The sequence below is a fragment of the Marmota monax genome, unplaced genomic scaffold (assembly GCF_021218885.2).
Source record: "Marmota monax isolate L192 unplaced genomic scaffold, Marmota_monax_Labrador192_F-V1.1 WCK01_AAM20220418_F8-fsc00204, whole genome shotgun sequence".
NCBI classification, from domain to species: domain Eukaryota; kingdom Metazoa; phylum Chordata; class Mammalia; order Rodentia; family Sciuridae; genus Marmota; species Marmota monax.
The window spans coordinates 2199907-2344085 of record NW_026695247.1 but is presented as its reverse complement, the minus strand read 5'-3'; the positions used below and the strand labels follow the sequence as shown (position 1 = coordinate 2344085).

Here is a 144179-nt window from a genome sequence, read left to right as displayed (position 1 = left end):
TGATACTATTGTTTGTAAGACATTGTTTATAAACTTCCCCAAATTTATCTTTTCATTGAATAAGAATATAAACAAAGTTCTTGTACATTCATGATAATATCTGCCTTATCTCCTTAAAGCCAACACCACCGTCTAACCCAGAAATAAAAGCAGGGGTCACAAAATATGGGCACATTACCTTGAAGGGCAGATGAGAACCATCAGGTAGAAACTAAGAGCTGTAAAAGTTGCTCCCACTGACCTCAGCCAGAAAGTGACAGTGGTGGCTGACAGCCGAAAACTATTTCACATCTCCATTCAGTGATTTTTTTTTCTTTCATTATTTTGCATATAACAGTTTTCTACAATAAGCCTGTATTACAGTTATAAATAGAGAAAGAGAAAATTTTAAAACCTACTTGCTTTCTCTGTTTTTATTCGTTTGTTCTTTTGCCAGTATTGTTTGGGGTCCGACATTGCAGGGGACAGCAGTGCTTTAAGCCCTCGAGTCACCATTGTTACTTCACAAGAGTCCAGAAGCTAGGTCCATCAGGAAAGTCCTGAGCCATCACCGGATAAATCGTTATGTCTCTTCTGCTTAGTAAAGTGCAGGAGTGATTTGTACATGTCATAAAGATTTTCATCAAAGTCAGTAATTTGGAGGCTGGGCCGTGACTCAGTGATTGCCTTGCATGCACAGGGCCCAGGCTTCAAGGTCAGCACTGGGCAACGAGAAAAAGAAAAAACAAAGAAATTTTAAAAAAAAAATTACACTGCAAAAAGGAACCTCCCACAATTTGCAAAATTTGCCCTTGTGAACACCCCGTTCCCCAGGGACCCTTGATGATGCTGGGAACGAGTGTGAGTATAACACAATTGTTCTGCCTGGAGAAGGGCAAAGGACAGAGAGATGGCACCGCCTGCCCCCTGGGGTGGAGGCATGGCAGCAGCTGACTGAGGCCTCTCTGCAACCTGGCATTGGTGCTCCAGGCACAAGCCCTAACCGCTGACCTCTGCCTCCTCTGTGGGGCTGGCTCCTTCCCCTCAGCCTCATCCTCGCTCCACTGACCCTGGATCAGGCCACCGGGCTGAGGGGTGACCAAGGCCCCCATGGACACGGTGCCCCAGCACAGCCCTATGGTGCTGACTCTAACACAGCAAACAGGCTGAGGCTCACAGCTCTGGAGCATGTTTTCCAGAAAGCTTTCAGGTTGTGTAAACCTCTGTGCAAGCCAGGGAGCTTGTGTAAGAGCCACATGCCAGGGTCGACGATACCACCTCCTCTCCTGCTTGGCTCCAGGAGAGCACTTCTCAATCTCTGGCGGAAGGTAAAAATCATGCCCTTACAAAGTCTCTTCTCATTAGGAAGGAAAGAGAAGTCCCTAAAGCAACTTTGTTCCGATTTCCAAACACCCCTTGTCTGTTTCTGCCTCTCCTGTCCCATGGACCTCAGGTGGTGCCTGGCAGTGAGTTCAAGGCTCTGGTTACATGCCCTGTCGCTCTGGGTAACCAGTGACGGACAGGAGGCTGCTTGAGAGGCCAGTTATCCTCACCTCTGCTCTTTCTACTTGTCTTTAACACCTGCCTGCATCTTCTGCCAGCCTTTTCTCCCAAAGGCCTAGGATTTTGCAAAGATCTGAAATTCCATGCCAGAACTCACCCTGTAGGTAAAGTCCTCTTTGGCCACTACTTTTCACACAAAGACACTCTGATGATTGATGTTGCTTATCTCTAGATTATCACTAACCAGTTGGCCCTAATCCATAACAACCCACTACAGTAACCCCAACTATCTTCCTGGAACTCCCAGCCTTGGCATGACTCTGGCTCCAGAGGAGTTACCACCAGCTCCCATTTTGGTGGAAAGTAAATTTGAAGTAGTTTCTTCCTCTAGAGGCAACACAAGTTCTCCACATGGCTTCAAAGTGCCCTTCTGAGATTGAGAGACTCAAACGGGAGCTGTTATTCTCCCCACTGGATTCTTGTCCCTTGACAGACAATCCTGCTCTTTCAACCTCAGTTTAGGCTCTCCTGCAAACATGTTCTTCCCTATCTTAACCTGTTTTCTGGTGCTATAACAAAATATCTGGGACTGGGTAGCTTATGAAAAACAGAAGTTTGTCTCATGGCTCTGGAGGCTGGGAATTCTAAGAGTATGGCACCAACATCTGCTTGGCACCTGGTGAGGGCCTCCTTGCCACATCATAACATGGTGGAGGGCATCACATGATGAGGCAGAGCAAGTGTGCTAGCTCACCTATCTTATAAAGCCACTAATGCATGATAGGAGCCCTACCCGTACCCTCATGACTTCATCTAATCCTAATTACTTCCCAAAGGACCCACCTCCACATACCATTAATTTATGACCTTGACTTTCCAACACAGGAGTTCTGGGAAACACACCCAAACCATAGCACCCCTGCAAGAAATTTACCCTTGAAATGCTCATTTCCCCTTTGTAAAATTCTTCTTATTGGCCATAATTTTTTGACAAATCCCTTAACTGTTAAGACTAAACACACTCACTATTGTGATTATGATTATTAACCAGTCACCTCATATAAAGCCCTGCTATTGACATGTGCTCAACCAGGCTCTCTGACCTCCTGGTGTGGTGACGTCTCAGTGAATCAATTCCTCATTGTCAGATAACTGTTAATGACATTGTTGGATTTCTTCTTCCCACCTGGGCTCAGTGAAGTTGTTAAGTTGGGATATTCTGTCTCTGCCATCTGTAGCAGAGGTCATCTGTCTAACTACCATCCACATCGGTATCTACAACTCCAAAGAGTTTTCTTCTTTGATTTCATTAATAATAGCTCTGATCCCCTCAGCAGTCCCAGGGGAGAGGCTGGGATGGGAACTCCAACCCCAGCCTCCTTTGTTTGATCTCGCCTGTTTCACCCACTGGGGGAAGGGTGATCCTCCCCGGGTTCCTGCGGTGGCTTGCCTCCGATATTCCTTTTAATGGCCCGTCTTTTAACGGCGCTGGCAACTGTCTCTGCTATTTACTCTGCCAGGTTCATGGCTCACGGGCTTCTTTGTTGTTTTTGCAAATGGTGTTTTACAGGCTTCTACATCCTTCTAACACGCCACGTCTCCCAGCAGAGCCCCCCTTCCTGCATTAACAGTGAAGAAATTATGAAAGCAAAGTTGTATAAAAACGTCCCAAACAGTCCCCCTGTTCAAACACAGTTGTCACCTTCAACACACTGCCCCGAAACTCAACCCCACTTTTGTTTCTCCACCTGTTTGGGTTTTGTGTGTGTGTGTGTGTGTGTGTGTGTGTGTTCTGTATCTCTACTCACTTGGAGCAGGTCATCCTCAAAGCTCCACTTCTGGGGTATAGACCCTGTCAGGGCTGATTTAGGTGATTTCAGAACTCTAGTCACTACAAAGAACCACTGGAAATGCTTGAATCAGAGTTTGCACAGGAACCAAATTCAGTAACAAAACGCAGGCCCCAGAGTGGGGCTCATTCCTAAGGTTATTTTTTTTTCTTTTATTATAATGTGAATTGAATGAGGCAGATGGATTCAGTTTATTTGCCTCATAGTTAGAAGGGAGATGGCTATACAGATAGATGGATAGGAAGGGAGTTTTTTTTGTTTTTGTTTTTTTGTTTTTACAAATTAGTCTGTGCCTGAATGGCAACTGCACATTGACAAAAGTCAGTGAACCAAAAAATCAAAGCAGCTCACCAAACTGCGCTCCACATGGAACAAAACCAAAGAGGATTTGGCTCAAGTCTGACCTGAGGAAAGTCTCTTTCTAGATAACCTCAACGAGGTGTTTGTTCACCAAGGAATGAGCCAAGGCAGGCCCAGTTTCTCTAGAAAAGCTGTCCTGTGACTCCTGGACAGACAGGGCAGCCTTGCTAAGAGCTAGCATGTGCAATGTTCAGCAGCACTCCACGGTGGCTTTAGAACATGTCATTACCCTCCTCCAGCCAAAAGTGGTCCCTGCTTCAGGAGTAAGAATGGACCCTGGGTGAAGGTTCCTATGCTTTGTAACAACGATGCTAATCTATTCCATTCCAAACTCAGTTGGTCCCTTGACACTCAGCACAGCACACCTTAGACTCCTAACAACAGCAGCACATGTGAGTAAGCCCAGGACTAAGGACTTGCATCTAATTCAAACCTCAAACCTGACTCAGGCACTACTACCCCCTTTTCAGATGAGGACATCAAGGCACTGATTGGTAGAGTGCTTACCTAGCATGTATGAGGCACTGGGTTCCATGCTCAGCACCACATAAAAATAAACAAGCAAAGGCATTCTGTCCATCTACAACTATAAAAAAAAATAAACAAAAAAAAGAAATCATGGCACTGAGCAGGTATGCAGCTTGCTGAAGAGTATGCAGTCAGAAAATTGGAGAGGAGGAATCTGAGTCCAAACTTAGATCATAACTTGAAACCATCACACTGGACATCCTCCCTTGCAATAAATGGCTATTGATTTGATCTGATCTGATCTAGAACACATGCATCTGTGGCACAATCACATTCTCTGGTTGTGTTTTTGGCTAACCTCCCTTTTCTGTTTTCAACAGATGTTTTCTGCAATGTGTCAACACGTTTCTGGTTTATAGGGAGAAGTTTAACGTGAGAAAGATTTGCTCAAACAAACAAATGTGTGACTCTATGGAGGATCAGTGATGTGGTCCATGCTCATACCAGGATGTCTTGGCTGGAAGGTCTGGGGCAACTTCTCTAAGGAAGGAGTGTCAAACTGGAGCCAGTGTAAGAAGATGATTTACAGCACCAGTTGAAAGAAAGTGAAAAAGTATAGAACAGATAGAGGGGAAAGAACCAAACTGGGCTAGGAAATCAGAGTCGGAAGACATGGCAGATGGGGAGGGTGCCCAGGAAGTGTGAATGGAGAGGGGGAGATAAATCCTGCTGGATTTACAGGCAGAGGGAAGAATTTGGTTCCCAGGTCAACAGGGGGGATTCAAAGGGATTTAATCAGATTAGGTGGGAAATAGCAGGATAACATGATCCTGGAAGCACTGGGGAAAGAGTCCTCTAGCTGCAGAATGGGACAGGGATTGAGGGTCAAGTGCATGTGGGGAGGCCACTCAGCAGGTAGCAGTAGCAGCTCGGACTGCCTGACAAGCAGCTAAGACCTCTTCTAAGTGACTTTGCAGGTGGCTTTGCTCCCAATTCCTCCTATTCTGCTTTGAGGATCTTAAGTCCTGGGTCTATTTTCCCCAAAGAAGTTACCTTATACTTTAGATTGAGGCTAATGAATAAGATAGGAAATCTATTGGTTTACCCATGGCAACATTTCACTTTAAATTACCATTTATGGGTTGGCTGAGTCTGCCTGGTTCTGTCTTCTGTTGATTCTAATTCTGAGACAATGGACTGATTTTAAGAGAATGCACAAGTTCTTTCCTGATCCATCACCACCACCATCACTTAACCAATGAGGCATTTGTGAGACCTAGAAGTCAAGGAACTTCTCTCTACCATGTACACGAGAATGCTCTTGACGCCAACTGCCATTTCTGCCACCTCAGCAGAGTCTCAGGTGTCTTATTTCCAAGGCAGAACAAGTACAAACCACAATGCGGGAATGCCATGCTCACTCCTCACAGCGGGCAGATTTAGACAGGTGTCTCCCCTCCCAGCCCCAGTGGTCTCTGTTCCCTTGGAACCGGTTCATGATGTGGGGGCTGTTGGTCCCACACAGATGGCCGGATGCATTACTAACACACTATTACTAAGACTCCACACAGATGGCATGAGGATAGACTAAAACGTCCACTGACCTCACACACCAGCCTCTGCCCCTTAAAATAAATAAATGGCCACAGAAAAAAAGAACAAGCAAAAAAAAAAAAAAATAGTCCAACCAAACTGGGAAAGGTAACATTTCAGAGGCCTTTCTTTGCTTCAAACAAGACTTGATCTAAATCTGTTCAAGAGCCACTGCAGAAAGAGACAGGAAGTAGAAGAGACCAAGACGGATCCCTCCCCCACCTGGGATGACCCAGGTCTCTTGTCGCCTCTACCCTCATGCACACTCTCTGCCTCTCTCCTCAGAAGCTAAGAGGAGAGACGGGACCTGCCCGAGTGCCAAGTCCATACTTCCATGTAGCCTCAAGTTTGCACCAGAGAGCTTAAAGCGCTCAGCTGTTCCCCAGAAAGAGTGACACGGGCCAGGTACGGATGAAGAGACCTTATACTTTCAAGATGTGAATTTTGATCTATCATTTGTAGTAAGACCCTTGGACAAGCAGAGGAAGGCAGGGTTTCCACTGGGTGTGACTTAACACACCTAGGCTGAATGGAAAGCCACCCCAAACTCACTGGCTTCATATGATCACTCCTTCTGACTCATAGGTTTGTCACCTGGCTGAAAGGCAGCTGACCAGCTGGGCTTGGCTCTGGGTAGCAGTTTGAGTCTAGCCCTCCCCACGTATCTCCCCTGATCTTTGGACCCACAGGATAGCCAGGCACACTCTCATGGGTGACAGTTAGAGGGCACAAGTGGAAACACACAACACTCTGTCACTCTAACCCCATACTGTTGGCCAAAGCAAGTCACTTGGCCAAGTCTAAAGTGCGGGAACTTCAGAGTCACATGTTAACAGGCAGGGGAAAAAGTGGGAACAATAAGGCCACCTGCTGCATTTGTGAAAAAAAATAAATAAATAAGAATCATCCTGCTACTACTTTGCAGCCCTGACCATGTGCTGCTAAACACTCTTCATATACATTAACATATCTGCTCCCACTGAACCTTCCAAGTTCTATGACTACTTGTAGGCAAGATGAGTGAGGGCCCAAGTCCACACCCCATCCCTTTTGGGGGCCAAGATTCAGAACCCTGTGTCCGGCTCTGCATCCCATCATCCTGACATGCTGCAGCCAAACATCTCTGCCTAGGTGCCGGGGAGGCCCCACCCAGGCTCTGGGTTGGCAGAAACGTGTGGCTTGAAGCTCTGGGCTCTGAAGACCAGGAACTGGAATACAGAAATAAAGGTTACCTGTGTTTTGTCCAAGGTCACTAGTGAGTCACTGACTGCCCAACACGGAAACTGGCTCAGGTATACCATTCTGTTTTTGAATATGACCTGAATATTTTCTAAACAGTGAGTGTCTTTCATCTTGTTTAATGGCTATGGACCATAGGCTTGGGGAAAGAGACCCACGCTGATAGAAAAGAGTCCAAACCACAGGGATGCCCTTCCTGGGAGCACGGCCTTCACCACAGAGGAGCACGTCACCTTGATTTTCACTCAAGATCTTCCTGTCTCAGGGGAGGGGAAGGGGGGAAGGGAAGGACAGCAGAATAAAATAGACATTATTATTACTGTGTGTATATACGTGACTGTATGACCAATGTGATTCTGCAACCTGTACACTCAGAAAAATGAGAAATTATATCCCATCTGATTCAAATGTATGATATGTCAAGATCATTGTACTGTCATGTGTAACTAATTAAAACAAATTTAAAAAATTAATAAGATCTTCCTATCTCTCAACCTCCTGTTTACTACAGCAACGGCAACTTGGGCAGCTACCTTGAATCTTTTTATGTAGACGAGACTTTTATTGTCTGGCAGGAAAGAAATCTGGTTGAGTCCAATAGCTTATTAAAAATTAATCTATTATAGAGCCGAAAGCCTTGCTGGTGAAGCCAGAACGAGACAGGCAATCAATATAAAGAGGTAAATCAAGTCAGGTCAGATCCAGACAGGCCAATTTTGAGTGAGTCTGGCCAGTTGGAGACTGTCCCCTGAGGGATTAAAATGTTAATTCTTTCAGAGCCCTTCCTCCACCTTTATCAAGAACCTGCCCCTGCTCCAATCTGTTGCCAAGGTAACCTGTCCCAGGAATTGCCCTCCCTATAAGGTTGTTAACGTGTCCTGGGCTGCACCTGGGCTGCACTGTAGTGCTCTTCCCCCTTCAGCCCACCTGTTTTCCACCTTTTGGCCACCCCACCGAGCATTCCTGGGCCTGGTCACTGCTCAGGAAGGATAAGGATAAGGGGGGAAAGGCAGGAGAACAAAGGAAGCCCAGGAATATAAAAAGGGCAGAACATCTCGCTTCTGGGGATACCATGATGCCAGCTATGGTCCCCTTCTCCCTCTCGGGAGAAATCTATGTTACCCTTTTTTAAAGAAACGCTGCTTCATAGGCTTGCCTCGTTGAGCTTCTCCAATGTTCAAACTTCAACATGTGGGGAAGCAGAACTCGGCACCGGTGACCGGTGGTATCACTGAGAGTGATAGAAGAACCCCTCCACAGCTGATCCCGCACAGGAACCAAGGCCACTCTGCAGAACAGGGTCTCGGACCTCAGCATTAGAAAAGGATTCCTGACTCCCAAGAACTCGCCCACATAGGTCTCACGGTGCTATAAGGTCAGGCAGTGGGCGGCAACCAAAGGAGGCAATTTTTTTTTTTATTGGTTGTTCAAAACATTACAAAGCTCTTGACATATCATATTTCATACATGAGATTCAAGTGGGTTATGAACTCCCATTTTTACCCCGTATACAGATTGCAGAATCACATCGGTTACACATCCACGTTTTTACATAATGCCCTATTAGTAACTGTTGTATTCTGCTACCTTTCCTATCCTCTACTATCCCCCCTCCCTCCCCTCCCATCTTCTCTCTCTACCCCATCTACTGTAATTCATTTCTCTAAAGGAGGCAAATTTACAAGACCGATGAACGAGGCTTTATTGAGATGTCACAGAGTGGACAGGCGGAGGGTCTGAGGAGAAACCGTGTGGGGGCTCCACCGGACTGGGATTTTACGGGGCTTATGGCAGGAAGGGAAGGGCTTAGGGCAGGAAAAGGGATTTTTAGAGTCCCTTGTCCTACTAGGGTTGGTCAGGGGAACTGGCTGAAATCCAGGACTGGCCAGGAGATCCCACTGATTGACAGGCATATCCATCAGCACCTGATTGATGTTTCTTTCCCACACCAACTGCTTGGTGCTTTGTCCTAAGTCACCACCACCGACCTGACAGGTGCCTTAGTGGGACCACCAGCATCAGCTCCAGCACAGAATTCCCAGATGCCACTCCCACGAAAAACACTCAGCCACTACTCACGTGCAGGAACTCCAGCCGCCACTCCCATGTGGACCCCCATCTACCAATGCAGGGCTCCCCCAGGTTGCCTCCATCTTGGGACTCGACAGCTACTGCCATAGTCCCCTACTCGTGGTCTCCTGTCTGCACCTGGGGACATCACAGGCTCTGAAGAGAGCCAACAGCCACAACGCTGCATGCCACAGTCATCGCACAAGTCATCACCCAGTTCCCTCCACCCAACCCGACACCCCATCATGAAAGCAGCTACCTCCACCTTGGGTCACTTCCATCACCATCTTTAGTTGGGGCAACTACCAGTTTGGAACACCAGATAGCCAGGTACCCCTAGTTTTCTAATTCCCCCCAATCCCCAGCAGCCGCTAACTCGGCAGACTGCCCAATTCAAAACAGTCCTCTGCGACAGGTGCACAGCCACCAGAGTGCAGCACAGAAGACCCTCAGAGAGAAAGGTTCCTGATTAGGAAGTAGAAAGGGAGGGGGTGAGGGAGATGCACTTTAGAGACTAATTTAGAGGGCAGGAACTGTGGGGTCTACAGGTGAGATGAGGGGGTAAGACCCAGTGCCCACCCAGGAGCAGACCCCAAAGGAGATCCTTAAGGTGCCGTCTCCCGACAGGCCTGGAAGGTGCCACACCCTCTTCCAGGTGCCCTGCACCCAAGACCAACCCTCACACCCTGGTAACCCCCACCATCCTGAGGGCAGAGATACCCACTAAGAACAGACAACCCCACCTGTTGGATGAGAAGGGAACAGGAAAGATACAGATCTCCAACCGAATCAAGCCTTGTTTCTTCCTTCAAGATCTTTTTTTCTTTCTTCTCCTTCTTTATTCTTCTGCCCTCACATCCACAACACAAGTGAAACCAAGTGCTCTGCACGAATTAGGATATAGAGGACGGAGACGACTGAATAGCATGTTACAGTTGTGTTGCATATTCTTTTTTTCCCCTTTTTTCTTTTTCCTCTTTTTATCTCACCAATCTTTACTATTTTTAACATTTTTTAATTTTTATTAATATATATATATGTGTGTGTACATATATATAATATTTATGTGTGTGTGTGTGTTTGTGTTATGTACTCTACTGTCTTCCCTCTTACTTTTCTACCCAACATTATTACCTCTCTATTCTCCTGCTACTAACCTTCTTCTTTAGGTTCCTCTTTCCCACTTCCTAAGATATAATACTCTATATCCTCACCTCCTACCTTCTCAGCATACCTTCCTTCACCTCACCCCTGGTTTTTTTGTCCACCATCAGAAACTATAAGCCCTTTTACAAACCTACTGATCACATTGTAGATAGTAACTGAAGTCACCATTTCTGTACATTGTGACAAAACTGTAAACATCTTAATAACAACTATTTGGTTTTAGGTGGTACTTTGTTTATATTGGGATCTGTTAACATTGTCCTTCCCCTCAAAGGAAAGGTATTGAAACACTACAGGGGCACTACAAGCCTATAGTAAAAACAGTAATGCCTCGGATCCACAGAGCTGGAAGGGAAGACACATGAACAACATGAAAAGACAAGAGAAGAAAGTGCCCCAAACAAATCAAGACCCAACAATATGCTGCCTCCAAGACACTCATCTCATAGGAAAAGACATACACAGACTAGAGGTGAAAGGTTGGGAAAAATCATACCACCCACACGGTATGATTAGAATCCATGGCCAGCACAGCAGATGAAAGAACAGAGAAGGAGTTCAGGATGTACATAATAAAAAATGTTCCGTGAAATAAAGGTTGATATAAGAGAGCAAATACAGGCAGCAAAAAATCATTTCGACAAAGAGCTACATAAGCACATACAGAAAGTAAAAGATTACTTCAATAGGGAAATAGAGGTTTTAAAGAAAAACCCAACAGAAATACTTGAAATGAAAGAAACAATAAACCAAATTAGAAGCTCAACTGAAAGCATCACCAACAGATTAGACCACTTGGAAGACAGGACTTTAGGCAATGAAGACAAAATATATAATCTTGAAAAGAATGTAGGCCACACAGTGAAGATGGTAAGAAACCATGAGCAGAACATTCAAGAATTCTGGAACAGCATAAAAAGGCCAAATTTAAGAGTTATTGGCATAGAGTTCCAAACCAAAAGAATGAACAATCTATTCAATGAAATAATATCAGAAAACTTTCCAAACATGAAGAACAAATTGGAAAACCAAATTCAAGAGGCTTACAGGACACCAAATGTACAAAATCACAACAGATCCACACCAAGGCATATTATAATGAAAATGCCTAGCATACAAACGAAGGAGAGAATATTAAAAGCCACAAGAGAAAGGAATCAGATTACATATAGGGGGAAACAAATTAGGTGATATGTGGATTTTTCAACTCAGACCCTGAAATCTAGAAGATCCTGGAACAACATATATCAAGCTCTGAAATAAAATGGGTACCAACCAAGAATTTCGTATCTGGCAAAATTAAGCTTTAGATTTGATGATGAAATGAAAATCTTCCATGATAAACAAAAGTTAAAAGAATTTGCTGCTAGAAAACCTACACTACAGAACATCCTTGGCAAAATATTCTATGAAGAGGAAATGAAAGACAACAATGAAAATCAGCAGAGGGAGGTAGTACCCTAAAGGAAAAGCTAATCATAGGAAAAACCAAGTCAAGTTAAATTACAAAAATAAACAAAAATGGCCGGGAATACAAATCATGTCTCAATCATAACCCTGAAAGTTAATGGCCTAAACTCACCAATTAGGTCATAGGATAGCTGATTGGATTAAAAAAAAAAGACTCAATAATATGCTGCCTCCAAGACACTCATCTCATAGGAAAAGACATCCACAGACTGAAGGTGAAAGGTTGGGAAAAAATCATACCACTCACATGGACTGCAGAAAACAGGGGTTTCCATCCTCGTATCAAATAAAGTAGACTTCAAGCTAAAGTTAATCAAAAGGGACAAAGAAGGACATTTTATACTGCTCAAGGGAACCACACACCAACAAGACATAAAATTATAAATATATATGCCCCAATCAGTGGAGCATCTATGTTCATCAAACAAACTCTTCTCAAGTTCAAGAGTCAAATTGACCACAACACAATAATACTGGGAGACTTTAACACACCTCTTTCACCACTGGATAGATCTTCCAAACAAAAGCTGAACAAAGAAACTTAGAGCTCAATAATACAATCAATAACTTAGACTTAACTGACATATATAGAATATTTCATCCTTCAATGAGCAAATACACTTTCTTCTCAGCAGCACATGGATCCTTCTTTAAAATAGATTATATATTATGCCACAAAGCAACTCTTAACAAATACAAAAAAAGTAGAGATACTACCCATTCTATCAGATCACAATGGAATGAAATTAGAAATCAATGATAAAATAAAAAATAAAAGCCACTCCAACATCTGGAGGGTAAATAATATGCTACTGAATGACAAATGGGTTGCAAAAGACATCAAGAAGGATATTAAAAAATTCTTAGAGGTGAATGAGAACATAGATACAACATATCGAAATCTCTGGGACACTATGAAGGCAGTACTAAGAGGAAAGTTCAATGCTTGGAGTTCATTCCTTAAAAGAAGAAAAAATCAACAAATAAATGACCTAACACTACATATCAAAGCCCTAGAAAAATAAGAACAAATCAACATCAAAAGCAGCACAAGACAGGAAATAATTAAAATCAGAGCTAAAATCAATGAAATTGAAGCAAAAGAAAACAATTGACAAAACAAAAAGTTGGTTCTTTAAAAAATAAATAAAATTGGCAAAGCCTTAGCTATGCTAACAAAGAGAAGTAGAGAGAGAAAACTCAGATCACTAACATATATGATGAAAAAGGAAATATCATAACAGACACTACAGAAATACAGAAGACAATTAGAAATTATTTTGAAAACTTGTACTCCAATAAGATAGAAAATATTGAAGGCATCAAAAAATTTCTAGAGGCATATGAGTTGCCCAAATTGAATCAGAATGATATACACAATTTAAACAGATCAATTTCGAGCAAGGAAATCAGAAGCCTAATAACAAAGAAAAGCCCAGGGCCAGATGGATACACCGCTGAGTTCTACAAGACCTATAAAGAAGAACTAATACGTATACTCTACAAATCATTTCGTGAAATAGAAAAAGAAAAAGCACTTCCGAACTCATTCTATGAGGCCAATATCACCCTGATTCCAAAACCAGGCAAAGACACATCAAAGAAAGAAAACTTCAGACCAATATCTCTAATGAACATAGGGGCAAAAATTCTCAATAAAATTCTGACATATCGAATACAAAAACATATCAAAAAGAAATTGCATCATGATCAAATAGGGTTCATCCCAGGGATGCAAGTTTGGTTCAACATACAGAAATCAATAAACATAATTCATCACATCAATAGACTTAAAGATAAGAATCATATGTTCATCTCAATTGATGCAAAGAAAGCATTTGACAAAATACAGCACCCATACATGTTCAAAACACTGGAAAAACTAGGGATAACAGGAACATATCTCAACATCATAAAAGCTATCTATGCTAAGCCCGAGGCCAACATCATTCTAAATGGAGAAAAATTGAAGGCATTCCCTCTAAAAACTAGAACAAGACAGGGATGCCCTCTTTCACCACTTCTATTTAATATAGTTCTCGAAACACTGGCCAGAGCAATTAGACAGACAAAAGAAATTAAAGGGATACAGATAGGAAAAGAAGAACTCAAATTAGCACTGTTTGACAACGATATGCTTTTATACCTCAAAGACCCAAAAAATTCTACCAGAAAACTTCTAGAACTAGTAAATGAATTCAGCAAAGTAGCAGGATACAAAATCAACACCCATAAATCAAAGGCATTTCTGTATATCAGTGACAAATCCTCTGAAAGAGAAATGAGGAAAACTACCCCATTTACAATAGCTTCAAAAAAAATAAAATACTTGGGAATAAACCTAACAAAAGAGGTGAAAGACCTCTATAATGAAAACTACAGAACACTAAAGAAAGAAATTAAAGAAGACCTTAGAAGATGGAAAGGTGTCCCTTGTTCTTAGATAGTCAGAGTTAATATTGTGTGTGTGTGCTGTGGGGCTGGGCTGGAGACTGTGGTGGTGAAAGACAGCTAAATGCTCATCTGCATGGAGGAAGGCAATAGTATCTAACACTGAAGATTCAAAGATGTAACACCTAATTATGTAATCAAACAATGCAGAGAAAAAAGGTTGAAATAGTTAATACCAAGATGTTCTCTATAGTGATCTTGGGTGATGAGATGATGAGCTTTGATTTTTTTAAGTTATTTTATATTGTCCCAAATACTGTCACAAGCCCAGATTGTTCCTATTAGTGGAAGAAAAAAAATCAATCATGTTATTTTTTAAGCTTTTATATAACAAAAAATCCCTCCACTGAAATTAATCAGTATATCTTCTCATCTAAGCATATAAATGCAAATAATGCTAGATATAAAAGAGAAGTAATTATGCACGGGATTTTCTTTTATCCATGTATCAGTTGCCCAGCCATTCATGAGTACCCCATATGACTTGGGGGATGGTGTGTGGACCGGGTGCCCAGGACCCCATGTTAGTGCCTGATGCTTAGTATGACTTATAAGAAAGAGCAAAAAGGATCAGTTTTCTGTTAAAATATTTTCTCACTAAAATATTGGATTTATTTTCACAGTTTGGTGTTTGCTAGAAGTAATTTGGAAGTCAACTAAAGTTGAGTCTCCTTCATCTATGGCATCTACTGACCATCTGCTACCCATTCATTGGTTCATTCATTCCACAGACCTGAACTGTGTGGGGAGTCGGAGGTGAATCCTTCAAGGAGCTTGCTCTCCCTTCATAGGAATAGTAGAGATGAGGTGACTTTAACACAGGATCAAATGCAGTAATGGCCATGAAAAAACTATAAAGGGTTTCCAAAGGAATTAGTAGAGGTAAGGGAGTAAGAATACAAACTCTCAACTGATTTAGTGAGGAGCCAATTCTGTTCAACACTTTCTGGTTGAAGGGTTGTTCATTTGCCATCCTGCAAAAAAAAAAAAAACAAAACCTCTTTTTAAAAGCAGAATATTTAAACAAAGAAAAAGGGGTCATCTGGTGTGGGGAGGGGCTCGCCCTGTAGCTCTCTCCACTCCCCTGTCCAGCTATGTCTGGGTTTTTCTTCCATTCCTTGATTATGTGAGCATGTGAGAAGGATGCTTTTTACTGTTTCCAACAGACTCACACATTGAGGCTGTACTGTGTGGGAGGGACTTGCAGGAAAGCTCTGACCCCAACCCCACATCTGGGGACAGCCCCAATCAGGCTGCTCCTGGGCCCTTAGGTCAGCAATGTGCCTTTCATAAGTTAGAGGTAGCAGTCAATAGGGGTGGAATTAGTCTTTATGTGGTTGTACCCCCAAGGTAGTATATGATGTATCTTATCTGACACAGATACAGCTAGTTGGTTGTTTGATCAAAACTATTACAGTGGGGAATCCTTTAAAAATACACACATAACCATTTGAACTTCAAGCATATTATTTGTTAATCTTTTGAATGTGGGCCAAGACCCTTTGCTGAGTCCCCAGTAGTCCTTTCTGGAAAAGCCACATATGTAACTCATCAATTTCAATTTCCATATTGGATTTCTTGAAAACATAGAACTTCCAGACATCTTAGAGATCAGAGTTGAGAGTCCTCTGTATGTTAATTTGCCCTCCCCTCCCTTATCTCTCAGGTGTCTCACAGGCATCTAATGTGACAACCATTTGTAGTCGATTCATCTTCACCAACATCTCAAAAAATATTCAAATTAATGCTTGAAAAATCTATTTCTTACTCATTTCCACTTTACTCATCAGTTTGTGAAATAGCCATTAAATTGTATGTTTTGAATAACTTAAGCAGATGGCATAAAAAAAGGCTTAAGAGTAAATCCAGCCAACGCTTAGAGGATAACCAATGCCTGGGACGTTCTAGAAAGAGGCTGCCAGCAAGGTCCGGTCAGCGCCCTGTGTGCCCTTCCACAGGGCTCATAGAGAAATGGTCCCTCGGTCTACAGTCAAATCCGGTCACTAAATGTCCATCCACTTCATGTCTTCATACATGCTTATGACTGGCGGTCACAGGCGCTGCCCTAGGAACTTTGTCAATGGTCCTAGGGTAGATATGGCTAGGCCCAAGCAGGACCAGCACCCCACGGAGGTTGCTCTTCATGCTGCCACAATCCACACGTGAACTTTATTTAACCTGTAAAAACTTGTGGCTTTGGGAAAATTAACACCCCACCACCTATAGGGGCAGTTATGAGAATTATACAAGTCAAGTCATGCAAGTCCTCAGTGCCTGGCTTGTGGAAAGCACTCAGTAACTCTGGACTTTTTTTTATTATTATTTTTATGTATCATTATCGTCCCTCCTTCAAGGCCATGACTCCTGTGTCCTTCCCCAGTAAACGATCCCCAGTTTCCAACCGGTAGGAACCCAGCTTGCCTTGTGCTTTTAAAGGACTTTTCTTGATCTCTCCTTTGGCTCCTGACCCCTCTATGTCTATATGTAATGTTAGCCTGCTCAGCTCTGTATCTCCAAGCCTTTTTCTGCTCCTAGTCCAGTAATTCTTGATAGGCCAGGCTTTTCCCCAGGACAGACACTCTGATCTATGTTCTTGCCCTGTAGATGCTTTGCAGAACTTCAGCCCTCTACCTCCATGCTCCCAGAAATCATCATGTTGCCAATATTGATCAAGGAAGCATGCAGTTTTATCTAAAACTTTTGGAAAATTCACACCCCACCACCTAAAAATTGCAGCTGGTCTTTGACCCGGCAGGTGTGTACTAGGTATATACCAAGCGGCAGCTTGGGCAAAGGAGCAGCGTATGCAACTAAAACACAGGGGAAGGAAGCAGCACTTCTCAGAAGGCACTGAGAACCAGGAACCAGCCCCTCACCTCTACATCCCTGGCTCAAGCCCTTATACCTGCCCCTGATGGAAAGTCAGAAATCCAACATATAAATGGTCCCTGACCTAAGATGGTTAAACTTAAGAATTTTTTTTACTATATAATGGTGCAAAAGCAATATACATTCAGAATAAGCCATACTGTCATGTACATTAACAGTACATTAATGGTGAGTACCCATATGCTCATTCTATTTTTAACTCTCAGCACAGTGCTCGACCAATCATATGAGATGATCAACAAATTATTATCAAATAGGCTTTATGTTAGATGATTTTGGCCAATTGTAGTCTGCTGCAAGTGTTCTTAGCACATAAGATGTTTGGTACATTAGGTGGATTACATGCATTTTTTACTGAAGATATTTTTAAGTTGTGATTTTATCAGGGTGTGATCCCTCTGTAAGTGGAGGAGCACCAGTTACTTCATTTTCCCCACCACAGTTTTGCAAGAATATAATGGGGAATTTGTGACTTTTAATGAATTAATCTTTGCCCTCTAGAAGGCTTAAAACCTGTAGGGATTTCACAGATCTTCAGAAAACACTGGAACTGACAAGCGTATATAACACGGCCTGTGATTTTTTTTCCTTCAGTCTGTCCAAGATACTCCATGTGTCATCAAAGATGATGAGAAGCTTCTGTACCAAAAGATTTAAAAGTCCCAGTTAGTGGCCTGATCTCACAATGAAGCAAATGCTTAACCTCTGATCAAGACCAGGGTTGCCTTTCTTAAAATGTTTAGGAAATTCGTCTCAGGAGTTCATCTAGAATGGATTTGTTTCTTTTGTCCTGAGCTTGCCATGTTGCTGCTGAATCCATAAATCACCCAGGTGAGAGCCATATGTGACTTTATGGAATGAATTGAGTGTAATGATGGTGATGGTGCAATTGCTAATTACTAGGAATAGTAATTAACATTGCTTCACATTCAAGCCAAGCTCCAGCCAAAACTTGTGTGTATACATTCTGCACTTCATATTCACAGGTTCCAAACCCATGGATCAACCATCTGCAGACTGAAAAGATTCTTTAAAAACTCGTGTCAGCCTGGTGTGGTGGCACACGCCTGCAATCCCAGTGGCTCAGGAGGCTGAGGCAGGAGGATGGCGAGTTCAAAGTCAGTGAGGTGCTGAGCAACTCAGTGAGACCCTGTCTCTAAATAAAATACAAAATAGGGCTGGGGATGTGGCTTGGTGGTCAAGTGCCCCTGAGTTCAATTCCCAGTATCCCCCCTCCAAAAAAATTGTGCCTTTATTGAATGTGCCCAGACTTTTTCCTTGTCATTGTTCCCTATACAATACAATAGGACAGCTATTTATATAACATTCACATTATATTAGGCATCATAAGTCATCTAGAGATAATTTAAAACAAATGGAAGAACGTACATAGGTTATATGCTAATATCAAGCCATTTTATGTAAGGGTCTTGAGCATCCATGGATTTGTGTATCTTAAGGAACAGCTCCCCTATGGATACAGAGGGAAAACTGTCTATCTCACTTAATACTCACAACAATCCCATGAAGTGGGTAGTGTTATTTTTCTCATTTAGTTGAGGAGGAACCCAAGGTTTTGGGAGAGGAGGATTAGCAAGTTATCAAGAAGTCATACTGGAGAAATGCAGTTTATCTGGCACCAAGGTCTCTCCAAACAACTACATTTTTGTGGTGATACAAATTTTTAACTCTATAGTCATTTGGATAATAAGTACATGCAATGAATGAGATTACTTGCAAAAACTCATCTCAGAAAAGCAGAATGGCTTGAGACCATAACCCTTTGATGGTTCTTAAAATTTGTATATTGAAGCAAGTTAGGGCCATGAAGCTAGTGGGGGCCAGAGCCTCAGTATGGGAGACTCAGGCTCAACTTCCAACCTTCAGACAGGGGGGCACCAACGGGCAGGCTGGGGGCCTAATCCAGTCCAGAGACTTTTGGGGCCACACAGTTGGATTCGTTGCCAATATTTAAAAATAGGATGGTTTCACATTTTTTTTAAGTATCTAGACTTTGGAGCTTCTCTTGAAGATTTGTGAGCTATACTCCCAACAACAATTGGTGACGGCTGATTGGGTCTCTTTGCATCCTCTTCCGCCATTTACTTACTAAGGTCAGTAGCTGGAGCTCATAATGGTCAGATAGACCATTATGGAGACTGGGATGAGAAAACACAATCAGAGACAGAAACAATAGTGAAAAAGTAAATACTAAGAATGAGTCCATGATCTCCCCTTTGGAGACTTGGTGAGGGTCCAAGCCCAGCTAGAAACAGGGAGAGCAGGTTTTCAGGAAGGGCTGATAAGCTTGGATTGCATGTGTTGGACAGTTTAGTTTCTAGCATCTCTGAGAATTCCCATTGAGATGTTTCACACTCATAAGATGCAAAGCTCGAGGGGAGGGGAGAGGTGGGGAGGGGGGAGGGTGGATGATGGGAAAGGCAGCGGAGCACAACAGACACTAGTATGGCAATTTGTAAATCAATGGATGTGTAACTGATGTGAATCTGCAATCTGTGTATGGGGTGAAGGTGGGAGTTCATAACCCACTAGACTCAAAGTGTGGAATATGATATGTCAAGAAATTTGTAATGTTTTGAACAACCCACAATAAAAAATTAAAAAAAAAAAAAAAAAAAAAAAAATTAAAAAAAAAAAAAAAAAAAAAAAAAAGATGCAAAGCTCAAGAGATGAGATTTGAGCTAAAGATATAAGCACAGGAATCACCAGGCTGCTACGACCATGAGACTGGGACAATGTGGAGGCAAAGAGTAGGACCCTGGAGGCAGCAGTATGTGAGGGGCAGGTGAAGAAGAATTGCTCTGAGAGACCACAAGTGAGCCATTAGAGAGGCTCATAGAGAGCCCCAGCGGCCTCAGAATGCAAAGGAGCCAGGTTTCACACACAGTTGCACTGCAATAGAAAGCTCCATGAGAATAAACGCTAAAAGGCATCTACCAGCTTCAGCTGCTAAGAGATCCCTGATAGCTTAAGCAAGAATAACTTCAGAATATCCAAGGGAAAGCCACAGTTCTGGCAGAGTGGATATGACCATGCCATCATGAAATTCAATACAACCCTGTGAAAGACAACAATCATCCTTCAGGTATGCACACTGAGACCTCCTGAGGCTCACCAGTTTAGCCAATGTGCACACAGAATGAGGTTCAGGGCAGGGACTTACAACCAGATCCCAGGACCACATCCTGCCAACCATCCTGCCTCTTTATATGTATGTTAGACAACACCATTGTCAAAAATACCCAGGTTCTCTGGACATTCATTAGCCCTTAACAACCATAATTTTTAATGTTTATACTAGGCTACCTTCATTTCAGACTAGTGGCTAGAAGTGGAATGGATGAATGGACTCAAGTTGGATAATTTTTGTTGAAACAGAAAAGTTTAGGAAAACGTCTTAGGACATAGATTAGTTAGGTGCTCTGGGAAGAAAGACTCCAAATGGTAGGAGCACAGAATGGAAGGATCTTGGACTTCTATGTCACTGTGTGCAGGAGAATATCCAGAAAAACCACCTAACCCACATCAGAATGTGGCATGAAGAAGAAATGGGCCATTAGTGTACTATGCCACTGAGATTTCAGGGATTATATGTCACTGCAGCATGAATTGGCCTATACAGCCTAATATGATGGGAAGAGTACTAGAGGTAGGCACAGGGAAGCATGCAGCACACTCAGATCTCTGAGCTCACAGGCAGGGAACAGGAAGAGAACAAAGGGAGAGGGCAACAGTCACAGGAGTATTGCATAGTTCAAAACTCTCCTGGAACATTTTAAAACATTTCAGCAGATTTTCCAGTGTGGTCTGTTTAGGTCTGTTTTCACCTTGTAAAAGAACTCATAGTAAGAGAAGCAAATCTGCAGGTTACATAGGAATAATACATATTTGTAATTGATTCTTAAGTACTAGAAATCAATGTGAGTGGAAGTTTCACTAATTTTTCCTCTTCCAGTGAATCCTCTGGGCCACCCTGTAGACCCCTGCTGCATAGTTAATGGACGCACTTCATGAGACCAGTGTGATGATAGGGGCTCACATCTGGAGGCTTTCTTATACTTTGAGCTTCTATAAGAGGCATGGTTGGAAATTACTGGTCCTCTTGAAGGAACAGGCAAAAGAAAGCTTTGTACCGTCTCTATGGTATCCAGTGCAATTTGGGATTATAAAATACTATGTTAGATCTATATCTCTGCACCTGAGTGTAAGGATATCCAAACTGTGGGCTAAAGTCAGGCCAAGATCCTAGCCTTATATTTCTGGAGTTCAGACGTTGCCAGTATCTGGAGTTAACACCTCTGATTACTCCAAGGGCTGGATTGTCTGGCCCACTGAGGGCCACCCTTAGGCAGCAGGGGATATACACACTTCACTTATATTCCTAAATCAGAATATTTTAACATAACCAACACTTCAATTCCTTGAAGAATCCCTTGAAAAAAAAATTACATATATATATATATATATATATATATATGTGTGTGTGTGTGTGTGTGTGTGTGTGTGTGTGTGTGTGTGTGGTAATTGGACACAACACCTTTATTTCATTTATTTATTTATTTTTATGTGGTGCTGAGGATCGAACTCAGCACCTCACACCTGCTAGGTGAGAGCTCTTCCACTGAGCACCCTTGAAAAATCCTTTTATGCTAGGAATGATACCCCAGTAGAACTGATATGAAAGCTAAAATTGCCAAAAAACAGATATTCTTTGTTATGGGTTGAATACGAGGTCACCCTCCAAATCTCCTGTTAATGCAAGAATATTCAGAAGTAAAATGATTAAATTGTGAGAGCTATACTATAACCTAATCAGTCCATTCTAGTTTGAATGAATTGACTGGATTGAATGAATTGACCTGGGAAGGTGGGGCATGACTAGAGGAGGTGGGTTGCTGACGTTTGGTCTTCCTATGGGCCCAATCCCCACCTCCCCTCTTTTCTTGCTGCCGTGAGGGGAGAAACTTTTCACACTGGGCCCTTCTGCCATCATGATGGCTGCCTTACCTTGGGCCCATAGTAATGGAGTTGGCTATCTATGGACTGGGACCTCTGAAACCATGAGCCCCAAATAAATTTTTCCTTCTCTAAGATGTTCTTGTAGGGTATTTTGCTCACAATGACACAAACGCTGATGGAAACTTTCTTACACATCACTTGTCTTTAAAAATAAATTGTACGCTAAGAAATTTATCTTCACCAAAACTCAGGTTGAAATTTAATTCCCCATATCATATGTTAATATTATATGGAGGTAGGCCTGTAGGAGGTTATTAGTATTAGACGAAGTCACGATAGTGAGGCTGGACCACCATAGAGCACTAGTGGCTTTATAAGAAGAGGAAGACCTGAGCTGGCCTGCTGTCTTGCCGTGTGATGCCTGACCTACCTCAGAACTCTGCAGAGAGTCCCCACGCTCAAGAAAACCCTCACCAGCTGCTGAACACACGTTGACACCGTACTCTTGGATTTCCAGCCTCTGGGGCCTTAAGCCAAATAAACCTTCTTTCTTAATAAATTGCTAGTCTATAGTATTCAGTTCTAGCAACAGAAAATGGATTAAGATGTTTCCCAATTTTTCATAATGAGACTACACAAATTAATTTGGCTTCTCTTAACAGAAGCCTGACTACACAAAGCCTCCTGAAGTCAGGAGGGTTTATTCTCTCTCATAAATGAGGTACATAAAAATTCAGGGCAGGCAGGGCAGCTTTGCCAAGGGACAAAGCTTTTTCTACCCCATCGTTTTTACACCAGCATCACATTCCCACTCCAGGCAGCAACAGAGAGTGGGTAGGAAAGGACAGAACACCCCCCCACCAAGATGGGTGACTCCATGGGGGAGCCTTTTGGAGGCTCCACACACTCAGCCAGTTCTAAAGCTGTGGCCCCACATACCTCTAAGGAAGTAAGAAAAGCAGTGATTCCCCGCTCCCTAGAGCTAGAGAAGTTAAGGATGACTGAGTGGCAGGCAGCAGGAGGCAGCCTAGCCAGCCAAGTTTGGTTCCATTAAAATACTTCTCTGTCTCCACTCTGAGCTTCTTTTGCTGACCACAGCTTTTGAGGTCTTTGGACAATGAGCTCATATCCGTGGTAGATAACAAGTGAGGGAGAATTAAATACCCCCAAGGACACATCAGCCTTTGTAAATTGATGATTTTTTTCTGACTTACAGATAACCTGGAAAAAATGTTCCAATAAATGTGATTTTTTAAAATCCATTAATTAATTAATTTTATTAAATAAAATCCCATAGACAGAGATCATTTTATATGTTTAAACTACGGGTCACATTCCTGTTTTATGTATCCACTGGTAATAGCATATTAATCCCATGAACCACTAACCCCATTACCTCAAAGCCATGATTTATGGTTGAAATATGCACTTGTCTACTGAAACAATGAATGTGTTAGTTTTTGACTAAAGATACCAACAATGCATATCTCTAAACTCGGTCCCCCACCTTAATTCTTCTGATACAGTGCAAATAGGTTTTAAAATATGCCTGTGGTTTCCTTTATTAGAAATGCTAGTGGTCTCCACTGTTGAGCTAAATGACAATATTGCAGGTCATAAAAAAGATTTAGTATTTGAACCTTTGCACTAACCAAGCTCCCAACGTCATTCTCACTGAGGATCAATTTCAATTACACTTTTACTGCTTACATAATGGAGGTGGTTGGGTCCATCAGAGGCCAGGACAGGGAGCAGAAAGGGCTGAGGACCCTGGGGAGCTCACCTTTGCCCTCCACGAAGCCCCCTGACGTGGAGCTCTTCTCCGTCCACAAAGGAGGGTTAATTACGGCATTTTCTTTGTGTGACCAGAATCATTGCTGGCAGCTGAGTTCCAGACCCAGGCAACACTATACAAGTTTTCGTGTCTATGTCCCCCTACAAAATTCGTATATTGAGATACCCCACGAGGTAAGGATGTTGGGAGGTAGGGCCTTTGGGAAATGATTAGGTTGTGAAGGTGGAGCCTCTTGGATGGGAGCAGTGCTCTTATAAAAAGGACCCAGACAGCTGCCTCACCTTCTGCCACGTGAGGCACAGGGATAAAACTGTCATCTCTGTCACCAGGCATGAAATCTGCCAGGCACCTTGACTTCAGGTTTCCCAGCCTCCAGAACTGAGAGAAGTAAATATTTGTTGTTTAAACCACAGTATTTTTTGTTATATCAGCCTGAGTTAAGGCAGGAAACTAAAAGAAAGCCAGGATTTCATTTTTTTAATTAGCAATAGGGTGTTGGTATAGCAAAGTTCAGTTAAAGAGCTAGATACAGAAGCTCATTCCCCGCCTGGGATAAAATGAGTTGGAAGCCCAGCTTGATCACTCTATCCTCTGCCTGGAGTTGTCCCCCACCTGGAATTGTCCCCTGATTTTGTGCTGGGGAGGACAGGTCAGCTGGGCATTTTAAGAGTGCACTTAGCACTTTACCTCCCTGTGTCTGGCCAGCAAAGACAAAAGACCCAGGGTGCACACACTTCCCAGGGGCAGTCTCTCCCTGTCCTCGCTTTACCAGAGGGGCTGTTCCACTTTTAAAAGCTCCCGTCCTCTCTTCAAATCATGACATCCTTAGAATACAGCCCAAGCCCCTTTGCCTGGTCCCCTGTGGGGTCTGCTCTCCGTCTCCCTTTCGGAGCAGGCTCAGCCCCTCTCATCCCAGCTCCCTGTCTGTGGCCACATAGGTTCTCTGGGTTTCCCCAGCGTGCCTGGCCCTTTTCCCTGCGGGCCTTTGCACAAGCTCTTTGTCCTACCTGAAACACCCCCCACCAACACACACACACACACACACACACACACACACACACATCCTGCAAAATGCCCTCTTTCTCTCTCCTTAAATCTCAGCATAAAATTAACTTTCCTCCTCAACAACTGGTAACGATCCTCCTTCTCAAGCAAAGAACCACCCTTCATGAACCCCCACCTGCATCTCACCTACTGGCTGGGCTCCTCCTTACTATCTGACTCCATTTTGATATTTTGGGCATCTGTGTGCAGGCAGGTGGGGCTTCCAAGAGAGACTTGAATCACTGTTTCCGTCTATAGAGATGTGAGAAGTGCGGGCAGTAGGGTCAGAGGTAACACTTTTAAAACTAGCCAGTCTTTGCTTTGGGGAGGACAGGGCCCATGCAGTGTTCACAGAGCTAGGGAAAAATGCATCTCCTTAGGAAAGCTCAGGAGTATCCCTGGGAGCCTGCTCTCCTCACCCCATAAAGGTAGGGGCAGGATTTTCTTGAAAACAGTTTCTGTTCTGATTCAGAGTTGTAGCTGCAAATTCCATGCCACAGACAGCTGTGATTGTCTTATTCTAAATAACTCTGTGGGTGTTCCCAAGCACCCACTGAAGGCATCAAAAGTGTCGATCAAATACTTGTAGAGTATTTTATGATATGAGCAATATCGTTTCTTGGAAGGAATTCTGAGATGAACTCTGCAGGTAACCAAAAGTGGGCTTGTTGTGGTGGGTTGTTAGGAAAAGCCAGACAAATGTTGGGGCTGGCTACCAGAAAAGGAGCATCCTTGTTTAGGTGTATTTGAACTGATGCCACTTTTCCAGACAGTGATTAAATAGCAGGAAGCTCTCACCAGCAGAGTGACATAGTAAACATACACACATATAACCCAGGCAGCCTCCAGCCCTCGCCGCCTTATTGCTGCCAAGAAGTATATATCATACTTATTTGATAACTTGATTACTCTTTGCCTCCCGAAATAGTATGAGCTCCTTGAGGCCAGAGATTTTGGCTGTCTTTCTCATTGTGAAGCATCCCAGGCCCTGGAAGAGTGCCTGCAGGTGGAGATACTTGTTATGCCTTTGCCTAATGAATAAACACATGAACACATTAGCATAGAAGAATGCTGTGTTGGTAGAATGTGTGGGTAGCAAGGATTTTCTTTCCTGCGCACCCAAAATGAAATTAGTAATGACAACACAGATTTTAAATAAGGATGAGCAGAATAGTCTCACTTTCCTCGGAGGTCATCCCCCATCCCCCCTGCGTGTTTTCCACAGGCATGGAAGTCCACTAAATCTACAAAATCACCCCCAAAGTTGCAGCACAGTAGAGTTCAGCACCACCCCCAGCGTGGCCCTCTGCAGGGGTTCCTGGATGGCCATGTGTTTGTGCCTATGTGATGAAAAGGAAGGACAGGCCAGTTATGTATGTGTACCAAGCATGTGTTCTAAATTATGCCCCCATTCTCCACAGCTCAGAGAAACTCCATTTGCCCAATCTTGGTGTGCAATCTTGAATCATGTACTTATTTTAAAATATCGTTAGTAACCTTTTGCTATTTCTGCCACAGACTTTCTGGAAATGTGCAGAACAGAAAATCATGAATCTGCAAGGCTCTGGCACCTTAAACGATGAAGATGAGTAATAAGCTCTCTTATTTCATCCTGTCTCTTAATCAACTGAATTCATTTGTATACTCAATTTCATTTGGATATGATGATTATAAAAACTTTATATATACCCATTTAATGGCATGATGTTTTGGATTTCTCAAAAAGAGGGTAAAAACTGCTTTGATTTCTATTAAATTATCCAGATTTTGTGCACATTCTAATTTTTTATCCTGTCCTTTTCCTTACCTTTAACAATTCTCTTTCTCTCTCTCTCTCTCTCTTTCTCTCTCCTCCCCCTTTGGGTAAATTTAAAATCACCATTTAATTTCCAGTAGAAAAAAAATTACAGCAAAAATAATCTCCATCCTCAAGCAAACTTACCAAAATGAGCATGCCAAAAGGTCAGAATTATATGCAATAGAAATGGTTGGCCCAGGGCACTTCCCATTCATCCTCCCAGGTTCTTATTTTAATAATATCAGTGATTTTAATGTATCACAAACCCTCAGTGAGGGCTCGTCTTACCAAACCTGAAAATTCAAGTTAACATTCTCCTTTGGGAGCCGACAGTAACTGGGTTAACTGTCCACACTGGTCGGGTTAAGTCAGGAAATGCGGTTCTGTTTCACCTCTCTGGAGGTAGAATTAGTCTTCTCACATGTGAATCCAAGGCAGAGTGGGCAAGTTGGAAAAGAAGAACATAGAAATCTAGCCTGGAGGAGTTGTTCTGTTCCTCTCTTTGTCTGCATAAGGAGAACTGGGGAAGAAAAGGAGAGGAGAATTTATTCTTTTAAGGTTGGACTTTTTTTTTCCCCTAATCATTTTATTTTTGAGAAGGAATTGAACAATACTGAAGGGTATGTCCTTTCAAAATGTTCATGTTTCAAACACTCCCCTGGTTAACTGGTTATGTGTGGTATACATGGTTATCTGTAGTTATATGAAGTTATATGGGGTGTACCCATTTATCTGGAGTTACATGGGGCATACAGGGCCGCCTGCAGTAGCATGATGGTGGGCTGAGGTCTCCTGCAAGAGAGGAAGAGGGTGACTCAAAACTTGCCATAGATGTGTGGGGCTGGGGAGAAGGGGCAGGAATGTGCAGAAACATGTTCCAGGTTAAATGCAGACAGAGTCGATACAGCAGCACCCATGCCTGTAGCCATCTCAGTGGGGGGTCCTTCTGTGAACGAGTTTTGATTAATGATGTTTTAATGCGAATTTCACTTTTTAGCACTCCAGTGCCCAAAGGCCCTGGTTGTTTTGAGAGAAGAAAGACTCCCCACCACCACCACTACCACCGCTCAAAAAAAAAAAATCAAAAATTTTTATACATTGTATCTGGTCCCTTCAGGGGCAAGAAGTCCAGGACAGCCAGGTGCATCAGGAAAGTGGGAGCATCAGACCGACGGGGCCCAGGCTCCAGCCTCTCCAGTGCCAGGAGTGACCTCTAGGTGGTGCAGGTGAGTTTGCCGCGAGGGAAAGCCCCCTCGGCGAGAACTGTTTGCAAACTCTCCGACAGGACAAGGAGCAGTCAAGAAAAGTTCCCCGGAGCCCTTTAAAACAGAAAGGAAGTGGGGCTGAGAGCAGAAGTGTGCCCGGCCCTTGGCACCCCTGTTGATCCCTGGGACGTGGAGCACCTGCTTGTGAGAGCAGTCCGGGCGGCCACCTGTGAACCTGGCGCCCCACGCAAGACCTGCCTGGCTTTCCTCATAGACCCGTGTCCTGCTTATACTAGAAGCTGACCTCGCCCGAGGACCAGGTAAGACTTGATCCTTTCCGTTTGGTTTTCCAGACACTTGGGCTGTGGCTGAGACCGAGATGTCGTTGGCTAGGAAAAAGCCTGAGTGCATTTTTGAAATGCATGTCATTTTTGGGTTGCGTTTGAACAAGCTTTACCCATTACTCTGTGTCTGTGCTACCAGTTCTCAGACCTGTTGTTCCTTTGTTTTGGCTAAAACATCAGAACCCCCCGTTTTACTGTTGGTTGCTCATTTGGTTTGCCGGCTGTTAAGATCTGGGCTCTCAAAACGATGCTTGTCTCCAAGGTGCAGGAAAAGTGGGTTTCTCTGGTTTGTCCCTGAGCCTGGCTCCCCAGGGAATGTGAGTAGCAGCTGGGACTTTAATGGAGCTGCCTCCCACCCTCAGACAATCCTCGTGTCCTAAGAGACCTTACCGGTGGGGTTCTGAATCAGGGCTGAGACGCTGATGCCCTAGCTCTGAGTGGAGGAGGAGACGAATTGAGGATGGCCGGTGGCTTTTTGTGATGCTTGAGGTTTTCATTCCCAGCCAAGAGATCCCCTCAGTGCTCTGACAGGCCACGGGTAGATTAGGATCATGTGCAAGAGTCGGCTCTGACTTCCCAGCATCCTGTGGCTCCTGCTGCTGCACTTCCAGGGTTTGTGATGTTAGGGCAGGGCACAGCAGGTGAGGCTGGACGGTGTCTCCTGCTCTGTTGCCCTGGATCAACATCAAGGGGAGTTGTGAAAACAACCAGAGAGGTGACCCCATAGGTTAGTGGAGCAGGAGGCGCCGTGGGCAGTCAGGTGACTGGGCATAGTTGGTGGGACACCTGCCCCCACAAGGACGGAAATGAGCGGGAGAGAGAGAGGAGCAGCCGCCACACCAGCTTCTCCTCCGGCTCTCCAGCTGGCTGCACTCTGTGGTTCTAAAGTGGCGTTTCTGAGACACTTTCAAAGCCAGAGTGAAGCTGCAGCTCAAAGTAGCAAAGAGGTAAAGAGCCATAATGGATTGAAGAAGAAAAGGAAGCAATTCAAAAATCTATGACAGAGACTGGGTTTTTTTGCCCAGCTTGATGCTCTGAGATTTCTAGGTCATGGCCACTTGAAACTCCTACAGATACATTTCAACAGAGCCCACCAAAAAAAAAAAAAAAAAAAAGGAGGATTTGTCAAATTTGGGAAATGATCGTTTGTCCCAATAATGGCCCATGTGTGTTCTTTATCTCTGAGAAGATGGAGGTCCCTGGTATCTGTTGTCCCCTGCCCCACCCCTAAATAAGCCAGGCGGTACAGCGGCAGCACAAGTTTAATTTGTGACAGAAAGGATGGAGTGTGATCCTAGAAGGACAGGTCTCTGGAAGAACAATTCAATAAAATTTCCGGCCACTATCTGGCTTCTGATTTTTGTAAGCAGGATTTTCATGTTGTTAAGACACCTAGAGGATCCCCAACTTAACGATAGTTCACAATTTTTTTTTTTTTTTTAGTTTATGATAGTGTGAATCAATCCACATTCGGTAGAGACTGTTCTTCAAGTTTTGAATTTTTTTAAAATTTATTTTAGTTATCAACGGACCTTTATTTTATTTATTTATGTATAGTGCTGACTATTAAACCCAGTGCCTCACACATGCTCGGCAAATGCTCTACCACTGAGGCACAATCCCATTTCCAAATTTTGAATTTTGATTCTTTGCTGGGTTGGCAACTTGCAGTCTGGGCCTCTGTCAAGATGCTGCGCAGCAGCGATGAGCCTGAGCTCCCAGCAGGCCCTGAGTTGGCAGGGAAACCACTGATACTCGACAGTGTGCTGTGTTGCTGAGCTAGTATGTTTGTTGGGGTAAGTGTTTTTACATGCATTTTCAACCTACGATATTTTTCAACTTATCGTGTGCTTATCTCTCTGCATGATCTTATCATACATTTAGGAGCATCTATATTTGTGAAGCTCAGAAGTTTCAGGACTCCCTCTTCTTCATGCCTAGCATGGTGTCTCCCACTGGGAAACTAACCAACATTTGTTCAGAGTGGGAAGACAGACCTATTCCTACCCCTACTTCACAGGGTGCAAAACAAGGTTGACTCCTTAGAGTCCAGAGTGTCTCCTAGTGAAAAAGTTTCTGAGGTCTCAAGGGACCACAGATGGAAGAAAGGTCAGCTGGTACTGGATCTGACAGAATGAGTTTTGTGGTTTCCAAAGAACAGAATTCATTCTCAAAGAAATGCCCAGGAACCCAGCTTCAAAGACTCAAGCAAATCTGAAATTCAAACACAGGAGCTGTAAACAGGATGGCATTTGGCAGCCAGCCTCTCTAGTGAAGTGGCTCAGCCCCTGGGCTGGCTGGCTTTCCCCTCACCTCCCCCTGGCCTGCCCAGTGGCCCCCTGCACACCCCTTAGCAGATTTTCTTCTGGGCCCTGCTCCCTCAATTATCCCCCATGACACCTGCCTGCTTGCTCCTTTGATGCTGTTTTAGGCTCTGCCTAGGTAATTCCACCCACCAACAGCATCATTAATTAACCCACATTAAATTCACTTAGCACATTAGATCAATTAGGAGACAAAAGCCCAAGCGCCCTGTCTGTGAGGTTGCCGCCTGCATCTCCTCCCTCACCTCCATCTGTGTGCCCCCCGCCATGCTGTCCTCTTGAATTTGTATGTTCCACACAGGGCTTTTATTTGATCTCTTGGGTTACTATTTTCCTGAAAAAATAAAGCTAGGAAAGACAGACTGTTGTTACTTAGCCTCTGCCATACATTCCCACAGCACAAACACGACAAAGCATTTTCAGAACATTTTCCCTATTTTCCAAATAAGGAAATTGAGGCTCAAAGAGGCTCCCCGGCTTGCCCAAAGCCACGTGGCTAATAATGATCATGAGAACATCAGTCACTGTTGTGGGCTGAGCACTCAGAACGTGAGGCATTGTGCTGAACATGTAATTGGAGGGGCTGGGCCTAGGACCTGTGTCCTCACCTCTGAAAAGCTCATTTATGTCTGTCAGGTCAGGACAAGGTACAACCACCAGTGGGAAGTGAACAAATGCTCGCCTTCGCCCATCTCCATTTCCCATGGTAATGTCCACCCTAGACACAAGCTCACCCTCCTCCTGTCCTTGTCATGGGCGAGGGCTCAAAAGGAAACCATCAAAATTTTCTTCCTAGTGAGCCATCCTGACAAAGGTTTGGTAATAGAAGAAAGATTTGAGTACTTACAGTGTTTATATAGTAAAAAAAAAAAAAAAAAAAAAAAAAGTCAAAACTAAGTAAATCCAGATTGTTCAATCTTATATCCTGTATTAACTAAGAGAAATTTTTTAAATGGCTTTCAGGTTTCAGACATGCCTATAGCCCCTTGACCTCTGCTGATAAGAGACTATCTAACTCTCCATTCTTGTCCTTAAGGATCCACAAAGCATTACCTGAGGATGGTTAACAGTGTACAAAGTTAAGGGAAAAGCTCCGTCCATGACTTGGTGGAGCAGGGGGGCATTCATTGAATAGCATACCCGGGGATCCTGCAATCCGAGTCCCCCTAGCACATCATGGGCACTCAATGAACATATATATCTGCCGGGTTTCTGTTCGCGACTAAAGGCTCAGGGTCACTCCAGTTGAACTGGGCTAACTGGGCTGTGCAAAATAACCACACAAGAGACACAAATACCTTTTTCTTTGGGGTTGCTGTGACAGCTCCTCTGACCTTAAGGGTCCGCAGAAAGAGAGAGAGAGAGCACGCGCTGACCCCTTTTATTGAGGAGAAACTATTCAAATGAGGCAAGGGGTCAGGTTTCAGGGGGCTGAGTCTATCTTCATGATGTCCACTGTCAGCAGGTTGACTGACACCTGGGCAGGCCACACCCAAGGGCACAGTAAGAGAAGGGGACACACCCAAGGCAATTCCATGGAAGATTCTACCCTAAACAGGGCAAGGGGTTATATTACAAAGGAACAGGTGAGCATAGCTCCACCCATGGGGCTGTAGGAAGTCACACCCAGGCATGAGACACAGTCTCTTGAACCCTAGAAGGGTGGGGCAGCCTAGCAGCCTGGGTGCCTGACGCCACATCGCCCAGCAGGGAGTTAACTCAAGTCAAGTGCTAGGTTGGTCTCCCACATATATCCAATGAATGAATGGGATCTCTCATGTCAAAGAAAGATTGCCAGTTAATCTAATCACACACGTAGGGGGATAAGGGGCTGCTTCGACATCAAAGTACCCCAAGTTAACAAGCAAACTCCAGTTGGCAGAGCTACCCTCTCTGGGGCAGAACACCTGTTATTTCTCAAAGGCTGAGTTTCCAAGGTGTCAGACACCCTGGCTCCCAGGGTAGAACAGACCCATGCTGGTGAAGTGACTCCTGCCTCAGTACCCTCTGGAAGTGCCCATAGTTTTGCACACACATAAATAACCCTTTGTTGTTTGCAACAAGCCAGATAATGAGCCTCACACAGGAAGATGACCTTGTGTTGATGGCTCCAGCTGCACCCATCAAGCTCATGTCACAAGCCCATAAACCAGACTGCTCCGCACATGGCCAGAAAGTGCATTTACTTGTGAGTCACGGCAAAACTCGAAATAGGAGCAACAACAACACAACCACATTATTGTGGTTATTTACCCGCGTGGGTGTGGTTTGCGGTCGACTAATTTGTTTGTGCATTCTAGACATGAGGCCCAGAATGCATAAAAGCCAAGCTTAGCTGGATATTTATAGATCCCTTGAGATTGATACAGGTACCATTCAATGACTAGACACCAGCCACTAAAAGGTGAATCTGAATGCAGAAATAAGATATTAGTCTCCTGAAAATAACAGAATTCTTCCAACAATAATTCAATACTGCAATAAAGCACTTTTTTTAGGAAAGACATGCAAAACCAGACTGTAGATAAAGGTGAAAGGTCCCTGTTTGGTGACTATCAAAGTATTCATTACCAAAAATATCCATGCTGCCAAATTTCCAGCTCCTTATTCTTAATGTGCATGCACAAGAGAGAGACGAAGGGAGGATTTCAAGTAGGTTTTAATATACACCCATTTGTTTATTTAACAGTCTTTTCTGAGCATCTACTTCATGCCAGGTACTATCCTGGGATGCAGTGATAAAAATGGTTCCATGGATAATAATAGAGATAATGTCCCTACAATCATGGAACCTAGATTCTAGGGCAGGGAGGGAAACCATAATAGATAAGCATGTAAGTCAATAAATCCAATGCCACCAAGAAATAAGCAGGACCAGCAAGATGAAGTGCGAGGGTGGGAACAGGGACCTCTGGGGAAAATGACATTGGAGTGAATACCTAGATTAATGAGAAAGTAAACAAGGGACATAAGAGTGGAGGCCCCTATAGGGGTAAGCTTAGCATGTCCCTCTACCAGCAGGAAGGCAATAGCCAGAGCAGAGGGAGGGAGAGAAACCCAGGAGGAGAAGCCCAGAGAACCAGGGCCAGAATGTGCTGGGCAGGGGGACAGGGGAGGAAGGTGGGCTTTCGTTGTTGGGGGCAGGAAGGACAATAAAACAGTACATCAACTCAAAGCCGACATTGATCCAGGATTGTTCTTCTGCCCATGCTACAGCACATCACACCTCTCCAAGCCACACAGTGTCCCGCTGGTTGCTGTATTTTGAGTGTTGGCATTGATGAGTTGGGTCTCCAGGTGGCCTCTTCCTTAGAGGGCAGGTTGGCTTGTCAGGAAAGGCAGGCAGCCGAAGTTGGCAGGGTGTGGAATGATCCCAGTGCACCCAGCATCTGCTGCCTTGGCAAGTAACACACGACAGAGGCACCCTTTCCGAGAAAAATTTTAAAGACTTCGACTTGAAACACATGCTTACATTTCAAAAAAGTCTGAAACTAGATTCTCAAGACTAAGTAAGTTGTGCAAGAAAAGAAATCACTTAACATTCTTGCAGAGATGAGCGTGGCCTCCCAACTTGCACTGGGTCCTCCCACAGCCCGCCCAGGACATGGGCAGCCTCACTCGCCCTGCCCACTTCCCACTTGGGGAGATGGAGGTGCACCCCCCAGCCTTGGGAGAAGATGGGGCAGGAAAGCAGGACTGGGATCTAGTTCAGAGATTGCGCATCCGGCCGGCAGGCCAGAGCTGATCCTGCAGGCTGCACTTTCGGCTGCGCATCTCCCAGCAAGTTTGATTTCCTTCCTTGTGATAGGAGCATGGAGGCCAATTAGGCAGGAAGTCGGGAAGGGAATGTTTCAGGAAAACCATGGCACTGAAAGCACACGGATGGGCGATGGGGGAGGAATTGGAAGGGTGGATGCATGGCCTTGGTGTCTGGTTGGGTTCTACTGAAGCGTAGGAATGTCCAAGTCCTTGGCGATGCTCGTGTGGGATACAGGCATCTATTGGGTTGGCCGTTATTTACCCGCGTGGGTGTGGTTTGTGGTCGACTAATTTGTTTGATGCTCTGTATCCTGGCATAGTAGACATCACCTCTGGGGCTGGGGATGTGGCTCAAGTGGTAGCGCTCTCGCCTGGCATGCGTGCGGCCCGGGTTCGATCCTCAGCACCACATACAAACAAAGATGTTGTGTCCGCTGATAAACTAAAAAATAAATATTAAAATTCTCAAAAAAAAAAAAAAACATCACCTCTGCCCCAGAAAACCTCTAATCCTTAAAAATACTGAAATGCACTGAGCTTCCTTAAAGGTACCTTAGTGGAGTCTTCCTTAAAGGTACCTTAGGGGACTCATTTTCTTTTAAGACTTAGTCCTTAATAAAGGCTTGAAATGGCTGCTCCAAAACCTCCTGTCTGATTTGAAGGAGGGAAATCAGAGTGCACACCTCGGGAGGTGTCTAGACGCCCTCTCCCCTGCAGAGAGCCTGCATCTCTGGGAAGCGTGACTGAGGGAGAAGGTGCTATCAGCTGGGCCCAGTGGGATTTGTAAACAGCACAAATTCACTGTGCTTTGGTGGATTTGCAGTGTGGTTTTCTGCTGAGGTTTTTTTTTTGGGGGGGGGGGGGCAATAAGATTTCCAATAAGTATCATTTACATTCTGAGGAAGTCCTTTTGAATTTCAGCTCAATCTTTAGAGAGATTGGGGAGAGAGACCCTTCCCTAAGGCAAGTGTATGTACAGCACATTTCCTGGGCTATCCTGGTGGCCTCTGGGGAAGGCAGACCTGCTCCTGTGGCCCCTGTGATTGCCAAAAGTGTCCCTTCGGTACTCACTAAGCAGTTTTGCTCCTCATTTTATAGACAGAGGAAACCAAGGCAAGGGTACTTAAGTCTCTTGGGACACTGGGTTTTGAATCAACTCTAAGAAGCAGGAGACCACACTTTCTCCAGAATTAACTGCCGGTTGTTCTCCAACTTGAGGTTTCCACATGAAAATCATTATCCAAACAGACCACCCACAGTATTCTGCCTTGACTTCAGTGGCTGGCGTGTGTGAGGGAAACACACTTGGGACTATTGCCCTGATGGTTATCACAGTTGTTGCTTTTGAAGGCAAATATTTAGTTTGTGAAGATTGCAAAACTAGGAACAGTAGAATGTTGAGCTCCTCCTTGCATTTACAGAAAAAGCAGACTCGAGACTCTGACAAACACAATATCCCCTGTTTTCTAAGGACCAGCTGTTTGTCCCTAACAGTATCAATTAAACAAAAGTAGGAGCCTCTGGAGACACAGACCCACTGAGCCAAATGTCCTTCCTCCAGGGAGAGTCTAAGAGTTCCGCCCGCCTCCTTGGGTTCTAATCAGGAGGGACCTTGGATGCAGCTCTCAGAGAGTGTGGACTGGATTGGATGATGGGTTTGGGGCAGCCCTCTTTCCTGTTCACCCTGGTGGCCTGAAGAAGACAGACAGTTCTCCAGGCCTCCCTGGGGAGCTTCTGTGTTAATTTAAAAGGCCACTGCATCCGCCATAGGATGGATGACAGGCTCTAAATCTTGCTCCAAGTTTGGTGAGAATTAAAAGAAGTAGGAGACCTTACCCCTATTCTTAGAGCTTGTCATATTGAAAGGAAGAAACAGAACAAAGAGGCTCATAGTTATGCACAAATTCAAACACAAACTCAGAAGAGAAGGGAAAAGTCAACAGCGCTGGCCACTTTGCATGCACTGTGGTCAGTGTGTTCTCCTGCATTGCACTGGACCTGTAGCAGGTCTCACTTCCCAGTGTTCTCCAGCACCTAGCACAAGAAAAGAGAGGACAGTCCAGAAGGGCAGGGTGACTTGCCCAAGAGCTCTCTCCTGGTAAAATGCGGGATGTCAGCCCAGATTCATGGACTTCAACTTGGTGTCTTTTCAGAGATCAGAGATGGGAGAAGGTGAGCTGCTGCAAATTAGAGATGTCTAACTTTGTGCCTTTGCCACTTGGGCTGTAGGGACAGCTTCTACCCAGACAGGTGTTGAAAATTCTGGATATCACTGAGTTCTCTAGAGACGCATCAGCAGGCATCCTGGTTGGCTGGCCCCAAGCCTTTACAGGTGTTGAGGGCTGAAGGATGCAGTTTACTAGAGCAGCAAATGGAAGCCCAATTTTCCATTCCTCAGGGTGAGAGCAGACCCAGGTGGTCACTCTTCTCAAATTGTACCAGAGTAAAATGAGCCAGATCTGCTTCCGTCTGGGCAACCTTTCTTCTCCTTAAAATTGGGCTGGATGTAACCCATTGGAGTGGGCTCAACCTCAGGAGGCAGCACTGCTCAGTCAAGGATGGTGAAGGCCAGGAGGTGACAGAATGGGCAGAAACTCAGTCCCCAACGTGGGGACATGGGCCCACATCCTGGCACCTCCTGTGCTATGTGGGATGCAAGACAATCATTGTTGGGTAGCTGCTCTCAGTTTCCCAAGAGAGGATAACAGCCCTCACTTCCTGAGAATAGGTGCCAATTTAAGCTAGACGAGGCAGGTGTGCTAGGCAGCTTTCTAGCCCTTTATCAAACATCTGAGATCACCAACTTATGGAAAAGGGGGATTTGGGGCTCACAAGTTTGGAGGTTCAAATGCGTGATCATGCATACCTATTATTTTTAGGCCCCTGGTAGGGAAGCAGCGTATCATGCTGTAAACACAATGTGGAGCACAACCTCATAGCCAGGAAGCAAAAAAAAGAAGTAAAAGGGCTCACAATCCCCTTACAGGGCATACCATCAATGGCCTGAAGACCTCCCACTGGTCACCACCTCTTCAAGGTTCCCAATAGCACCAGGAACTGAGGAACAAGCCTTTAACACATGGGCCTTTGGAGGATGTTCCAGATCTAAACTATAGCAGCAGGAAAAATGCTTAACAAAATATGGCACTCTGCAAATCCTGCCAAGGTGGCACATGCACTCAGGATGAGCTTAATGAGCAAATGGGCCTCGGCAGCCCTGCACTGTGACTTCCTGAAGGTCAAGTTCCTCTGCAGTATTTACCTTCCCTGGAACAACCTGTTGATCTGCAAGACTCAGAACACCAGGGCCCTGCAGTTAAGGGGCAGCCGCACTCTAGGGGACAGAGAAGGTTCTATAAGCCTCCTGGACCGTGCAGTTGGGTTGGTCACCTCCCCATAAGTGACACCCTGGTCACACTGAACTAACACCAGCTCAGAGTAAATGCGCCTGCTCCAGGACTTCTCTGCCCCATTCATTCCCTTCTAGTTTCTGCTAACACATCTTCTCATCAGAGAAACCCTCCCCGGCCCCACTGTGTAAAATAGCAGCTCCCACTCCAAAACTCCTCTTTTCTTTTTATCCACAGCATTAATCATTAGATGACTTCTTACCTGCACACACGCGTGTGCGCACACACACACAATATGGCACAAACGCTGTCACATATATGTGAGCCTAGAACTCGGTGGGTAATCTATGAATATTGTTTGGAAACAGTTCTTCTGAGGTCAGAGCTGGAAGGTGTTTCCTCCTGTGTTTCTAAGAACCTCACAAGAGGAGCTTTGCTGTCCTCTCCACCACAGAGACCTCAGGAGCCTCCCTGGGACCCTCTCACTGCAGCACTGTCTGGAGTCGGGGAGCACATAGGGAAGATGAAATGAGCTCAGGTGGGAGCACAACCAGGAGCCCCCAAATTAGTTGGGTCCCAGATTGAGAACTCAGAGGGAGCAAGCCCACCCCCTGGCACCCCCTCCCGTGGGACCTGACAATGGCTGATATGACTAAGGGGAGTGTGTACAGTGTCACTGGCACCCACAGAAAACTGGGAATACCATACTGGTCTGTAGGTAAGGAGGCTAACCTGGAGAGCTGAAGCCGGGGCCCAGATCGCCTCCATCAGGGGCATAGAGCTGCAGTCCCCCTCTGCCTGCCCCCCCATCTGCCGTGTGCTTACGAGCTCCTCTGACAGGCAGCCCCTCCCCACATGCTGCCATCAAGGACTGGGGCTGGTCAGCAGGAGCCCATCAGGAAACATGTCAGATGGTTCAAATAAAGAAATACTACTCAAGAGACCAACTCTAGAGGTGAGCACTGAGCCTTCCTGCCCATACTTCACAGATCTTTTCTTCTGTTGGCCACAGACCTCTCTTCTCCTTGCCAGTTCTTGTCTTCCATAGCTAAACCTGGGTGGGGAGGCAGGGGACACCCATCACTGTGCACCCAGGAGCCTGGCTCCGTGTCCTCAAGCCCTCCACCACCATCTGACAGGTCCCCACTTTACAGGTTTTCTTTCCCCAGCCTTCTCTTCAATTCTTACAGCATGCTGTGGGGGGGGTGGGGGTGCGATATGCATGGGTATGTGTGTATCTGTATGTATCCGTGGGTGTGTATCTTTGTATCTCTGCAAATGTATCTGTGTGTGCCTGTGTGCACACTCACGTGTAGCTTGGGAGGAAACGTGGCCCAGGCTGGGGAAGTGGGGGGAAGAGAGGGTGCCAAGGGTCAGTCCCAGCAAACAAGGGTATTGAAAGGGTGAGAGGTCCCCCAGTTGGAAGAGGCAATTGAATGACACTATACCCCTTCTAAGGTCTTAAAAGTAGATACAGATTTTCCCTTTCTCCAACAGGAAGAGCCATTCCTCAGAGGTGGGTCAGATCCTCAGGAGACACGCTGGGGAAATGCAGCCGAGGCCTGTGCGATGGTTCAGCTGCGTGGGTTTTAGTGAATCATGTTTCCTACCACACTGAGCACTTTTGAAACTGGCACCTCTCTGCTTACTAAGTAGACATCTGAGCCCTCGCTGGAAACCGAGTGTGTGCTCCTTAGGCATGGTCCCCCAACCGCAGCCCCTTGCTGAAAACTCTCCCCGGGTAATGGTTTCTTTTTGCAAGGTTTTCAAATTGTATTCATTTGCGTTTACATTATCTGCTTCCCTCTGCTCTGTGTGTGGATTATTCTCCTGTTGGGTTTAATTTAAGCAAATTTGCAGCTGTGCTAACAAAGTCATTGATGCCCTCCTGCTTTCAGAATAGATTTTTCTGTCACTTCTCTGGCTTTATGGACAGACTGTCTCCATAGCGAGACACCCCCAACCCCCAGCCTCTGTCGCTTTTTGGTGTTCTTATCTCTTCAAAAACGCCTTTCCTGGGACCAGACTTCACCATATCTCAGATTCCAAAGAGTGAGTTCCAACGTTTTAACCGTTAAAATTAATGATTTATAAAAATCACGATTAAAAACAAAAAGCGTCCTCTTAGTGCTGTCAGCCTCGGCTTCATTAGGAAGATGTGTGGGTTTCGAAAACACAAAGACCCCTCGGAGCACTGCTCTTTAGAGATGCATTGTGAAACTCAGAGCCCTTTTGAAAAATAAGACAAACACACAGATTAGCAAACACACCCAAACCTGCCAAGTTCAATCTTTTTGTGATTTTTTTTAATGAGCTTTTTTATATAATTAAACTTAATGGAAGACCTGAAGGCCTAATGGTGACTATTGGGAACCACAGAGATATAATAATGAAGGGTACAAGACCTCGATGGTGGGTTTTACCCCTTAGGACATTTCTCCTATGCCCTGCCTAAATCTTTCTGTGCTTCAAAGACCAGTGATGGGTTTCTCAAAGAATTCATGGCTATTCTGAGCGAAGGCAGCAGCCCACAGCCCTGCACTTGGCATTGGAGAGGGATGGCCTGCACAGCCCTGTCCTTGCTGTGGGCACTTCCCCAGTGGAGGTGCCCTTTGTCAAGAGGAAGAAGACAGCTTTGAACTGTAGCCCTGTCCTGTTGTTCAAACAATGAAGTTGGCTGGAGTTCCTGCATCAGAATACAGGCTCCTTAGGGGCTCTGTCTATAACATAGAGACCATAGCATTGCCTGTAAGTGAGAGCGTAAACAAACCATTCACCTCTAGTTCAGCACCTAATGTGATGCCTTAATAAGGGCTTAAAAAGCAATGGGTTTGTGCGATTGAGCCTGTTGAGCAGGAAAAGAAAACACAAACAACAATTTCACCCTCAACAGAGCTTATCCAGGTTGCAGCTGTAGAATCCAATGGGCCCTCAAAAACACTGACACCTATTACCCACAGTTTGCTTTGAAGTCTCGAAGTCTCAGTTCTTTGGAGAATATTCTGGACTTTGTCACCAATTCAAACAACAGAGACTCCTTTTACAAGTGCAGATTAACAAAGGCACCCAGAACCTGCCAAGTTCAATCTTTTTGTGACTTTGTAAGGAGCTTTTTGTATTTAATTAGACTTCATGGAGACCAGGCCACCTAATCAGACGATGGGCACCACAGATATTAATCAGGGGGTCTAGACCTGGATGATGACGATGACCCCTTAAACACTCCCTGTACTCTGCCTAGAATTCTCTAGGTGTTTTCATCAGGTTTTCTGTTGCTGTGACTCAATGACCTGACAAGAACAATTTTAGAAGAAAAAAGGTTTATTTTGAGGCTCACAGTTTCAGAGGTCTCAATCTATGGATAGCAGGTGCCATTCCTCGGGCCTGGGGGGAGGTAGGACATCATGGCAGGAGTGTGTGGCAGAGGGAAGCAGCTCACATGATGATCAGGAAGCAGAGAGAGACTCCACTCATTAGATACAAAATATACACCCCAAAGGCACACCCCTAATACCCACCTCCTCCAGCCACACCCCACCTGCCTTCAGTCACCACTCGGTTATTCCTGTCAGGGGATCAGTTCACTGATTGAGTTAAGGCTCTCAGAGCCCAATGGTTTCTCCTCTGAACCTCCTTGCATTGTCTCACACATGCTCTCTGGGGGGTACCTCACATCTAAACCAGAATGCTAGTGAAAGTACCTTTGGACAGGGGAAGTTCTCCAAAGAGCTAAAGATGGAGGGCACGGGGCAGCACTGATGGACCATAAAGGCAGACCTCCTGGCAGGTATCCAGGACACTCTGGTTCAGCAGCAGGGGCCACCAGCACCATCAGCACCCTTGCTGAGTCACCCGTCACGGCACCTTCATGCACCCAACCTCTCTGTCTCCCAGACAGGGATGCCAGGGCACCCCAGGTGCCCCTTGATCTAAGCATCACTCTGCCTTCATTCAGTACCCAGGGCTTGGCTCTGGTGCCATTCTCCAGGTGCAGGAACCAGGGAGAAGAGACTGATCCTTGAGCAGAGGTAGGAAAAACACAGGCAAGCAGGGAGTATCCTGTCGCGCCTGAGAGAAGAAGGTGCTCAAAAAATAATAACACTTAGAGCAACAAAATAAAAAGTAGAGCATTGGATTGAAACCCAGAGTTTAAAATAAACACCTGTATTTAATCACTGACGTGAATAAATGATTGCATAAATAAACAAATAAATAGAGACACATCCCCCCTACAGAAGAATTCCAAATAACTTCTGTAGATGCCCTTCCCTCAAGGAGGTACAGCATTGGTCCCCACCCCTTAAGTGTGACTGTGCTTAGGGACTTCCTTCCAAAGAGTACAGTGTGGAAAAGAGGAACCAACTTCCCTGACGGTCGTTCTCAGCTGTGATCAAGGTGAACGCTAACAGTGCTAAGTCTGCCGAGGCCTACCCTTGAGAGGATGCGAGGAGAACTTGTCTCTGTGGCCTTCCTGCCTCGCACCTGTAACCCCATCTGATGATGAGAAAAACATCAGACAGATCCCTATTAAGAAAATTCCACAAAATGCCGGACCAGCTTTCCCCTAAACTGCTAAGGTCATCAAAAACAAGAAGGTCTGAGAAATTGTCAATCTAGAGGCGCCTAAGAGACATGATGATTAAATGTTCTACCATATCGTGGAGACGGGGGGGGGCGGGGGGATCCTGGAACAGAAAAGGGATTCTTGGTAAAAACTAAAGAGCTATAAATAAAGTTGCATTAAGACCAATGCATCAAAGTTGATTCGTCGGATGTGACAATCATAGCACAGATCTTAACCAAAGGAAAATTGGGTGTGGGGTATATGGGAACTCTGTCCTGTATCTGCAACTTTTTTGTAAGTCTAAAAACTTATTTAACAGAAACCCCTCTCTGGGCTCAGGTGTTTCCTCTTTGCCCCGTGTTGTTTTTACTGTGTACAGAGGACCATGCAGCAGGAGAGGACTTTGGTGACTTTTCTCGCTGGTTCTGATGATGTAACAAGAAATTCTATCTGCTGAAGGTCAGGCCTTCCCCATATCACAGGCCCACCGTCCGTGGACATCAGCCAGCAGCTAGGCAATGCCTGCCCTTCTCTTACAGTTTGTGTCCCACTGGCCACGTGACTCCCACTGACCACCACTGGGCTCTTCCAGGGGCTTTTCTTTCCAGGGCGTTTTTCGAGCTCCCTAGCACCCACACCCCAGCCTCATGCCCCCATCTCACTCCCAGGCCTTTTGGTACCAGTCACCCCACACCACCCCCAGAGCTGTGGTGCGGGGGTGAGCTGAGCTTCCATACCTCTCTCTCCTGCACCCTTCTACTTAATGGAGGTTTAAGAGCACCTACTAAGAACACAGGTCTTTTTCCCATACACTGGCACATTTCCATGTCTCCCACCCCACTGTCCTTGTACTCGGAGTCCACAGGCTGACCTGCTGGGCTGCACTACGTGGCAGGTTCCCTGGCCCTCTGGTTTCTAGTTACACTCAGGAGATGGAAGGTACTTGTGGGAATTAGAGGGCAGGGGAATGGCAGCCGGCAGGGGTTCACCCTGCACTCTTTACCTGAGGCCATAGTTCCTAACCCTGTGTTCAGATCCACACTCTCCCTGCCCTTTCATGCTTAGGGTTGGTGGAAGCTTCTGGGATGCTGCACCATCTCTTGCTGTCCCTGGGTCCTACCCTGCACCCACAGCCAGGGTCTTTGCTACACTCACCCACGTGGCACTTGAGGCTGGGCTTGGAGGAAGAGCTGTTGGAGTGGTGGGGCTGTGGCTCCCCAGACCTGGTGTAAAGGTGACACTCACTCAGGAAGCCCGCAGAACAGCTCCCTGGAGAGTATCAAGGATGGTGGGTTATAGCCTCTGGGTCCTGAGTCTTCAGACAGGCCCGAGCCCCCACGTGCAAGCTGCAGGTGTCCGTGTGCTCCTGGCCACGCGCTCTTGGCCAGGCAGCTTCGGGTAGTGCAAAGGGTTAAACTCCAGTGCTGTTACTTCCTAGTATGCCAGGTCCTTCTCCCTTGTGAGTCTGTGTCTTCATTTGTAAAATGGTAATAATATCTACTTTTTATGGCATAAGGATAAAGTAACCCTGGTGAAAAGGGTGCCGTGGTGTCTAATGCAGACTCCACAATCAGTACATGGCACCTTTTATTTTTCTTATTATTCCTGTTTGGAGAATGAATGGATGGGAAGGTCTCGTTCTCCTAGAGATGGAATGTTGAGCCTTCTGTGAACAAAAGCAATGCTTACAGCTCGGTTGATAACAGATGAGAACTTTGTGCTGAAAATGTCCTGCGAACCTGACCTTGAATTCCAGGAAAAGTTGTTGGATTATTTATATCCAACCAAAGGCCACGGGGGACACCCCAAAGAAACCAATGTTCCTGGGCCTTTGAGAATTCTGATAATATTTTCTTCTTACTATGAGTTGGAAGTCAAGGCTGTGGTTCCAGACAAACTGTTTTTGGGTTTTGTAGTCAGCATGGTGTTTTGGACAGGCAGGGGCCACTGTGGGTAACATGTGTGTCTCTGTGGGTGGATTCAGTCACACTCTCCCTGTAAAGTGCATTCTTTGTCACCCTAGCACCTTAGCAGACACAGGGAAGAAGTCATGGAGAGTTCAGGGAGCCACACTTCAGGCTAGGACGGTTCTAGCGCCATCAGATTCCAGTGCCACCAGGGTTTAGACCCAAGACATCCTCAGGCTCAAAAGCACAGGGAAGTGAGGCCATGAGGCTGTGGGGGGCCCAGACTTCTGGGTCCCACAGCCAGGGGCTCATGGCCACTTTTCTCTGGGCAGCTCCCTTCTGTCCCAGTCAGTCCCTTGGAAGGAACTACTCAGCTCCCAAAGGCTTGTTTTCACAAAACGCAGGGAGGTGGCATCCTAAGTACCTAGTGAGACAGCCTCATAGGAAATTCTTAGCACTTGGAACACTGGTGGCCTCGTTCTAGACATGCTCCACTCAGAAAGAAAGTCCTAGAAGAAAATTCAAGAAGGCAAAGGGAAGAATCCAGCTATTCTAGATTTTGGATGGTAGAATAGGAATGGAGAAAGAGGTACAAAAGATGGAATGTCCCTGACAGGAGACCCACCTTTGCCTCCCCATCTGAGTCTTAGCACCCATTTTCTGGGTCACAAGGCCATGGTTTGGTGACTAACAAATCGGCCGAGGGTAGTTTATTTGCTTGTTTGCATGTTGTCGAATCAGCCAGCCAAGCTCTCACTCCAGTGCCATCGTAGCCACAGCTGTGAGACAAGCAGAGCAGGAACAAAGCCCAGAGACCTTGTTCAGACACTTGGCAGCCTGGGCAAAGCATCCTGCTCCCCAGCCCGCTGCTGCAGCCTGACCTGGCCCTGCCCCAGCGCTCCCACAGCCAGGCAGGGCTGGAGAGGGCAGTGGCAGGAATGTTGGCACAGAAGCCAGCCAGAAGGGCTGGGTAGACGCCCAAGGGGCTGAGCGAGAGGAGTGGGGACCACAGCGTGACCGCGTGGGCTTGGGCTGGGCCACAAGGTGGTGCCAATGCCTGCCCCAGTTTTGCTTTTATTGTCATTGTCTGATTTAAATCCTCAGCTTCTCAGGAACTGGGACCAGCATATCTATAGAAATTCTGCGGCCCAGAAATGGGTGCCACATGGATGTCCCTCCCACTGGGCTGTGGCTGAAATAACAGAGGTCTGGAATGTGTGTTAGTCATCTGTGGCTGTGCGATAAAGGACCCCAACACCCAGCAGCTCAGGTCATCAACCAGGGCATCTCATGCTGCTTTTCTTTTTTAATATTTTTTAAGTTATAGATGGACGCGGTGTATTTTTATTTATTTATTTTTTAATGTGGTGCTAAGGATCGAACCCAGTGCCTCACACGTGCAAGGCAAGTGCTCTACCACTGAGCCGCAACCCCAACCCCTCATGCTGCTTTTGAGGTCAGGAATCAGGGAGTCTCTCAACTGGGGCTTATGGCTCAGGGCTCCTCCTAAGGGTTCAGTCCTCTCCCTGCATCATCTGAAGACTGGGCTGGGCCTGGAGATCTGCATCCCAGAAGGTGCATCCGCATGGCCATGTGACCTCCCTACAGGCTGTTGAGCTTCCCCACAACATGGCAGCTGAGTGATGGGATAGAGTGAGCAGGACACTGCAGTGCCTTTTGTGACCCAGCCTCTGGAGTTGCACATGGCCCCTCCTGCTCTTTCTCTAATTGCTAAAAGTGAGTCACTAAAATCCAACCACACTCACAGGGAGGAATTCTTCCACAGTTTGAAGGCAATGTCAAAGAATGGTTTAAACCCGGATGACTTGGCTTCTCACCCAACTTGTCTCTAACTTCTCCGTGACTTTTGCCTAATTTCTCCAAATCTCTGGGCCTGTTTGTTCTTCTGTAAAATAAGAGATCTGAGCAGTCCTCCAAGGGCTTCACTCAGCCCCCAGGCCCTGTCATTCATTCGTTCTTTGCTTTTATTTTACGAAACAACTATTCAGTTCTTCTAGAATACTTGGGAAGGGCTGGGGATGTAGTCCACTGGTAGTGTTTGCCTAGCATGCATGAGACCCTGGGTTCAATCCCCAGTACCACACACACACATACACATACACACAAAATATATATATAATAATTACAGAATGCTTGGAAAGCCTCTGGAAATACTGATGCCTACTCTTCTAATCCAGTTATAGGTGGTCTAAGGCAGATCCCAGGTATCCCCACAGTCTTTAAAAACTCCCACAATGATCCTAATGTGCAGTACAGAGCTGGGAGTCATAACTCCCCACTGGGATGTGCACACAGAACACCTGAAACTCTTGTTAAAATGCAGATTTTGATACCACGGGTGTGGGTAGGATCTGGGATTTTGCATCTTTAACAAACATCCAGGTAATGCAGTGACTTCCAAGATGACACTTCCAAGAGCAAGATTCTAGGCGCTGGCAGACAGGTGCAGAAATACAAAGATAATTCTCACCAGGAGGAGCAAAGAATCCGGCCGGGGAGGCAAGATTAAGCATGGAAATGCAACCCACAGCCCAGAGTGCGCAGCAGGAACCGAGGCTGAGGGGTGAGGGAGACCCCAAGAACCATAGGCCTACCTGGTCCTGTTACACACGTCCCCAGCATCATCCTGCACTGCCCCCTACCCCCACAGCGGAGGCCGCAGAAAGTCCCGGCCCTGCTGTGGTCTTTGGGAAGTCTTTCACACCGTTAGGTTGTTTTGCTGAACAGTAGTTATTTCCACAGGGAAAGGAAAGAATTAGCAAATTCATCACTCGCATTTGTTTGGTTGTGCATTCTGTTCCCAAGACTAAACATTTGTTTAGCGAGCCTGCTTTTATTGGTGCCGCTAACAAATTGAAGTGTGCTTTCAGGACTTTATCTTCACGGTGTGGAACCCTAGGCTTATGGAAATTCTAGTAAAATTTCTTTTCATGAAAGCCGCAGTCACCCTTGTCCTAGTTTTTCCTCTTTTTTTTTTTTCCTACCTTATGGTTTTTCTATTTTCTCCTCAGGGGCCCTTTTCCTGTTCCTGGAGAAGGGAAGAATTGGAGGTATTCCAGAACCCCAGATTTTGACCCCCAACAACTCCCTGATTGCTTTCTTTTCCTGAGAACTAGTCCTGCCCCTCCCCCGGGTCTGGCTCTGTGTGCAGCTACCAATGCTCCCATCCACCCTCAGTCCTGCCTGGCTCCCAAGGCCTGTCCCGGTTCCCAGGCCCACCCACCCAGGGTCCTGCTCCCTCTGCCTCTAGCTAAACAGAGTGATGTCAGCGTCCCCTCATCTTACAGCTCAATCATGGAAACAGACTCCTCCTTGAACTCCTGGCTCCCAGGTTCTCTCTACTCCAACTGACACACCACCTTCGATGAATAGTCCTGAGACAGCTCCTCCCTCCCGTCCCTGAGTCCAAACCTGCGGGTTCCTCGTGTCCCAAAGAAGTTTTTCAACGTTAATATGCACCACCTGGAGCCCCATTAAAAACGCGTTCTGACCCAGTGAGTCCCAGCTCCAAGGAGCTCCCAGTAAGGCACCATCCTGGAGAGAGGGTCTTCTCCCAGCCATCCCTTCTCTTCCACGCCGAGGCACAGGTCTGCACGTCACCAAAATGCCAGGATTCAGACTGGGCCCAGGCCTCTTCCTGGGTGGCTGTCCCTCCCTTAGCTGTTCTGCCCTCTTCCTTCATTGTATCTGGAGTTGAGATTCTCCCCGACGCCTTCTGTGCCTAAGTTGTTCTGTCACCCTTCTCGGAACCCTGTGTGACTTTGTTCTGCCATGCTCCTGATCCCTCGCCACCTGGCGTTGTTATTCATTTTTTTTTTTTACCTGTCTCTGACCTTCCAGACAGACGCGGAGGCCCCAGGGACAGTGGCTTACCCGCCTTTCAGGTCTTGTGTTTTTCTTTCAACACTGAAATAGTGCCATGCATTTAGTAGGCCCTTAATAATTATATTTTCTTTAAATGACTCAGTAAAATTCCCATACTTAATCGAAAATTAGTTGGAGAAGTAAAGGAAATAACGAGCTCGATTGAAACAGAACCCTCCCCATTTCATAGCCCTCCGTGAGTTGTAGCATAATTGTCACTTCGTGCTAACACCCGCCACCGCCCCCCAGGTCCTCAAGCCACGACCTGCTTGTCTTTGGTGTCTGGTTCTGACATGTGTCAAATACATGAGGCATGAGTTCACTAACCACTCTCTTCTCACTGGAGATACAGCCATGTGCCTCCAGCCATCGCGTCCATGGGTCATATAAGTCAGTAGCAAGGGGGAAATGGGGAATTTTTTTTTCGATTTTTTTATTTGTTCTTTTTAGATATACATGATACTAGAATAAATTTGATATATTATACATACATGGAATAGAACTTCCCATTCTTGGGGTTGTACATGATGTGGTTTCACTGGTGAAACGTATTCATATATGAACATACAAGAGTTATGTCCGAGTCATTCTGCTGTCTTTCCTAATCCCATCCCTCCTTCCCTCCCTTCATTCCCCTTTGTCTAATCCAATGAACTTCTATTCTTCCTCTCCTCCCCTTGGTTGTGTGTTACTGTCCTCATATCAGAGAGAACGTTCAACCTTTGTTTTTTGGGAGATTGGCTTCTTCCACTTAGCATGATAGTCTCCAGGTCCATCCATTTACTGGCAAATGTCATAAAGTCATTCTTCTTTATGGCTGAGTAATATTCCATTGTGTATATATACCATATTTTCTTCATCCATTCATCTGTTGAAGGGCACCTAGGTTGGTTCCATAGCTTAGCTGTTGTGATTGAGCTGCTATAAACATCCGTGTGGCTGTGTCACCGTAGTATGCAGATTTTAAGTCCTTTGGGTATAAATTGAGAAGTGGTGTAACTGAGTCAAATGATGGTTCCATCCCTAGTTTTTTGAGGAATCTCCATATTGTACCAGTTTGCAGTCCTACCAGCAGTATATAAATGTACCCTTTTCCCCACATCTTCGCCAACATTTATTGTTACTTGTATTCTTTATCATTGCCATTCTGACTGGAGTGAGATGACATCTCAGTGTAGTTTTAATCTACAGTCGTAGTTTAAAACCACAGTGGGAGTGCAGCACGAACTGAGTGTGCGTTGGGATTTAGGATTTTGTACGACACTTATCAGGGGGCATGTGAGGTGGCCATGCAGCTTCCAGGAGCATCCTAGGAACTGAATATTTAGAGGCATTTTTAAAAGAAATGCTGGCATAACAAACCTGCTCAAGGTCCCACAGAGCAATGAAGTTATAATAATCTTTGGAGGTTGTCTTTTTTACGAGGCCAAAATTCTGCAAGCTAACATGTAATTCCACAGTGGCTGGGCTGTGGCCCAATAAATAGTATATAATAAAGTCAAGCCCAGGGACACTCCCCTAGAGATTGGATCGTCTCAGGCAGACCTGATCACAGGAAGGCATCTTTCTTTCCAGGTGGCTTATTTCCAAAAATGCTAGATGGTTTTTCGAATCTGCATGAAGTTTTAGCCCAGGGTGGCCCAGAGTGAAGAAGGCAAATTCTATGCCTATTCTATTTGTTTTGGGGAGATTGGCTTCTTCCACTTAGCATGATAGTCTCCAGATCCATCCATTTACTGGCAAATGTCATAAAGTCATTCTTCCAGCTTGCTTCTCCCCTGGGAGCTAGGAAGAAAAGAGAATACCGTGCCCATTATCAGAAGATGCTGGGACAGGCAGGTCCTTGCCCCTAGGGCCTTGGTGCCCCTGCTGAGAGCACCTCATGAACCCTTCCACTTCAACAAGCCACGGGACCCTCATGGGCTCTGTGTCACCTCCTCAGGGAAGGAATGCAGAGGAGAAACCTCCCTGTCACCTACAAGATGCTCCAACCCCAATTGTCAAAGCTTCAACAATTAAAAGGATTTTGCATTGTTATTTCATCTTAACCTCATGCTTTTTACTCTACTTATCTGTGTATATTTATAATGTACGTAGTATAGTAATACAAAGGCTTTAATAGGTTATCACATACATAGGATGCTTACTGAACAAAATTTGTGTAGGTGCTATTAGGGATTCACAATCCAAAAAAAAAGGGGTGGGGGGAGGAGGCGGGTGGTGGCCAGAAGGAAGGAAAGAGAGAAAAAGGCGTGGTGACCTGGGCTCTAAACCATTCTGTTATTGGCAGCCTGCCCCAGGAACCCTACTGGATCCCAGCTGGCTGGATTCAGCCATCTGCCCACATCAGAGACAGGCAACTGAAGCTAGGCATCGTGGTGAGGCCGAGGCAGGAGGAGCCCAAGTTCAAGGCCAGACTCAGCAACTTAGCAAGACTCTGTCTCATAATCTAAAAATAGAAAAAAATAAAAAGGGCTGGGGATGTAGCTCAATGGTAAGGCACTCCTGGGTTCAATCCCCAGTATCACAAAAGTAGCACAAAAGGAGGAGAGGAAGAAGAAGGAGGAGGAGGAGGAGGAGAGGAGAAGAAGAAGAAATAATTAATTCCATCTCAAGTTTTACTATGTCTCTGAGCCATATCAAATTAGCCATAACTAAAATAGCAGATGCAGAGGAAGAGGTGGGGGCAGGCTCTGCACCTCCTGCAGGCTCCCGAGTGGTGCTGGAGCAGCTCTCGTGGACCACGACCCCTAGAGTGCGGTCAAGGACTCTGCCTCCGTCTTGCTGCTGTGAAAATCAAGGGAGAGTGTCCCTGTGCAGAGCTTGGCTCCAAGGCAGACGCTCACGGTGCTGGGGTCAAGGCACTCCCGGGACCTGTCAGCGTCCTCTCCCGCACGCACCTCCTGTCCCCCTGGCTTCCCTCTCTGTGCGTGAAGACCTGCTCCCTCTGCACACAGGCTGCTTCTGCCACTGCCACTGGGGCGGGGCGCTCTGTCTCCACAAAGCTGGATTTGACAGTCCTTAGACTCGCTAATCTCAGGGTTTTTCCGTCTTTTGTCTGTGTGAAGTCGCTGCTCTCAATAACATGGTTACATGAAGAGACATTTATCTTGGTGGGTTCTTACTTTCCTTTTAAAAAATATCCACCTATGAAAACCCCCAAACAAACAGAAATCCACCGTCTAGTTGGACCCAGTAGGTTGTGTTATCGGAAGCTTTGGGAAGGGGGGTGGGGGGGCGGGGAGTGGGCCACGAAGTAAAGTTGAAGCCATTAAAGGATCAAACTCACCCTGCATTTTTCTACAAAGACTGGCTCTCCCGTGCACGGATAGCAAACACCCCCCTCCACACACACACACACACACACACACACACACACACACCATTCTTTTCAGCTTTTACAGCCACCTCGTTCGGGCAGAAAAATCAGGAAGTCACTTGTTGCACCCAGGACTGCTGTAAACCTCTTTGATAAGAAAAAGGATGAAAGACAAGTGAGGGGACCCGGGAGCACTGGCTTTAAAGACCTGCAGCCCGGCAGGCCTCCCTTCCGCAGCTCATTTTCTTAGCCTGCGAGCCCTCAAACCACCTACCTCTTCCACCCTGCGCTTGCTCAGCCTCGGGGAGAACATGAACTATTGAAGTGAAAGAAAATTCTAGCCTTTGATATTTTTTTTCCTGTTTTTCTCTGTGAAATATAAACCCACAACTGATTATCACAGGGACTTGATCTCAAAAGCACAAGGTTGGCTGGTCTCCTGTGGTGAACCTCCCTAAGAAGGGGGCGGGGAGTCCCACTCTGGGCCTCCCCTTTTGCTTTGATGATCAAGTTTGTGGTGGTGTTGGTCCTATTTGACCAATTAGCCAGGGACAGTGGTCCACACATAATCCATGCCCTCTGTTCCAAGGAGACTGGTCCTCCCTCCCTCCATGGTGGTCCCCTCCTAAGACCACTCCTGGAACCCCTGCCAGGGTGGACCCTCACACAAAGTTCAGAAGATTGGCCAGCATGAAACCCCGAACTCGCCTCCGCAGGTGGAGCCCACACCCCTGAAGCTCATCTTCCCAGAAACCCTATAGCAAAATATAGTTGCTGGGCTGGGATGTTCTGGAAGGCAGTAGGTTTCCTTCACTATTTGAATGAGCTTAGGTACAACAGAACTGTGTGTGAGGGGGAGTTCTCACTAGGTCACCCAGGCTGGCCTTGAACTGACAACCACCCTCACCCCCCACCCACACAGCCCAGAACAAAGGTGACCTCTTCCTCCTGGGCTTTCAGCATTTTTGCTCGGGAAAGAAGACAGGGTATGGTTGCAATCGATTGATCAAGTGATTGATCACAGGCTCCATGCTCTGAAATCCCTTCTTAACTGCACAGGAGCCCAGTGACACATTGCATAATAGGATTTCCTGTGCCCTAGAAGGGTATTCCCAAAGGGGATCCACCTGTGATGGTCTCCAAGGCCACTGCCACTTCTTAAAACTCTGGAGTGACTTCATGGTCAATGCTAAGTCCTTCACCTAAAGTCTATGGGTTAATTGCCAAGATTATCTAAGAAAATACAGATGCTCCTCCACTTGCCAAGAAGCTGTCCTTAGAAAACCATCCTAAGTTGGAAATGCATTGAGTACACCTGACCTACTTCAGATCCTAGCTCCGGGTAACCCAGCACACCAGGTTGTTTCCCTCTTGTGAGCTGGGAGCGGATTAGGAGCTTTTTAGGAGCTGAGGCTCACTGCTGCTGTTGCCCAGCAGAAGGGGATCCTGGAACAAATCACTAGCCCAGGAAGAGATCCAATTCAAAATTCAAAGTACAGTGTCTGTTGAAATCTCTTTTGCACCATTGTAAAGCCAAAAAAAAAAAAATCGTAAATTGAACCATCATAAATTAAGAAAGTCTAAATTAATAATAGAAATAACAAAGACAGAACATGACTAAGCTAATAAAACACTACACAGATTAATCTTTGAGTTCTTAAAATGTAATACATGAGATGGGGGAGGTGTTGATGAGAGGATCGCTTCAAAGATAGCCTGATCAAAACACCTTGATGTGCTAATGGTGTTCTTATCAGAAGTTCGGGGCCATAAACAGCATTAGATCAAGGATCTGGTGATGTCAAATGTTTTCCTGGTGCATATTAAAAGACTCAGTTGGAAAAGTGTAAGGTGTCACTCACAGATAAGGCAATTGGACCTGAATTTTATAACCGAATTTAATTAGCACTGATTTGAGGCTGATAGTACCTGGTTTTTCCAGTTTTCAGGAAATGCATCTTTGCCTGGGGGGGTACAGAAGGAAACCGTGGAGGGAGAGTGAATCCCAGGAGGGGTGGGGAGGGGGCTGTGGACATGAAAGGCCCCATCTTGAATTTCCTCTGTGATGTGATAAAACCTTGGCCTCCCTCTCTTCCCCTGCCAATGCACTGTGCAGCCACCTCCCCCACATCAAACACCAATTCTCTAAAACCAAGGAAGGGCCAGAGGCAGCAGCCACCTCACCGAGAGGAGAGGAGCGAGCACACAGGCACCCAAAGGTAAGAAGAAAGACCAGGGTGCTTCTGAAGCCCACGGAGGGCTCAGGAGAAAGTTTTTGGAGGATGAAAACTCTCTGCTTTGTGATTTCTTTCTCTTGCTAAACTTGTGTCTGAAGACAAGTGGGATGTTTGTTATCATTAAAGGATGCAATCGTGACACTTTGGGGGACTCGGGATGAAAACACCAGCCCCTCACTCCGATTCCCACATTTCCTGAGCTGGTGGCATCGTTAAAAAAACAGGAGACTATGAAATAAAGAGGAAGTTCTTAGGAAATTCTCGTGAGATGGGCAGGTTGTTGAGAATAAAGCTTAGGTTATTAAAAAAAAAAAGTATTTAATGTCAAGCTGAACTTTGCAGGATTTAATTAATTTAGAGGGATGAATTGTTCCCTATTCTAAATGTGCTGTTGCCAGGTATGCTTTTGTCGTGGTTTTGAGAATTTTTCCCAAAGATTTTGTGCTGAGTGCTCTCCGACTTCGGGGCTGTGGCATTGTTGAATGAGCAGGGAGCCTATCAGAGTGGAACCCAGCCCTGGGCCAATGTTTCTTATCTCAACAACTGTTCTCTCTGGAACTGATGTGCCAGCTACAGTTCTATTTGCTCACAGAAACCTGGTTATTTAAATAATAGTCCCTTCTTGTGAAAAAAAAAATTATCCTCTCTGGGTACATTTTTAAAAGTTGCCTGATTTCCTTTTAGTTTGAATGCAAACTTTTATTTCCTGTATTTTGAGTCTCCTGTTGGGCTTAAAGGAAGGATGAGCAGTTTCACCCTGTTCGGTGCCTGTTACTATGAGGGGGATGGCTTTGGGCAAGAGCGTCACACGAGGATGGGGATTTGGTCTAGAAGCAGATGACTTGGCTGGCTTCTGGCTCCACCAGAGGTGCAGCAGCTGAACCTCAGGAAAGTCCTGGACCTCTCAGCGCCTCCGTTTTCCCAGGAGTGAACTGAGAGCGTGACTCGTCCAGAACACCTGGATGTTTTCAATTAGGACATTCAAGAGACGGAAGGGATCTTTAAAAGACCCTGTTCTGAGTTGCCCATTGAGGTAAGCACCAGCCATGTGTGTCTGTTTAAATTAGTTTAGCTCAGTGCCTCAGTCACACTAGCCGCACCTGCTTTCTGGGACTGAGCTAGGGCTGGGCTGGGGACAGCACTGGGAAGCCCCATGTGCTGGATGCTTGTGCTGAGCCCTGCCAGGCTCACCCACCTCAGCTCCTGGCTGAGGGAAGACACGTAAGCATGTGTGGGTGTTTCCACAGCCGGCCCTCAGAGCCAGTCCCTCCTGCCCACATCTTTGCAGGAGAAGGGACGAGTCTACCAAAAGAAAGGGCTTGCTTGCCGATTGCAAGTAAATGGGGCAGATGGTCCTGAGAGTTGCAGCCTAGGAATCACTCCGTATTGTCCACATCATCCTACAGAGTCCCCAGGCCATGCTTCTGCTGAAAGGGCGCCTCACTCTTGCAGATCATGCAGTTTTATAAAGTGGACTCTCTTAAATATCCTCCTATAATGGCTCTGTATCTTGGCTATATGGATGTCCACATTGGAGATATGACGTCATCACACTCTGATTTTATAAGGTGAAACCACTGAGGCAAACTGGTTAACGAGAACTGGGGAGCTCTCTGAAATATCTCACAACTGCAGAAGAATCTACAAGGACCTCAAGTTAAAAGTTTAATTAAAATTTTCTCTTATGGTTTTTAAAATTCAAATCTTAAAATGTTTGGAACTTGTACTTTAGGCAGCCTAGAAACAGATGTTAAAGCAAATTGCATGGTTTTTTTCCTCGCAGTTCCTGTGAACTTCAATTTTACTAAGTTTAGGGTTTACCCTGATCATTTTGCTTATAGTGGTCATTTTACACTTTCTACAGAAGTTCAGATAAGACCAGACAAAGAACATAAAACTTTGTGATGCATCTTCCCCAAACTAGAATGCATGTCTCGTTGGACTCGTGCTGGGTCAAGTGATCTGGGTTAGGGACACCAGGGGCTTGCAGCCTCTGAAGTCCCTGGACATGGGCTGTACTGGTGATCGTGGTTGACCTCCACTGGCACACAGAGCCACTGAATTTCCTTCTCTTAAGTGATCGTTGTTGCCAAAATCACGGGGAAGTAGTACCTGCACCCACAGTGAGCAAATTCTTCCCCTGGAGTCTCTGGGTGGCCCTTTGTTCATCCTACAGCAACATGAGGATTGTCCCTAGATCACTCGTTTGTAGACCTTTAACAAAACCATTGAAGTGGGAGGATTTGGGATTCGCGCTTTCAATTCAGCATCACTCTGCTGAGTGTCCTGGACAGGCTGGTGCTACATGTGACCCTGCAGAGTGTGTCTCTGTGCGATAACATCATGCAAGTGAAGACACGCGGGCCGGCCTTGGTGTGGTGGGTCCCTTGGTTCAGGTTCCTTTTTAAACACTCACTGGTGGTGTGAGCTTAGATGATTATCTTAACCTCTTTAATAATCAACTTCTTTTTTTTTCCTGCTTTTTATTCAACTATTTTGTTTGTTCTGTTTTGTTTGCAGTACTGGGAATTAAACCCAGGGTTTTCATCACGTCAGGCAGGTGCTCTACCACTGAGCCTTGTCCTCAATTTCTTTATCTCTGAAATGCGCACTTGCAAAACCCACCCATGTTATGGGATTTTTCGTGAAAATGGACTTTGGTTAATATGTGAAACACTCTGAAGGAATGCAGGGGCCATGCCAGTACTTCACCCCGATAGACAGTACACTGTCGTGATGTTGCAAGAGGCTGGCAGAGGCCCCCAAGGCTTCCACATGCAGACCCCTGACAGAGTTCATGTGCATACTTGGATATCCATAGATCTCTCCCCATGACTAAATAGTTTTATCCAAACTCTTATATTCTGAGAGAGGTACTGGGAGAAGTAACTCATGACTCATCTTACAGCTGCATGCCCCTCCCCTTTGGCTTCCCTGAACACAGCTAGAGTTTTCTTACAAATATTAACTTGGGAAAATGAGAGTTGGCCTGGTCACACTGCAGTGGACTCTCTCCCTCTTTGATTCCAGCATGAGAACTGCTGCCTTGGAGCAGTGACCTCCACCCCCCACACTCCTACTGCAATGAGAAACTCCACTCCTGACCTCCTCCAAGAAGCCACCAGACCTCTCCCCACCCACCCGAGGCTGAGCTGGGCCTAGGGCCCTTCCCGTGAGCATGAGTTCACTTTGAACACAGAGCTTCAGAAAAGAAAATATAGTTATGTCACAGTCCGCCAATGCTTTTTAAAGTGTCCGTGTTTTGTAGAATCTCCATGACCTAAAAGGCATGTCTACCTCTAGCTTGCAGGTCTGATGTTTGTTCCGCAGACTCCAGGCTAGGTAGCAGGTGATGATAGGTACGTGAAGAACTTGGCTTGTCCCTCTCTGTGTCCCCTCTGCTCCAAGGCATCCTCAGTGCACATCCAAACAAAAAAAGGCGTTCTGGAGTCAGGGGTCCTGGCCTCCAGAAAGAGGATGTGGACCCTGCTCTCCCAGGCAGGTCCCGGGGCAGCTGAGGGCAGGGTTCTTGGAACCAGGAGCTCTGCCTTCCACTGAGGAGGAGTGGCTGCAGATTGTGCCGCAGCCCAAGGAGAGGGACTGGCAGCCAGGAAGGGCAGGGGCGGGGGCTATCCTAACTCCTCCCGACTGGCCCCACGGGCAGTGGGACACTAGGCGCTCCTGAGTGAGGCAGGGCATCCAACCTGGGCCAGGGTCCTGCCAGCAGAGGCAGCTGGCCTTAGGTTGCAGTTATGCCGGCCTTTCCTGTGAGAATCTTCCTCCTAATTATTGAGCGGGGGAAAGGTCTAGAAGGTTTCCCTTCCTTGGATCTGTTTCTTTATTCTTTTATACCAAAGCTTGCTCAATCTTCTCTCTGGGACTCTAAAATCCAATGAAGGCTCTCAGGGCTCTTGAGTAAAGAGGGCTCTGCCCAGTGCCAGTTGGGAGGTGCCCAGACACCCACATCTATGTGCAATTCAGACTCTGCCTATATACATGTGACCTGTGACCCAATAATACCACCACTGGGACCCTCTTCTGAAAAAAAGAAAAAAGAGTTCCTTACGCTAGATGATTTATGTGCCTTGTGACATTACTTACATTAGTAAGAGGAATTGGAATAAACTTGAATGTCCAGCCTTGTGGGGGTAGGTTGAATATTTATGGATATCCACGTGGTAGAATACTATACAGCCATATTCCTGAAGGATACTCCATGACAAAAGAAGAGCTTCATTAAAGTATTAAGTGAATCCAGGTGCAATGGTATCCACCTGTAATCCCAGCTGTTTTTGGAAGGCGGGAGATTTGAAAGTTTGAGGTCAGGCCAGGTAATTTAGTGAGACCTTGTCTCAAAATAATAATAAATAAGTGAAAGGATACAAAATTCTGTATGTAATATGGTTGTCGATTATATATGTATGCAATTTGTGTATATAATGAAAAGAAATATATCAAAATCTCAATGTTTCTGGATAGTAGGGCTAAAAGAGTTTTTTAGCTTTCTTTTTTATACTTTTATATATCTAGAAACTTTCCACAATTAATACATACCAGGGTTTTTTTTTTTTTTGGTACTGGGGATTGAACCCAGAGGTGTTCTACCACCAAAGAATACTCCCAGCCTGTTTTTTTTTTTAATTAATATTTTTTAAATGAATGACAGTGGAATGCATTACAATTCTTACTACACATATAGAACACAATTTTTCATATCTCAGGTTGTATATAAAGTGTGTTCACACCAATTCGTGTCTTCATACTTGTACTTTGGATCATGATGTCCATCACATTCCACCATCCTTGCTAATCTCCTGCCCTGTCCCTTCTCCTCCCACCCCTCTGCCCTGTCTAGAGTTCATCTATTCCTCCCATGCTCCCCCTCCCTACCCCACTATGAGTCAGCCTCCTTATATCAGAGAAAACATTTGGCATTTGTTTTGGGGGGGATTGGCTAACTTCACTTAGCATTATCTTCTCCAATGCCATCCATTTATCTGCAAATGCCATGATTTTATTCTCTTTTATTGCTGAGTAATATTCCATTGTGTATATATGCCACTATTTTTTTTATCCATTCATCCACTGAAGGGCATCTAGGTTGGTTCCACAGTTTAGCTATTGTGAATTGTGCTGCTATAAACATTGATGTGACTGTGTCCCTGTAGTATGCTGATTTTAAGTCCTTTGGGAATAGTCTAAGGAGAGGGATAGCTAGGTCAAATGGTGGTTCCATTCCCAGTTTTCCAAGGAATCTCCATACTGCTTTCCATATTGGCTGCACCAATTTGCAGTCCCACCAGCAATGTATGAGTGTACCTTTTCCCCCACACCCTCACCAACAATTATTGTTGTTTGTATTCTTAATAGCTGCCATTCTGACCGGAGTGAGATGGTATCTTAGAGTAGTTTTGGTTTGCATTTCTCTAATTTTTAGAGATGATGAACATTTTTTTCATATATTGATTAATTGTATATCTTCTTCTTCTGAGTGTCTGTTCAGGTACTTGGCCCATTTGTTGATTGGGTTATTTGGGGTCGTTTGTTTTTGGTGCTTAACTTCTTGAGTTCTTTATACACCCTAGAGATGAGTGCTCTATCTGATGTGTGAGGGGTAAAGATTTGCTTCCAAAATGTAGGCTCTCTATTCACCTCACAGATTGTTTCTTTTGCTGAGTAGAAGCTTTTTAGTTTGAGTCCATCCCATTTATTGATTCTTGGCTTTAATTCTTGCACTATAGTTGTCTTGTTAAGGAAGTTGTACTCCCAGCCCTTTTTTATTTTTCAAGACAGGGCCTCACTTAGTTGCTGAGGCTGTCCTTGAACTTGCGATCCTCCAGGCTCAACCTCTGGAGTCTCTGAGATTACAGAGATCACGCCAGGCTTACTATTTTTATAATCAGGAGAAAAATATCAATGACTGAACCAGAGAGGCAGAGATGGCACACATTTTCCTGTTTGCTGGCAGAGTGCTGGTTGGAGACAGGTGTTATTCCACCCTGGTTCCTCACACCCCAAATGATTCTAGAAGTTCTAGATAATATTCATCCTTGGTGACGTGGTGGGGAAATTCTGACATCCACTATTTCGGAGGTGCCCCATGGCTGCCCCCTAAAGCCATTTCCATCAGGAGCATGTTGTAAGCACAGGCAGTCTCCACTAACAACTCCAAGGTACTGGGTACCTCTTGTGTTCCGCCTCCTAGGAAAGGGTCAAATCAGATCCCAGAAACACCAGGTCAGAACCTCAGGGGTCATCAGCTGCAGTGCCTTGGTTGACGGACGGAGGAGCTGCAGACCACAGGGACCTGGTAGCTGCCAAGGTGCCTGGGCTGAGTCAGGACTAGAGTCCCCACCCCTTGGCACTTGCCCTGACACTGCCTGTGTGCTGCCCTCGATCCTAGTTGTTGATTGGGGCCGGGGCCAGAGTGCGATGCATACGGTTGACAGGTACCCCCCTTCTGCCCTCCTCCCTGTGGCTTCCCATTAGCACAACCATGACACAAGGGTGTGAGAACATTTTTTACATGGCACCGTGCTGTCTAACCTGCAATGGAATGGAGAATGTTATTTAGAAAGGGTGAGAGTTGGCCCATAGATGTTTTATTTCAGTCAGATATGTGTGCTTATGTGATGTTTAAGTGCTTTACCAGGTGGCTCCAGTTTCTGTGGTGACAGACCCGTGGAACTGTCAGGACGCACCTTCCTCATCTTCAGACAGCTGCTGAATGACTGCACACACTGGGCCAGGGCAGACCTACTCTAGGAAAGGCCAGCCCCTGCCCCTGCCCCCTGACAGGCCCCGCAGCCATGGCCTGGGCAGTTAGAGCCACACCCCCGGGTGTACCCCCAACTGAACCCTGGCCTGGCTGAAGTCCCCAAAGGTGTATGTGGCTGGAGCCCCTGATCCTCCTCAGTCTCAGGACCCCTAGGGGAGTAGATAGGTCCCTTGGAAACCTGACAACCTGAGTCATGTTGGCACAGGTTTTGAGTATCATAGAAAAACAAAGTATGGAGAGATGTAGTATTTTGTTTATGGAGAATCCAGAAAGATGCCAAATTGGGCCAGAGCACAGAGAACTCCACGTTAGAATCTCTTCCACCTAAGAACACTGAACTATAACTTCTCAAGCCAAGGCTGACCCCTCCCTCCCCACCCCCACCTGCTGGGACTTGCAGACATTCAATGAGGGTCAGTTCTCCACTGTGGGCCTCACCTCCAGGCATCTGGCCCACTGTGTCCCCTGCTTCACAAATGCTTAGGGAACTCTCATTCCCTTCGGTGTGTCTGATTCTTTAGGAAAACAAATCTCTGATGCCAGGCCCCCTCTTCACCCACCAGGCTATGTAAGTCCCCAAATCTCAGACCACAGCTTTGCATCAGCCATCACGAATCCCTCTTCTCACATTTGGTCTCTTTAACTTCACTGAAACTTGGCTTCCCCCCCCATCACCCCCCCCACCTGCACCCCTCCATGCACACACTCCATTAGGCAGTATTCCAGCATGTTCTCAGAGTCAAGAATTTATGGGAAGCCACAGAGAGCTGGTGTTGACACAAATGTCTCTCTGGCTTCAGCCCATTTTCTAAGCATGACCTTGGGAACAAGCTCAGCATCCCATCTTCACAGATGCCGGTGGCCGGCTGCCTCCACCACCAGCCACATAGGTGAACTTGCCAGAGGAAGATGGTGGTGGGAACTGCTGTCATCCTGCCCCAACTCAGGAGCTTGGACAGCCCACTCCCCATGGATCCTTCTGAGTGATCTTAAGGTCCCAGCATCCCAAACAATCAGAAGGCTGGCTCTTGGGCTGTTGGACAACCCAATAGAAACCATCCTGCAGAGGAATGAAAGCCACAATCCTGCTGACTCTTGGCCTTGCGGTTTCTAAGGGAGTTGTCCGGCTAGCCCACACCCTCTGTCCTCTGACCCCTGCCCTCAGCAAGCCCCCGCCCCAGCCTTCTACCTCAGCCCACGGAGGGCTCATGCTTGTTTTACTTTTTACTCCTGCTGAAGGAAGGACTAGTCCATGGTCATTAATGAAAGCGATAGCAATCCCCCATATTTATCTTAGATTATGTGGTCGTTAGGAACTGAAGCACCTCCAGCAGCCAGTCTGCGGTTGATTTGAAAACAGGCGAGTCCCAACAATGAGCTTAGGGAAAGGTGTCAGGTATAAATCTTGTCTTCAAACAGCCGGGGTGCATTCCAGACTTGAGAGCCACTTCTTTGAATAAAGGCCCTTTTTTTTTCCAAGCCCTCCTTTCTTTTCCTTGGGCCTGGAGGAGGATGAAAGTGTAGGGGCGTGTGTGTTCGTTTAGTCTGATAATGAGGGTGAGGCTCGCGGGCATGGTAATTTGGCAGCTTTGGCACTTCCTGTAACAGTTTTGATTTTTTTTTTTTTTATCCAAAGGCTGCTTAAAGACAAACATTTTTTGTTAAACTGCTGGTAGTTCACTTTCTGCAGGAACCGTGCAATTAATCTTGTTTATATTAAAGAGGTAGGCTACCTTTGTCAGCTTTCCTGAACTGTAATTAATGAAGATCAAAAACGTTACAAAGACATAATATTTAGCTTAATGCAGATGAGGCTGGGCAACAGCTGCATCAATTAGAGGAGTCAAAAGGAAAACAAATATTCCTTCCTTTGGAATAACTCGGATACATTAAAAAGTGGGGATCACGGGCGTCTTCCCTCCACCGGCCTTCCCTGTTGGGCTTGGTGACAGATGGGGCTTGGACATCAAATGGTTTGTGACGCCCCATCAATTATGGCTTAAATGCAGTTGGACTCTCCACACTGAGCCCCAGTTTATCCAGGTGTGTGGCTGTGGATCAGAGGCACAGAGCCTTGGGATCCCCTGCGGGAGGGTGAAGAAATCAGGCCTGCAACAGAACCTGACAGGGAATCTAGCCCACAGGGGGCGCTGAGCCAGCCCGGCTGCTTTACTTAGAGGCCTGTGTTTGAAGATGGTAATTAGAAATTACAACTAAGGGCTGGGGATGCAACTCCGTGGGAGAGCCCCCGCCCAGGATGGGTAAGCCCCTGGGTTCAGTCCCCAGCACTGTAAAGGGAAAACAAATAATCAGAGCTGATCAGATGCATGCACTCCATCAGGGCTGCTGCACCTGCTCTGCCTGTGACTTCCTAACCCAGTGACTAAGACCTATGGCTTCCATGTGAGAGTTCAAAGGGGTCACCTCTGCCTGCAAACAATAGAGCGTGGGCTTTCTCCTATGTCATAAGCCGATGGAAAACAGCTCCACAGAGGTACAGGGCACAACTGCTGGAAGGAACGGAGGCCAGTAGACTCCCGTGCAATGTCACAGAGAGCCATCACCTTTTTGGCCGAGCTTCACAAACTTGAGATCCCAATCTCAAAAGCCCAGGATGAGAAGAAAAGCGCAAAATGAATCAAAGACCAAAGACTTGGCAAACTCTGGTGGTACAAGAGTATAGCTGAGCAGGTGGAAGGAGCTGCCCATAGTCTACAGGGAAAATTCAGTCATTCAAACAACTAACCAGGAAACATCAAGGAACTCAATGCCTGAGCTGGGGATCAATTCCACATGTCATCTGGGGCTTCCCCAAATGGACTGGTAAGTATCAGAACCTGCAGATCTGAATGACTGTGTGCATCTGGTGGAGGACAAGAAGGCCCAGAATGCAAAACCAAACTGTGCTCTGACCTGAAGCCAAGCCAAATTCATTTCCAGGATTTCAATCATTCTCACACCTCACACGGTCAGCATCTCATGCCCTTCAACCTCATAATCCTGCTTTTCGGAATTTATAAGAACCAAAGAGATACAAAGTTGCTCATTGCAACAGTATTTATAATGGTGAAAATTGGGAGCCAACCTGAAAGTCAAGTATTAGAGGACTGGTTGATTTAATTATGATCACACATATAACAGAATACTTTGAACTGGTTTAAAAAAATGTTATTTAAGAATAATTAAGGCTTTAGAGGATGAAAAACCAAACCACAAGTACCATTACACTGCTGTCCTAATCTCTTCTTAAAAGATATATGTGTCTGAACTTCCACACTGTTGGTGGGATTGTGAATTAGTACAACCACTATGGAAATCAGTATGGGGTTTTCTCAAAAGACTAGGCTTAGAACCACTATGGGACCCACCTCTACCACTCCTCAGTACTTATCTTAAAGAATTAAAATAATCATACTATAGTGACACATGCATACCCATGTTTACAGCAGCACAATTCACAATAGCCAGACTATGGAACCAGCCTAAGTGTCCACCAGTGGATGAATGGATAAAGAAAATGTGGTATCGGGGCTGGGGTTGTGGCTCAAGTGACAGAGCGCTTGCCTAGCCCGTGTGAGGCCCTGGGTTCGATCCTCGGCACCACATAAAAATAAAATAAAGATATTGTATCCACCTAAAACTAAAAAATAAATATTAAAGAAAAAGAAAATGTGGTATATACACACAACAGAATTTTATTAAGCTTACAGAATAAATAATGCCATTTTCAGAAAAGTGGATGGAACTTGAGAGCATTATGTAAAGCTAAATAAGCCGAACTTAGAAAGGTCAAAGGCCATATGTTTGCTCTCATCTGTGGAAGCTAGAAAGGGAAAGCAAAGTGGGGGTGAGCATCTCATGAAAACCAGAAGGAGATTAGTAGAACAGAGGAAAGGTACCAGGAGAAGGCAGAGGGGGAATACTGCCGAATGATATTGGCCACATTGTATTGTTATATCATGTACATGTACAAATATGTAACCACAAATCTCACCATTATTTTTAATTGTAATGCACCATTTAAAAAACATAAAATATATATAAACAAATAAAAAAGTTGAAAGCAAATGGATGGCTTATGGTTTTATTTCCTCTTTATATCTTTCTTTTATTTTCCAATTCCTCCAAAAGTGGAAAATAAAGATGTAACCTTGCATTCATTAACACTTAAACTATGTGCCATGCACTGTTATAAGCACTAAATAATCAAACCAGAATTTTTACAGAATTTTTCTGTGGTGTGTGTGTGTGTGTGTGTGTGTGTGTGATTGTGTGTGTGTGCGTGCATGCACGTGCGCTGAGGATTGAACCCAGGGCTTCCCACATAATAGGCAGGTGCTCTGCTACTGAGCCACATTCTTAGCCCTCAAGCCAGAATTTGAACTCAGGAAATCTGACATCAGCATCCTGTTCTTTTAGTTACTGTCCTATAATGCTATTATTTAAATTAGTTGTGAGTGCTTCCCTGGGGGGGGATGTGCCAACCACTCACAACCTAGGGTGGATTTCTATGTGAAATGATCTTCCCTGTGACAGCCAGCTGAAAAAGGTCACTGAGGGAATAGGTGGAGGAAAGCAGGTAAGAACAGGGACCTGGGAAAATACCGTACAAGGTCCAGTGTGGATGAAGGGGACCCTGCAGAGAATGTGTGCCACAACTGTGCCACAGGAGTGGGTGAAGAGCCTTTTTCCAAGGGTAATGTCAGGGCTGCTGGTCACATGGATGGAATGGAGGCTACCACACCTACTCAAAGTTAGCAGGGTGCCAAACCTGGAAGAGAAAGAGTGAGTTGGCTTCAGAATGCCTATGAAATGCCTTTAAGTAATAAACCAGTCAAATGGCTTATCACAACTTTAAGAAGGGATAAACTGCAGCCCATTTATCACAGGTCTCTGTTCAACATCTGCCCAGAATACCATCACTTTCCTACTGGAACAAGATCCCCTATTCTGAAGAGAAAACAGTCCAGGACACAGAATTCTTGGCATGGAAATGCCCCCTGTCTGGGCTGCCATAATGGAAGGATTTCATAAAAGGTGGTGGATAAATAAGGGTTACCTTCCTTCATTAGGTTATATGAGGAAACAACAGTGAGAAATCATAGGAGCATAGTCTTGTACAGAGAGAGGCTCCTCTGGTTCTCTTTGTCTGACCGTGGAAGGCTTACCATTCTTTTCAGGAAAAAAACTGATAAATTTTAGAATCATTTTGGGTCTCACTTTAAAAAATATTATTTCAAAGAATATTCATATCCTTGGTCCTTGGCAATCTGGCTTAACTTCCTTGCCTTTTGAGCATGTAAATAACGGTAATAAAAAAAAAAGCAGGTAAAACTTTCAGAACAATTCTCTTCTAACTTGTCTCCTCCTACCAATTTTCCAAGGACATATGTCCCTCCATATCCACCAGGAATGGTTCCAGGAGCTGCATGGATACCAAATCTCTCAGATGTTCAAGTTCCTCATGGAAAATGGTGTAGTATTTGCATAGAACTTAAGCAATCCTTCTGTGTACTTTAAACGGACTCTAGATTATTGATAATACCTAATGCAATGTAAATGTTGTGTGAATGCTAGTTCTCGTGTTGTTTTGTTTAGGGAATCATGACAGAGAGAAAAGTCTGTACATGTTCAGTACAGATGCTACCATTATAGGACCAACTACAGTTTTGATCTGAAGTTGGAATCAGAGGGTTGATTGTTCTCTTCCCCTCCCTCCCGCCCCTCTTCTCCCAGGACCTTGCACATATTAGATAAGTACTCTACTATTGAGCGACACCCCTAACCTGTATTTCCCTTTTGTTTCATTGCCCCCACCCTACCTTAGGCCCTGCCTCCAGGCCATCACTCATAGCCATCCTAAAATGACACCACCAAATTAATCTTCCTAAAACATCATCATATCAGGTCCTGGACCACTAAAAACAGCTGCATAACTAGACCATTTGACAACAACAGGAAGGATAGCACTGTGATCCTTAAGAAAGGAGAAATACACCATTTACGCCAACTTCCTAACCAGAGACACTTTGCAGTAAGGCAAAGCGGAGAGTCTGTCTCACTGAGATGAGGAGGCAGAGTTTGGAATTTGGGGTTTATAATCTAGAACGTGTGGAACAGGATACCAGAAATGAGAGGGCTGTCCCGAAGGGAGCTCCAGCAATCAGCATGAGGTTCTCCTGGTCCTTGGTCAAGGCTCAGCACAATCCAATAGGCAGTAGCTATCGTGGGGCTAAGGGCTGAACGAAACTCTGTGGTCTCACAGGACTAGGAAGTTCTGAAGTGCTGGTATAGCCAGAGGAGATAAACCTCATGGAGCACTTTGGTCATTTAACAGAGAGGAGATAAACCTCATGGAGCACTTTGGACATTTAACGGAGACTCCAGAAAGTCCAACAGCCCCTGGGAAGATAATCATGTTCAAAGAATTAATCAGGATATACCATGCTATAATAAAGTAGTCCATAACTCGGGTGTTTGTTCTGACAGAGTGTTGCCAAGACTTTCACTGCATATCACAGATCTAAAAGAACCATGTGTATGCGCTGGTAGAGATGCAAAAACTCTTAGAAGCAATCTATTACAATAACCTCTTCCTACAGATAAAGGATTGAAGGCTTTGGTGAAGTGTTTTATCCAAGGACCCATCTGATACAGCGACTTTCCTCTCAACCACACAACTTCTATCCAAGTGCTAATATTCATACAGAATTATAAACAAGATTGTATGCAGGGCTTGAAATGACGGTTTCCAAAATATACTTAAATTTTGATAAGACTAACCCGCTTCCATTAACGTGCACTTTGTATTGAATCCATTCAAATCCTCCTGAAGTTCACTCTCTGTGAATGCCATACGCACATGTGATATTTCGGCCCGTATGGTTGAATTCTTGGCTGATCTCAAACACAGCTGCCCAGGTAACAGAAATAACTGGCAGTTCAGCTCTCTGTGACCATCTGCTAAATTAGAGTTCCTCTAGTACCTGTACTGGAGCGAGGTCATTGGAATTAGATTATATTAGCCTGAATAGATACAAAGAGGGATACTGAGATGATTCAACACCCAGCTGATATTGGGTAGTGAAACTAGTACAGCCAGGATAAAGGGAAAATGGGGCCTCCCACTATTATAGCCCTCTGAGAAAGAGGTTCAAGCTCTCTAGAATCATCTCAGGGTGCTAAGACACCCCTAGAATAGATAGTCGTCAGCCTGTTGAACAAGCAGCAGAAATAGGTGGGAGTCTAAGAGGTATGCTGTCCTAGTGGGCCCCCCCCCCGCCAGGTACTGGGACAATACCTGGCAGAAGCTACAGTTGAGGTCACACACAGAAGCTATCCTTGGGTGAAGATACCCGCTCACCCAAGGACACACCCCCTAGTGGAACAGCTCACCCCCAATGCCTGGTTGATATGGGGGCTTAAAGTCCTGGTCACCTTATTCCACTTCAGGGCAATTCTGTAGGGTCATCCCTTTGCTGGGCTGCACTATAGCCAACTTGTCCCTGGACCCACAACGTCCTGCCCCAAAGTTCTCCCTGAGAAGCATCTAGTTCAGTCTCCAGTGTAAGGTCTGTATCCTGTGCAAGGCAAAGAGGGGGACAAGGACCCAGAGAGGGCTATAGGATAATTCTAGTAGGGCAGAAATGGTGGCAAATGGTTGGGTGTCGTGTCCAGAGCACAGACTTAGAGCCCTTCGGCATGCAGGAAGAAGTCACACACTGCCCCACCTCTCAGTCATGGTGTGGGAGCATGAAAGAGGAAAAGGGTAAACTGTCACTCAGACTTCCCTGACTAACTTCTCCTGGCTCACCCACCTGCTTTTCATGGCTTCAGCACCTGTAAAAAGAAATTCAGATGCTCTTTGATCTGTAATACAGCTATGTTCCAATAAACCCATCAAAACATCCTAAATCAAAAATGTGTTAAATATACTTAACCTACCAAACAACCTAACTTAGCGCAGCCTGCATTCAATGTGCTCGGAACACTCAGAGCCGGGCAAAGTCATCTAACACAACGCCTATTTTCTCATCAAATGTTGACTATCTTATGTAATTGATTCAATACTGAAAGTGAAAAGCAGAATGGGTGTGTGGGTACTCACTGTTGATGTGCAGTTAATGTTTGCTAAAGTATGGTTCTTAATGATGGCTAATCGCTTTCACATCATTAACTCAAAAAAATCCTAGGTTGGGGACCATCTATGCAACACATATAAAGAAATTCACATCATAGAGGGCTGTGGTCTGCTCTGCTTTGTGGGACTGGGCCTTTCCCTGTGTGTTGCCCTCACCTCCCCAGCCAGGAGACTCCTTCCTGTGGCCAGATTCTTGCCTTAAAAGCCTTTTCCCCAGGCACCACACCCAGCAAGGCTCATTGCATCCCTAGCTGATCACTTGATTGGTCCAGTGTGCAGCACCCAATCTCCATGATTCCAGAGACAAGTTCCACCTACTCCCAGATACTAATTTCTTCAAGAAAAAAAAAATCTCATAGGATCTTTGATTTGAAAGAGACATGTTATTCTGAGGTCGGTTTCCAGTCACATCTGTTGCTAAGGCACCACGAAGACCTAGTTCATGATAAATCATAGGCTGTGTGCATCATTATTTTAATTAAGTCACTCTTTAGAGTTTAGAGAGAAATGAGAACATGCATTTTCCATATGGCCCACAGGGCTGGAGTGGGTAGACGGGAGGTAACCAGTGGGCTCGCTGGTTGGAAGGATTAGCTCCTGCAGCCCCAAATCAGTCCTCCAAACTCAAATGATTTTTTTATAGGCAAGAGTAGGAACTTCATCACAATTTTTAGGAAAAAATAAAACCTGTCTTCATGGCACAAATCAAGCCCTGGTTTGGAGACTGATTTCCAAAGTGATGGCAGGAGCAAGATGCTGGTCCTGTAGAGAAATCAGATACACCAGGCAAGGTCATTCTGAACCATCTGAGCCATTTTTGAGCACAAGATGGCTAGACCACATTTTCCTGTTAACTGAAAAGCAAAATCTCCAAAAACTGGTGCATGTGCATGCACGCGCGCGCACACACAAGTCTCTGTGTGTGTGTGTGTGTGTGTGTGTTTGAGAATATCAGTACCATTGCTTTTTTCTTTAGAATCATTATTTTTAAAAAATAGCCTATGCTAAGATTTTTTTTAAAAAAAGTCAAGCAATATAGAAAGGTACAGAAAAGAAAACTAGCAAACAAATACTATTCCTCCCACCCAGAAACAACCATTACTAACAGGCAGTGGACATTGCAGGTGTGTGTGTGTGTGTGTGTGTGTAAAATCCTTAGAGTTTCTCCAATAAAGAGTTCTGCCACTTCTTAAAGGAATACAGAATACATGAAACAAATATTATAAAGAGTTCTGCTTTTAAAAGTCTGTCTTTGAAAAGTAGAATGCTCCAAAAACAACTTTACTTTTTGGTATTTGAACTCTTGTCTTTGGCCAGAGGGCCTGCTTTATAAGAATTGTTGCTGCTCCCATATTCCTGACATCAGTTCCCAGAGGTTATCTCATTGTGCAATTCAGTTCCTTGGTTTTTCCTGAACCCCCACTGTATGCAGGCCTGGGACTGAGGTGGAATACATTCAGGTGTGTATTGTCCCAGGCACTGTCACCATCTCATAGACCTGCCCTGCTCACAGGTGCTGACTTGGGTCTGGGGTATCTGAGGAGCCCATGATGAAGTGAGGGAGAATGTCAGGTGGTGCCTGGTTCCTTTTGTACCTGGCTGGTTTAAGCAGCCTCCAGGCTGTACTCTGAGCACATTTCACTAGGGCTGGGGAGGACTGCCATGGAGAGGGACCGGGATGTCCCCAAAGACACCAAGCACTTGGTGGTTCTCCCAAATGGCTGATTTCTTCGTGCCTGGGGATGACTGCTCCCCATGCTAAAGAAAGGGAGCCAGGAAAATGAACATGGTCTGGAAATCGTTAGTGGCTGAACCATCTTTGACACCGAAGAAGGGACAGAAGGAAGCAGGACAGAACAGGCATCCTTGTTATGGAGAGGACCTGCTGCAGGCAACCACTTTCCACTCCGTCTTTATGAATTCCACTACCCTAGATTCCTGCCACAGTGGAATTCATTACACGGTGTTGTCACTCAGTGTAAGGTCCTCCAGGTCACTCAGGTGGTAGCATGTGTTGAGATTTCCTTCCTTCTTAAGGCTGAATAATATGCCGTTGTGTGCATAGAACACATTTTGTGAATCCAGTTGGGATCCACGACCTTTTGAAATAAATATATCTCAATTAAAAAAAAACTTAGGGGTCTGGGGATATGGCTCAAGTAGCAGCGTGCTCGCCTCGCATGCGTGAGGCACTGGGTTCAATCCTCAGCACCATATAAAAATAAAATAAAGACCTTGTGTCCACCTAAAGCTAAAAAATAAGTATTTAAAAAAAAACTTAGCTGTATTCTTATTTTCCAGTCATTTCCAATCCTTTTTCCTGGTGTTCCTGGTGGTTGACACTGAAGATACCGGCAGTGCAAATAATTCCAGTTTCATTCATTCTGCCAGACCTCTATTGGCTTCCCTTTAGACCAAGAGAAACTGACCTCTAATAGGATTTTATTAAGTTAACAGGTCACGAGGTTTAAATTAACAGGTTTCAAGGCTTTACATTTTTTAAAAAATTTAATTTAATTTTAGTACCAGCACAGTCTAGTTCCAAATATTTTGGCATCTTTTGATTCTCTTGGCATGGGAATAAATAAATAATGACATTCCAACCACCGGTCCTGAAACACATAATGAAACACCTAATAAATGGTGTCTTTAAGGGTTGCATGCTTTGGGTCATTGGCGTAGCATCCCACTAGCCCCTGGAATACACAGAGTGCAGCAGGAGGGAGGCTCAGCCGTGCACACCATGATTGGCTGGGCCATTTGTCCCCAGACAAGACCCTCAGGCCATGACATTGAGGGTGGGGCTGCCTGATGAACAGGTGGCAAGTTCACAACTCCCTAGAGTGTCCAGGGGTCAGAAGGCTCCAACTGTGCTAATGCAAACCAGACAGTGTGAGGAAGGTTTTTTAAATCACCAAAATGGTGTTATACGATGCTCGGGGTGTTATGGTGTCACCCTCTACCTTACCACTGTCCCAGCCTCCATTAAGCAGGGAAACTATGGATCTCTGTTCACGTCACCTTCCAGACCAACAGCAGCTCCAGGACAGGTGAATGGGGACCTCATGGTAAGGCTGGGGTCAGGAGCTTGGTTCTGCAGTCAGCCACCTGGCCCAGATCCTCCCCTGACTCTGGGTGACTTCAGGAGCATCTGAAACCTGCCCTGTCCCACAGCTTCCTCCTCTGCACAGTAGGTACACCACGCCCACGCCTCCTGGCCATGCACCCTGAACCCAGCCTGTGCCTGGTCATGGTGTTCCTGGCCCTCAGCACCTAGCACAGCAGAGTTTAGTAGGGTCTACTGAGGGTGGGAATGTTCCAGATCCTTCCCAGAGTAGGATCCAGTTTGCTCTTGAAAGAGCCCCATCAACAGTCTGGGAGATTCGGCTACCTCGACAGTGAGAGTATCCTTGTTAAAGTAGGGATAACATGACCAGCTCCACCCACTGCTGTCACAGTTGTAGTATTTTAAATTTTCTGAAAGAAAATACCATTTCTCCAAACTGGAGAATTTGCTCCTATGTGGCTGGACAGGAACATTAGCTCGTTCTCACTCCTGAAGAACCACTCGCAACATTAAGCTCCTCACATTAAACCTTTCCACCTGACAGTTTTACCTTCTGAGAAATAGGCAGGCAAGGAAACCTGTTTCCCTGTTTGAAAGGTAAGGTGACTGAGGAGCGGGAATGAGTCACGTGAGGTCATAGCTCTAGTCATGCTTGGCCCCTGGCACATAGAGTGCATCCCTAAACAGCCTACTGAATCTGCCTCCCCCAACTGGAGCACAGACACCAGCATCCAAGAAAGACAGAGCCGTGCGAAGACTTAGGCTATTATTCAACATCAGGTCAAAAAGATATGCCACCGCCTTTTTAAAAAAAAAAAAACATTTTGTTCTAATTGTCACATAATGGTTACATGTATCTGTGGGACAGAGTGTGCCATTTCCATACACATATATGCTGTGTAATGATCAGATCAGAGTAACCAACACAGCCTTCATCATCGTGTCTGTCACTGCTTTGTGTGGGGAGCACTCAACTGCTAGGTGTAATTAATTAACATTAATACATTACCCTGCTGTGCCTCAGAAGTTATTCCTCCCATCCCACTGCATCCGGAAGGCGCGTCTTTTCTCTGAAATTTTTGTTTGGAAATCGGGGTGAGATTGGTGACAACTTTTCCCAAACCTGCCATGACTCATGTGCCTGATGTTGCTTCTGGATCATTTAGACTAGTGACTGCCTTTCTTAGCAAGGACCAACTCTTACCTTTTTTTCGCCCCCTAATTGTGTTAAAAGTTCACCAGTGGCGTTAGCTCCTCCACCTTGCTTGTAAGAAAGGTACAAGGTCAGACAGTGAAGACGGGGTCATTGCAGCACACTCTATATCCCAGCAGTGTGTAATTTCACACTTTCTGTGCATGAATTCCCTTCTGGCCATGCGCACGGCTGGTGTGGAAGGACCTGCATGTTGCATGAATTCATTCTTTGAATTAAGCAAGGAATAGGTTTTACTCTCAACCCCACTGATGCCAGAACTCAGAGGGATACAACAGTTCCATTTCTCCCTCCGTCCAGCAGAGGCCCTGGGGACTCAGGGCAGATGTGTCGTGTGTCCTGAAGAAGCCTACAAGGTGCTCGGGCCCAGTGTGGCCTCCTCAACACCTTCGTGTTACTGTGCTTGAAAAGAGAGGGCTCTTTTAAACCGGTAGAACGAGACTCAGAGTTTGACAGGAAGAATCCAAATTTATGAGTTCCTGGCTTCATGCTGGGACTCGAATTTAAGAGAGGAAAGAAAAGTCCTCTCCGAAAGGGACATTTAGTGATTATTTATGGCTCCATGCCATCCGGGTCACCTGCCTGATGAACTGGCATCTGTGCTGAGCGGGGGTGGGGGGGATGGTTTCTAAGCCCAGGATCAGGAGCAGGGAGACACTTCATCTACTGGTGAACAAATAAACAAACAAAAATTCTACCCACGCACACTCAGAAGACTGGGGCATGTGGGAAGCTTGGGGCTGCTGTTAGGTGTCTTCAGTGTGAGGTTCTCGGGGCATGAACCCTGGTGGGAGTCCAAGCAGCCACAGCTGTGCCTGAGGGTTCAGCTGGCTTGACAGGAGATAACAGGAGTGCGCAGGAACCAAATGGCTCCGGAAATCTTCAAAGGCTGCGGGTGCAGAAGGCTGAGGAGGAACGGCCCTGCCTCAGAGCCTCACTCCCAGTAGTGGCCTCACCAAGGGAGGGCGCCATTGGTGTTCTTCAGGAAGGAAGGGAGGGAGGGGGACACAGACCCTTGCAGTTCTCTTGGTGTGGGCCACGGGCCTGGTCAAGAATTTCCCACTCACCCTAGATGGCAAGGATTGTGATGAAACCAAGTCACAGCACTTTGGCCTCCTTTGCAGATCCGACAGTCTCACCCTCCCAGCCCTAACCTGCACCAGTTTTTCTCAGTGGGGACCCCCTCTTCCTGAGGCTGGGTAGAAAAGCAGAAAGCCTGAGCAGATCTGGGGTTATGTCTCAGTTCTGTGACCTCAGGCGAGTCCCCCAACCTCTCTCAGCCTCCTGGGACTCCACAAGTTAAATAAGGAGGAGCAGGTGCCTCACTGGTGACATGTGGAGTGTTGAACGAGAGGTCTGGCACTGGGTAGGCCTCCCCTGAATACTCGCAACAGGCTGCGCAACTGTGCATCTGCCCGCAGCAAACACACCTGCGGGCTCCACTCCAAACACAGATGCCTGAAGAAATCCAAGGACGTTCTCTTAAGCACGTGCCCAGCCTCAGTCCCACAAGGCTGCTGCTTTCCCCAGCTGGTAGGACAGGAACCATGGAGTGGACCAGTCTCTCCCTGCAGGCAAGACCACATTCTGCATCCAGCGGCCTGCTTCCCAACCTGCCTGGCTGCTCAGGTTCACGGAGAGACTGAAGGGGCACCATCAGGGCCAAGATGAAGGGGAAGTGAGGCTTCTCGAGAACTTGTGTCTGCATCTCTGAGCCCATTTGGTGTGCGATGGCATCCTGTGGAGGATGATTACGTATGATAAGCAACAGGCTGTTGTTTTTAACACAATCTAACAATCTTTCTGATGTGACTGTGCGAGGAGCCTTTGCTGTCGTTGGCTCAGGGAAAACACTATCGTTTTTCTTCCCCTTGGACCCTTCCTTCTGGCCGGGCTCATGGCTGGTGTGGGAAGGCGGTGCAGGTTTCACGTGTGGACCCTCCGGACTCACCTGATGTCTCCATGGCAACTGTCAGCCGGTGGGGAAGATCCGGCCCTGGGAGCTCTTCAGCGGCTCAGTGGAAGCAGTCTGGAAGCGAGATGCCTTCCTCCTTGCCCTGGAGACTAGAAGGAAGGCCGAGCCCTAGGAGGTTCAGAACAGAGTTACACAAAGAGCCAGGGGCAGCCCCTTTGGGAAGCTGCCTAATATTTTACCCACCTACATCAAATAGAAGGTCAGGACAGCCCCAAGTCCAGGAAACAACCAGGAAGCATTTTTTTAAAATGTAATGTTAGCAAAAAGAAATTGAATAGGCGAATGAATGAAAAACATTCTATTCCCCAGTTAAAAAGGAAAACATGGATGAACCACAGATGTTGTGTTCAGTGAAAGAGGCAGCTACAGCTTCACTTACAGCAAGATCTCGAGCTGGCAAAATCTGTTTTAATATACAGTAACACAATTTGGATCAGTGAAGCCTGGGGGCGGTGCAGGTCAATGGCACAGGGATTCGAGAAGGAAGCTATGGGGATGTTCTGCTCAGGATTATGTAGTGACTACCGCGTAAACACCATCCACGTCCTCACCGAGAACACTGACTGAAAATGCATGGATTCTATTAGGAATTAATTACATCTCTCTTTAAAATTTTAGTCTTAGCAATAGTATAAAAATATGTGCCGGGCACAGTGCACAGGCCTGTAATCCCAGCAACTCGGGAAGCTGAGACAGAAGGATCACAAGTTCAAGGACAACCTCAGCAATGTAGCAAGGCCTTAAGCAACTTAGTGAGACCCTGTCTCAAAATAAAAAATAAAAGGTGCTAGGGATATGGCTCTGTGATTAAGCACCCCTGGGTCCAATCCCTGGTACCAAAGAAGAAAAAAAAAACAATGTGCCATTAGTCAGAGCAGTGAACCCCTAGCTTCTTTTTTTTTTAATTTTTTATTGTTGGTTGTTCAAAACATTACATAGTTCTTGATATATCATATTCCACACTTTGATTCAAGTGGGTTATGAACTCCCATTTTTACCCCGTATACAGATTGCAGAATCACATCGGTTACACATCCACTGATTTACGTATTGCCATACTAGTGTCTGTTGTGTTCTGCTGCCTTTCCTATCCTCTACTATCCCCCCTCCCCTCCCCTCCCCTCCCCTCTTCTCTCTCTACCCCCTCTACTGACATTCATTTCTCCCCCTTGTTTTTTTCCCTTTCCCCTCACTTCCTCTTGTATGTAATTTTGTATAACCCTGAGGGTCTCCTTCCATTTCCATGCAATTTCCCTTCTCTCTCCCTTTCCCTCCCACCTCATGTCTCTGTTTAATGTTGATATTTTCCTCCTGCTCTTCCTCCCTGCTCTGTTCTTAGTTGCTCTCACTATATCAAAGAAGACATTTGGCATTTGTTTTTTAGGGATTGGCTAGCTTCACTTAGCATAATCTGCTCTAATGCCATCCATTCCCCTGCAAATTCCATGATTTTGTCATTTTTTAGTGCTGTGCAATACTCCATTGTGTATAAATGCCACATTTTGTAATCCATTCATCTATTGAAGGGCATCTAGGTTGGTTCCACAGTCTTGCTATTGTGAATTGTGCTGCTATGAACATCGATGTGGCAGTATCCCTGTAGTACGCTCTTTTAAGGTCTTCAGGGAATAGTCCAAGAAGGGCAATAGCTGGGTCAAATGGTGGTTCCATTCCCAGCCTTCCTAGGAATCTCCCCCATACTGCTTTCCAAATTGGCCGCACCAATTTGCAGTCCCACCAGCAATGTACAAGTGTACCCTTTTCCCCACATCCTTGCCAGAACTTGTTGTTGTTTGACTTCAAAATGGCTGCCAATCTTACTGGAGTGAGATGGTATCTTAGGGTGGTTTGATTTGCATTTCTCTGACTGCTAGAGATGGTGAGCATTTTTTCATGTACTTGTTGATTGACTGTATGTCCTCCTCTGAGAAGTGTCTGTTCAGGTCCTTGGCCCATTTGTTGATTGGGTTGTGTGTTCTCTTATTGTCTAATTTTTTGAGTTCTTTGTATACTCTGGATATTAGGGCTCTATCTGAAGTGTGAGGAGTAAAGATTTGTTCCCAGGATGTAGGCTCCCTATTTACCTCTCTTATTGTTTCTTTTGCTGAGAAAAAAACTTTTTAGTTTGAGTAAGTCCCATTTGTTGATTCTAGTTATTAACTTTTCTGCTATGGGTGTCCTTTTGAGGAATTTGGAGCCCGACCCCACAGTATGTAGATCGTAGCCAACTTTCTCTTCTATCAGACGCCGTGTCTCTGATTTGATATCAAGCTCCTTGATCCATTTTGAATTAACTTTTGTGCATGGCGAGAGAAAGGGATTCAGTTTCATTTTGTTGCATATGGATTTCCAGTTTTCCCAGCACCATTTGTTGAAGATGCTATCCTTCCTCCATTGCATGCTTTTAGCCCCTTTATCAAATATAAGATAGTTGTAGCTTTGTGGATTGGTTTCTGTGTCCTCTATTCTGTACCATTGGTCCACCCGCCTGTTTTGGTACCAGTACCATGCTGTTTTTGTTACTATTGCTCTGTAGTATAGTTTGAAGTCTGGTATCGCTATACCGCCTGATTCACACTTCCTGCTTAGAGTTGTTTTTGCTATTCTGGGCCTTTAGTTTTCCATATGAATTTCATGATTGCTTTATCTATTTCTACAAGAAATGCCATTGGGATTTTGATTGGCATTGCATTAAACCTGTAGAGAACTTTGGGTAATATCACCATTTTGATGATGTTAGTTCTGCCTATCCATGAACAGGGTATATTTTTCCATCTTCTAAGATCTTCTTCTATTTCTCTCTTTAGGGTTCTGTAGTTTTCATTGTATAAGTCTTTCACCTCTTTTGTTAGGTTGATTCCCAAGTATTTTTTTTTTTGAAGATATTGTGAATGGAGTGGTTGTCCTCATTTCCATTTCAGAGGATTTGTCGCTGATATACAGGAATGCCTTTGATTTATGCGTGTTGATTTTATATCCTGCCACTTTGCTGAATTCATTTATTAGTTCTAGTAGTTTTTTTGTAGACCCTTTTGGGTCTGCTAGGTATAGAATCATGTCTTCTGCAAATAGTGATAATTTAAGTTCTTCTTTTCCTATTTTTATGCCTTTAATTTCTTTCGTCTGTCTAATTGCTCTGGCCAGTGTTTCGAGAACTATGTTGAACAGAAGTGGAGAGAGAGGGCATCCCTGTCTTGTTCCAGATTTTAGAGGGAATGCCTTCAATTTTTCTCCATTCAGAATGATGCTAGCCTGAGGCTTAGCATAGATTGCTTTTACAATGTTGAGGTATGTTCCTGTTATCGACAAAGTACAGCATCCCTTTATGTTCAAAACTCTAGAACCCCTAGCTTCTTAGGAGGCATGCAGACTCGGAGAACATGGCCTTCACCGTTCTGTGTTGTTCCCACTTGACTGCGCCTGTACCACCAGGAGCAGTGCTTTACGTGCCGCAGTGGGTAAGGACAGCACTGGCTCTGCTCAGAGGCAGCTTCCGGATCGTTCCGCATGTAACTCTACATGGCGACAATGGCATCCGGTTTTGTGAATCTGTCTGCCTGCCTCTGCAGCCCATCAGAAGCCCAGGTGCAGCCCAAGAAAGGATTGCCCAGAGGGCAAAGGCCACCCTGGGCTTCCTCTGCACTGTGAGCTCCTCTGCTCTCCAGGCTCGGGGTGACTGACTTCAAAGGGGCAGGAAGGAGGAGGGGAGTGCAGGGTGGGTGGGAGGCCCTGGAGCTGAAAAGCCGAGTACCTTTGCTGCCCTTTAGGTGCCCTCACCCCGCCTTCCCCTCAGACTGCAGCGCTGTCCCAGGGGGCCTGCGCCACCCATGTGGGAGTCGTCTAAATTACCCACAACAACTATCCTCAGAGGAGCTGCGAGCCCACTCAGGGCCCCTCAGGCAGATAATAAGAGCAATACTTCTCAGAGCTTCCTTGCTTCATTACTTGCTGCAGCTTTGTAGTTAACTGAGAATCTATTGCTCCCGGTGCTAATAAATGGTTTATCTTCCTGGACTTCCATTACTTAGAGGATGGCATCACTGTCAAATCTTCTATTTGGCTGATGTGATGTGGGATTCCGGTGTGTGTCTCACAGGAACCCAGGGCTACGTCCTTGTTCTGGTTCTGCCGTTGGGTAGAGTTGATGGGAATGAGACTGTCGGTGCAGCAGGCCTCATCTCCATCACACCCTGCGAAGGTTCCAGGCTGTGAACTTCCTGGTCTCTGGTGGCCTCCTCGTGAAGAGGAATGGCTTGATTTGGGGTGACAGGGTAGACTGCGCGTATTGCTTTCCAAATACTCTGAGCTGATGTGAGAGCAGAGACATAAGGGCAAGAGCCAAGGGAGGACTTGGCACAGCAGCACCCTGACCGAGAAGAAGAAAGAGTTCTTGATTTTGTTGGAACACAGTTTAGGAAATAGTTCATCTAAATCTGTCTGTAGCTAAGAGGACAGAGCAGTGACCCTCGAGAGGACACACTGTGACTTCCCATTACACAAACAAGACGTGACAGCCTTAGCCCACGCCGGTCCCCTTCCTTCTTCTCTACTTTTCCACTGTGACTCCTGGTTAACTCCTAGCCACTCTCTCTTCTCAGACTCTGGAACAGTCTTCCTGACCTCCCAGAGTGGGTCAGGTTTCCCACACACAGCTCCCCTGTGCCCATCAATCATTTTCCTTCTCAGTGCTCACCTCACTGTGCTGAGTTCGTCTTTCCCATGGTATTCAAGGAATTGAAAGGGACCCCTGCCCTGTGCAGGGAGTGAACTGATTTGCTTATTGCTCATCTTGGTCTAGAGTAGGGGGTCAATAAATATTGCATGCATGGATGGATGGATGAACAGATGGATGGGTGGATGGATGGACGGATGGGTGGATGGATGGATGGATGAACAGATGGATGGACAGCCAACCAGGCAGACAGTAATGCAGGGATGGATAGAAAGATGGGTGGATGGATAGATGAATGAACAAATGGAGGAAGGCTGGGCAGGATGCATATTAAAAGTTCTGGGAAATGGCTATTATGTCCCAACAAAATTTCTTGTTAATATATTTATGTAATCCTAGAAAAACTTTTATTTTATAATTTAGAGCAATGCATTTTAGTTATAATCGCTTCCTTGATTGCATCCTGAAAATGCCTCCCTTCAATTTTGATAAGGTAACAAAATCAGGGTCTTTTTTTTTTCTCCAAAACTTCCCCAGGCTCATCACTTTTACAAGAATCCTTTCAGCTCTGAGGCACTCAATGAAACAGAAATGAAACTGTGAACACATACCTTTACAGCAAGGAATTTAGATAAGGATAATTGCTCTCCCTCTGAACTTCTGGATGGATACTGGCTAGCCACCTTACTTTCCTGGGCAAGTCTTCAAGAGAGTAGTAGCATCCAGATGTCATCCTCTGCTAGATACTAGAAAGAGTATTCAAAGTATCCCCCCTTTTTTTTCATGCACACATGCTTTTATTTACTTTGAATCAAAGGGTCACAAAAATCATTTCTAAGGTCAACATCAAGCAAATAGAAAGGTGCTTTAGAAATCCAGTTGCCTTGGAGTTTATTTAAACTAAGAGGAAAAGGTCACAATGTTTTCATGCAACACATATTTGGCTTTGTAAACAACAATTGTGGCAAAAAGCAGAAAGACTTAAGGAAAACTGAGCTTGTGATCCATACAAAACGCCAACATTTTGGATTGAACACAATGAAATATTTCACCTTTTGAAATACTGTGACAGCCCTTCTTTAGCTCTCTGCCTATCACCCCACCTTCCCTGCAACTGCGGGGAAACTCACAAACTCACTAAGCGTCTATCCTGTTAACCCTTGCATGGCACAACAGGTACCAAGCAAACATCTCGGGCTGAAGGCTCCTGACTCCCGCTCACCCCGTCTGTGGCACCACAGGCTGGTACAAGCAGCAAAAACTGGAGTCCTGGCATCATCCTGAAAGCACACTCCAGCGGGTGCAGCCCGGTGACCCTAAGCAAAATGTCCCCAACAGAGAAGGAAAGCAGTTGAATCTTAAAAAAATAAACACACACACCAAGAGGCACAGGCCACATAATGACATTACAGTAAGAAGTGAACTAATATACAGCCGTGGTCCCATAGGGTTAGAATCCTGCAGTGATGTAGCCACTTATCCTTGCAGTGCAACACGGGACTCAGGTCTGTGGCGGTGCTGGTGTCAACACACCTACAGGGCTGACAGTCGCCTGAAAGTAAAGCACCTACAATTGTGTACAGCACATCGTCCTCTGTAATGATGATCAACAGCTGGTTTAGTGTTTACTATACTGCTCTTTTAATTGTTGTTTTAGAGTGTACTCGTGCTAGTTATTTCTTTAAAATCAACTGTAAAACAGCATATCAGGTGATGTCGGCTGCAGGCTCGTACATCTCTCATTGACCTGTCTCTTATTGCATCATCGTCTCTCTCTGCTAGATCTAAGCTCTAGATGCTTTGCCCACCGTGGCCTAGGAGCAGCGTGCTGTACTGTACGTAGCCCAGGTCTGTGCTAGGCTGTGCCGTCGAGGTCTCTGCAGAAGTGCTCCATGACGTTTGCATTCCATAGAACACATCCCATCGTTACGTGACGTGGGACTCCACATCCACATGCATGTTATGGGTTTCCAATTAAACTATCCCACTGAAGGAAGTGAGAACATGGCCAGCGCCCTTGAGATGCAAGAGGGGCCAGTTGACCCCTCCCAGCCCTGAAATCTTCACCAAGGACTTTGCGATTGAGGTTTTCCTGCAGTGTTGAACAATGATGTCTGGTTCTTTAAAAGCCTTGTGTGATGCTAAAGCGGTCAGACACCCCCTACCCCCAACATGTGCTTTGTGGCTGACTGTTCAACATCAGCTTCCTTCTGTGTCCCTCGGGGATCCTGCTCCAGCCTTTGGGGGCTTTGAGGACATAACACTGCTCTGACCTCACTGCCCTGAGGCCCTTTTCAGATAGGACCACGAAGTGGCCTCACCTGCCAATAGGACTGGATAGACCATGCGTGGGTCCCAGTGCAAAATGGAAATGCAGGACCCTTGTTCAAAACAATCACAAAGTTGCTTAGGGGCTCGATGAGTTGCCGAGGCTGGCTTTGAACTCGTGGTCCTCCTGCCTCCCCTTCCTGAGCCACTGGGATTACAGGTGTGCACCACCACTTAGCGAGACCCGTCTCTAATTAAAGAGGAAAAGGGACTGGGGATGTGGCTCAGTGGTTAAGCACCTCTGGGTTCAATACCCAGTACAAAAAAAGAATCATGAGGAACGGAGGCCAGTGCCACAGAACGTCACAAGCAAGGTGCCCGGGCTGGGAAAGTCAGTACAACACACTTGACAAAAACAGAGTCAAGAGAGAATGAGTCAATCTCTGCACAATCTAGCATTAGCACACTCTGACTGGGCCATAAATCACATCGAATGGGAGTGTTTTCAGCTGCTCTGATAATGACCTTGTGGCTCCTGGTGGGAAATGAGGGTCTGTCTTTGTCGGAGGGAAGAGGGGGCCTTCTGGGGAGGAATCCTGGCATGTGGGGAGGAGGCCACCAGCAGCTTCCCCTCGGGCTCCTCCTGCAGGAGGAGAGCCTGGGAGGCCGAGGGAGGGGAGGGCCCAAGAGGGGAGGGCGGCAGGGAGAAGAGCCAGCCCTATGGCAGCCTCCCACACACAGGCAGCTGCCAGGGCCTGGCCTGAATCCACCAAGACCTTATGTAGGGGACCGGCTGGGCTGGCCATGGACCTCCCCTTCTCCTGCCCTGAATGTGGGCCACCCCAGGGCAGCACAGGGCTCCCAGGGATGGCATGGCCTCTTCTCCCAGTGGCTGCAGCCTGTCAAGGACGAGGCGCCCAGTCTGCAGGCACCACCTTGACGCCCACATGGGCAGGAGAAAGAGGCCACAGACGGGGACCTCCAGCCTCCACACTTGGAAAGGTGACTCCGTAGGGTTTGCCTCCCACAGCCAAATTTCCTCAGCCCTTCCCACAGACTGGGGACAGGCTATGGGCAAGATGTGGCCTCTCCAGGGAGAACACACTATAGGGGAGAAGTAACTCTCTTCATTTAAGAGTGATCCAAATGGATGGAGGAACATGAAGCCCCCAGAGGCTGAGCTGTCCACTAGCCAGATGGTAAAGACTGACAGGGAGGACAATCACCTTCTTCCTGGGGTGGGCACCATCTGTGCTCCAGAGACAATGCGAGGACAAAAGCAGACTGACGCAAAACCACCCTCCAAGGACAGAGGTCACTCCGAGAGGCAAGCTGCCCAGAAAGGACACCAGATCTGAGGGAGGGACTTAGGAAAGTGGCTTAAACTATATATTCTGGGTTCAACGTCTGTATCCCCAGGTAGCTAAGATCCGGATGGGCAGAAACCTTGTCTGTCATGTCCCCAGGGTCTATACAGCAACAGCTCCACAGGTGTGTGTTGAATGAATGTGTGAACTAAAAAATGAGTTAAGGGACTTGCAGTGTTTAGCACAAGCACAGGGGATGGCATCCAACAGCAGCCTTCGGTCCTTGGAAGAGGACCAGATTTGAAGGAGGGAGACACCCAGCCAAGTCTTTCTTCCTGGGTTCCCAGGGGGAATTAAACATTAATTAAACATTAAAAACCCCCCTCCAGCCCCAACAAGACGTTCCTAGGGAGGTCGTCTAGACAGTTCTTCTCGAACTTTCATGTACACACAGACACCTGCAGATTGGGTAGAAATGCAATTCCCAGGCAGCGGGCCTGGGGGAGGCCTGAGACTCTGCACTGCTAGCAGGCTCCCAGGAGATGCCGATGATGCCGGACCAAGGTCTCACCTGAGCAGCAAGGCCCAGTGGACACTACTTTGAGTGGCTTGGGGTCTTCTGATTTGACCTGCATTTAAGCCTGATCTGAACATCCAGGCTGACTCCACACCCAAGGAGAGCAAAAGGTCAAGGCTACTCCTGGCCTTTTACAAAAGGGAAAGCCAGCTGGGCTGGCCATTCTCCCCTCCCTTCTGTACCAGTCCCTCACTCTCCACCAGCTTTTACAGGCCAGCTGTCCCAGGAAGGGGCTGTGAACTTGAAACAACCTGAAGGTCATGGGCAGCCTCCCATTTCCTAGCAGTATGTGCCCTCCACCTAGAATGTTGGGGACCTGGAATATATCTGTCATCACAGAAGACAGCATGCACAGGAGGAAGGGAGAGGACATGGTCCTGGGCCTCAGGAGCCAGTGACCACAGGGTGTGCTCTTGCACAGCTCGTGAGATGTAGCCTTCAGCATCTGTGCACTTGGGGACACGGTCTATGCCTCCGAGCACCTCAGGAAAGCCATGACATCCCTGTAAGTGGGGAATGCTTTCTGGTTAGAGGTCTCAAGGGACAACTATGCAGGGTGTTGGGGGTCATGAATCGGCTGGCTAAGTGCACCAGGTATATTGATGGGGGAGCCAGAGCAGCCATGCTCCAGGCTTGCCTGAACTCTTTAAGGAACACAAATGCCAGGGCGGGGAAACTTCGGTTCTCATCCCACGACCATGGGAGCCACAGTGACCTGCTGAAAGCGTGGAAGCTGAAACGCAGGCTTCCTGTTGAGTCTCCAGAATTGGGGAGCAGTTCATCTCAGATAAGCAAGACTGTCTCTACCTGTTGCTTGGTGTTGCTGTGCCACTTCCTGGAATGTGGTATCTTTTTATTCTGAAATAGTTTCAGGTGTGCAGGCCAAGTCGCAAGCCTGGCTTTGGCACCTGTGACCGTTTTGCCCAATGTGATGTCTTTTGGCTCCTGGAACTCGCTCCTCGAAGACCCTAGAGGGGTGTGCTTTATTTGACCTTGGCTTTCTCTACTGGGTCCTGCACAGGGCTCTGCAAGCGGAGCAGGTGATTGAGGTCAGGTTAGAGCAGTACCGTCCAGCCCAGGGCAGTTAAGCGTGAGAGGGATGCTCCTGAGGACCGGGCACCTCTCTTTCATTCTCCACGCATCCTGGGGTCTTGGTTTACTGAACAAACAGGTCAGTCACAGGAGTCTACCACATCTCACCCATCAGAGCCCCTAGGTGCCCTCAACCTGGTAACAGCCATGTCTTCCTACTCAGATTCTTTCTCCTGATTTCATTCATCAGCAGTTGCCCAAGGCCACTTCCTCTGGGAAGTCCTCCAGACCCCTTAGATGCCCCAAACCGGCCTTGCCAGGGTCCTTGTCACCTCCCACACACTGTGTCCTGCTCAGTAGCTGCCACACACTCGCCCCAACAGCCACGATAGATAGCTGTGGCCAGGCTCAGTGGCTCTGCACCTGACATCAGCAGTCCTCAGTCCTGACAACTCTGCTGTCCAGACCTGTCCCATCCAGGCCCTTCTCCCTGAGCCTGTGCACACCTTGGGTGTGGCCACCATCAGCTCCTAAAGCTGTTCCTCCCTCCAGTCATGCCTTCCTCTGAGCCAGTGTTTTCCAGATTATAAATCAACTCAGTAGCAGGTAATAAAGTCAAGTTCATAAAGAAGAGGAGAGGATAGGGGAATAAGGATGGGTAACGCAGAATATAGATGATCAACACATGGTACATGTCTACATAAATATGCCACCATGAAACCCATTATTTTTATAATTAATACGCACTAATAAAAGTAATAGGATAAGCCAGGTGTGGTGGTTGTATACCCATAACCCCAGCAATTCAGAAGGCCGAGGCAGGAGGATGGCAAGAGCAAAGCTAGCCTCAGCAACTCAGCATGGTCATAAAAAATAATAAGGGCTGGGGATGTGGCTGAGTGCTTAAGTACCCCTAGGTTGGTACCAAAATAAATAATAGGATAGACTGTAACAGAGCCCATTGTGCTCAGTAAGTACAAGTAACTTTGTCTCAGACGTGTGATAGCTGCATGTGTACATGCATGTGCATGAGCGTTGGGTTTCATTCTGACATACTTCCTCCGTGGATCATGATCACCAAAGCTTGACGGCGTCCTTCTCTCTCCCCACAGTGGAGAGCTGGCCTGCCACTCCTACTCCACATATGCACGGCCTTTACATGAGCCCTGCCCTGTCTGACCTCACACTCAGCACTCAGCCCAGGGATCCTAAGGGACCCAGGCTCCCTCATGTTGGGCCGTTGGATGTACTACCTCTTCCTGGGATAACTTTGTACACTCTCCCAGCTAGTTTTTACCTGCCCTTCAGGACTTAGGTGTCTGGTCTCGACCTGTCCTGCTCTCCCCAAGAATGGATTCGGTGCCCAGGGTGGCAGAGCCCTGGTTCCCTATCCAGGACCCCTAAGGAAGCCTCAGTCAGAAGCTGAAAGAGCACAGAGAAATATTTACACCTCAGGAGTGAGCAAACAGCACCACAGCGCCCATCCTGTGGGTCCCAGAGCATCTTGGACCTCCAGCCCCGAAACTGTGGGTGACCATGTGGCCCGCACCCTACCAATCTCTTAATCCCCTGGAAGGCAGAAGCTGGCCCCACCCATGGCCAGAGCGTGGCCAGGGTGGAGGCACTTCATAAATGTTTTGAATGGATGAGACAACACCTAGAGTTAAGAGATGTCAACCCCAGCCCTCCAGGTTGACAAACCACAAGCCTCCCAAGGGCTGTGGCCCTGTGAGCCACCTGGGACCATCCTGCCCTGTGGCAAGCACGGGTTTCAGAGAATGTTTACCAGTGAACCTGAGGCCCCGGGGAGAGATTTCTTAAGAGATGCCCAACCCCTTATTTGGGGCCTAAGTAAGTTTTGAACTGTTGTGCTGTTGGGTCCTGAATGATGGCAGGTTATGAGCAAAGCTTTGTGCATGAGGGGGCGGTGGGGTAGTTCCTGGGTTTGCGTTTCTGCCTCAATTCTACAGGAAGGAGAAGACAGGAAGGAAGTTCCCTGATGAACTTGAACACTTTGTCACAGATGTGGCTGTGCCCAGACCACCTCCCTGGCCCACATTTCAGGAGGTCAGACTGTTTGGTGTTGGCCAGAGACCTCTCAGAAGGGAGGAGTCATGGGGAAGCCTTGGGGCAGAACTTGACAGTCTGGGCTGAGGGCAGAGACAGCAGAGAAGCGCACCCAGCCCACAGGACCCCAGGGGAACTAGGCAGACCATAATTCCAGCAGCAAAAAACTCTCCAAATGGGGCCTATAGTCCCAGTTTCTTCTTCCCGCTGACCCTGATGTAGCGTTGCCAACCTAGTCGGGGAAATGGGGAGTGACGAGAAACATGTTAAGCATGTATTTGGCCTCAGTTTCCTAATCTATAAAAGTGGGGAGAATGATGGAGCCCACCTCACCTGGGGGTGAGGGCTAAGCCAGAGCAGGGGCTGGGTTGGTCCCACACGGCAGTGTTATGGTTGGGTTGTCACCCTCCGTGGACATCATGAGGAGGGAACAATCAAAAGCAAGACGGTCTAGAGGGGTGGGAGGGAGGGGAAGCAGCCAGGCAAGGCCAGCCGGCCTTTCCCATCCAGGGTGGATGTAGGTATGTGGCTCCCTGCTCTGCCTGGTCCTGGGGTCTCCATCTTTTCATGAAGCTATTGTCCTGCACCAGAAGCAAAGGTGCAGCCAGACTCGGACAGAGAGCCGTGGGCCGCAGGTAGACCAGTGGAAGGAGTCTGCAGGATCCTGAAACCGATCGTTCATGAGCTGCTCGGCTGCCCAAGTTCAGGGTCAGCCTTGTCTGCACATGGGTAGGGAGGGACACTTTGGTGCTCCCCCCATTCCTCTTCACTGTCACAATCATGGGGCTCTCTGGCCAGAGGGGGCTCCCTTAGCTCAGTTCAGTTCAGAGACTTTGCAGCAAGGCAGGAGTCAGGGGATTCCCCAAGGTCACAATAATGCAAATGCTGCTGACTATTTCTATCTATCTATCTATCTATCTATCTATCTATTTATTTAGGCAGGGTCTGGCTGTGTGGCCCCACTGGCTTCATGCTGGCCATCCACCTGCCTCAGCCTCCCAGACAGCAAGCATCACAAGGGGTGCATAGCCACTTCCTGTTCTTCCGTTCACTTTCTGTTTGGCTTCGTGTATCTGTTTATTTGTTTTACTTCTGGCTCTTGGATCTACAGGATATCTTTAATGAGCCTTACGGTAAATGCTCCTCGTTAACATTAAGGTGCACCAGACCTGGCCCTTCTCAGTTTCTCAGGGAAACCCTCCAAGGCTCCTCAGCTGTGATTAGAAGTCAATGAAATTAAAACGTCTAATACGGCTCTTGAAAGCCTCCAGAGCAGCAGAGAGCCCCTGGCCCTGTCCACAGACCAGGGAAACCCACTTCGGCTCACCCCACCGTCCTGAGGCAAGGCCAGGGCTGTGGGTCCCAGGGCGCAGACTCCCTTCCGGCCTTTGCCATCCCTGCTCCTCCCCGAGGAGCCGGGCTGCAGCAGCCTGGGGCCTCCTCTGCTGCCTGCCCCAGCTTGCTCCTTGCTAGAAGGAAAACACCCGGCACGTTCATGACTGGGGGGGCTGCCCGGGTGCTTTCATCTTGGCTTAGTCCAGTCAGGCCTTTTCAAACGTACACTGAGCACCAAGGTGCCCAGCAGAGTGCTAGGTCATGGGAAAGGCAGTCCTTAAAGTCGTCAAGAAAGTCCAGAAACATAACCCTTCCCCAAGACCATGATGGTACTGAGTGAGTAGCTGAGTACCAGGCAGCCAGAGCCCGGGGAAGACCAGGCCTGGCCCAGAGAGCTTTGCCAGTGACTCTGATCAGGCTCCGGAGGGATCATCCTCTCCCAGCCACTCTTACAGAATCAGGAAGGCACACTTTTCCCCAGAGTGGAATGTGTCTAGGGTCTTTTTCTCATCACAAAGTTGACACATACTCTACTGAACCTTTCACTCTGAACCTCAGTCTTCCGTCACCTCCACACTGTCTCACCTCCTGCCAGAAAGTCTTTGTTGGAAGGTCTGTGGGTGCCACCAGACCCATTTTAACGCATATGGAAACCTTTACAAGTCCAGTCACAGGAGCATCTTCTGTGTGATTGTCACTCAACAATGGAACGGGCTCCGGGAAAATAGGGGACGGTGGATTATTTTGTTGGTTCTTTGTCTATTGCAATGATAAGTAAGCCCCATCTGGACTTTAGCCACCCCGATTTTCCAGGAGTGGAGGATTTGGTGGGACAGGACACTAGACTAGCATCTTCCTGGGGTGCTACGGAGGGCAGCTGAGGCTGGAGGGTGGGGCTGCTCCAGTGCATCAGATGTGACCCCTCACCAACCTCTCTGTATATATCTAGGCCTTACGTGCTTCTCCTAAATGTGCATTCTCCAAAAATCTCACGGAGCGAGGCTTCAAGTCTGGGGGGGACCACTCAGGGAGTTTTATTCTTCTCAGGAGCAATGCCCCCTGCCCCACCCCGATAACTGGTCTTCTGTGGCTCTCTGCCGTTCCCTGACTCTTCACACAGCTCTCCCTCATTCTCCAGCTTGATCTCTTTATTTACGATACATAATCGCTTGACTGCTTCTCTTCTTAATGCCTTTGGGTTGTTATAGAGACAAAGTTCAAGGCTAGGAAGGAAGAGGAGAGAGAGAGAGAGAGAGAGAGAGGAAGGAAGGAAGGAAAGGAGGGAGGGAGGAGGAGAGAACAATGGTTTCCCATTTGCCATCATCCCCAGCTCCCTGCACAGGATTTTCTTGTGTGGGATGGGTGATTATTGATTTCCATGACCCGTGATAAGGACAGGAGGCGGGAAGGTCTTGGCAGGGGTATTCCCAAGGCCCAGTTTGACTCCTGGTCTGTGTCAGTACCGGATTCTAGAAGATTCCTCAGCATCTACAGTAGGGCATGCTGTTATGTCACTAACTCACCCCCAGTGTCAACTCAGTGACCAAAGTGGCAGCTGGGGAATTTAGGCACACACACATGAGAAAATCATCTCTCTTGGTACAGCCGGGCTAATTAATACCCAAACTCCCAGGTAAAATTGCTTTAAGTTAGAGACCCAAGTCCCCCCTTCATAAAATGAACAATTAAAACAACACCTCCTCCTACAAAGCCATGCATTACTGCAACAGTTCACCTGAAAAGCACGTGAACCCCAGCTATAACCATCCTCCTTCCTTTAAGTAGCTGTGTAACCGTGGGCAAGTCACTCAACCTCTCTGGCCTTCAGTTGTCTTAACCTTACAGTGAGATGGTTGGACTTCTACTACAATTCTCTGACTCAACCACTTTGATCAATGACCCATGCTTCACAGAGAAAAGAAAGACCCTCCATGGGGCTGGGAGAGCAGAGGCAGGGGACAGACCAGACGCTGGTACCCAGCAGCATCTCCAGGGGTCCTCCTGCTGCCCTGGAGTCTGGGGATCAAGCCTGGAGCACCCCGAGCTTTAAGCTGGGGTAAGGCCAGCTTGCCTGAGGCTCTGTGAGCACATCAGACACTGGTCCCCGCCCCAGGTGTAAGAGCAGGCCCTCAGCATGCTCCAGCCCTGTCTCAAGGGCTCTTTGGGGGCATGGTTGGGATGCAGCTGAGGGCCACAGAGTCAGCCCAAGGGACATGGGGCTGGGACACAGCTTAAAGTCTGCCTTTTCTCTAGGGGGGTCCACGCTGTCTGCTGGAAGGCGCCTTCCGGTATGTCCAGTGAGGCACGACAAAGGCAGCTGGAGAGAGGCTGGGGGCCACTGCGGCACCCAGAGGTGCTGACGGAGCGTGTCTTTCAGGTGAACTCCCGGGAGAGCATGGCCCACGAGGAGGACTCTAGGTGGACGCCCTGGCTCCCTGTCCTGGTGGTAAGTGGCTCTGAGCACCTGCTCACACTGCATCCTCAGGATGAAGGAGGTCCCCCCCCTCCCTGGCCAGTTTCCCAGCAGCCTCCGGGGTCTCCATTTCCCCAGCTGTAAAGTGGGCATAATGGCCGCAGCCCCTCTTTCCTGGGGTTTGTCTGAGGGTGAACTAGGATCAGGCCTGCCAAGCACCAAACACCATCTGTGCTCACTGGTGTGATTGGCGGCTCCCTTTGTAGGGCTCACGGGTAGAGATGACGTCCAGGGCTTGTTGGTGTTGTGCTCTCCGCAGCCTTGGGCCTGTGTGATGGGTCCACACTTGTGGGCCCTGCAGCTGAGAAAGATCCAGAAGATCCTTCCTTCCAGCACTCCTCCTGGGGATGAGGGTGGGCCAACAAGTGACTAAAACGTCACTGTGTGGAGGAGCCCCACTGTTTAGGCTCAGGACAGGAGGCCCCCTCATCCTGGGCCTTGGAGAGAATCCAAGATTCATGGGTGATGAGAATCTAGAGCAGCCTTAGTGAGGGGCTGGGCTTAGACAGCAGGGTGAGGAGGAGATGGCTGTGGGTGGGCATCTGCTGGCAGGAGGCAGGGGTGGCCAGGCCCAGCTGCTGACAGCCCGCAGACTGAGCACCGGGGGACCGCTCACTAGCTTGGCCCTCTTCTGGACTGAGCACCCAGCACCACCAGGGCACTTCCTTCCCAAACCAGCCCCAAGCCCTCTGAATGCCGACCCTGATTAGGGATGTACCTCAAGGAGGCGTGGAGCCTAAAACGACCCCCCTTTTGTGGCAGGTGTCCCTGATGTGCTCAGCCAGAGCAGAGTACTCCAACTGTGGCGAGAATGAGTACTACAACCAGACCACGGGGCTGTGCCACCAGTGTCCCCCCTGTGGGCCAGGGGAGGAGCCATACATGGTAAGGACAAGCCCGGGGGCTTGCTGCCATGGTCCCGACGTCCTGAGCTGGCATTGTGGTGTGAGAGGTGTGCAGGGTAAATCAGGACAGTCACCTGTGGCCGCTGGACATTGAGACCGAGTGGCGTGAGCTGTCATGAGCCCAAGATGTGCTTTCCTGCTGAGCACACGTCAACGGGTTTCTCAGGAGTTCTTCATTTTTCTAGAGAATGGCTTTCCGATTGTGCCCTGATTAAAGAGGTGTCAGAAGCGTGACTGAAATGCGACGCATCTCCCTCCTCTGGGAAGCTGAGCGTGATTCTCTGTGAAGCGCTAAGAATCATCTAGGCTTTCAGTCCCCGGGTTCTTGTAGTGTGCTGAGAAAAGTTGGACTCCCAGGGCTGGTCTACTCATGGGACATTCCAGGAGCCAGTGGAATCTGTTTCAGGGACCTCAGAAGAGGAGCAGCATCTGAGACCCAAGCCCAGAGGGGAGGGAGTGAGCTCAGAGCTGGAGCCAGGAGATGAGGTTTTGCAATTAGGATGAGACAGGTGGCTGAGGACAGCAAAAGCAGCATCTGGGAAAAGCTGGTGTGTCAGTGCCTTGCTGCTGTGCTGACCCATGTCCTCTGTCCGCTTCCTTGGCCAGTCCTGTGGCTACGGCACCAAAGATGAGGACTACGGCTGCGTGCCCTGCCCAGCAGAGAAGTTTTCCAAAGGAGGCTACCAGATCTGCAGACGCCACAAAGACTGCGAGGGCTTCTTCCGGGCCACCGTGCTCACACCGGGGGACATGGAAAACGACGCCGAGTGTGGGCCATGTCTCCCTGGGTGAGTGGGGACCCTGCAGGGCTGACCCCTGAACAGTGATGGCATAGGGCCACAGACCCTTTGACAAGGCCCATGGGCACCGGAGACCTTAGAGCAGTGTCATGCCTGCCCCTCATCCCATTCCACAAGGGCAGCATCCAGGATGGTGAGTCCTGTCACCAGGTGCCCTGTCCACACCTCTTACGTGGACACTCATCATCGTGCATCTTCTGACTGCCCAAGTGAAACAAATTTGCTGAACAGTTACAACAAGACAACACATGTAAAACCTTCTGAAAGAAAAAAAAAATATTCTACGTGAAAGTATTCTTGTTAATATTCTGGAAAACCTGAGGGGTAAAAACTACTCATAAAAAATGTTTGAGTCAGATGATGCCTGTAATTCCACCGCAATTATGTTATGTATCAAAAGTCTTCCCCAAAAAGTGAAAATGCAATTAGCCTAAAAGACAGAAAGATTTAATCTTCCTGTTTTCCAGGGAGGACCCATTAGTAAATTCTGCCTAGGACCAGAAACATAACCACCTTGACACCCAGCATGCTAAACCGCAGCTGTTGCTGCTGCTCCCTCTAGTGGCCACAAAACATAATGCTTTTCAAGGACGGCAGAAAAGCAGGGCCTGCCTGATGGAGGTGGTGCAGGTGGTGATGGAGGAGATGATAATGATGACGCGGGTGGTCAGGAAAGTGATGGTGGTGGTGGTGGTGGTGCAGTTGGAAGTGGTGATGGAGGTGATAATGATGATCATGGAGTCACGGAGGTGATGATGGAGGTGGTGGTGATGATGATGGGCATGACGGTGCAGGTGGTGATGGAAGTGATGATAATAGTGATGGATGGAGGTGATGAGGAAAGTGATGGTGGTGGTGGTGGTAATGGCAGTGATGGTGCAGGTGGAAGTGTTGGTGGAGGTGATAGTTATAATCATGGAAGTGATGATGGAGGTGATGGTAACAAGACAGGTGTTTTGAATAGCACACTTCACTTCACAATGTGCTTGCATAGATGTCTCCCTGGACATGTATCAATTTAAGAGGAGGAAGAAAATAAGAAGATGTATCCAAAAGAGGACATGGAGAATTAGCAATAAGAAGGACATACACAGTAGGAAGACCCACCAACTTCAAGACAGATGGAAAGCAAATTAACTCTTTACCATGAGGAGATATGGTTTAAACTCACCCCAAATAACCTCATTCAAATTTTGTTACTAAGAAGCATGCCCATCTGTGGCTTCCACCTCTGTCTATCTGTTGGTGACGATTCCCCTTCCACCCTCCAGTATTTTGTCTCTCTGGCTTAGGCTTAGCTCCCCAAATATAGAATCAGCTGTCCAAATACTGGCTGGACAACCCTATGCCAATGTCCCCAACACAAAGTGAATCAAACATATTTTTCAAGTGAATCTATAAAGCAGGAGGTTAGGTACCTGACACAGAACCTTATTTTCCAATATGCAAACAAAAGCAGATAACAAAAAACTGAGAGGATATTAGACTATTCTCTTAGAAAATATGATAAAAATAAAGTTTTTTAGCTGGGTGCTTTTAATTCAGTTTTTGTGATTATTGTGCTGCAGAGCAACTCCTCCAAAAGGAACATAGGTATTAGAAGAATCAGAATCAAAGCATTCCCACCCAACTGCACAGATATCCATTTGGACTGCTCTCTGCACACACTCTGCTTGCCTCTGTATGACAGAAATTCAGTAGGATCTTGACATTAGATGGCGAGAATCAGTCTCTGATAATTAACATGCTTCCTAGAGTTTTATCTTGATTGATTCATTCATTGATTTTATTGGTGCAAATACATGATTCACAAAAGACATGCAGAGCTCCCAGGAATTAAGTAGAGAACAGTATTGCAGACCTTATCATGTTCACCTTTGCAAAACCTAGATTTATTCTGAAGGCTTCCCAGTGTGAGTACCTGACCAGGCATGCGTGAGTTAATGTGGCAGCTCCAGTGTTTGTCTTCATAAACCTGTCAACTAAAGCGACTAGACCGGCATCAGTGAGATGAGGGGAGACATGCTTCCTCTCTCCTCAGTGGAGGACTGAAACAAGGAAATCAGCAACCACAGCACCGTTTAGTGAGGCACACACAGAATGTTCTAGAAGCCCATGGAAGCAGTGGGATCATAGGGGTCTTAGGCTTCTGGAGGTGGGAGGGAGGTGGTCAGGCTGAGAAACAGGGCAGAGCTTTCCTAGTGGAGACTGAAGCCCAAGTTCAAAGGGTCTAGGGTCTGATTGGGTTCGTGTGGCAGAGCAAGAGGTGCACACGTGAGACGTGGAGAAGCCAGCGGTGGGTGAGGACCAGATGGAAAGAGCTCTGGAAACCAGCACTGAAGATTTGGGTCTTCAGCTTGCAGCTGATGCAGGTCACTATGCAGATTGCCTCGCTGGAGCGGGACAGGAAAGGGCTGTACATTAGTAGTGGTAGGAAGGCAGCTGAGGGGAGAGCCTGGAGCCCAGGGCAGGGTCAAGGTGGAACTGATGAGAACTGGGGCGGAGCTGAGTGCTGGCCAGCAGACAGCACTGACCCTAGTTACAGACAGAGGGCACGCGACAGGAAGAGGACTCTTGGATGTCTGCCCTTGGCCGGTGAGGTGGACCATAGAGTCATTGCTCCAATGCATAACAATAGGAAGAAGTCCTTATGGGAAGGTAGAGGCAGGTGGAGACTGTCTTGTGAAATCTGAGGTGCTGTGGGCATCTAAACCAAGCTCTCCAACACAGATGGTAGAGGGTGTGGTGCTCAGGGCAAGATCCAGGCGGAGCTCAGGACTTGGAAGCCATCCACCCATTGATGGTGCTACAGCCTCTGGTCTGGACGGGCTCCCAGAATCAGCTTTGCAGAGGGGTTAAAAGGATGGTTGGCAGAGCTGAGTGACTTGCACTGCTGGCTCCGACTTGGTCAGTCTTGTGGCCGCATCGCCTCAGTAGGCTGTGGAATTCAGCTGTGACTTTGTTCCAGATGATCTCAAAGGAGCAGAAGTAGGTGCGTGGAGCAATCTGTTTCATTTTCACTTAGAACCACAGAAACATTCTAACCAGACAGGACAAGCCTGGGGCCAGCCTGGTAAATACCCCGTCCCATAGGCTGGTGCCAGCCTGGCACTCAGAAGACTCTGTAAGCCGTGAAGACAATTTGCTTGGTGCTAACACTTACCAGAAAGTATCCAATCACTAAAGAAGTTCCACAATGAAAGAGTGGTGAGTTCCCCGCCTCTAGACGGGGTCAAACAGACGTGGATGGCCATCTGTGGAAGTAGCGGGGGATATCATGTACTTTGGAAAGTTTTTTTTCCAGCTCTGGAATCATGAGTGCCTCTCTCCTTGCTCCGTGGCAGCAATACCCTGCTTAGTCACACTTGATCTTCAGCACCCAGGACAGATCAAGGCCGGAGCACCCACAGAGGGAGGGCGCTCCTGCATGGAGACACATCTCAAAACACATCTCTGTGAGTTTAGGTTTGCCCTATGGATGCAAAAACTTCTCAGTCAGTCCCCTGTTTGGCTCTGCAATGGGATATGTCTGTTTAAAGCAATCCCTACCAGCCCCAAGGCCACCAAAACAGAAGGCCCCCCTTTACCTCCGGTCTCCAGTGTCCTCATGGTGGCTGATGCCCCCACCACTGATGAGGCTTGACTGGGGCAGGACCCTGAAGGGCTCTGGCTTCCTATTAGATGCTGTTGAGTTAGAGAACAAAATGAAGCTCTCATGCTATGTCCCAGAGGAGGATTACAAAGCATTTTGGCAAGTTGGCATTATTAGCTCGATGAAAGGCGGTTTTCATTCCCGAATCCCTGTGGTTATTGGGCTGCGGATGCAGATTACCTCCTATTTGTCTTTCTAACACCAAGGCAGCTTTGGCCCTCTCCCCTCCCTTGTGGTTTGGCAGGTGCCGGCTCCTCGTTCTTTGCAGCCTCCCCTTTGTATCTGAATGTGGCCGAGACACTCACTGAACAATGAGCAGCCCATGGGGCTTTCCTGTTGGGAAAGGTTGTGTGTGGGAGGACCAGGAACCAAAACAGGAGGCAAGGGAGAGGTTAGCTTTCACAACCTCCCCAGCGTCTCTACCTCCCCCCAGAGGAACTCCTGAGGCTCCGCACCACGCCACACCATTCCCTTCCAATAGGACACTCTACAGAGCTGGTGCCTGGAGAAGGACACAGAGACTGGCCCTACCTGCCAACATGTTGGAGGGAAATTGAACATCTCAGGGCTCATCCATTGCAAGCTTAAGGGTAATGAGAAAGGAGACTCTTCAGGGGAAATCTGTATCTATTGACCTGGAGGAAGTCACTCTCTGGATAGAAGATTCTAGAGACCCCATTAAAACTGAATCTTGGCCGGAGTTATACAACTTAATGGATCCAGAAAGAACAGGGAAGTAAAAGAAAAAAAGAATTACAGGCCACCCCAACTTATAAAGGTTCAATTTTTTTTTTTGAACTTTCCAATGGTGCAAAGGCAATATGCATTCAGTAGGAACCACATTTAACGTACGTGAACCTTAAGTTAAGGGTGAGTACTCCTGTGTTTCATTCTCAGTATAGCACTCAGTACATAACATGGATAGTAAACACCTCATTATAAAATAGGCTTTGTGTGAGATGATTTTGCCTAACCGTAAGCTGATGTAAGTGCTCCCAGATGGGCTAGGCTAGGATGTATATAATAAGTTAGTTACATAAATGTATTTTCAAATTAACAATGTTTTTAACTTAGAATGGACTCAGCAGGATATCAGCCCATTGTAAGCCCAGTAGATACAGGGGAAAATCAAAATACGGGTCAAAGAGTAGGAAACTGGCCTTTCCATAAGGAAGAACTTGACACCCTGGTGGGTCACAGATCCCTAAGGGAACACTCAACTTCAAATTGATGAAATTCTATCAGATGGCTGTTTCCATTCGTATCTAGCCCTGAGTGAGAGATAGAGGTTATACTATACCATGAGGAGTTCAGGTTTGTCCTAAGAGAAAAACCTAACATTTAGAAGTATTCTCTACAGGAAGCAATATGCGCTTGCTGATAAAAGTGGCTTCTCTTTATTGCAAGATATTTTTGTGTGTGTGTACCAAGTATTGGAACTCAGGGGCACTCAACCACTGAGCCACATCCCCAGCCCTATTTTGTATTTTATTTAGAGACAGGGTCTCACTGAGTTGCTTAGCACCTCACCATTGCTGAGGCTGGCCTTGAACTTGCAATCCTCCTTTCTTGGCCTCCCCAGGCACTCAGATTAGAGGCATGTGCCACTGCACCTGGCCACAAGGTATTTAACTCTTGTGCCAGGTGAAGCAGTGGAGCTTTCTGACAGTTTCCTGGAGCCAACCTATGTTTCAAAATGTCACAGGCTTTCAAAATGGCTCCTTCACTAAATTACTTACAGCATCCCACAGATGAGTTCAAATGCACGTTCAGGGTCAGTGCAGGAGCATAGAGCCATCCAGAGCCCCCGTGGGAATTAGAAAGGAACCCCAACCCCAACACACACCCTGAAAAAGGCCACAACAGATGCAGCCGCTCCCTAGATGCTCAAAATGCAAGTGCCCCAGTGCATGCCCCACCTACCTTTGTGATTTTGGAGCTTTATCTAAGACTGAGCCCTGAACAGTATGTAACAGGATGGGCAAGGCTGTGGTTCTCCTGCTCAGAAAGGGGGGAGAGCTCAGGAACATTCTTGGGGGCTTCTGTTTAACTCAGCCCTTGGAACTTCTATGGAGAAGATCTGGGTGTCATTGATTAACTTGTCCTTCCCATATTTATCGAGAGCTCTCCAAACTGAGTACCTAGCACAAAGTGCCAGAAATGCAAATGTGAACAAGGCTTGCCTCCTGCACCCAATCCTGATAGGGAGGAAGAGGCAGAGGAGGAAGTCCTAACAGCTGTTTCCCAGAAGTGGTACGCTGGACCTGGTATTGGAAAGCTGCAGGTGGGGCTGCCTGGCCAACCTGGCATCTGTCACCTTCATGAGGCCACATGGCAGATAGGAACCCCTGGGCAGATGCAGTGTTGGTCCCCACAGCGCCCTGCTTCACAAAGATGGCCTCCAGAGAGGGCACAGGATGTGTTTCGAAGAAGCTTTTTCCATAAGGCTTAACTGTAAGGCTGGCCACTGTGGCTTCTCAGAGGAGTGTTTGGAGAGTGGTTAATTAATGTTTACAAGACACTCAGGGATCTGAGGATAAAAGGCGTTGAGGAAGGGCAGGCAATTATGCCCATGATGTTTCTGGTAATGGTCCAAGCTCATGAAGGCCAGAGCCCAGACTCCCCCCGCCCCCCGCCCCTGGCCCTCCCCCCCCCCGCCCCTGGCCCTCCTGTACTCTGTGTCACTTACCACAGCCATCCGTGGGGGCCTTCGTGGTGCAAAGCTAATAAAAAAGAGATTAGGAGACAACCATTGAAAAATCTAGTAGCAGAGAGGGATTTTCCATCTCTCGAATTGTAATAAGGGAAAGTGTTGGCAACAGCTCACTACTTTATTTAATCAACTTCTCACAATGTGATAAATGGCTCCGTGATCACCCCTGAGTGTTTATGGAACACAGGCGCAGGCCACGGTGAGAGCCAGGGCTGCAGAGGAAAGAAGCCGGGGTGCCTAGGAGGAGAGGGCAGTGTCAGCTTGTCACTGTGTTAGCAGGAGGCGGGGAGGCAGAAGAGTCGAGTCCTGCACAGCACACAGGCCACAGTGGCAGGAGGACCTATGCCAGTCAGTGTGGTCATGGGGCTGGTGTAGTGACCAGAGCATCATTTGAGGATAAAGGATTTTAAGCAGTGAATAACTTGTCCTTGTCTAGGAGTCTGTGCAACCCCAGTGTGAACACTTGCAGCTGTCTAGGTGTTTTGGGTCAAGCACGGTTGGTTGCATTGTGACCTGGTTGCATTTCAAGGTATCTTTAAAGCCATCTGCATTGATCTGTCTGGACAGTGCAGCTGTCCTTCTGTCTCCAACAGCCATCCTCTGCTGGCCATCTCCATTCAGTGGCATTCAGCAGTGACTTGGGTACTCTGGGACTTCCAGGGGTTCCAGGGACTCAGAGACACTTTTGCTAAAAATCCCACCAGGCTACAGGCTCAGAGAAGGGAACCCGTTGAGGGGATGTCTCTCCTCCATGAGCATCTAACCCGTGGTGAAACACCCAGGGCCTACCATGGGGGACACGTGGATATTTCTGGTGGACGATGTTGATTGAAAATGGTGATCTCATGCACATGCACACACACACACACACACACAACAACAACAACAACAACAACAACAACAAATCTCTCAGGAAAGGAACTAAAAGGAGGCAGAGATTACAAGAAAGGCCCATACTGGCCCAATATCAGAAAAAGAATGTACCATTTCAAGATACGCTACAAACCCCCAAGGAAACTCAGTAGGCGAAAAGGGCTCCTAACACCTAAATAAATACATATTTTTAAAGGGCTGCTGGTGCAGCAGGGCTCCCGATTCCCACTGTGCTGTCTCATATCCGGCTTTGATCACAGGCCTGCCAAGAGGCCCCGGTCTGTTGTGGTCAGTGCCTGCTCTGGTGTGCCCACCTCACCTGGCTTGCTTTGTCTTGTCTTGCCTCCTGCAGCTACTACATGTTGGAAAACAGACCCAGGAACATCTACGGCATGGTCTGCTACTCCTGCCTGCTGGCTCCCCCCAACACCAAGGAATGTGAGTATTCTGCCCTTCCGTCAGAACCCTATTTGTTCAGCATGCATGTCTTTGACTTTGACTTCCGGGGCTTGTAGAAAGAAGCCAATCCCAGCACCAGATAAGATTAACTAGAGCAAAAAGCAAGATCAAAGGCAGGGAGTTTGCTATGGAGGACAGAGTTTGAAGCAGAAGCTCAGGTTGTAGTACCAGGCACCTCACCTCTGTGAGCCCTGACATTCTCATCTGTAATATTGTGAGTACTAAACTCTGACCCCTCCATCTATGTGATTATTGGAAAAACCAGTGAGATCACAAATGCAAGGATATTTTGAAACATACTGCAAGGTGCTAGACAATTTTAAGTTCTCGTGTGTGTGCATGTACACACGCACACACACACACACACACACATAAACACATGAGGCCTTAAATATATAGAAATGACCATAATTAATGAAAAAGATGACAGAAAGCTCATATAAACCATCATCTCGTGGGTTTAAACACCTTTCCGGCCTCATTCTTTCCTGATCTCCTTTTGGTCTTTCACTTCTGAGAAAGGGCCAGGGCCCTCTGCTTCAGAGGAGTATATTGTGGGTCTCTTGGATTTGTGGTCTGGGGGACACTGAGGAAGAGAGAACGTAGGGCCACTGGGAGGGAACGGGGTACATGGGTGACCCTCCAAGTCCATGCCGTTCTAGAGGGAAAAGGAGGCCACCCTGGAACCCTGCCTCTCCTTGCTGAAGCCCGCCCACCCCCATTTCCTCATAATCTTTCTCGTAATCTCATAGTCTAATAGAATCAGGGCTGCACCTTTAAAAGGCTATGAGGAGGGAGGGAAGGAGTGCAGAACAGGGGAGCTTCGTGCCCTCCCCACCTGCTGGCCAAAGCCAGAGCACTGGGCACCCTGCCGGCATAGACATTCCGCCCTTCCAAGTTTCCTAAGTAAATGAGCCTGGCACTAATAGAAGTGCATTTCTTTAAAGCTGATCTTCCTTCCCCGACATATGTCAATTAATTCACAAACAAAAGACCCAGGGGCCCTAAGCTGTGGGCTTGGCCTGGGGCCACTCAGCCGCCAAGGCTAATTAATGCGTCTTCTTTAGAAGAATGGAAACTGATTCAATACCAGAAAGTTCTAGGATGAAGTCTGCATGTGGGAATTGGCCAGGCGCACACAACTTACTAGAAAAGGCTCTTTGCCTGTGCAGCCCAGGAAAAGCCTTCCACAGGCACAGAGGCCTTCCCTAAATGCCAGCCAGAAAACCCAACAGAGTCTGGGCCAGGGCAACTCTCTCCGTCCAACAGTGAGGACTGTCACAAGGAGAAAGCCATCAGAGTCCCCTGAGTCCTGGAGATGTTGAAAAGGAGTGCATAACCCTCCCTGCTCCCGGCCCTTAATTGTTAAACAGACAACCAGTTTCCAGTGCACCAAAGGCCTGGACCCTTGCTAGGCAGGTACTCTACCACTGAGCTACACCCCAGCCTCCCGTGGTTGGTTCTTAGAATCCGTCACTGAAGAAAGCCAACATAGAAACCTCTAGTCTGTGGCCGGGGGGAATGGTGCACACCTGTGATCCCAGTGGCTCAGGAGGCTGAGGCAGGAGGATGGAAAGTTCAAAGCCAGCCTCAGCAACATCGAGGTGCTAAGCAATTCAGTGAGACCCTGTCTCTAAATAAAATATGAACTAGGACTGGGGATGTGACTCAGTGGTTGAATGCTCCTGAGTTTAATCCCTGGTACCCACTCCCCCCAAAAAAGAAAAAGAACACCTCCAGTCCAGGCTGTGCTGCCTATGAGCTCTCCCTAGAGTTGACCTTGGACAAGTCATCAGGCCTCTGCTTGCCCATCTGGTAAATGGGAAGATGCAGCCAGCTAGATCTCAGGCATGACGACATGGTAGACTGAGCCTTGCCTGGATCAGGGACCTGGAGTGGAGTTGAAATGGAAATTTTAATATCTCCAGGTCTAAACTTCCTCTGCACTGGGTTCAATATGAAGACCGTTGTACCCAGGGCCCCTGCTCAGAGCTCAGAGACCACAGTGCTGTAGAGAATGGTTATGACCATGGCCCCGGGAAGTCACAAGACTGCCACTCACAGGACTGCCACCCACAGTCCCACCCCAGGAAAGCCAGGAATTTGACGCAACCGCACGTGTCAGGACCACACAGTCGGCCCCTGGTTGTGGATCAGAGGGCCTTTTTCTGAGACCTGTCTTGGTTTGATTATCCTGAACCTTGCTGAGGAAAGAGAGCAACCTCGGCACTCGAAATCAGTGAAGGAGCTACTGCTGGAGTGGGCGGGTAGTGGCCTACTGCGGGGGAGATGCTGCCCAGGACTGAGCCTGAGTCAGGGCCGGGCCTGCTCAGCACAGGACACAGGGCCAGGGTGCCCACAGCGCTCCTCACTTTATGGCTCGGGCCCATGTGCACCTTCTTACTGTGCAGCCCGACTGCTTTTCCATTCTTGATAAAATGAAGTCTTCTCTGAGTGACTGCCAGGCAGACGAGTCAGGGCATGACCCTCATCAGAGTCCCCGGCAGCACTTGTGACACCACATGTTCCTGGGTCCACCGCTGATTCAGAAACACGTTTTTTATAAGTTGGAGAAGCAGGGTGCAGGTTAAGGGCCCCAGGTCCTTTATGTGAGCTATAGAACTCAACAGGGAGGCCCTGTCCTCCGAGAACACACGTCCAGCCATTTCTACAAAGCACTTCTCAAACGTCAGCGGGCCACACATTGCCAGGTACCTCTTCAGAGATGGATTCTGATGCAGCAGGTCAGGGGTGGGCCTGAGACTGCGTTTCTAGTAACCCCACTTTGTGCCACTAGGGAGGTCTGAGGATTCTGCCCATTGTTCCAGGATCCGCCACCAGAGGGTGCTCCACCAATGCCGCAGCTGTGGGGCACCTTACTGACAGCTCCAATAAACAAATCTTTCTTTAAACTGTTTACCCTTTGTAGAAAATCCCAGCCAGTCTCTCATACACACTGGCACATTTATAAATCGTGTGGATTAACATCCCTCAAACGCCCCATTATATCCTATCATCACTTTGAGTGGAGGCATAACTCCACTAAGCCTCATGCTTATGGCTCCTTAAGTCCCCCTGAGGAAGGTGAGGCTGTGCACCTGCAGCCCACCCCGTGTCTGCTTCCCAAGTTGGTCCTGCCTAGAACTCAGGTGAGCTAAACAGATCCATCTCCACTCTCTTGCATCCTAGTATAGACCTGCAGTGGAAATCTACCAATTTTCTGAGACTGCAGTTTTCACTGACGATTATCCAACACCTTGTCATTGTTCAAAGTCGGGGTCCTCGTGGAAGGGAACATGGATCCACAGTTGACCACCCAACTGAAACCCACATGAAGCCAGGCTCAGTGGCACCCACTTGCAACCTCAGTCATTCAGGAGCTGAAGCAAGAGGATCACAAGTTCAAAGCCAGCCTGGGCAACTTAGTGAGACCCTCAGCCCCAGGCAAAAACCTGTCTCAAAATGAAAAATAAAAAGGACTGGATGCTAAAAGCACTCTGGGTTCAATACACCGTTCCAAAAAAAAATGAAGGAAGGAAGCCAGCCAGCCACATAGAGAAATATTTCCATTTAATGATCCTTCCCAAGGAGGTCAAGTGACATGGAAATGCATGCCTCACTTTGGAATGGAGTGAAACCTCCCAGATGCCAAATACTTTGAATTTGCTGAGTTAATCATCATTAGAGCAGAGCAAAAGCTGGAACAGGAGAATTCGTAGGCAGGGGTATGGTTGCTCCCACAGGCTGCCCTGGAGAACTGCATATAGCATGCCCTCTCCAGCCAGGCAGTGGGGACGACACCCATACCCACCCAGCACCACCAACCAGTTTGTCTGTTAACCCACGGCTGGTGACAGGTGGTGATCAAGGAACAAGAATAATCCAGGCCTCTCTGACTCCAATGTGCATTCTCTGTTTTAATGTGCTGGGTTTTTCCCCAGACCTCTTTTATACATTACATTTACTCAACATTGTATGGATATGTTTTTTTAAAAATTAACATGCAGATGTTTGTGATTCTAGGATGTATTTCAAGGGTTCAGGGGTAATGGAGAGCAGGTGTTAGTTTCCTCTGGGGATTTTTTTCTAACCATCCTAAAAAGCTACAGAAACATCCAGGGGTGATTACCAGGGACCTGACTTAGTCCTCCCAGGCCCTGCAGATGCCCTCCCTCAAACCACACCCAGTGCTGCCCCAACCCACTAAGCCCTGTCCGTGCTTTAGTGCCAGATCTTACCAGCTGTTGTGCTTGGTAATGGGCTTATTCTAGGCACCATGCCCTGCAAAGCACCAAACTCACTGAGAAGGGGCCTATTGTCACTGAGTAGTTAGCTGCTCTTCTGCTGTCCCTGCCTAGTGACCTGTGTGTCCTGCTGCTTCTACACACAGCACAGGACTCAGAATCTGCTGCATCCTCAGGGGAAGAGTCCCCCTCGAGGCAATTCTCCAGAGGCCCTGGGGCCACCACCTCGGGGAAGGCTGGGATGAGAACCAGAGTAACAAGAAGGGCACTTGAGGGGTTTGGCTGAGGGCATGTAACTCTGAATAAGGGGCAGATGTAGGCCTTCAGCTCCAGACCTGACAGCAAGAGACTGAGCTCTCGAGAAAAAGGGGGCAGCCTGTCTTCCTGCCGCGACTGGTGCTCAAATGTCCTGAGCGCAGAGCTTCTCCAGGGAGCACCCAGCCTGTCCCCACAGCAACATGGTCTGGGGCTACTCAGTTGATAGCAGCTAGAGTTCAGTTTGGGGGAAACGTCCGGTCCATCATGGTGAGGCACAGCTGGCCAGGGCAGGTGCGTGCTGGTCGACGGGAAGATGTCTTGACAAGCAGCAGCACACATTGTTTGGCAATGTCATTGTAAGCAGCCCTACCAGGGTGCAGAAGCATTTCGTAAGTCTGTCCTCCCTGGCTGCTTTCCTTGTCCCTCTCTAGATTACAGGCCTGAGCCTACTTGTGTCCCCATTCCCAATCCTGTCACCGCCTCAAACCTGCAAGCCCCAGCAAGAAGGGACAAGAAGAGACAAAGATGACTAACATCCAGAGATATAGCCCAGGGCTATTTTTTTTTCTCTTAAGCTCCCTCGAGCCCCTTACCAAATTGACAGATCAGCTTCTTTTCAACGTCCTGTTTGTTTTCCTCCTCCACCCGATGACATCTGCAGTTAGGCCCCCCCCTGAATGCACTGCAGACATTCAAAGGGAGCTCACTGAGGTGTGTGAGCAGGAGGGGGCACAGCCTGCATTTCTCTTATTTGACAGGTGCATGTGGCTGTTTAGACAGGCACCTCTCAGTCAGGGGCTCCCCTTTCCACCAGCTTCTCCCCTAATAGGACTTTGGTTGTGAGGCCAGTCCTGGAGGCTAAATTTCAAAAGCACAGCTTATTATAAGTCGGGGGCCCAGGAGACAGAAGAAAAGCTTCCAGTTATCCTCCAAAAAGGCAAGGAAACATCTTGCCCAAAGTGGGCAGGTGATATTTCTTAGAGCCCAGCCAACAGTTCAGTTTCTACCCAGCCCTAAGCGACAGGCTCAGACTCTGGGCACCCTGCATCTTACAGACGCACAAAATTGCATCTTGAACTGCCTTTCAGTCTGCTGACCAGGCTGGAACCCAGGAGTGCTTACCTACTGAGCCACATCCCCAGCTCTTCATTCTTTTCTTTTGAAACAGGGTCTTACTAAGTTGCTGAGGCTGATCTTGGACTTGCAATCCTCCTGCCTCCGCCTCCCAAGATGCTGGTATTGCTGGCGTGCACCACCATGCACGGCTCTACCCTGTTTTATTTGCTGAATTTCCTCTTTGTCCTACATGGAATAAGGACTGAGAAATGTGTGGCCCCCTCTCCTGTGGCCACTGAGATAACACTTGTCCCTTTGTGATTTGTCTGATAGTAAAAGCACCTTCCGTCCTGATCCACTTAGTGACACTTTTTCCAGAGAGGGGTTTTCGGGAATCATAGGTTTGAGGGAGAAGGCAAAGACCCTCCCTGAAGAATGTTTCTGTTTTTGAATGCTTTATTCAGAACTATTTTAAAATTTTGTCCCTGGAAAAATTCTAAAGGGAAATACGCCAAAGTCTTCATTAGACAGTGAAGCCACGGGTGGTTCTTTTACTTCTTTCTCATGGTCTTATTTTTTCCAGATTTTTAATCATGAGCACATATTACTTTAGTGACGAGAAAAGGTAGTAAGAACACATTCCTGCTCTTTGTAATTAAAAAAATTAATCAAGTATTGTTTCACCCTAATAATGCTTTAATACACATGCTTCCCTCCTGCTGATGGTCTGCACCACGCACTGTCTCAGCTCACAGGAAAACTGAGTCGGTGAAGCTGCCCAACCTCCCAACACCTGCCCACTGTTTAGTTTTATCAGAGTTGCGTAGGGACTGAACCCACGGGCACTTAACCACTGAGCCACATTCCCAGTCCTCTTTTTATTTTGAGACAGGGTTTCACTAGTTTGCTTACAGCCTCACTAAATTGCAATCCTCCTGCCTCGGCCTCCTGAGCCACTGGGATTACAGGAGTGCACCATCACACCCTGCTACATGTGTCTTTTTATTTAAAGAACAAAAATCCTGAGAGGTCCCAATACTCTTTAAGGATCATTAAACACACTAAGAAATAAAAATTTTGCCTCCCCTGCCCCCCCCCCCGCTCCTGAAGCCCATTCATGGTGTAGAATTCCAGATCCATTCACTTTATTGCCAAGTGTGTTATTTTTCAATCTTTGAAGGTGGTGCTTTACCAGATCACCTGAGGTAACTGTGTTCTCCTTGCAGGTGTGGGAGCCACTTTGGGGGTTTCTGCCAACTCCCCCAGTACCTCTGGCGGCAGCACCCTGTCCCCCTTCCAACATGCCCATAAAGGTAAGGAGCGCCCAGGCGTGATCTTCTGGAATTAAGGGGACTCGACTAAAGTTAAGAGGAAGAGAAGAAATTGTGCAGTAGTGATAATGGTGGCTTCCACACCTGAAGTCACTTCCCTAATGTGACTGAATCACACTGGGAGCCCTCAGTTGCTGGAAGTTAGTAATTATCTCTGCAAGGAGTCAAATTGATTGCTCCACCGGTGTCCTGAACCTTTAGAAAGTGCTGGCAGTAAAGGCAGCTGGGCAGGGCAGCAGGTGAGGTGCTCAGACAGCCCTGAGCAGGAACAATGATGCCTCTTATGCTTTGGTTTGGCCGGAAATTGACAGCAATTCTCTTCCTAGGTTTTATATAAACCAGACAACCTTCACATCTTTTTTTAAAAAAAAAAAAAATAATTTTTAGTTGTAGATAGACACAATGCCTTTATTTTATTTATTTATTTTTATGTGGTGCTGAGGACCGAACCCAGGGCCTCACATGCGCTAGGCAAGCCACTCTGCCACTGAGCCACAACCCCAGCAACCTTCACATCTTAATTCTAATTTTCAACAAGTAGATGTTATTCTCCCTAACCCCTGCACCCAGCGAAGTCTAATATTTCTCCCAGAGCAAGCCCTCAAGCTGGCTCAGACTTTCTCTCTCCTGGGTTTTAATGCTGTTCATTATTTGAGCATATTGACAGATGGTCTCTGTGAGGCTTGGGCCCCTTCAAGAGCCCACAGAGCATCATGGTGCAGCTGCCTACATACCAATCAGAGCGTGAGGCGGGGAAACTCCACTAGGACTTAGCATCTCGCTTCCACCAGGACTCAAGGGGAAGTTCATAGCTGGCACCCAGGGATGTTGCAGGTGCACCCAGGATGACACCAGAGGCTCAGAGCCCACACAAGGCTCTCAGCTTTGGTGACTCTCTCAAATGACTCAGGACCTTTACATTCTTGTCCCTTGCCTATTTGGGTGGTGGATCACCTGGGTGCTGCTTCACAAGCAGGGTCCTGTTTGGTTATTTTAGAGAATTAGAAAAATCATTCCATAGGTCCAAGACTACATTAATCAGGGAAAATGAGTAAACCCCCCCTCCATCAGTAAGAGACAGCAGGTCAGCCCAGGCCCCTCCTTTACTCTGGGACTCTTATTACACCGAGGTTGAAATTGTGTGAGGCCAAGCCAGAATCCAACCTCTAGCCCAAGACGTGGACTCTTGAATCCTCAATTTTGCTTGGAAATACCCAAACATGGATTTTTGCCATCATTGAGACACTCTTGTTGGTGGGCTTCTCTTCTTCCCCACCTTCCCCTCAGGTTCCCAGAGTAGTAGAACCAAGAGCAAGCACCCCAGGAATAACCAGGCAAACCTGCACCCTGCCCCACCCAGTCTGGATCATCCTCTTTGAGAGCAGCAAGGGGAACAGCTGGGCCGTCCTAACCTGGTGGCCAAAGCGCACTTGGAGGGCTGAGCTCTCTGACTCTGTCCTGGAAGCCTCCCAGTGGTAGAGTCATTCTGTCAGGGCTACAGGCCTGGAGTAGAGCCTGCAGGGACATTCATGTTGCTCTCTCCTGATGCCAGCAGAGCTTTCGGGCCAAGGACACCTGGCCACCGCCCTGATCATTGCCATGTCCACCATCTTCATCATGGCCATCGCCATCGTCCTCATTATCATGTTCTACATCATGAAGACGAAGCCTTCAGCCCCAGGTGACCGCCCTGTGTCCCTCCCCGTCCCTCTGGGATACTCTGTCACCTTGCCAGTGGGGGAACCTGGCTGCTCACTCCCTCCCTCCTGTCTCTCCAACCAGCCTGCTGCACCAGCCCCCCAGGGAAGAGCATGGAAGCCCCAGTGAGCAAGGAGGAGGAGCAGAAGGAGGCCCCAGGTCTGTGTACACAGTTGGCGTGCCAGCGCACACGTGGTGTCCAGCACTACAGTGGACAGCGTCCACCCTCCTCCCAGCTTCCCGGCTGGCTGCCCCTGCTCTCGTGCCTCTCCGGACAGGAGGTGCGCCCAGACGGTCTCACCCTGGCAGCATCGTGGTCACGAGGCAGTTCTGCAAAGAGGAGGAGCAGGGGGAGCCAGGCTGAGAACCGGGGGCATTTGCTAATCCCCCTCCCCCCGACTCCTCTTTCCCTGCAGACGACGTGGTGATTTTCTCCGAGAAGGATGAATTTGAGAAGCTGACAGCGACTCCGGCAAAGACCACCAAGAGGTATGTGGAGCTGGGGCAGGCTCTGGCCACCTGGTGGCACAGCCCCAGGCCCAGCCCCTCCACACTGGGTCCCGAGTGGAACCACTTCTCTCGCCCCCATCAGCGTTGTCCTGTTTTGTCTCAGCTCTCCCCTTGGGTTCTTCCAAGATTTCTTGTTCCCAAAAGTAGAAAAAAAGAAGTAGTCAAAAAGACAGAGGCAAGTCCTGTGACTTGAGTTTCACCCCAATATGGGGGAAATTGGAGGACCCTACTTGGAAAAAAACACATACTATCTCATATATAAAAATATTAAATAAAAATCAAAACTGAAAACTATAAAATAGACAACAAGGCCCTGAGCTTTGGTCCCTGCCCACCACTCATGGGGCTTAGTGACTAGACCTCATGGGGGTCTAGGGGGAAGTGGCCTCTCCCTCTGGCTTGGTCCCAGGTGGAGACAGGAATGAGCCAGCCAATGCCAGTAAGGCCCCCGAGTCTAATGAGGAAGCAGGCCTGCAGGGCCTTCATCATTGTTTTTATTTTATTTGTATTATCCTGGCTCTGAGGTTGTGTTTGCATATGGGCTTCATGGCTATAACCCAGTTACTGGCAAATACAATCCTTTTTAAAGGAAAAAAAAAAAAAAAGGTTTCGGCCAAACCACAGGAAGTAAAAAAGGAAGCCTACAAAAAAAGAATATTGTTTTTCATATATTTGGATTGCCAGTACCAGCACTGGGTCCTGTGTGGCCTGGGCAAAGAACAGTAACGTGGCATGAGCCCAGGCCTGTCTCATATGACCACCCAATCTGCCCACCCTCCAGGGCACACAGCCAGCGAGGAAGCCTCACTAGCCAAGAGGGGGCTTCCCAGGCACGGGGCCCCACTCGCTTTGTTTCCAGTGTTTCTTGAAGACCTGCACGGATTCAGTGGCAGCCACATGATCTTGTCTGCTTAACATGAAGACGCAAGGTTGAGCTCGGTGCTTATTGAGATGAAAGACAGGAATCTAGAACAAATTCAGTGAAAACGTTTTGGGCATCCACTGTGTGTCAGAGGGCCTGAAGACCAATCTTTTTTTATTACTATTTCATACTGTGGTTGACCCTCGATGGCAGCCCATGGCCCCTGGGGGCTCCCGCTGCACCTGCGTGGACTCCCTGCCGCCCCCCAGACACCTGCAGGTCTCTCCACGTGGGACTTGCTCCCCTGGAAAAGATCAGGGAACCCAGGTGTGAGTTTCCCGTCTCAGGTCTCCTCACCTGGAGGCCGCAGATGCATCATAAATGCAGGAGGAGCACCTCCCGGCACCCGACTGTCCACACCTGGGCCACAGGGCACTGCGGGAGACTGCCAGGGCTGTGGCCCCCCCCCCACTATTAACAAGCGCCCCTCTGGTTCCCCAGTGAGAGCGACGCCTCCTCTGAGAAGGAACAGCTGCTGGGCCGGAGCGTGGAGAGTGACGAGGAGCCAGCCCCCGACAAGCAGGGCTCCCCGGAGCTGTGTCTGCTGTCGCTGGTGCACCTGGCCAGGGAGAAGTCTGCCACCTACAACAAGTCAGCTGGGGTGAGGCTCTGACCTATGGCACTCTGCCCACACCCACCACGAACCGTGCAGTGGCCTCTCGCCACCAGCCAAGACTTTCCTATCGCATACGTTCCTGTGAGACGGTGTCCAAGCGAGGGTACTGGACAGAGTGACAGGTTGACAAGACAGCCATGAATAGACAACTTTTTCCTTTCATTATATGGTTTCATAGATGAAAAGGGAAATAAGCTGTAGAAAATATTTAAAATCACTTAGCCAGAGTCCAGAGAGAGAAAAAAAAAAAAAAAACACCTTTGTAAACGGACAGGTATGTATCCGCCACGTACACATATACAAAACGTGCATGTCACAGTCAGTCCTTTTATCTGCAGATTCTGCATTCACAGATTCAACCAACCACATTATGAAATAGTAAAACAAACAAACAAACAAACAATAACTGGGTCTGTACTAAACACGTACAGATGGTTTTCCACATCGGGGTTTCTAGAACAATATAGTATAACAACTACTGACACAGCATTTGCCTCGTATTAGTTATTACATTATCTAAAAGTGACACAGTAGGTAGCAGGGTGTGCATAGGCTCTATGCAAATACTACACCATTTTATATAGGAGACCTGAGCATCCGCAGATTTCAGTATCCAGGAAGTATAGAATGATTTATTAGGTGATGATGATGATGATGATGATGATGATGATGATAGATCATAGATTTAAAAAAAAGATATTTCTTGTATCTTTCATATATAAGTAGTACAAATTGTCCACAGGGCTTTACCACCTAAAGCCAACCACCCTGAAGTGATGTTTGGGGGCACATGCTATGTTTAGTCGATGCTTCCAGGCAGCTCTGTTGCCTGGCAACGTCCCTGTTGGTGAAATGTCCTACTGGGATCCTGGTCTGGCCTGGTCCTGCTGGGACACCCTGTTCTGGGCTGCCCTGTGTTCAGCGACCTTTCTTAAAGGGCCACCATTTGCAGAGACCTAGAGGCCTATAGGGTTGCTACAAGAGTTGAATGGCTATGGCCACAGGACTTTTCAGCCAGGGCCTCTCAGCACCTTTCCTTGCAAAGAGCTATCTGCTCCAGGAAAGAGAGTCCCCCATAGCTCTGCTGGCTGCTGAATGCTGGCCAACCGGGGATCCCCACCACCATGCTTTCAAACACAGCGACGGCAGGTGTTTAGTTAACCTAAGAAGCGCCCCTGGTGTGCACCAAAGGTGTTTCTGTGGAAAACCTAAGGAAATCCTTCTTCCTGCTATGTTCGGACTGTTTTTTGCCTGAAGGATTGGTTCAGCTATCAGGGCAAAGCCCCTACTGCCAGTACTAAGATAGGAGACTTGGTTCTTCGCTACTATTGTGTCCCTTTCTGCATCATTACATTATCTTAACTTTCTTTCTTTCTTTTTTGTAGATCCAAAGCAGAAGGAAAAAAATATTGGATGTGTATGCCAATGTGTGCGGTGTCGTCGAAGGTAAGTGTGAAAAAGTTGCCCAGAGGACACTTGCCTGAAGTGATCCCCACTGACCTGCCCTGACATCAATTGTGGGAAGGGGTACTAAGGAAAGTCGCCTACCTGACTTGTCACTCTCCACTCAGAATAGCCACCTGCACTGACTTCGGGTGTAGAGGGTAAAGGAATTTGGCTTCAGCTAGTCTGAGGCATCTCCCTGGCATTTCCCGTGGCCTTTCCCCTCACAGGAGAGGAGACAGCCCCAGGTGTGTGCTCAGGGCACTGACAAGTGGGGTGAGGAACATGTAGCTACAATGCCAAGTCCATGGGCATCATCAGCTGGGAAATATCACCATCAGTTATTTATCCAGTGCAGTCAGTGGTGACAAACAGTGGGACACACTCTGAGAAATGCACAGACGATTTTGTTCTTGCATGAACACCAGTGGGTCTCCACACCAACCAGATGACTACGGTATCACTATAATGTCATACGATCTTACGGGAGCACCATGGTATTTGCAGTCTGTCCTTGATGGAAACATCATCATGCAGCACAGGGCTGTACCTAGCAGTCCTTTCCCTTCCCTCCTGAGGTTCACAAAGTATAATGGCCTTCCAGGGCCTCCCACCTCTGTTCCCAAGCTGCCTCCTAAGAAGCAAATTCAGACTGCTTTGTGGTAACCCGAGGCATACCTGGTGTGGGCGGGTAAGAAGCAACAAAAACACTGCAGTCTGAAATTGTAATCCAATGGCTGCAGAATCCAGTCCCTTTGTTACCTTCTGTTCACCCCAAAGTTAAACCCCTCACAGCTGAGGGCAGGGGTTTTCCCTGCTTCCTCGCTGGCACACCCACACCCACACACCACCTCACACACCTCAGTCCAGCAGAACGAGCAAAGCCAGGTGCAGGGTGGATGGCTCCTGGGTGCAGCCCACTGAACCTCGACAGGCTGTAGGAGCTCCCTTGGCCAGACATAGCTGCGGAGCGTGAGTTCCAGGGCCAAGAAGTCTTCTTGGCTGCCTTCCAAAATGTGGTGTCTCTCCATAAAGACATGCCCAGCGAGCCTGCCCGATCAAGCCTGGTGTGGCCAGGGGCTGCCGGCTGCCCACGAGAAGATGCTCTGGGACTTGTGTTCCAGCGCCCTGAAAGCTCTTCGCTAGTCCAAAGAATATCTTGGCTTCAAGAGTCCATACCCCTGGGACACTGGTTTTCAAGCTGATTTTAGAAAACTTGAACATAAGTGGAGCCCTGGCAGGGTGAAAACTTGAAGCCCTGTGCCCTTGGCCACCCAGCTGGTAGCTCAGGCACAAGTGCCTCATAGTCCCACAGAGGTGCTGACACACAGCCAAGGCCGAGACCCTCGGAGCAGCAGGGCCCAGCCCTGCGGAATGCTGGGATCACCTGTACCTCTTAACACCATCTCTGCCTACCCAGCCCATCCCCTCTGCCCCAGGAGCCTGATGTAACTAATCTGGAGAGAGACCTGGGCATCATGGTTTTTGGGGGGTTCTGTTTTTCAATTAAATTTTTTATTGCGAGATAACTCCTGCCGTGCAGTGGTAAGAGACAGTGAGGTCCTGTGTCCTCTTTACACAGGTTCTCCTAATGTTGACATAAAATGTCACATAAAAGTCACAACCAGGATATAGAGAATGATCACAGTGAAGATAAGAGACCCTTTCAATCACTACAGGGACCCCTTCTGTTCCATTTCCCACTCACCCCGTCACTGCCTTAGCCCCTGGCAACCACTAACCTGTTTCCCATTGCTATAGTTTTGTCATTTTAAGAATGTTTTTAAAATGGAGTCATGTGATTGGCTGTTCATGTGGATCATAACTTGATGGAGATTCATTCAGGTTGTTGAATGTGTCAACAGTTCCTTTCTATGGCTGAGTAGTGTTCCATGATACAGATAGACCACAGTTGGTTTAACCCTTTGCTTGTTAAAAGACACCTGGGTTTATTCCAGGTAGGGGCTGTTATGAATAAAGGTGCTAAAACATTTGAGCACAGGCTTTGCAAGAACACAAGGCATCATCGTTTCTCTGGGATAAATGCACAGGAGTGCAATTGTAAGGTCATTCACTAGTTTCATGTTTAGTGCTTTTAAAAACTGCCAAACTCTTTTCCAAAGTGGCTGAATGGTTTCCCATTCTCACTAGCAGTTTCTCCATATCCTCAAGAGTTTATTTTAACCATTCTGATAGTATGTTGTGGTATCTCCTTGGGTTTTGTTTCCCTGATGTTTGAACATCTTTTCTTATGCTTATTTACCATCCATCTGTTAAAAGACACCTTTTAGTAGGAAGTTTCTTCATGACCTTTGCCCAATTGGGTGATTATTTCTGCTGCTTAGTTTTGAGGGTTCTTTATATATTCTGGATACCAGGCTTCTGTTGTTTGCAAATATTTTCTCCTTTTGTAGCTAGTTTAGCTTGTCTTTTCACTTTCTTAACAGGGTTCTTCAGGGGGCAAGTTTTAAATTTCTAGGAGTCAAATTTATCAAATTCATTATCAGGTTTTCCTTTTATGGATTGGACTTGTGTTGTCAAGGTGAAGATCTTTTTGCCTAGCTCTAGATTCCCAAGATCTTCCCGTGTATATTTATTTTAAAAGCATCATAGTTTTTATGTTGTGCCTTTAAGTTCATGATCAGTTGATCAGTTTAATTTTAATAAGATGTGGAGGGGCTGAGGATGTGGCTCAAGCGTAGCGCGCGTGCCTGGCATGCGTGCGGCCCGGGTTCGATCCTCAGCACCACATGCAAACAAAGATATTGTGTCCACCGAAAACTAAAATAAATATTAAAACTCTTTAAAAAAAAGATGTGGAACTTTAGTGGACTTGTTTGCTTTGGTTTGTTTTGTTTTTTAGTTGGTTGATCTGCCTATTGATGCCAGTTGCTCCAGGACCATTTGCTATAAGGCTATCTTTCCTGTATTGAATTGCTTTTGTACCTTTGTCAAAAAATCAGTTTAGCATATTTGTGTAGGTCTGTTTTCTAGATTCTCTTGTTGCATTGTTCTGTGAATCTGCCCTGCTGACAACACGACACAGCCCTGATCCCTGTATATGTTTCATAAAGACATCTGTCTTGAAATCAGATCGATCCCATTTTATTCTTTTTGTTTTCCTCAAGATTCCTTTATTAATTCTAGTTCCTTATTCTTTTCACACAAGTTTTAGGATCATCTTCCCTCTCCATACAAAACATCCAGCTTGGGAGGCTGGGATTGTAGCTCAGTGGTAGAGCATTCACCTAGCACATGTGAGGCGCTGGGTTCGATCCTCAGCATCTCATAAGAATAAGTAAATAAATAAAGATATTGTGTCCATCTACAACTAAAAAGATATTTTTTAAAAAAATGTCTAGCTTGGGGGCTGTGGTTGTGGCTCAGTGGTAGAGCACTTGCCTAGCATGTGTGAGGCCCTGAGTTTGATCCTCAGCACCACATAAAAATAAGTAAATAAAAATAAAGGTATTTTGCTCATTTACAACTTTCAAAAAAAAAACTTTTTAAAAATTTCTAGTTTGGATTTTGCTTGTTTGTTTGTAACTGGGGATTGAACGCAGGGGTGCTTAACCACTGAGCTACATCTCCAGCACCCACCTTCCCCTCACCCCTCCACTCACCTTTTACTTTTTTTGAGACAGGGTCTCACTAATTTGCTGAGGCTGGCTTTGAACTTGCAATCTTCCTACATCAGCCTCCCAGGTTGCTGGGATTACTGGCTGGACTTTTGATAGCAATTGAATCAAGCCTGTACATATAGCAAACCTGCTGGAAATATTCAATACTTTATTTTGTTGTCTTTTGATCCATAAAAATGTATATCTGTTAATTCATTTAGATCATCTTTGATTTCTTTCATCAGCATTGCAAGGTTGTCAGAACATTCTAAACATGTTTTTAGATGTATATTTAATGCATTTTTTATACATTGCTAGTATATAGAAATAAAATGGATCTTTATATATTTCTCTTGTATCCTGTGACATTGCTGAATTCACTTATAAGATATGGAATTTTTCTTTTAGATTTCTTGGGATTTTTTTTTAGATTCCTTTGCTTCCCTTTTCTTGCCTTATTGCTCTGGCTATAACTTCTAACACCATGTCAAATAAGAGTGGTGAGAGCAGAAATCTTGCCTTGATCCTGATCTCAAAGGAAAAAGCATACCATTTTTCAACCATTCAGTATAATGTAGCTCTAGACTTTTTCTACATGGTTTACGTTAATTTTGTGAATGGATTACACTATTTTTTAATATTAAACCGGCCTTGTATCCCTAGAATAAATGTGACTTATCATGGCATATAATGCACTGTTGCATTGTTGAATTCTATTTGATAATATCTTGTTAAGGATTTTGTATTTTTATTCATGCAATTCATTGCACTGTCTTGGTCTAGTTTAGATATCAAGTTGGGAAATATTTCTTTTCTGTTTTGGGGAAGAGATTGTGCAGAATCGGTGTTAATTCTCATTTAAGCATCTGGTAGAATTTTTTTTTCAAAGTGATCTTGAGTGGTGTTGAGCCTCTGGGTAGCTGTGCGTTGTGAAGTCTGACTGTAGCTGTTGCTCTCCTAGGTCTCAGCCCCACAGAGCTGCCGTTTGATTGCCTCGAGAAGACAAGCCGAATGCTCAGCTCCACATACAACTCTGAGAAGGCGGTTGTGAAAACCTGGCGCCACCTTGCTGAGAGCTTTGGGCTGAAGAGGGACGAGATTGGGGGCATGACAGATGGCATGCAGCTCTTCGACCGCATCAGCACGGCGGGCTACAGCATCCCAGAGCTGCTCACAAAACTGGTGCAGATTGAGCGGCTGGATGCTGTGGAGTCCTTGTGTGCAGACATACTGGAGTGGGCCGGGGCGGTGCCACCCACCTCCCCAGCCCCCACTGCACCCTGAGGAGCATGCTTCGGACTGTCCTCCCTGGGATGAGCGAGGCAACCAACAAGGTCTCTGCAGCTGTGAGTGGCGCCATCAGCCTGCCACAATCCAGGCTTTTCCTGGTGTGTCACCGCATGCCTTCAGCTGCTCCGAGGAGCAAGGGGAAACGAGGCCTGTCTTCCAATCCAACAGAAGAGAAAGGATTAAAGCTGGGAGGCTCCCAGCTCCCCACTTGACCTCACCAGACAGAATGAATATTTATTCGTTGATGGGGCCAGCCAGCCAGCCTACCATCAATTCACTCAACAGACACTGTTGGGTACTCAAACCACGTGGGGACAACACAAGTGAGGAATCTGACCCTGCTTTAAGGAGCTTACACTCAGTGGGAGATGGAAGACACGTCTACACACCACTTCACCAGAAGAGATCAAATGAGCTAAAAGAGGGATACTGAGAAAATGTAATAAAGATGCTAAGAAGTGAGGTTTCCCACAGGGGTGATGAAGGAGGGCATCCATGAAGAAAACAGCTCAAAAATTGTGGCCAAATGGTTACAAAGCGCAGGTTCCCTCATAGTCTGCTGGTGTCCGTGTGGTTTCATTGGGATAACCTGAGCTGTCCTCAGGGTCACCCACGTTCCTACCGGCTGTCCAGTGGAAGCACTCACTCTGTCCTGCTGTTGCATGCAAGTCATGTGTCTGTCCAGTCAGCAGACATGTGGTTCTTGACTGCAGAGATCGAGGAAGTGAGCAGTCTAGATCATGTATGAATGGCCTTCCACTCTCACCCTTAGGCCAGCATGATCCTCGGGGGGCAGCAACACTCAAGGACGCAAGCAGCTTCAGTCATGATGTGGTCAGGCAATATTTTTGCTTTAAACAGATATGAGTGGTCACCTCTGCTCAAGTACATGAAGACATCCTGAGAGTTCAGCCGTACATAGTTCTAGATGGCAAGAGCGTCCAAGACGTGTAGGTGAGGTCGTGTTGTGAGGGTTTCCAGACTCAGCTCTCTGAGCCAGTCAGGGACAGTGGAGCCTGGGGTGCAATGCAGAGTCCGAGACTGGGTCCTGGGCCATTTTCTTCTCCATCCTCAGCTTCAGTTTGACTTTCACAAACGAGAGGTTGGGCCTTTAATTCTGTCGTCAAGAAAAGTGGGCAAAAAGAAAGTAAAGCCAGGAGTGGTGGTACCCGCCTGTCTTCCCACTGACTTGGGAGGCTGAGGCAAGAGGATCTCAAATTCGAGATTAGTCTTAGCACCCTAGCAAGACTCTGTCTCAAAAGGGGGGGTGGTGGCTCAGTGGTACCGTGCTCTGGGTCCAATCCCCAGTCAAAATAAATGAAGAAAGAAAGAGAAGAAAAGGAAGGAACACTGAAAGAAATGCCTGGCCCTGGAGGCACTCCAGGGAGCAGATAAAGTGTGGGTCATCAAGCAGAAGGGGAGTAAAAACAGAAAAGCTCACAATTGGCATCTTCACAGTAACTGCACTTGTTTGACACAACATTTATAGAGATAAAGTTAATAAACTGGCATTGTTCTTGGCAGATTCTCTAATTCCACCTGCAGTTGGCAAGAGCTGGGGGGGGCGGGCAGAGTAGTGATCACACCAGGGGGTTAATGTTGAACTTGCTGCCGAACCCCCTCCTGATAGGTCTGACTGTGGTGATTACTAAATGAAAATAAAGTCCCTGACTTATAAAGCGATGCTTTTAAAATTATAAGTCGCATGACTGAACAAACGCTTTGGGGGGAAATCAGTCGTATGTTTAAAGCCAACAAGCAATTTCCCACCGCTGAATGTAGAACATACTGTGAGAGGATCATAATTAGGTCCTGAATATTTAATATCATCATTTACTGTGTCTGTTTGCTGCTGTTTTTTTCTGAGTCTATTTGGTGTATCCTGCAAGCTAAATACTCCGCAGCAAAGCTTAATTATCCTTTTAATTCCTCTTCGAAATCCTGCGGTGCCCCTTTCCCCCTGCTTTGCAATAATGATGATGAGAGTCTACCCTTAATTAGACTGAAAATGTCACATGTGATGAGAGAGTAGGCCCAAGATAACAGCTCACACCCTCCTTTAAACAGTGTTCTTAGGGAAGGCTGTTCTGGGGTGGTTGGAGGCTGGCCTCGTTTCACTCTGTTGGATTGGAGGCCAGAGGTCAGCGAACATGGAGCATGCTCCATTGGCTCGCAACCTGCCATTCTTCAGGAGCTGGTCCTTATATGGTTGCACATTCCCTTGTCATTTACTTATTTGGAAACAAATCCAAGAAAGGTTTATTCCATAGAGATTTTTGCCTACACTAGGAAATTCATAATCAGTGAGGCCAAAATGATTCTTATTGACAAAGCTGGGACTCTCCATCCTGCCATTTTGTCTGGAAACAGTCCAATTTTGCAATACGTAAAAGCATTTAGTGAGCACCCCAGGTTAGATCTGTGGCCCTTAGCCAGTGAAGTCTTAATTGTGGACACTTAATCTATTTCTGTATATATAACTTATTATATTTTATAATCGCAATAAACCTGCTAATAAAAGGAGTCCCGCAGACTGGTATCTTTGTGTGCTTGATGGGGAATGTGAGTGGAGAAGGGTCTGACTGCTGTCTTCTGTGTATGATTAGACTATAGGATTGCATCCAGCCATAAATGAAATGCCTAAAATGTCATGGCCGGGCCATTCATCAGCAGCAGCAAGTCTTACAAGGAGATGGTGTAAAAACCACCTGGAGCATTGCCTTCCAAATTGTTACCATTAGCTCATAAAGCAATGTGTCACATAACTACTGCTGTGTAACCAAAACTGACCCCAGATTCAGTGGCTTAAAGCACAGTCATTTCTCATTCTGGCTCCGGGTTCAATAGGGGTCATTAGGCGGTTATCTGATTTGGGCTGGGCTCAGTTAAATATAGCAGGCTGGGGCCGCTGCCTTCTGGGAAACTGTAACTGGGCAGCTCTGTTCCACCGTCCATCCTCCTCCTCCAATTAGTCAGTGAGCCTGAGCATGTCCTCATTATGGCAGTGACAGAAAGTCTCAAGAGCAGAAACAGGCAGTCTCTGGGTTCAAACTGCTCTCTTGTCACTTCTGGCTTGTCCCATTGGCCAAAGTCACACAGCCAAATCCAGAGTCCAGAGTCAAGAGGGAGACTCCACCCCATTTGCACGAGGAATTAATCAAGCAGAAAAGGACATGCATATGAGAAAGTGTTATCCCTATAGGATATGGAAAATGGCAAACCCCAAAATAGTGGGACTTGGGGAAAGGAAATGAGAGAGAAGGCAATACATTGATTCCTTTCCAATATATTTTTTTCCAATGATAAGACAGGCTCCAGGGAGGAGATATCCATCAGGTCTGGAATGACTGTCTCTGGGAAGAGACCAAAGCATTGATCCTTCCCAAAACAAACCCTTTTCCAGATACTGACCACTGACCCAAGACCCTCCATCTAACCCAATAAAGATAAATTCCAGATACTGATCACTGACCCCAGACCCCCCCATCTCACCCAGTAAAACAGACCCCAAATTCCCCAGTGCCCAAACCTCTCAGTATAACCTATATAAGCCCAGATCCCCGCTTTGGCCAGTGGCTCATTTTCCATCGGAAAAGTGGGTCCATCAGAAGCGTCATTCTGTTCCTGAAAAAAGACTTTTGCTGATCCCTGAAGCGTGAGCCCAGCTTGGTCCTTTTATGCTAACCATCCCTGTAACAAACACTTGATAACTTATAAAGAGAATAATTCCAAATAACTCAAAAAAAGAAGTGGCTTATTTTGACTTACAGTTTTCAAGTTCATGGTTCCTTGGCCCCATTCCTTTGGTCCTATGTCAAGGCAGCACATCACAGCAGAAGTGCGTGTCGAAACTATTCATTTCATGGTTGGGAAGCAAAAGAAAGGAAGAAGAATTGGGGTCCTACTGTACCCTTCAAAGGTCATGCCCCCAATGACCTAAAGACCTCCCTACCTCCGAAAGGGTCCACCGCCTTCCAACAGCATCACCCCAGGAAGCAAACCTGTAGCCATGGACCTTGGGGGGGACACTCAGGATCCAAACTGTAGCAGACAGGTAAAGAATTGGGACGCATGATGCAAATCTAACAGGTGTGTTGGTCTCCTGAGGCTGCTGTATCACTTACAATCTAGTGCTTAAAACAACATAGTCTATTACCTTATAGTTTGGAGGTCGGTCAGAAGTCCTAAAATCAATATGTTTGCAGGGTTCTGTTCCTTCTAGAACTTTTAAAAGGGAATCCATTTCTTAGCGTTTTCCAGCTTATCGAGAGCCTGTACTCTGCAGTTCATGGCTCCTTTGTCTTCCGGGCCCACAGTGGCCTCCCTTCAAACTCTCTGCTCCTCTCTGACCCTCCTGTCTCCCTCTTCACCTCATGAGGACCCTTGTGAATCCATTGTGCGCACAGACAATTGGGGATCAGCTCCCCCTACCAGGATCCTTCATCTGTGAGGCCCCTTCTCCAGGTGGGGTGACATATTCATAGCTCCTAGGGAGGACATCTTCGAAGGCCTCTCTGCTTTCCACAAGTGTGAAGTGGAAGAAGCTAACAACTGTAGGGGCAGCACTCTGTCAAAATGCACTTCCCAGCGGGGTCCATTTGAGTGTGTTGACAGAATGAAATGCCAGCAGCAGCTTTCGCTTGGCCGGGGATTCTGCACCAGCGGGTGGAAAGCTTGTGTGCCACACCCAGGCCCAGTGGCTCAGTTGGGCTGACTGCCCAAATGCAGGTCTTGTTACCGGAACTGGGCCAAAGGCTGAGCTGCAGGGCTCTCAAATGTGCAGGTCTGGCCACCTGCCCCAAAGGCCTATCCAAGAGATGGCTGTGGGGAAGGCAGGAAGGGAGTTTATTCTCAGTGTGACTGCACTGGGAAGAACAGAGAGAAATCTGTCTCTAAGGTGCTAATGGTAGTCCCGGGGTTACACAGGAAAGGAACACAGGTAAGGGTGGCGGACCTGGGTAGCTGTTGCTCTAGGCCAGGCTGTGGTCTGGTTGATCATTACCTCAGGATTGGCCAAGCAGAGTCTTGTCAGCAACTTGCTGCCGCTTGGGGGGCAGTTTCGGCTCTTTGTCACAAGATGTTTAACCAACAGACTTATTGTTCCTGGAATCCAAGGTGACTGCAGGGAAGAGTGACTCAGAGAGAGAGAGAGAGAGAGAGAGAGAGAGAGAGAGAACGAACACAGAAGGCAAAATGGAGTTAGTTAGGTCAACAAAAGGTCCCTCAGTCTATGGCACTCGAATCTTTCCTTCACCTCAAACCGTATGGCCTAGAAGGGACATGGAGAGCCATATGATCCCTGTGTGGAATTAGAGGACAGGTCTTTCATCAGGAATTTGCTCAGACTTTTATTTTAAACATTTCCCTTGGCAGTAATGAATTCTTGAGAGGCCTATGAGTTGGCTCCGTCGTCCCAAGGCCTGAGCTCTATATTTTGTTTCTTTGCTCCATGCGTTGAGGCTCTTCAGAAACTTCTTACTCAAACCCTAGGGCTTATTCCCAGGCATGGTGAAGCGGTTTACAAACCAGGACGTGGAATGTTGTTTGCATGACAAAGCTGCCCGCCAGGGGCCGGGACTCCTTCCATATTTTGGTGCAGTGATACCTGAACGGTCTTTCCAGCCCCACAGGAAGTTGATGTTTTGTTCATGTGACATAATAAGATGTATGTATTTGGTCTCTGCCCTGGTCCCTTGTACAGAGCTTTTAAAGCTCTTGTGACTTCCTGGATGATAAGAATGAAAGAAGATTATGTTTTCCATCCTTGTGACATAACACCTGAGAAAAACAACCTAAAGAAGGAAAGATGTATTTTGGCTCAGGTTTCAGAAGATTCAGTCCATAAGTGACTGACTGCATCGTATCTGGGACTGTGAAGAGGCTCTACATCATGGCTGGGTGGTGGAGGAAGGCTGCTCACCTCACAGCAGCCAAGAAGCCAGCAGGGAAGGGATGAGGACAAGATACAGGCATAAAGGGCACACCTCCAGTGACCCACCTCCTCCAAAAAGGGCCCACCCCTAAAGTTTCCACCACCTCCCAATAATGCTGTCAGCCCCCTCATGATCCCAATACTGCTCAAAGCCCACTCTGAACATCACTGCTTTGGGGACCAAGCCTCCAACATACGAACCTTTGGGGGACACTTCAGACCCAAACCATAGCAGCATCCTTTGCTATATTTGGACTTAGTCCCCAGTTCCTGACACAAGAACTTGTAAGAGCCCCGCGGAGATGAGTGTCTTTTGTATGCTAATGATGATACACTGGTGTCGAGAACCAGGTTCAAGTCCCATTCCCCAGTGTTGAAGATGAACACCAAAGAAATGGCAAGGCAAGAGCATAAAGGTTTTATTGAAAGGATAGAACAGAGAGGGAGAAAGGATCAGAGGCTCCTCCACAGAGCAGGGAGTCCAAGTTGGTGCCCCAGGGAGTGGAAGTGTCCTGCCCCTTTTATAAATTTCAGATTTCCTTTGTTCTCCTGTCCCCCTCTCCTTTTATGAATGAAAGGTGGGCCAAAAGGTGGGAAAGGAGCCCTCTGGGGCATTGGAAGGCAGGAAGGAAGTCCCAGGGGGCATTCATTAACAACTCCTTGCTAGGAGGAACAATTCCCCACCCCCAGGCAGGTAACCTTGGCAACAGGTTAGAGGAGGGGGAAGTGTTCTGGAGGTATTAGCATTTTATTTCCTTTGAATCAGCACCCATCTTCCTGACCCAATCATTCATTACCTACACTGACTGTCCTTTTGCAGGCCCCCATCCCATCCCCAACCCCCACACGCCTCAATGAGGTGACTTGTAACTTCAGGATGGGAGCTGGTTGCCAGAAATACCAAGACAGGGTTAGAGGGTTGGGAGATGGAGGTTGAACTCAATCACCAATGTCCAATGATTTGGCCAATCAAACCTGGAACCTCCTAAACTTCTCAACAAAAATCGAGTAAAGAGAGCTTCCAGGCTAGTGAAGTGTAACAAAATTAGAGGCTGCTTTTTGATAGAAATACAGTAAGATATCAAATGCAGACTTGGAAGTAGCACGGCAAGGTAGAATTTACTTTTACTCTGCCAGAAGTCATGCTACCAAACATGGGTAGCACTGCCCCTTAGCCTGATGCAAGGAGCTCAGGGTCACAATCTATGTGAGTAGCTAATTTTAAAATTGGGGGAGGCAAAGGGAAGGGCTCTAGTTAAAATGTTTACAATTGACTCTTACTTCCCAGTTAAGGATAAGTAGTATATTTTGAAAATGGATCGCTGAACTTTCTGTTTCTCACAAGTCCCCCCTTTTTCTATGTATACCTTTTGGTTTCATTTTCATTTTTGTTCTTGTACCCTTTGGAATTGCCATCCAACCTAGATATGTTAACTTTGTGAGGTGGAAATCTCCCATGGTAATGAGTTCTCCCCTTTTTAGCAGTTCAGATAGCCATCCTGGTGATAAGGAGCACTTGGTATGGTCCTTTTCAGCTCGGCTGAATTTGTCTTCTTTCCAGGTCTGGATTTAAATCATGTTGCTGGGCTAGAGTGATGAATCACAAACTCCAGAAGGGGAGTCTGAGCAGAAATTTATAATAGTCATACCAAAAAAAAAAAAAGCACAGATGAGTCTCTAATTGACTCAGAACAAAATTGTGACTCTGACAGAGCTTTTTGTGATATATATCAGGCACTCCTATATAAAACCCCTTCCTTTATAACCTCCCAGTTTTACTTATTTTGGGAAGTAAAGAACTGACACAAATGTACATCTCAAGTAAAAGAGCCATGTCTTTTCTTTTAAGTGTCCACGTGTGGCTCAGTGGTAGAGCACTTGCCTCGCACATGTGAGGCCCTGGGTTTGATCCTCAGCGCCACAAAAAAAATATAATAATTAATTAATTAAAATAAAGATATTGTGTCCATCTACAACTAAAAAATATTTTTAAAATTACAGACATTAAAGTATAACCAATAACTCTCACTTTAAGACTGGTGTTTAAACTCCCACTGGGTGTTTAAGACCAAATTGGTCAAAATTGACCTTTTTTTCTATCTACTGTGAGAGTCAGCTGAGATTCTAACAACTAACAGGATCACTCTTGGGAACTTCTGAGAAGCCTGGTCCCTTTGGCTTTTACTCTACCAGTTGTGTCATCTGTCAAGATGGCTCAGGCTCTTGCTAAGCACATGTGGCCTCCTTTGGAAGCATCAGGGACATTTCCCTCTCAGTGACCCTCTTTACAGAACGTGCACTGGTTGTCTAGGGTCCTCTTGAACACCTTGACTGGGAGATCAGGTGGCTCACCAGAGTTACAGGGCCCTTAGAGAAGTCCTGTCATTCCCTGAGTTTGGTTGACATTAGAGGCCAAGGACCAGAATATTGGCTGCTTTTTTTTTTAGGAACAGTTGGTGCTTTAGTTTGAGATTACTTTCCAGCTTTATATTGGTTATTTTATTCCTTAGCCCTTTTACTTCCTTGACTTTGGTCAAGGTTTTAAACATCCAGAAGGCCAGTTTCACCAGCCTTTAAAGTGGGAATTTTTGGTTATGCTTTAATGTCTGTAATTTTTAAAAATATTTTTAGTTGTAGATGGACTCAGTATTTTTATTTTTATTTTTTTTTTTTAATGTGGTGCTGAGGATCAAACCCAGGGCCTCATGCATGTGAGGCAAATGCTCTACCACTGAGCCACAGGCCCAGCGCATAATGTCTGTAATTTTATGGTAACCCCTTTTGTTTAATTAGGGTTAAGTATCAGTACTAAAAGTCAGCTTTATATCGTATCTGTCCTATACATGATGGCTTCTATTAGAAGCAGGGTTTCTGCAAAACATTAACAGGCAACAGTTATACATTTTACAATGAAAATGCAAAATGAAATTAACAAGAGCAAAAACATTCAGTTTGTATAATAGCTATGAACAAAGAAACATGATTTTTAAAAAATTTTTATTGTTAATAGATCTTTATTTTACTTATTTATTTATATGTGATGCTGAGAATTAAACCCAGTGCCTCACACATGCCAGGAAAGTGTGCTACCGCTGAGCCCCAGCCCCAGGCTCAAGAAACATAATGTTTATTATCCTAAACTTTTACTTAGTTATATATTATATCTCCTGATTATTTTGAGATCACAGTAATATTTACAACAAAAACCTATCCTTTGAACAGAAATTTTAAATGAGCTTAAGTCCAGCCTGCTTTGGAGCCAGCCTAGCATGGGGTAGGGTGAGAGGCAGAGCCTTATCTCAGATAAGGTGGGGATCTTGACAAATGACCCAATACAACATTACATCTGAAACATGAATCAAACAGAAACTAAGAGAGCTCCTAACTTGCTTTTTGTGGAAAGAGTGGAAAAATGCTTCCATGTTTTATAATGTCAACCTTTAAACAAATCAGGCTCTCCTTTTCTTTAAAAGTACATTTAAATTTCCATTCCTGTGTAAGACAAAAATTTATATATATATATATATATATTATTGTTTCTTTTTTTAACATCAAATTGTATTCTTTATTTTTATGTGGTTCTGAGAATCGAACCCAGGGCCTCTCAGGAGCCAGGCAAGCAGTCTACCACAATTCCAGCCCCTCTAGTTTATATCTTATTGATAAAAGGTTACCTTTATCCACTTACAGAACATTAAATGACATAAATAAATTCTCAATTAAATTTGCTATTTTTATATAAGTCTAAAAGAGATTACCACTTCGGACAACTTTAGTTTGGAGAACACCAGATTGGCAATGTGCTCTCCTAAGCTTTTAGGTGTATACATATCTCCAGTCATATATATTTAGAGTATCTGGCAAAGCTGACTCAATTCATGTTTCAAAATTTGTCCAGAAGAGAACGGATCCCCATTCAGGGGAGTAATATATATATACTTTTTCTGGGGCAAGCTGTTTCCTCCTTAAACAAAATCTTGTTTGGTTTAAGGTAACATTGACCACTTTCTTCAGGGTCCCTTTGGCCCAAATGGCCTTCCTCACTTTTAGTAGACCCCCACTTTTAGCAGACCCCCTTGCTTTTCCTGGGAGGCCCTTGCAAATGAAGTTGTTGCTCTTTGGATGAGAATGTTATCTGTACATTTAATTCATTTAACAGATTTTATGCCAGGAGGGCCTGGTCAATCTGGCATCTACAAAAAATAAAGCAAAATTGTGCCTTAATCCCCGCCCCCTCCATTGCAATCAAGGGATTGGAGCACAGGGTGTTGCTGAGCCTGACCTGTATCCCTTATCATCCCTTATCATTATCATAACGTTATCAACTTTAAGTGGGTTCCCCATGATCAGTTGTACCCAGAGGTTCCTTTGGGCCTTTTTCTTACACTAGGCATATTGATATTCAATGGAAGAGGCCTTCTTCATCCTTTCTTTGGCTTCTTTGAAGATCCCTTTGATTATGCTGCCAATGAAACATAGATTCTGACTTTTGTTTCTGTTCCTCCCTGGCATTATGTACCATAAAGGCACTATCAACTAGTTGTGAGGAGTTATGTCAGTTTGCCCCCTCTGTCCAATGAAGGTCACATTGACCATACAGAGATTGTTAGGGGCCTCTCTACACAGAAATCAGCATGGCCAAGACATAGATGCTTGTATACATGAGGACTCCAGAAGATCCTTGTATTTTAGCTCTGTGGGCAACAGCTAGGATTCCACCCAGAAGTTTCCCTGGCCAATGAGGCATTCTGCCAGATCTTAGAAGGGGAGACCAATTTTTTCACCAGATTATGATCTAATAGTGCTGGAATCTACTGCTATGTCCTTTGTGACCGGCAGCCTTTACCCCCTGAATAAGATAGAATAGTTAATGCCCAGGCCTTCAGGGTAATGGGTCCAAGTTAAGGCATTTTTCCCCCTCAAATGTAAAGCCCACTCTGTGAGGTTAAACATTTCAGTCAACTTCTTTGTCCCAAAGCTGCAGGAAAATGGAAGTGCAGATGGACCCAATTTGAAGTTACAGAAAATCAAATAAATCTTACTTCTTTTTAGTAAGATAAAGTATCTTACTCTTTTTATAATACTTTAATCAAAACACAGCTGAAAGTTTTTCTATGCATATAGAATTATACTTGTTAGAATTTTAACTCTTCGTAAGCTTGCTAAGACCCAGAAATAAGGAAACTTAAACTTTTCTTTCTTTCTTTCTTTCTTTCACCAATTTATAAAAACACATTTAATAGGTTACCTTATGAAATGCAAAAACCAAGATTACTTGAATTTATACTTAGTTGATGTTTTAGTATTTTAACTTTGCTAATTAATCAGATGTTTCCTCTAACAAGTACATTTATATTTATTTGTTTATTTCTAATTAGTTATACATGATAACAGAATACATTTCATTTCATTGTACACAAATAGAGCAAACTTGTCATTTCTCTGGTTGTACACATTGCAGTGTTGCATCATTTGTGCAATCATACATGTACCTAGGGTAAAGATGTCTGTCTCATTCTGCTATCTTACCAACACCCATCCCCCCTCCCCACCCCCCTTCCTTTGACCAATCCAAAGTTCCTCCAGTCTTCCCATGCCCCCTCCCCTCATTATGGATCAGCCTCTACTTATCAGAGAGAACAGTCAGCCCTTGGTTTTTTGGGATTGGCTTACTTCACTTAGCATGATATTCTCCAGCTCCATCTATAACAAATGCATTTATGAAGATTGATCCCATTGATGTTAAAAGTAATTTGCCCATTTCTAATTTAGTTTACCCATGAAAATCAAGGTATCAAACAAGTCTAATTAACACTTTAAGTCAAAGAAAAATCCTTAGAAGTAATGGACATTGCACTTTAACTATTTTATAGAAACATTCTGATTGGCTGACCGCCTAGAAAAACAAGTGTGTTAGTAGTTTCAAAGGCATTTTTACCCTTATCGACTTAGATTGACCTTTTTTGTTAAAGGTTTACTTAAGTCATGTGAACCAAAAGGCATTTGGATCCATTCATCAAATTCATGAATATTCATTTATCTGTAAGCCAATTTTGATACCACATACATGGTATCAACACAAGCACAGATAGAGACATGACATACAATACACAGGGCACACGTATACACACAACAGACGGGAAACAAAGGTTTATTAGCTCTTTACTAGGTACTAAGTCCCTACAGGTAGGAGGCAAAAGAACTATCATATTATAAATTAAAATAGAGCCAGATTTTTACAGTATGACCAAGGCATGAAAAGGTCCTGTACAGTTTGGAACATTAAGAATAGAGTCTGTCAGCCATAGTGGACACTGAAATCAAAGGTTCAAGTGGCCACTCATTCTCCATGGGGGCAGATTCACTCCCACCATCACCATGGTTTATTCTCTCTGATTAGGACTCTTCAGAGGAAAAGAAGACTCATACAGATGGCATCTTTCCATTGTTCTTCCCGCTTCCTAGGCCTAGAATTTTTATTCCCTATTTTTGGTAGGTCCTGTGATTAAGTTTCCGCCTGGGTACTCAATCCCTCCCTTATTGGAGGTTTCTTGCACACCCCACTGCCTCACTTTCCTGAGTGTGTCCTCGAGTTCCCAAGTCTCAAGATGCTTATTCTTCTTTCCTTGGAAGGCTTCTTGCATTTTCCCAAGGTGCTTCCTCTGTCTCCAGCCTGTTCAGATGCCCAGTGGGTATCTAAAAACAGGATAGACCTTGGCATCATGGCCTTTATTTTGCATCCATCTCTTTTATTCCTTTAAACTTTGGGTCTGGTTCCTGCTCCACTCTGCATATAGGCAAGTTAATTATTTAAGGAGTGTTCATCTAAAGCTGATCATTTTCCCCTTTACAGCTGAAGACACCAGGGTAAGAGTAACTAAGGTATTTTCAAGATTTGTAAGGACATTCAACTGCTAGCTTTTACAACTTCCTGTTCCAGACTCCTGGAGTGTGGCCGGACCCCTTCCTGGAACCAAAGAGTCTTGCAGGCAGATCACTCCCATGCTGAGACTGCCCCCACTCAGCAAGAACAATGATCTCATGGGAACAGGATCACAGGTGTGATAGATAAACATCCTGTGAAGCAAACAGAGACTACCCCTCACTTCTCCATAGTTACCTGGCGGAACCAGAACTGAGATAATGATCAGCCAGACCACAGTTTAACCAAGACTGCTTAATCATTCATAACTCTCTCCCACTGCCCAGTTATTCCTCTATTTAAATGTAAAACTCACCCAAGTACCCCACCCTCAGATAAGCTGGGACGCTTGCTCTCACTTGCTTTCCTAGTGTGGCATACTGATTAAAGTTATTTTCCTGATTTGCACCATTAACTTTTTGGGTTTGGGGGCAAGTGGCCAGATTTTATTCCTTGGGACCTCCAGCGTCAGGCTGCTGGCCTAGGACTCCACCATCAGAAGCACTGAGAGAGGGGACTTTCCCATACTTTGTCCTATGTAGTTGTTCATCTCTATCTTTTGTGTCCTTCATAATAAGCTGGTGAGTGTGTCTCGCCCACGTCCCGCGCTGGCTATGAAATCTGGGCTTCCTCTGCGTGGAGAGGGCTGGCTGAGAAATACGGCAAAAAAAAAAAAATCACACAGCACAGAAAGCAGTTTTCAAAAAGCAGGGGTGGGATGGCTCTGCGACCTCAGGAGTCCAGTTCCACACTGGAAGGAGAGAGAGAGAAGAGCTTGCATCTGCTTTATTTATACAAGGGGGCTTCAAAGGTTTCCATGGAATATTCTTTTGTTAAATAAGGTAGGAGGAGGGCTGTCCCAGCCCAATGGGTAATGCCCAAGTCTGGGACTACTAGAGAGCAGCCTCTCTAGCCAAGCGAAGACTAAGGTCATGTGGTTTGAGTAATCCATTAAGTGGGAGAAGCCACAAAATGGTTTGCAATGTCCGACCAAGATCTCCTTGGCTCCAAGGCTGAGTAGAGGCTTTTCAAATAGCTCAGGGGTAGCCCCCCACAAGTCTATGTTCCCTGGATTTTGTGAACAAATTATGGAGTATGAGGAAGGGTTGTGGAACCCCAATGCATAACCAGCTCATGGGAGGTACAGGTCACAACCTGGGGCTTATGGCTGGCATCTGAAGTGGAGGTGAGGAAAGGGGTCTTTGGGGACTGAGCCTTCAACCTGTGGGGTCCAGGTCAACTTAAATAGTGTCATCTGAACTGTAGGACACCCAGTTTGCGTCCAGAGAGATGAGCAATTACTTAATGTGAAGGAAAACTCACATATTTGGTGTCAGAACATGAAGAATACCAGAAAAAGTTTGTTTTGTTTTAGTAGATATTTCATTTATATACACATATATATATATATATACATACACACACACATATATAAATATATATTTTAGTTGGACACAATACCTTTATTTTATTTATTTTTACGTGGTGCTGAGGATTGAACCCAGTGCCTTGCACATGCTAGGCAAGCGCTCTACCACTGAGCCACAACCCCAGCCCAGATATTTCATTTTTAAAATACAGTATAGAGATTACTGAGAGGATGAAAATGGAGAAAGAGGGTTAAAATTATTTTCTTAGATCACCCTGAACCTGGCTTGTCACTCAACCTGTTCCCCGGGGGATTCCCTTGAAACAGTTTGCTCATGGGCTCCCTTATTTGCGTATTGCTTGTTAGCATCATCTGAAGATGCTGTGAGCACTACAGTGTTCCTCTTCTCTCAGTCACCTACCTGGTGACTCTGAAATGGAGAGTCTCTATGCCTCCATTTTCTCTTCTGTAAAGATAACAGTGATTTATTGCTTTTAGAATTGCTATGAGAATTAAGTAATAAATATAAAGTACTCCACCTGGCCTATCAAGTTCAATATGTTTGCTATCATTGCATTATGATTAATTAATCTCACAGGGTATGGAAACTAACAAGTTAACTGCAAAAATATGTTTAAAGTGGGTTTTAGGTAGAAAAGATGAGTGTAAGACTTATAGTGATTATCACTAGGAGAATTAGTAGGAGATGAATTAGGAAAGAAGAAAAGAGAAAGTCAGTTTGGAAAAAAATGCTGGCACTCAGATTGCTGCTGCCCAAGGTGGTGGACCTGGGGAAGGGGTGGAATGACCCCTCAGAGAGGGGACCATGACCCTAACCTGGGAAAACCTCAGTCTCTAGGCTCTGCCATGCCCCAGACCATGGCACCCTGTAGGCTGGGAAATACAAGGGCTCTCTCTTTATGCAGAGACCACATTAGTCTTTTAAAAGACCTATCTGAACAGAGGCTGAACATCACCAGTGTTAACTGGTGGTGATAATCTAAGAATAAAACAAACAATTTTTCAATTCATCTGTAATTCAAAATTAAAGTCTGCAATTTACCTTAAAGTCCAATCACTTCAAGGTTATTGGGGCTTTACTTGAACGTTACCCCAAGGTTACTGCTCAGTCTTTTTGATGAAGTGGGAAAAAGATATCAAATACTGGAGGAAAGACCTGGCTGTCCTCCTAGGGTGGATGCTTGTGCGCATCTTTCTGCTGTCCTGTCTATCCTGCAATCACAGCAGCAGGCAATGCTGCATGACCTGGCTGCTGAACATGACGGCTCTGGCAATGCATGTGACCCCAATGTGCATAGCTCTGGAAACCACTGCCCAGGGCTCCCCCGGCCAGGAGAATGTGCTGTGTTCTCAGAAACTCTCCACCAGATCAACCGAAAAACTTCTATTTGTCTGCATTGCTCCCATCTCTGACCCTCTTTTTTTAATACAAAGCTTAAAGATATGCAGATCTGTAACTGAGCCAAAACTAAACTCACTAATTTTCACTAAATCCTTTCTCATAAATCCAAGCTCCCAGAAATGTAATCAGATTTGCAGCTCTGTTCCCAATCTTCTCCAGCCCAGGAGAGTCTCCAGATGGTTCCGCAACAACACTCACGCCTGTCCCTTCCCCAGCACCTGCCAATTTTGGAGGGTAGTCACTTATTCATCAGGGTACTAGACCAAGAAGTTTATACTCATGGCCTCTTAAAGTGACAATCTTTACATGGCTGGATTCTGAATGAATGTGTGATATTGTTATTTATATTCACTGAATACTATTCATTTAACATTTCCATATGTCTAGAAAGTTGTCATATTTATTGTGCTAATGTTTGCATAATATGTTCTCAAGTGAAGCACAAAGTTTAAAGCTATGTTACCTATTGATATAAAACAGATTTCTGATAATTTATAATTTGTACACACACATATATAAACACACACACGTGCATGTGTGCTCACACACACATACACACATATAAATAAATTACATTTCTACAAATACTTTTTTAAATATTTATTAAATATTAAATACAATACCTTTATTTATTTATATGTAATGCTGAGGATGGAACCCAGGGTCTTACACGCGCTAGGTGAGCACTCTACCACTGAGCCACAAACCTCTACAAATACTTTTAACATATATTCCTGCTTTGAAATTATTTACTTAGGCTAAGTCTTCCAAGTCAAGAAGACTAGCTCAATCTAATGTATTTCATTAATACATTTCCAGGATAAAATGCAGTTGATGGACTTTATTTTAAAGTGAATAACTTATAGAAATATTTATATTAACAGACCAACAGGGTTAAATTTGTACTTATAAAGTATTAAAACCATCAATTCCAAAATTCCAAGAGGGAGAGTCAAGCAGAATACACTTTGTACAAATCCCAGATATACTAACAAGGTAATCTCAACCAAACAAGATGGATACAATTGAGATAATCAAATAACAGATAAAAATGCTGAACAGACTACATTTAGAATGCACTTACCCCAATTTAATAAAGGCCATTTACAATAAGCCAACAATTAATATCATGCCAAATAGGGAAAAGTTGAAAGCTTCTAAGATCTGGAATGTCTAAGATTGCCCATTTTCATCATTTTAAAAAAAAAAAAACATTTATTTTTTAGTTATAGGCAGACACAATATCTTTATTTTATTTTTAGGTGGTGCTGAGGATGGAACCCAGGGCCTCACCACGCTAGGTGAGCGCTCCACTGCCGAGCCACAACCCCAGCCCCATTTTCATCATTTTTTTTTCAATATAAACATAGAGCTGGAGCCCCTAGTCAGAGAGATCAGGCAAGAGGTAGAAATAAAGAGCATCCAAACTGGAAAAGAAGAAGTTTGTCTCTGTTTGTAGATACATGATCTTTTATAATAGAAAACCCCAGGGACTTCATCCAAAAACTATTATAACTAATAAATGAATTCAACAAAGAAGCAGGATACAAAATCAACATAAAAAAATCAATAATGTTGCTACATGTCAATAGTGAATTATCTGAAACAGAAATCAAGAAAGAAATCCTATTCACAATAGCTATAGAAAATAAAATAAAATGGCTATGAATAAATTTAAGCAAAAAGGTGAAAGAGGGGCTGGGGTTGTGGCTCAGAGGTAGAGCGATTGTGTAGCATGCGTGAGGCACTGGGTTTGATCCCGGGCACCACATAAAAATAAACAACAACAAAAAAACTTCCTTTAAAAAGATGAAATAAAATAAAGATATTGTGTCCACCTATAACTAAAAAATAAATATATTTTTTAAAAAGGTGAAAGAGCTCTACAATAAAAATTATAAAATACTACTGAAAAAAATAAGAGGACATAAGAAAGTAGAAAAATATTCCATGTTCATGGATTGGAAGAATCAATATTACTAATATGTCACACTACCCAAAGAGATTTAGATAGTCAATGCAATGCTATCAAAACATCAATGATGGGCTGGGGTTGTGGCTCAGTGATAGAGCACTTGCCTAGCATGGTGAGGCACTGGGTTGATTCTCAGCACCACATATAAATAAATGAATGAAATAAAGGTCCTTCAATGGCTAAAAAAAATATTTTAAAAAAAAATCAATGACATTCTTCACAGAACTAGAAAAATATATATATAATTTATATGGAACCACAAAAAGCAAAACAAAAACCCAGAAAGACAAAGCAATCCTGAGCAAAAAGAACAAAGCAGGAAGCTTTACACTACCCAACTTCAAAACAAACTACAAAAGTGTAGTAATGGAAACAGCATGGTGTTGGCATAAAAACAGACACATAGACAAATGGAACAGAATAGAGAGCCTAGAAGTAAGTAAGCCCACACTTGTATAGTCAACTGATTCTCAAAAAAGATACTAAAGACACGTGTTGGAGAAAGGACAATATTTTCAACAAATGATGCTAGAAAAATTGAATATTTAATGCAGACAAATAAAATTAGACACCTATCTCTCACCAGTAACAAAAATCAACTCAAAATGAATGTAAGATCTGAAACTTTGAAACCACTAGAAGAAGACATAGGAGGGAAGAAGAAGAAGAACAAGAGAAGGAGGAGGAAGAGGAGGAGGAAGGGGAAGAGGAGGAGGAGGAGGAAGAGGAGGAGGAGGAGGAGGAAGACAATGATGACATAGGAGAAACAATTCAGGACAATGTAATGGGCAAGGTTTTTTTTGTGTGTGGGGGGGCAAGATTTCAAAAGCTCAGGAAATGAGCAAAAATAGACAAATGAGATTATATCAAATTAGAAAACTTCCTCTCAGCAAAGGAAATAATCAACAGAGTGCAGAGATAATCTACAGAATGAAAGAAATATTTGTAAACTATATATCTGATAAAAGGTTCCTATCAAAAATATGTAAGAAACTCTAAAAATTCAACAGCAAAAAACCCCCCAGAAATCTGATTTTAAAATGATCAAGAGATCTAAATAGACATTTCTCAAAAGAAGACATACAAATGACCAATATGAAAAGAAGTTTCAACATCACTAATCACTAGAGAGGGAAATGTAAATCAAAACAGTGAGACATCACCCATGGCAATAATAATGGTTATCATAAACCAAAAAAAAAGAAAAAGAAAAAGATAACAAGTGCTGGTGAGGATGTGGAGAAAAGGGACTCCTTGCACACTGTTGGTGGGAATGTAAATTAGTACAGCCATTATGGAAAATATTATGGAGTTTCCTCAAAACATTACAAATGGAACTAGCATATGATTCAACAATTCCAGTACTGGGTATATATCCAAATAAAATGAAATTAGTATGTCAAAGAGACATTTGCATTTGCATGATCATTGCAGCGCTATTCACAAAAGCCAAGAAATGGAAACAACCTGAGTAGCTATCAAATGATGAATAGATCAAGAAAATGTGTGGAAGGCTGAGACAGAAAGATTGCAAGTTCAAGGCCAGCCTCAGCAACTAAGCAAAGCCCTCAGCAACTTAGTGAGACCCTGTCTCAAAAGAAAAAAGAAAAAAGGCTAGGAATGTGGCTCAGTGGTTACGTGTCCCTGGGTTCAATCTCACAAAGAAAAGAAAAAGAAAATGTGTATATACGAATCCTGATGAATATTAGTCATCCATAAAAAGAATGAACTCCTATCATTTGCAACAACATGGATGGAACTGGAGATCATGGTGTTAAGTGAAATAAACCAGGCACGGAAAGAAAAGTATCACACTATATCACTTACATGTGGAATCTAAAAAAGTTTATCTCATAGAAGTTGAGTAGAATGTTACCAGAGGCTGGGGAGAAGTGAAGGGGGTCATGGGGAATGTTGGTCAATGGGTACTAAGTTACAGTTTGATAGGAGCAGGTTCAGACATGCTATTGCATAGTAAAGTGCAAGAAATCAAAAATGTACTATACATTTCAAAAAGCTGGAAGAAAGGATTTTAAAAGTTTTTTCCATGAATAAATGATGATTGTTGAGAAGATAAATGTGTTTAAACTGATTTAAATATTAAACAATAAATACATGTATCAAAATATTACATAGTATCCCATTAATATGTACATTTTTTTTTGTTTTTATGTGTCAGTTAAAAAATAAAGTAACAGATCTGGCACAGGCCTGTAATCCCAGCAGTTTAGGAGGCTGAGGCAGGAGGACTTCAAGTTCAAAGCCAGCCTCAGCAACTTAGCAAGGCCCTAAGCAACTTAGTGAGACCCTGTCTCAAAAATAATAAAAAGGGCTGGGGATGCAGTTCAATGGTTAAGTACCTCTGGGTTCAATCCCCAGTACAACACACACACACACACACACACACACACACACAAATAAATAAATAAATACAAAGTGTTGAGGGCATAACCAGGTATACTGAGTAGCCAAGCACACAGTGCTGAGCAGGGCTTTTCTGCCTGTGGTCCTCCATGAGTGAGAGGGCTCATGGAACAGAGCCAGGCTATGCTGACTCCGCCAGGCTCAAAGAGAGGTTACCAACATACCTACTTGGAGCAACATGCTGTGTGGAAACCAGGAAGTGGTCAGTTGGACTTTCTGTTTTACTTTGTTATATTATAGATGCTGCCAATATGAGCTATAAAGTTATGTCTTCAAATCTAGGGGTGGGTCCACTGACCATGAATTTGCTTCTGAGGTCCAGGTAGAAGACCTGGCCTTGTGGGAATGCTCCTATGTTGTCCAAGATCATGGTGTGCTGCACAGTAAGCCCAGCTCAGTGGCAGGACTCAAAAGGGCTTATTTTCCTGATGTTTTAAACAAATAGCCTTTAAATTTCCACATAAGCATTGTATTGACAAAGGAAAGTTGTGCTGGCGCAGTCCAGGGCCTGGCCAGCAGGGACCAGAACCTAATCTCTTCATGCACCGCCGCCCTCAGTGGGTGATGTCCACCTGATGTATGAGGATGGGGGTACCAGCAACAGCCCCACTAGCTGGCTCCCATGTGCACTTCAGCACCAGAGCAAGTCCCAGGTCCACCCCAATGGCTTCGAGTAAATTGCTGCCCTGAACAATTTCAGAACGCTAAGGGGGAGAGTGGGTGTGGGCAGATGGTAATGTCTGCTGGGCTCTCTAAAATAGCTCTACCCAGAGTTGGTTTTTCATCAGAAATCCATTTCCACTTGACCTTGTAATAAACAAAACCAGACACGAAAAATCTTACAACAGACAAAACCAGTGCATTTATCCCCAGGAAAACAGGATTATCATACATACAAAATTCATTAGACAGTTGTTCAGACTTTCTGAAGTGCAGAAGTCAGCTTTAATTATTAAGTGGGTACACAAAACACATCTAAATAAAGAAAAACTGCTTGCAGAGCTCCAATATTTTGTTTTTTCCTTTTATATAAAATGCTTATGTTGAAATTTAAAGTCTATTTGTTTAAAATATATGGAAAACAATTTTTAAGAGTGACTTTTAAATGATAATTTTAAAACTTGTGACTTGGTTCCAAAACAATAAAATGTCCTTGGTGTGTCATTTGTTCACACACAACTTCATCTTCAGGGACCTGGCACTAGTGGCGTGAATGGGGAAAAAGTTTGGTGTTTTGGGCTCCCTTCCAGATTTCTTGGAAAGGAAAAGACTCACCAGTAAATTCTATGAGCAAAATTATATTTTAGCATTTCTCAGCATCAATCCCATGCAAAGTCCTGTATTGGCAATATTCCAATTAGCTCCTTGGAAAGGAATGGTGGTTTTAACTGTTCTCATTCTACAGACAGGGAAATTCCAGCAGCCACTGCAGACAGAGAGTGGGCAGGAGCCTGGACACCTGGAGAGCACACCTGCTACTCCCAGGAGGTGACATGCCTAAACTCATGGTTGCCTGGTTTTTGAAAGAGAAAAACAAAAGCTAAGTGGCCCTTCTCAGCTTGAAGATGCCAGTGTCAGCTGCCAGTGAGTCCTATCCAGCAGGGCACACACTTGCTGAAAAAGGACCTGCCCTGACAGCCATGATGCATTTATCTTGCTCCTCAGCCAAGACCATTAAATAGTATGGAGCCAACCTTGACCTTGTATTTATTACGTGGGACTCTTGACAGGTTCCTGCTTGAAACATGCCACTGCTACCATTGAGAAACAAAACAAAGGTCCCTCTCCATCCTTTGCCACAATGCTCTTTTCTATATTTTGCTTTCATTGAGCTTTTCAGAATGGACTTGTGCTCAGTGCTTCATCTTTCTCACAGAGGACGTCCTCATTGTAGTTGGGTCATGCATGAAGTACCCCTTCTGGACTCTGGAACAGCATCACTGTCTTGCAGGTAGGTGATTATTTATAGTTTCCATGATTTTCTTCATTATTCAGATCAAGGTGACCAGGAATTGTGGTCTGTGCTTGACAGGTAAAGCTAGCTGGGCCCTAAGAACTGAAGTGACCTGTGAGTTCCCCTCATTTAAGAGTGAAGCTGGTGAGTTAAGTGACTATTGGTAAGGAGCAAATGGGCACTCAAGGTGGAGAGTCATGTGAGCCTGCTTAGAAAGAGAGGAGCAGGCTCTGGGGGAGCCACAAAGGGTGGGGGCAGTAGATAGCAGATTGGGGTAGCCTGGCAGGGCTGGACATGCAGTGGTCAGAGATCTGAATGTCCTCCTGCTCCCTGAGGGTGAACCCATGGGCCAAGCATATCTGTTCAGCCAGGGAAGTGTACAGAGTGGATCTGGAAGATTCCAGCACAACCAGTGAGGCTAACGCCAGACACCCTGCATCCTGTCTCTCCTCACTTTGGCCAATGGCTCTCAGGAGAGAACTGTGTATATCTAGCCTTGGGAGCTGACAGGCACAGGCCCACACCTCATGGTTATGTCGGGGACAGTACAAGGACATAGCTTTGGCATCGTGCTGAAGAATGAAAGAGAAAATGTCTGAGAAGCTGGGTGAGTGCTCAACAAATAGTGGACATTCTTGTCACTGAGCCCATGTTGACTTACATAACTTACAATAACAGCAGCCAAGGAGATTTTCCAGGTTTGGTCTCATCTCATCTGGGAGCTACGGATTTGCCATGAAGTGCTTTTAGAGCTTTGTCTCAACAACTTTAGGCCTTGTGATACAAATTATTATTTGGACAAATCTCACAGATTTGGCAGCTGTACCAACCTTCTTCTGGGCATACGGAGAGGCTCCAGACATGCGGAATAGAGAGGATGGGATAAAATAAAATGCATGGAACACTGTGGAACGAGTGGGACTCTGCCAACCTTGGAAGTTCCATCTTGATGGTGCTCTGTGATGGAGGGGGTCTCCTGTTGACACCTCACTACACCCACCTGCCTGCTGTTCACACTTAGCACTCTGGCTCCATGCATCCTGTGGGGAGAATGTACTATAGAAACATGGCAAGAGAAGGTTGGGGCAGGCCAGCAAGAGAGGAAAATCAGGGGCATGTGCCTCTCAGAAGGCTGAGCAGGATGACCTTGGAAGGAAAGGGGAGGAGAGATGGGGAAGGTGGTTAGAGAAAGTATTTTTTTGTTGTTGGGGATGGGGGGTTCCATGTGTGATGACACTGCAGATGGGAACACAATGGATAGAACGTTTGAATAGGTAAACGAGAGAAAGCATCCAGCTTTAGCCAATAACACCTTCCTGAGAGCTTCCATTTTGGAAGAATTTCCACCCCTTAAAATCCTTCACAGGCACAGGAAGGGATGTGAGTCTTCTGCACCTTCTGAAGAGAGCCATCTGTATCTGCGGGTACTTCTCTTGTCTTCAGTGACCTGGGATAGCCAAATTCACCATCCACTTGTTTTAATGTTCATCAGTCCTGTGGGATATGAGGATCCCTCTAGTGTTCGTTATTTAAATACTCCTTCTGTGTGAATAGAGTAACAAGTGAAAAAGCACTAACGTATACATGTTACAAAGACAATACCAGCATGACAGCCTCTCATGTCACAAAAAGGGGCATCGCTGGCCCCAGAAGCCCTCCCTAGCCACATCCCCCCCTATTTTATAGACAAACTGTGACTCAGATAATGTAGCCACCCAGGATCGCACTGAAGGGGCTTCTGCACCAGCCCCTGCAGCTCCATTCGGTTCTTCTGTTTCCTGAGTTTCCATCTCACTCCTCATCCATTGGACTGCCGGATCCTGCTCTGCTGTTTCACAGGAGCTGATTTTTTTTTTTTTTGATTTTCAGAAAATTTGCAATCCAATGAATGTAATTTTGATGGTGTAAAACAAGTTATGGTAGGAATACTTACACCATGGAAACTGGCAAAGTGTTTTTTTAATGTATCAGAGCATAAGTCTGTCCTCACCTCATTCCTCCCTTGGATTGCATTATTAGCAGGTCTTGGCTGTAGTCTCACATTTAGAATGATCCTGGGGGCTTCTACATCTCCTAGCACATATCCAAAATAAGTAAAACAGATATTTGAAGGTGGGACCCAGGCACCAGATCCCTTTTTAAAAAACCCCACCTAGGTGATAATAATGTGCCACCAATATTGCAAACCATTGCATTAGATGAATGACTGCTATTAATTAGAAAATGAGGATAAGCTAATAGCAGCTATGTCCACTGTCCAGCTATACACTGAGGGAATAAATAAAAGCAAACCCTCATTAGCAACAATGCAGATCAGGAAACACCTGTGGGAACACTGAACTCAAAAAGTACTCTAAGAATAAAAAAGGACAGGACAAAATACAAGAGGAACATGGGAAAAAAGGTAGTAGCTATGAAGAAAGGAAAGATATGATCTAAAACAGACAAATACTTTAAAAATTAGAAAAATTGGGGCTGGGGTTGTAGGTCAGTGGTGGAGTGCTTGCCTAGCACATGTGAGGCACTGGATTCAATCCTGAGCACCACATAAAAATAAAAAAATAAAGATATTGTGTCCATCTACAACTAAAGAATATTTTTAAAAAATTTATAAAAACTTGAGCAGAATAAATCCAACATAATTAAATAAAGTATTCTGAGGCTAAATGATACAGAGAAATTGAATAATTACCTCCCAGCTCCTCAGGGGGTTGAGACAGGAGCAACACTTAAGCCCAGGAGTTTGAGGCCAACCTGGGCAACATAGCAAGACCCCATCTCAAGGGAAAAACAAAAAACAAACAAAAAAACCCAAGTTCCAAGTGAAATAAAGAGCTCGGAAATACATTCCGAGAGCATTTCTAAATTTAAATAGAAATGAGTGGACATCATAGTCATCTACCCTCCTCCAAGTAAAAAGATTCAGGTTAGCTTTGCAAGTGTGAACAATTTTTACTCTTACTACTTTAAGCCGCTGCTCTTAAGGTTGATCGGTCTTACCTGAGATTTTCTTTTTAAGACTTTTCAAAGCACCACTGAAGTATTGTGAATTCTGTTTTATATCTTTTCTTTTTCTTTCAACTTTATAATATTCCTCCTTCCACTTTATTTGTATATACTTTGCTGGGCTTTTTTTTTCTATTTTCTTTGAATGTTTGGTTTACACATTTTCAGACTTTCTTTTCTAATAATTTAGCCCTATATTTCTCCAAAAATCACTTTTGTTTACTGTAAACAATATATCGATTATTATTTGAAGTGTTTTCTAATTTCCAATTAAACTTCGTCTGAACTTTCAGTTTAAAGGAGCATTTTAAATTCTCTAATGCATGCATTTTAAAGTGTCTTTTTGTTATTGACTTTCAACAATTGCACTGTGGTCAGAAAATATGCTCTTTTTGATATTGATTCATCAAAATAAACTAAGACTTGATTAATATCCAAGAACATGAGTACTTTCTGGCAATGTTCTGTATTCTTATATGTGTATTCTCCAGTTGTTGGGTCAAGGTTCTGTCTTACCATTTTGTTGAGCTTATTGTCTTATTCAAGAATTTCATCTTATCAAAGTGTGGAATATGATATGTCAAGAAATTTGTAATGTTTTGAACAACCCACAATAAAAAAATAAAAAAATAAAATTAAAAAAAAAAAGAATTTCATCTTGCTCAGTTAATTTTTATGATATGATTCAATGATTACTGAAAGAGAAGCATTGAAATCTCCCCAGCTTTCCCTCCCTCCCACCAATGGTCTTTTTCCTCTACTGCTCTCCCTCTGATTTTTCTTGAGATCCCCATCCCACTTTCTTTTCCTTTTTCCTCTCTAGCTCCTGCATGTAAGAGAAAACATATGACCCTTGACCTTCTGAGTTTGACTTATTTTGCTTAACATAATGCTCTCTAGTTCCATTCATTTTCTACAAATGACAATTTCATTTTTATGGCTGAATAAAAATCCATAGTATAGAGCTGGGGTTGTGGCTCAGTCATAAAAGCACTTGCCTGGCATGTGTGGGCCACTGAGTTCAATTCTCAGCACTGCATATAATAAATAAGTGAATAAAGTAAAGGTCCATCAACAACTAAAAATATATATATTTTAAAAATCCATAGTGTGTGTGTGTGTGTGTGTATATATATATATATATATATATATCCACTCATCTATTGGTGGACACCTAGGCTGGTTCCCTTAATTTGGCTATGTAGTGGCACCCCCTTTCTCCACAGAAAAGTTTTAACTGGGCTTCTCCAGAAATCTTCACCACGGCTGATTTTAGGACTGTCAGCAAAAGAGTCTCTATAAAAGAGTTCAATGTAGATAAACTTCCAATTTTTGTGTTGCCCTGTTTTACTTGGCCCCTGGCCAGGAAGAAATCAGCACTCCAGGTGCTAGACATCCCTTACTCGTTTTTCACAAACATGTATCCAGTATAGTAGTTTGTAGAAATGTGTAAACAAGGCTCTGGCCTTAAGCTGGGGTTCCACAGAGATGTCTACATTTCTAAGATAAGAGAAATTACCAACTGGGCTCCATGGTAACAGTTGGCAGGGGGAGGAAAAAAAGGGGAGAAGAATCTCTCCCCTTCTCAAGTGCTGTCCCTGAAGGGTTAACTTGCCCAGAACAGTGAAAGGAAAAAAAATTGCTTTTTAAAAATATTTTATTTTTTATAGTTGTAGATGGACACAATATCTTTATTTTTATGTGGTGCTGAGGATTGAACCCAGGGCCTCGCACATGCTAGGTGAGCACTCTACTGCTGAGCCACAACCCCAGTCCCCCCCAAAACTGCTTTTATGTGAACTTCTACAGACTGAATTTCTGAGCCCTTCCCCTTACATGCTGAGTATAAAATTCTAAACTACCTGAACTCAGGGTTCAGGGAATTGATTGATTACAGCAAAAGCTGTGCCCTCTGAACCTGGCTGCAGCCAAATAAAACTGTTTCCCGCTATCTTTGATGCCTTGCCTCGTCTGTCCCTACAACAGCTATTGTGAATTGTGCTGCTATAAACATAGGATCACTATAGAATGATTAATTCTTTAGGATAAATACCGAAGAGTAGCATAGCTGGATCATGTGGTGGTTCCATGCCTAGTCTTTTGAGGAAGCTTCATACTGATTTCCATAGTGGTTGTACTAATTTATAATTCCACCAACAGTTTAAAAGTGTTCCTTTTTCTCCATATCCTCTCCGGCATTTATTGTTTGTATTCTTGTTGACTGCCATTCTGTTGTGAGATGAAATCTTAGTACAGTTTTGATTTGCATTTTCCTGATTGCTAATGATGTTTGAACATTTTTCACGTATTTGTGGGTTTTTTGGGAAGTG

The 144179-nt window shown here is 45.9% G+C and overlaps 1 protein-coding gene and 1 long non-coding RNA gene across 3 annotated transcripts; one reads left to right on the top strand and one right to left on the bottom strand.

Moving 5' to 3' along the window:
• Window positions 1–27922: 27922 nt before the first annotated feature.
• Window positions 27923–119377, top strand: Edar (ectodysplasin A receptor). Of its 2 annotated transcripts, none has more exons than XM_046420249.2 (12): window positions 27923–28181; window positions 90359–90427; window positions 91217–91339; window positions 91966–92147; window positions 99750–99835; window positions 106641–106727; window positions 108301–108426; window positions 108528–108602; window positions 108860–108932; window positions 110317–110476; window positions 111877–111937; window positions 116516–119377. In XM_046420249.2, exons 2-12 carry the CDS (start codon window positions 90377–90379, stop codon window positions 116836–116838), a joined length of 1347 nt encoding a protein of 448 aa, XP_046276205.1. In that variant the 5' UTR covers window positions 27923–28181; window positions 90359–90376; the 3' UTR covers window positions 116839–119377. The 2 variants fall into 2 exon arrangements, with proteins under 2 accessions (XP_046276205.1, XP_046276204.1); XM_046420248.2 differs by having other exon boundaries at window positions 108298–108426.
• On the bottom strand, window positions 117270–121699 carry LOC124076372 (uncharacterized). The gene is made up of 3 exons (XR_006846332.2): window positions 120797–121699; window positions 120613–120695; window positions 117270–117961 (listed from the first exon to the last, which is right to left on the bottom strand). It is a non-coding gene; the product is annotated as an uncharacterized LOC124076372 (long non-coding RNA).
• Window positions 121700–144179: the final 22480 nt, after the last annotated feature.

Excerpts from the sequence above, each read along its gene's own strand:
- Edar (XM_046420248.2), top strand. The coding sequence starts at position 90,377 with ATGGCCCACGAGGAGGACTCTAGGTGGACGCCCTGGCTCCCTGTCCTG. Across the intron at positions 110,477-111,876 it reads CCTACAACAAGTCAGCTGGG|ATCCAAAGCAGAAGGAAAAA; the intron begins GTGAGGCTCTGA and ends TCTTTTTTGTAG. Across the intron at positions 111,938-116,515 it reads TGTGTGCGGTGTCGTCGAAG|GTCTCAGCCCCACAGAGCTG; the intron begins GTAAGTGTGAAA and ends TTGCTCTCCTAG.